Source organism: Pyrgilauda ruficollis, unplaced genomic scaffold (genome assembly GCF_017590135.1).
Source record: "Pyrgilauda ruficollis isolate IOZ18807 unplaced genomic scaffold, ASM1759013v1 scaffold93, whole genome shotgun sequence".
Classification (NCBI taxonomy): Eukaryota; Metazoa; Chordata; class Aves; order Passeriformes; family Passeridae; genus Pyrgilauda; species Pyrgilauda ruficollis.
Window position 1 is genome coordinate 50,174 of NW_024531377.1, and position 143,853 is coordinate 194,026.

Genomic DNA, 143,853 nt, shown 5'->3' on the forward strand with positions numbered 1-143,853 from the left:
GAGTTCCTGCATGCCTCTGCAGCCCCCAAAGGAAACCACAGCAGAAACAAAAAGCTACTGGCTAACAAACAACATCCCTGAGTTCTTTCTGTATATGTGAACCAAAGTAATGCTGAAATATATTCAGTAGTACTGGACCAAAACCTTCAGAGAAAAACACTCATGTCTGCAGCTCCCATTCTAAAGATTTAAGGCCAGCTGCAATCAAGAGAGTTCCCTTGCTCAGCAAAGAAAGAAATGAAACAGGTTAATGCTTCATTAAAAGTCAGCTAATCTGCACTCAAGTGTCCATCTGTACTTAGCAGTCAGATTGTTACCCGCAGTCTTTAGATTTAATAATCAAGGTCATGCAGAGTTTAAACACTGACAAATGAGTTAAAACCATAAATTGACTTTAAAACCCTTAAATGATACCCCTGGATGGCATGGTTCACTACACAAGGAGAAAGTCTTTTGAGCAGTTGGGTTTTCAGCTGCAGCCTGAGCCCTGCAGGGCTGAGCCAGCACGGGCAGCAGTGGGAGAAAGGCTGTTCTTTACCAGAGCCCTATGTAGCAGCACTCACAGAACGTAAACCACAAGGAAAACAGCAATTATTTTCCATTCTTACCGCCTGAAGTCCTGGTGAAGCTCCAGAGTGCCAAACAGCAAAGTGCAGCGAAGCTGCAGGCGAAGTTCGCTGCCATTTCCAGCACTCCAGAAGCGGAGCCCGACAGCCAGAGGAGTAACTACCCTGCTTCCTGCCGGAGAAGTGCTTCTGTGAGTGCTCTCATTGGCTGGTGGGGAAGCAAAAAAACACCCCAAAACCCCCTGAATCATCACAGCTCTGATGCAGACTTTGCTTCCTGCTGATGACCACATACCTCGAAGCCCAGCCACAAAGCTGCAGCTTGGTGACAGCAGCACCAGCCTTGCATGAGGCAGGGACTTTTGCTTTGCGATCCTCGAGGGCAGAAGCGTGGACAGATACGTGTGACACAGCACTGGAAAGGGCTGTGGGGGTGAGCACAGTTACAGTCATGTGCTTCAAGGATCATGGGGAGACTTCACACCTAAGAAACAGGCAGTGAGCCCTGGGGCCGTGGCTCTTGGCTTGCGCTTGTGCATCTGTGTGCGGACACCTGACAGAGATGATGGGTCCAGGGTCTTGCCTCCCCTGATGAGGAGATGTGGGGTTTGGGTGAGGGACACAGGGAAGTTTTAGGGGTACCGACCCAAGGGAGCTGTGTGGAACAAAACTAGTAGGGAAAACATTTTGGGTTTGGTGGTAGAGCATCACACCCTCCATTTATAAAAGGTGTTATAACAACAGGAAAGGGCGGCATTAGAGGGGATGAACTTTTCCTAGGTGATATCTAGAAAGAAGAGAAACAGGGGGACAGGGGTATTTTGTCTCTCTGTGGCTTGCAGAGATTTTCAGCTCTGTGGTTGTATTATCCAGTGCCAGAATTATCCTTGGTTTCCAGAAGATCCTCTCTAGGCAGTGCTGGCCCACGCTGAGAAGCTTGAAAGACCAGGGAAAGGGCTTGGTTGCCAGACTTGGTGGTGCAGCTGAAACAACCAGCTGACAGGTTCAGGAGACTGGGAGGTGAAGTGTTGTCTCACTGAAGGGCTGAGAGGGGTGGACCTCACTCTGTGTGTGTGCATATGTTGTTTTAGGTGAGCAGGAAGGTGATATCTGCCTTTCACTTGACCCAGCAATGCACTTTTTTGAGCAGAGGCATCTTATGGCCCCAGGTAAAGTCCAATGCAGGGCACTGCAGGTGGTGTATAAAGGGCTGGAGAAAAATATTCTTAAGATTTTGTTGTAGGAAGGGATTAGATAAATCCTCTTTTCAAACGTCCCACAGAGAAAGAGTGGGGCAAGCATGGTGTGTCATGCTGGTCATCAGTCCTTCTTGCATGGCTGCTGAATCAGACTCCTAAGCCCATGGAAAACATTGACACAGAATGAGCAGGACTACATTGAGGGGATTTTAATTACTCTCCCTCCTTTTATCTTTTTTGAGCTCTCGTGGCAGCCTGACCCATGACTGTGACACAGGCAGGGACTCCATCAGGTGTCTTCAGCTCCCCCCTTTCTCCTGAAGAGCTGTTCTCTACATTTGCTACCTCACTGACAGGTTCTGGTGAGTATTTTTCTCAGCCTATAGTCAGGTGCTCTAACGTGCAAGAAGGAGGTGGTTGGGACCCTGTAAGGCTCCAAAACTTGCTTGATGAGACTCTTAAAAAGGGCTTTTGGGTTTTCATTTACTCTAAGGTAAAGGCATGGGAACAACAGTATCAGGATGTTCTCAAGGGGTCAAACAACTAAAAACCCCTTTACTGGCTCTTTCGAAAATGAATGAGTTTTGGCAAAATGTTTAGAGTACCCTATAGCAGCCTTCAAGTGCCTAAAGGGAGCCTAAAAGAGAGCTGGGAGAGGGATTTTTGATACAGTGCAGATCCACAGGAAATGGCTTTAAACTGACTGAAGGCAGTTTTAGATTAGATATTGGGAAGAAATTCTTTACTGTGAGGGTGGTGAGGCATTGGCACAGGTTGCCCAGGGGCATTGTGAATGCACCATCCCTGGAAGTGCTCAAGGCCAGGTTGGATGGGGCTTTAGGTAACCTGTCCTGGTAGAATGTGTTCCTGCCTGTGGCAGGGGGGTTAGAACTGGGTGACCTTTAAAGCCCCTTTCATCCCAAACCATTCTATGATTCTATGATAAAGCCAGACAGCAATTTCAAAAAAGCAGCATGTATCTTCAGGTGACACATTTTTTCCTCTCTTCTTCCCTTGCCCCTTCTTTCCATAAAAATTGATCAATTACAGCTCTTCCATATCAACTTTTTCTAGTGCTGCTTTTATGATTTTGTTGAGGAAGCTTCTCTAGCTCTTTACTCCTAGGAAGTAACAGAGTGCTCACTAATGAGCAGTAGTATTAATAGTGCTAAGTGATACTATGTAAAAAACCACAAAGAACATGACACCAAAAATCCCACCAAACCCCTTCCCCCCCTCCCCAGTAAGAGCCAAACAATGTACACATACCTGGTATTTTTCCTTTGGGAAGTTTTGTGCTGTGGAATAAACCAGTGGCTGGAGACTGTGACGACTGTCCCTTTGCAAAGTCTCATTCCAAGCAGGTGTCACCTCCTGGGATACTGCTCTGTGCTCCAAATCCATCTGCAGAAGTGAAGCAGCGTGATGTTTTGTCTGGCATCCAACCCCAGAAACCCCCAGATACTCTTACCATTGAAGCTCCCCAAGGGTCACTGGTAGGAATTTCATCCCCTTTCCCTGGAAAGCATGTCTAGATCTCCTCTACACCAGCCCAGGGCATGTGGGGCACTTTGTGGAGTAGATTTCACTCGCTGAATTTCCCAGTGTGTGAGCAGGCATCCTGAGCAGGGAGAGGATGAGCCTAAGTGGGCACAGAAACACTCACAGATTATCCCAGGGTAAACAGAGCGTTTGCTTTAAGCAAACAGCCAGCCCTGACCCAGTCTACATCAAACTTGTGATCTTGCTGCATTAAGATGGATTATATAGATCTTGAAAGACTTGCACACATGAAGAAGCCTCGTGTTTGTTTTTTTTTTCTGGTGTGAGTAGGGGATGCTTATTGCAAGCCTTGGGATACCAAGGCTGCTCTGTTTTCTGCAGGGGAATTTGCAGGGTTGTTACGTTCTCTCTCTCACAGTTGGCCTGAGTTACAAGAGGCTTTGGCAACAGTGCAACTCTGGGGACTCTTTAGATTAAAATAAAAGAAAACCAACCAAACTTCTATTATTCATAAATCAAGGATGCAATTTTATCCTCCTTTGGACTGAAGAAGTAGAAAAGCCACCATACCTGACATTTGATCTTAATTTGGAACATGATGTGGACTTCCTCATCATCACTTTTTGCTTCAGTTATTTAGGGCCAGACATTTGTCCCTGCAGCACAACCCACAGCTGCTGCCACACTTCCTGGAGCAATGCCAGCAGGATCTGCAAGGGATCCTCTTGCAATTATACTCCTGTAAATGCAATCAGCATCTAGCCCTGCACCCACAATATTTCATTTTCAGTTCTGACTCCCTTTTTGTACTTTGTGGATCAGTGGGGACTGTAAGAAAAACTAATCTCATTAACTTTTGCAGGGAGTTGGAGGATGACTGGAGTGTGTTTGAGTTGTGCATTCCAAGGCTTTAATTAAGATGCGTTTACCACTGTCAATAGTTGCGGTTTTTTCTCCTTTAAGTCTTTTTAACATTTTCCGGGCTTTCATCAGATCTCTAGGGCAGCTAATTTCATTGGTGTTGCTTCAGTAAAGGGTTTGAGCAAGATACTCCATATTGGAGAGCTGCACTTTGTAAAGGCAAAATATGCTGAGGTCCAGAGAAAGGATAGTTCAAGGAAGAGGCACCAGGATAAAGAATTCAGTTGAGGACTCAGCTGCTCCTCTACCTTGCTACAGCAGGAACACCTCGCCAGCCCAGCTTTTGAAAGTGGAAAACCACCCTGACAAGCCACAGGATACTTGACACCCTCCTGAGCAGGGGTGTGGCTGAGCAAGTTTGGCGAGGTACAAGGGGAAGGAGCATTGGGTCAGTGCTGGTGTCCACATTTGGGAATACGTGTCCATGTTTGCAGTAACAAGAGGATGCACGGGAGAAATTGGTGGGTTGACCTCCAAGCAGAGAATTTGTCTACTTGCCTTTCCTGCCAGGTGCTCTGTAGCTGACCCACACTCCCCTGTGCCTCCACTGCATAAAGAACTGGGATTTTCAAGGGGATTGAGGCTCATGCAGTTGCATCTGCTTTTTTTGTTTTCCTACCTGCAATAACTTCTGAATTTCTGTCCAATATTAAAGCAGTCTGGGAGGCTTGAGGATAATCTGGTTACCATACATTTCTAGAGGAGAGATGTGAAGAAGAAATAACTTGGCTGAGGCAGGGGTAGGGGACACAACAGTGCCATTATTTAGTTTATCTGCCAGCAGCACTGTCAGCTGCTGTGAGAGATGGCCTATGGATTGCACTGCAGGGGGCTGTGATATATATGAAGACCCCTCCATGTTTTACCTGGTGGCTGTTTGATTAATTTTGACATGAACAAACCTCCCATCCCTTCCCTCTCCAAGTGAAGAGCCCAAATGCCTGGAAGCATTGGCTCAGTCAGCTGGCTGGCTGGGGTACTTTTTGGGACTCAGCCTGGTTAAATGGGTCTTATCATATCGGAAAGGGACCCTTAGGGGAGCTGCAGGGGTTAGAGCTGCTAAAAAGCCATCCAGGTGGCCAAAGTAGGGGTGGCAGTGAGAGGCTGCCTCGGGATGGCAGCTGTCAAGGATCAGATGAACGCTGGGTTTTGGATATTCAGGATCAGTCCTCGCACGAGCCATGAAAAAGCAAGTGCAAGACACAGTGAGGCACTGGCACAGCAATGCAGGCCTGTGTCTGCAATGCAGTGTGTGCTGCAGGTCTCCCAGTGTGAGGGCAGAAAAACCTGTGCTCTCTAGCTGTGATTGAAAATCCCTCCCACAACTCAGAGGAGCTCCTGTGCCTGGCAGGTACCCAGCTACTCAGCGCTGGTGAGACTTGGATCTGACAGCCCCAGTCTGCTTCTGCTGTGCTCCCTCTCACCAGCACTGCCAGCTCTTCCCTGGTTCTTCAATCCACGAGGAGCAACCACCAGCAGATCCAAAGGAGGGCTGAGATGTGCTCTCACACACAGGTGGCAACACCAGCATGTACAAAATGCTCCCTGGGCTTTGAGGATGGTGCTGGAGAATGGTGTCCTGTAAAGAGCAGAAAATCAGGTCCTAAATAAAATTTAAACCAAGCAGAACTGTGTGCTTGCTGTCACTACTTAAGGCACTCGTGGTGCCCAGGCTGAGGGCAGCAAATGAAATCCCCCCTCCATTCCCAGCCATTCTGCTTCTCCCTGTGGTTTGGGCAGAGGCTGAACAGCCACACAATTGCTACCTGCTGAAATCCATTGCTGAAAAAATGTGGTTCTATAGCAAAAAAATGAAGAATCAATCAGGGCTTAATGATTTTTCCCTGACTGCAAAATTGCTGTTTCTCAGCAATTGGAATCCCTGTCCTTCTGCTCCTGCTGAAAGGCTAAGGAGGTTTTTGATCACAGGCACGAAGTGAAAGCTTCAAAGCCCTTGTCTGCAGACAAAAGGGATTCTCAAAACCAGCTCCACCTGAGAGAGCAGCTATGAACAGCCCCTGCTTTGTCAGTGCCTCTGAAGAAATCCAGGTAGTTAACAAGGATGGAATAGCTGTACTTAAGTTTTATAAAAGGATCCAGAAATGCCACTAAGCCTCCCTGCTTCAGAGCACTCTGTGAGCTGTGCAGTGGTGGTCAGAGAAGAATTGGATGTCTTTTCACCTTGTCTCGAGGTCCTGTGAGATTTCTGCACTTCTCTTGGAATGAGCAAGTGCAGCTGGCTGTTGTATACTAGCAGAATGAATTTAGCCATGCTAGAGACACTGCTTGGGAATTTTCTGTAGATGTTTTGTTGCAATGCCAAAATATATTGCTGTGAAATGAGCTCTTTCAGGTACCTTAGATTAATTTTTTTTTGTGTTTTCCACGAGCAGTACACAGCCAGAGCAAGTGAGAGTGCTTTGGATTGTGCTGCCGTGCATCAGGGGAGCTGTTCTAACACATGCTGTGTGCAGGGTATGGAAAAGGGTCAAGCTGTGTGTTAACTTTGATCTCCCTCTGGGGCTGTCTTGGTTTTCCAGCACATTTAGTAGTTCCTCATTTTGCAGAGTGTGCCCTAGGTGCAGCCAAGCTCCATCACTTCCCCCTGGGCCCATGACCAGGCTTCTTGCTCTGGCTCAAAGATGTATCTTCTGTGTAAGACTGGTGGAGTGGGAAGCTGTGTGTCAGTGGTGCTGCCCTGCAGTCCTTCAAATGGGCTTTTCTGGGCTGTGCCTGAGGGTGAAAGCTGAAAAGTAAGGAGTTCTCTGGCAGTGGGAGCAGAGATGCAGGAGAACAGACTTCCTTGAAGCTGACCTTCTCCTACCTCCCAAGCAGCTGCAGTGATCAGGTTTTCCCATTTATTTCTGTTTCTTCAGACTGCTGACCTCTCTGAGACAATGGGATGTCAGACTTAGAGTTTGAGCAGAGATCAGTGAGCAGCTCTCTCAGTCAGAAAGAGCCTTCCCCCACAGAATAGAATTGCTTTGTCACAAGCTGCCAGGAGAGACCCATCACCAGCATGAGTAATGCAATGGGGTGAAGTGAGGCCCTGCAGATTTTCTGTGTGAGATGGAAAGAACTGGGAAAATTTAAAATGGACACTAATGAGGTGTGAGGAAAATTCCCTGGACACTCAAGGAGGTTGCTCTTCTCCTCTTTCTTGCTAGGCAGCCCAGCATCATCACGTGAGCACAATAATGAGCCAGAGGAGAGCAGAACTGCAGCCTTGTGTGTCCTGTGCATTCCTCTTGAAGCTGATAAAAGTAGCCAGGAGACCTTGGACAGGACCTTGGAGCAGTCAGAGACTGGCACAGAAGGTGAGACATTTTTTGGATCCATTCAGAAGCAAAGGAGCTAATTTTCTTCCCCTGGCCTCCCAGGTGTGGAATGGGAACTGTATCTTTCAGAAAAGCACTTGGAGCTGAGCTGAACTTGAACTCTTGTTGCCATAAATGCAGTTTTCATCCTAGCACTTTCTTTAGACAGAATTAGTGTCAAATGGTAAATTATTGTATTTGCAGGGACCCTCGTGGCAGGAAGGAATGATGCCTCTGACTCCACGTTCTCAGAAGGCTAATTTATTATTTTATGATACTATATTATATTAAAGAATACTACACTAAACTATACTAAAGAATACAGAAAGGATACTTACAGAAGGCTAAAAAGATAATAATGATCCTGCTGCTGCAGACCCTGGCCCCAGACCCCAAGTCAGCACAGCATGATGGGGAGTCTTGTGAGCAGAGCTTCAAGCTGTTGAGTTCAGGAACAGAGATGTCTTGGGGCACTTTTGGGGAGACAAGGCTAGGCTGGTATTAGGCAGCCTGAGCCAAATATAGGCTTTCCATTAGGTACATGAAGAAGCTGTCCTCCCTCTTCAGTTCCAGGGATCCACAGTTCCTGAAGGATACCTTTCTTCAAGACTTTGGCTTCGTACACAACATCAGAAAAATGTCCCAGGATATCAGTAGTGTTGTAGTCAGAAGAGTAATAGTGATGATCCCAAATGCACTCTTCACATTCTGTCTGTGGCAAGGTGAGGAGTGTATGTCTCCCCTGAGGATTGTTCTGGACTACACAAGCACCTACAGCAGCACTCACAGGTTGCCCTCGTGAAAATCAGTTCTCACCTGCCCCTGTATCAGCTAAATAGATCTGTGTTCACAAAACACCTGAGTCTCTCTCCCTCTTAAAGAACCCAGCCCAAACAAACAAACAAAAAATCCTGAAAAGCCTGGAATCTTCACAAGAAGGCTCATGGGGAACTTCCTGGCCATCCCACTCTGTCCCTTTTGTTGTCTATTGCAACAGTGGTGGTGTCCCTTTGCTCTAGTCTTGGACAAATAGGAGCCATATATTATCCTGGAATTAAATAACTGCAGAGCAGGAGGAGCAGGGTCAGGGCTGGGACCAGCTGTATTGTGGTGCCTAAATAAGGCTGCCAGCCTATTTAGTGTGTCACAAAGAACCTGATGAAATGACTGCCCAGGGAAAAGAGGTGTTAGAGGGCTTCTTAATAGGAAAGGATGTAATACCCAGTGACTGGAAATTGAAGTCAGTGAGAATCAATGTAGAAATATAATGTAGATTTTCAAGAGAGAGAGCAATCAGCCTGATTGCCAAGGGACTGAGTTCTCCATCAATGTGAGTCTTTAAATTAAAGGGGGATGCCTTTAACAGCCTGCCAGCACAATGGCAAGAGAATTCTGGGACTTCATGCAGGGGCATTAGATACAAGGGGACCAAGCAATCAGTCTGTGTGTGGCAAGTGCTGCTCCTCCTCAGTGATGCTTCTAGGACAGAGCCCACCTCTGGCTGAATGAGTCTGGAAGAGAAAGGATGAACAGCACTAAGGAAGTGAGGAAGCTGAGCTGAAACCAGGCGTTTCACAAATAAACCAAAGCCCTGCACACCAGTCCACCCCAGAGCTGAATCCCTGGGTGAATTGTGTCTCTACTCTTGAGACAGCATGTGTAAGATAATCTGTGTCAATTTTGGTTTTGGACAGTTCTTCATTTTCCAAGGACATCATCTGGAAGCTGTTTCAGAACATCTTTTGTAAGCTATTGCACTGCCACTTCCTAACCAGGAAACTATTATCACTTTAGAGAAAAATGTACCTCATATTTCCACAGTAGTTGGATGTGGTTTTCTGAGAGTACAGTCAGAAGTAACTTGTGGGAACTATAATTTAAAATTTCCCAGCTTTTAAATGCTCTTAAAAAAAAAAAGTTTCTATTTTAGCAATATTGTATTAGAAGAATGTGTGTTGGAATCTGTCATTATTAATCTGAGAATGGTCTGGGCTGTACTGTGTGGGAGCATCCTCTGCTTGCTTCTCATTCCCATTACAGCACAGTGCCCACAGGCAGAAAAGCTGATAAAAGCTGCAGTCATGCTTTTACACCAGGAACTTGATTTTTTCCTCCTGAAGTGCTGGCACATACACACCCTTGGAAGTACTTCTGGGCTTGATAACCTTGTCCACTTTTCAAGTGAGTTCCACATGAATTACATTCCACAAAAAGCAAAGGGCTCTGACCTGCCATGAGGCTTGGTGGCCAGAGCTTGGGCGCATCAGTGGGAAGAACATCAGTGGGTTTTGACTAAAACCTGTTGGTTGTAGAGGATAAAGTTTAACAGAAGGCATCTCTCTAATAGGATTTTTCTCAGCCTAGGGTTCTCATGTAATGCAGAGCTGTCTCTGCTCTTTTTGCATTACACACCTCACTGAACCACTTGCTGTTATCTGCACATGAGTGCTGTACCTAGAGGCTCTCTTCACATACAGCTCCAGATTTCAGATATTGTGTGAGCTTGGCTTCATCATTAAAGAGAAAGAGAAGTTTCTTTGCCCACTCCTTCTCCTCAAACTTCTGTTTTGCTGCACATTATGCTGCACATATTCAGAGGGGTAATAAATTCAGTAGTTTTTGCTCTAAATGTAATTCCTCAGTAATTGCCATCTATTTATTTTTATTGGTAGCAATAACTTAACTTTATGAATGCAAGCTCTGGACTCTTTCCATCAGTGTGCAAAGCTTTGCTTAATAAAAGTAAAATTGCATTTGAGCAGGTTTAAATTAGGTGGTTTCACAGAAATGTTGTTATCATGGAATCATAGAATGGTTTGGGTCTGAAAGGACATTAAAGATCAACTAGTTCTAACTCCTCTGGCATGGGCAGGGACACATTCCACTAGTTCAGGCTGCTTAAAGCCCCATCCAGCCTGGCCTTAACACTTCCAGGGATGGGACATCCCAGCTGCTCTGGGCAACCTGTGCCAGTGTCTCACCATCCTCCCTGGAAAGTATTTCTTCCCAACAAAGGTAGGTAGGTTTAGATAAACTTACTTTTTTTCCCATTTAAAGCTATTCCTCCTGGACTTGTCACTACATGCCCCTTGTCAAAAGTCCTTCAGATGTCTTCCAGGCCCTCTTTCAGTACTGGAAGGCTGCTAGAATATCTTCCTGGAGTCTTCTCCTCTCCAGGCTGGACAACGCCAGCCCTCCCAGTCTGTCTTCACAGGAGAGGTGTTCCAGTCCTCGGGGCACCTTGGCCTCCTCCAGACCTCCTCCAACAGTTTCGTGTCCTTGTTGTGTTGGTGTCTCAGAACGGCAGCACTCCATGCCTTGAGGAGCACAGATGGAATGACACTCGGATCCTGGAAGGTCAAGAGCAGGGGCTGTTCCAGCCTTGTTGATGAACAGTGGGTCCAACGCAGCCAGACCTTCCTCTTCTCATCCAACGCTGCAGGAGTTCTTGCACAGTGCTGGGGCCTTTGGAATGGGATATTACAGGTGTGGTCTCTTGATTCAAAAGGAGCACAGCTCTGGGAACACTCTTGTTGTAATTTTACCTTCTCTTTTGCAGTTTTCTTTTTCATATTTCGATCGATCCACACAGGGAATAATGAACCTGCAAAACTCGCTCTGACCCGTATGCACATGGTACACACAGATCTTTTTGGTAGTCACATTGAGCAAACTTCAAGAGAAACTCTGGGTAATTTTTGTCTACATTTTCATCTCCATTTTACCATCAGACTATTAAGATAAGTAACACATCTCAAAAAAAAAAAAAAAAAATAAAGGAGAGACACAAAAAAAAAGGTCAATAAATATTAACATGTTTGAAATGTTTGATAAGAGCCTGTGCTGGCTTTTGATTACTGCTGCCTTTTTATAAAGTTAGATCTGAATCTTTTATTTTGCATTACCAAGAGACAAAGCACAGTTACTGCTTGTGCAATTTGGTTCTATACCCTAAGCAAAAATGCCTGTTTCTTGATTCTGTATGCTATCAAAAGGGATAAGATTTTAATCACCAGACAGTAAAGTCCCTTCTCATTTTCACGGTAATAGACCTAAAGTTATTTTTACTCACTAATTATACAGTGCCCATTAAAATGCCGGTGGTTAGGTACATATTGGGGTCACTGAAATTCAGAGAGGTGTTTATTTGTAAATCATGTAACCCCATCCCTCTGTTCCCCTGCAGAGGTTCCTGTGCAGGGACACACAGGATCTTGCAAGTCCCACGTGTTGGGCTGCCTGGGACTGTCACTTGTCCCGTGCCAAACCATGGGACAGCACCACCTGTGTGAGTCTGTCCATGCACTGTGTTCTGTGCATGCTGTCTGCTGCAGACAAGAAAGATTCCTGTAGGGTTCAGGAAGCCAGGAAGTGTGGAATGCAAGGAAGTCCTGTTTAAGTCCTACGCTGCCCATAAACAGTGAACCCAGCTTTTCAAGAGTAGTGCTTAATCAATGGGAGGAGAGTTCAAATTCTCTTCCAGCTTGTTTGGGCCATAAATGAGCTTTATAACAAGGGCAAAGTGCCATTTCCACTGGCTGAGAAAATGGGTATAATGGTGCCTCTTAGACAACTCTATCTCATTAGTACAGTAGGTCTGAAAAGACACTTATTTCCTGGATCAGAATAGGGCCACAACCCCAGGGATGTTCCTGGTGCTAAAATACTAAACCCAGACTTGTTCTGGTGCTGATTTGTAAAGCCTTGCCCTGAGCAGCCTGATTGAAGGGAGAGCAGAGGTTCCTCTTTAGTCATACCTTCCCTGTGGCTTGTTCTTGAAAGGTGCCTGCCTTTCTCTCCCTGGAAAGAGCATGGAAGAGGAAAACAGCCTCCTGACTCATGTCTTAAGCATCTCCAGCTTTCACTCTGAATTTGGAAGTCAGGCTGGTGAGGTGTGAGTGACACAGAGCAATTAATTCAAACATTTCCGAGGTAAAACATGCTGGGCTGCATGCAGACCACACCTCAGAGGAGTATGGAAGAGGATGGACAGGAGTTTTCCAGAGCAGAGCTGAACATGGAGACACTGCAGAGCAGCCTGTGAGGGAGATGGATGCAGACCTTCAGCTCAGCAAGCAGCTGTGGGTCCCTGCTGTCCACAAATCAAATTTAGGGAGACTCCTGGGGGTTCCTCAGCAGGTGCTGCTCTGTTTGGGAAGCGAGGAAAGGAGCACTGCTCTGCCAAAACATTGGGCTGCAAGCGGCTGCGGGAACAGCAGCATCAGGAAAGCAGGAATTGCTGCCATCAGCGGCTCTGCGTGGGCAGGCGTGGAAAACAGGGCACAGGGAATATTTCTCTGTCTGCTCTGGGGTGTCCTGACCCCCAAGGGAGCACTGACCTTGACTCTCATCCATGGAGAAAGTTTCCTAAACTTCAGGATAGACTAGAATCCACAGAAGTGTGAAATAGATTATAGAGAGTAGTGCAGGTGTATCACTTGGTGAGAAATTTAGGTTTTGTGATTTTTAGTATGTTGTGGATGGAAGCAAGATGGAGGGCACAGGGTGTTGTCCTGGGTTTCTTCTTCGTGCTTCTTCTTCTTTCTTCTTCATGGGTTTGGGTGGCATTTTGTAATTGGGTGGAAAAATCCGCATTGCGGGCTTCCAGGGATCAGTTATTGGGTTAAAAGGGGAAATAGTCTAGGTGTCAGTTCTTTAAAAGACTTTGTAACAAGAGACTGTTAGCCATTTTTGTGGTGCTTTTCCAGTGCACTGAGCCTGGTGTGGACAGCGTGCAAAACCCTAGATAAGTTAATAATAAACCAAAACCTGAAGACTGAAAAAAATCCAGGGTGTCTCTCTTTCCTGACACAAGACCGCTCCAGGAGGGTCTCCCCCGACAGGGGAAGCCCCTGGGAGGGCTCAGCCTGAGTCCCAGAAGTCGGGGAATCAACAGGTGACAAACTCACAGCTCCTGACGACAGCGGGCACGGCGACAGCGCCGTGAGATGCCACACAGGCAGAGCCAGCACGGGGACACTGCTGCACACAGCGGGTCCAGGCCTGCTCTGCTCCCCCGACAGGAATGGTGCTCTGCTGGCATGAGCCCGTGTGGGGCTTTACCCGCATTTCTGGGGACTTTTCTGCACCAGGGTTTCAATTCTGAGTGTGCGGGAAAGGGGAGATCACGCTGTGCCCGCAGCGAGCTGTGGGGTGAGGAGATGGCTGTGTGTAAAACCATCAGCAGCTGGCCCCAAGAGGCTCCCACTTTAGCCAGGGGGCTGACAGCAGGGAAAGCCCCTGGGACAGCAGTGTCTCGTGTCACCCACTGGCCATGCAAGCTGATTTAAACTCATCTGCAGGGCAAAGCATCCTCGTGAAGGATGTGTGAAGCCTGTGAATGTTTGCTAGGAACATAACCAGCGTCATTTAGAGTTAAGAAGGTTCATAGGGTTGGGCTGGACCTCAGACTGTTGGCATTGAGAGCAGTTTGCTGGAACAGAGAGGTTGTTCTGTCTCTGGTTGTTCTGTCTCTGGTTCTTCAAACTGTGACCCAGATAGTCACCACAGCTCTGGGTCTGCTCCCTGAAATCTCATCTTGTTGGGCAAAGAGCCCCTGATCCTGCAATGGGCTCTGGGCAGGGATAGCAGTCTCCTTGTATGACACAATTTACAGGATCAGGACTCCACCTGGAGTTCAATCCTAAGGCACACACCCACTTTGATGATGTGTGTTTACCTGCTTTCTGTGCCTAAGCAGAGAGCACTCAGGAGGTATTCCCAGGGAAAAAGTTTCCTTGAGGTTTTCCTGCAGTGATACTGAACTCTTGTCTTGGTGTTTAGGTTTGTTTTTAAAACGATTCTGCACGTTCTCCAAAGAGATTAATTCAAAGCATGGGTCCAAAATCTCACTGCAGAGGGGTAGCTGTATTTCTCAGTGTTTATACTAAATCAATCAGCTGGTGTTGCACAACAAAGAACTGCCCTCCAGTCCTTCTGAATGTTTTATCATCTTTGGGCTGATGGCTGTAGTCCACAGCCAACAAATCTTTTCCAAAAGCTGCTAAAGCAAAGCTTCTTTAGCAGGAAGCTCCAAGTATTTTGTCTGTGTGAGAGACTGGAGGCCCAGATTCCGTCATTGTGTTCCTGCAGGGAATGGGCAGCCTTATGCTTGGTGCTGCTGCCATTCCTGACCCAAGCTGTTAGACCCCATAACAGGACTCCTCATGGCTAATGATCACCACAGCTTTTGTGGGTTTTTTGCAGCCTATCTGATGGGCCTGGCTGCAGGTTTCCAGGTGGGTAGAGAGCAGACACCCACCTCTAAAGTCTTCATTTCAAAGGAGACTTGCAAAAACCAAACCCTGAGACAAAGGAGAAGATCTCCTATTGAATATTTGGCTTGGAAAAACAAAACAAGCAAAGCAATTACAGCAACAACAACAAACCCAAAAGAAGACCTGCCCCTCTGTTCTGGACTTCTAAAGGGTATTTCTGCTCGCCTCTGTAGCAGAGGAGGAAGGAACTCTCTGCTACCAAAGTAGACTCCAATTAGGTGGGGCTGCTGATTTTGTTCATGTGAGTGCTGCTGGTGGTGTGGGGGCCAGTAAAGGCACTGTTCTTTGTTCTTTGTTTGTGTCTTTCTGTGTTCTGTGAGCATCTGTATTTTAAGATACGGGCTTTTCTGTGTGAAGGCACCCAGGAGCTGGAAACCTGGCAAAGAGGCTGGTGAGGAAAAACCCCTTGGGTCTTCTAGCCCGGGGGATCACACTTCTGCTCACAGGATAGTTCCTAGAATGAGCTTTAGAAAATGCTGTCCTCACCAGGACTCTGTTTTAGGGTATCATAATGGCTTTCCTGGGGGATTTCTTACAAGAACTGCAGGATTCTGCAGAACAGGCTCTTCCAGCAGGGATTCAGCATCTTGCTGTAGGTGTGGGACAAGAAAACAACACTGACCTGTGTAACCACAGTTAACACTGACCATTTATTTCTACTGAAAACTTTGAATGTGACTGGCAAGCTACCAAAAAATACGAAGTCTTCATCCAAAAGTCTTGGAAAGTGCAGTCTAGCACCATCACTTCCAACATAAGATGTGTGCTTGTATTCATATTCTGCACAAGCTGCATAGCTGGTGTTTGATGGTGCATGTCTCAGAATCAACACTGAAATGAGAGGCATAAATAGATTCATTCTTTTAATATGACTGTAAAGTGGAATTTGCTTCTGAAACACCATGACATTGATTTCCCACAAAGTGACAGTCTTGTCTCATTACCTTGATTCATTTGTTGTCTGATGGATTTTAATAGCAAAGATTTGAATTTCAATGATTAACCCCCACCCCAAAAGGAAAAAGTTTAGAGCTGTGTCACATCAGCAGCTTCAAAAATAACCAGTATTTGGGAAGAAATGCACAGTATTGGAAGCCTGATGGCAGGGAGCCTCAAACAAAGGGGAAACATTGAAGATGGAGAGGTAGGGGAGAGAAATGTTGCATGGGAGAGGCATTAGCATCAAACAGGGCAGGCACAATGTCCCTATAAAGGTCAACTCTATGTCCAGATATCTTCTGCTCTGGCTAACCCCCGTCTGTGTTGTGGTACTATTTCCTTGAAGCAATCTTTCTCATATTTGGGACTTCACACAGTGTGTTTTATGTGCCACAAAGAGTTACAATTCCTCTGGGATGTATTTGACTTAGGAACATAATAGATTCTGTTTCCGAGTAGATGGAGTAAAAGTCCCCTCTACTAAACTTGTGAGAAAGAAGGAGTGACTATAGCATGTGTAGAGAACATCCAAAGGAATATAAGGAAGAAGGAAAAAAAACCCCTGAGAGTGGACAGAGATAGTGAGGTGAGATTTGTCCACTGTGTTTTAAGTTTCCTGTAACATGTTAGTTATCTGAGATCTCTGGGCTTATCTCCCTAAAAGTGGCAGCAAGGAAACGACATTCTCACTGTGCTGCTTCATCAAAGTGATGGCTGCTGTTTTAACAAGCTGCATTAGCCAGAGATTGATGGCCCCATTTGCAGCATGAAAGATCAGTGCTGCTGGCAGCAGTGAAGGTCTGAGCTCCCCGGGGCTCCTGCTGACAGGGGGATGTCGGGCCACTGCCAGGGAGGCAGAGCTGCTGGAGAGGCTGCTCCCCTGTACCTGGGCACCACACTGGGGACATGGGCATCCCCACACCTCCCACATTTCCTGCTGGAACACTTGCAGCCCTCCCCTGAACTGGCTCAGAGACTCAGTGCAAGTGAGGATCATTCATTTTGGGGTCCCTTGTAGGAAGCTCTTCAGTGTCATTCCCACAGGAGTGTTGTCTGTGTGGAGCAGCAGCATGGCTGAGTGATGAGAAGGCAGATCAGATCTTCCTCTGGAGCCATGGATGGGACAGTCATCTGTCCCATCCATGCCTTCTCTCCCAGACCACGGGGTTGCCTCAATCCAGCACTTCTGCTTGTTCTTGAGACCAAAAGGGTGACAGGGAGGATATGGGGTCACTGACTGGGTCTATCAAAGCCTACACACACAGCCTAAGTCAAGTCTTAATCCACTTGGGGAATGTTTCATGTGCTTGTTGGAGGGGGAGTCAACACTGGCCTGTTGTCAGTCCTTCTGCAATGAGCAGAGGTGTAAATGCCAGGCAGACCCTTTGAATCAGGCAGTGGGGGTGGTGGTCATAGGGAGGGATAACAGAGTTCTTGAGAGGAGAAAGTGAAGGAAGATTAGGCAGGTGTTATAAACATGCAGTCAAAGATGGCAATGGTGGGGTGAAGCAGTGAATAATAAGAGGAGCTGAATCTCTCACAGGTTTCTTGCTGAGGGCATCTACAGGTATATCAGTCTAACTTGTGTCAGTTGTGACCACATTCATGTTTACTGAGCTGCGTTGGGTTTTATTACTGAAGACTGCAGCTGGATTCACGGAACTAAAATATGTGATTTTCCTCTTTCAGAATTTCAAGAGATTTTCAGATGTTCTTAACTGATCTTCATGCTTCTAAGAGCCTGTATCTGACCATCTGTCTCCAATTAGTCCTTTCAGCCCTGCAGACTTCTCTCTCTGCAGTTCTCACACATCTTTTTTTTTTGCTCCGTTATTAATGAAAGGAGCATCAAAGCACTCTCAAAGTATCATTTTCCCTATTTGAAGAAGGATAACTTCATCCATCTGGGAAGATGTGGGACAAGACAAATGAATCTTTTCCCTGAACTTCTCTTAAGAACAATAATTTTTTCCTAAGGTGTATAAGGTGACTGAGTGTTGTGGCAGAGTTCCTGGGCCAGACACAGAATAAGGATTCAGGAGATCATTCTTAAGCTTTGCTAAGTCATTCTGACTCCAATCAGTTCAACAGTTAAAATCATCTGTGTCATTACTTTCTTTTTCCTCTGGCCTCTTCATGGCTGGGCCCATGGCTCTTCTCAGGAGTGGCTCCAATACAGTGCAGATGTAACCTGGAATCATGGAAAAAACTTTGTCTTAAAGGTGCCCTAAGTTCAGACTCTTTCTCTTGGTCTTTTCTTGAGCTGTGCTTTAGGTAGGCCTGTGCCTGGTCCTGTACCTGCTGCTACTGACCTCATTTCCCTGCTTGACCTTGAGCCTTTCTCATCAGCACAGAAGTGTTCAGCAGGGTGCTGTCTGTGGCTGCTCTCACTGGATGTGCTCTGCCCTTCTCGTTCAGGTTCTGTTGGACTGCCTTTGTTAAAAAAGGGGAAAGGGACCAGGTCTTTTCTTTCTCATAGGGCCCAGAAGAAAGGAGGTGCACAAAAAGTTATTTCTCTTTGAAAGTCCTTCCCAGCCTCTGGCACTTTAGGTGGGGCCTGTTGAACCTGAAGGTACAGATGTGCAAGCCTGTCTTTTCTCAGGGTAGTGAAAGTTGTAGACATTTGTGTGCCAAATAACTCTGATTAGCTCCCCTTCCCTGCTTCTCATGGATTCAAAGGCCATCTGTCCATCTTGATTCATTTTTTCAAGGGCAAATTCCCTGCCAAATTATGTGAAATTTATGTAATTTGTCTGTATTGGGATATTTGGTCGATTTTGTCCAAAGGACATTAGTTGAAGATATTTACTTGAAAATCCCTGGATTTGTTTGTACTTGAGCATCATCTGGATTTGTCCTCTGCTTCATTCTAGATGAGGAGAGTTAGCTTTACTGTAATGTGCTTCCTGCAAAATATACACACTATACACGTAAAAGAGAAGCCTGAAGCACCAAAAAACAACCTTTCAATAACTCTTATGGCCCATTAGCCACATGATGACACCTGGTAGGTAAAGGAGACACTCAGGAAATTCCACGAAAAATGACTTCTGAAAGCCTTTGTAAAATTGTAGGCCGGTGTGTGATTTGTATAATTAATGGACAGTATTGTTTGAACATGGCATGGTTTTAAAGGATAACATGCTCAGCCTCACCTTTGTATTGTGTAGGAACATGCTGAGATTAATTTAACATCTATTCTCCATCATTTGCAGAACTCTGTGCCTAGGCTTGGATAGTTAAAGAGTCCCCTGGAGCTCTCGCTTTCAGCTTTAATTTTCTCCTTTCTGAACAGGCAGGAGTCAAATAAGTGAAAAATCCTATGGACAAGGGGAAAAAAGGAGGTTAAAATTCACATTTGCTGTATTTAGGGTGAAGCTTTGATTTCTGCCTAGGGCCTTTGTCCTAGACAAATGTGCATCTCTGAAGACTATGCCAAGTCCCAAAGCAGTGTAAACCAGAACAGGGTGCTCAGGGCATGACCCCCTAGCTCTCAGCTGGTTCATCATCCGCCTGAAAATGAAGCTTCATACATTCCTCTTCTTTCTCACTTTAAAGGAATCTCCCTATTGTGGAATTATAGAATTGTTTCGTTTGGAAAAGACCTTTGAGATCACTGTGCCCAGCTGTTAACCATCCTTGCTCTTCTGGCCAGTTCTGCCTGAAGAGCCGTATCCATCCATCAAAGCCCTCCAGGCACATCAGCCTGCAGGCACCGTGTGACAGTGATCCAAATGAGTTCATAACCCTGGAATGCACACAGGCTCCTGACGCCTCCTGTTTGTTCCCCGTGCTGCATGGATTAGTGCTCAAGCACTTCAGAGACACATCCATTTAAAAGAAGAATATGTGAGGGCTTTTTCCCCAGCAGGGAGACGCCCATTGCTCTTACTCAGCACTCACTTCGCTCTCCCTTCTGGTGCTACCACATGATTTAGGCTCAGTTGCCTCCAACACTGCTCAGAAAACAACTCCCAGCCCCTCATCTGACATCATGGCACTAAATCTATTCTGTAGTTGCTGACCTGAAAGTGGAGCAGCAACCTTCCCCCTGGTGCCTGAAGTCAGCAACATACAGCCTTTTCCATCACAGGAGTCTTTTTTTTCCCCAACCCACTGAGTACAGGCTCTGAATTTTCTTCCTGCTGTGTTGTTAGGTGTTTGGAGTCTTGGAGAAGATTCTATTCTCTTTCCTATAACATCTGATGCTGTGCAGACTTCCCATCTCCACCTGCACATCTCCAATGACTTCTTCCTTCAAGCAGGAAGACTCCTTCCCCATCTCCAACCTCCCAGAGGAGTTAAGCCTGTGTTGGGGCAGCTGCTGCTGGACTCTGCTGCATTGCCACCAGTGCTAAGCACACACACACTGTTCCCAGCAGAATTTCTGGATTCCTTCTATCTGCTCTTCTTTGCAGAATGCTGCATCAGTTTGCACCTTCTGTTACAGTGGTGCAGACCAATTTTTGATTCTGTGTCACAAAGTGCAAACTTAGGTGGCAGAGACAGAAAACTTCCCTCATTCAGGAGTTCAGGGGCACAGGAATCATGGAGCAGAAGGAAGACTCAAATGGCACCCTGGAAAGCAGATGTTCTTTCTCCTCTAACCCCCTCCTGTCTGTGTAGGTCCCTCTGCATGGAGCTTCACCACTGTCTCATCCCTTCCATTTCAGTGCAGCCAACAAAACCCGGGCCAAGACATTTATCTGGCATGCAAAATTTTGGTCAGAGCTCATCAGGTCAAACAAAGTGTGTCTGTGGCTGCTTCACTGGTAAGGCATGAACTGCAGTGAGGCAACAGACTGAGGTAGTTTTCTTCTGCCTGGACTAAAAGTCATTACATTTGTTAACTTCAGTGCAAAAATGTGGGCAAATGCACAGCCCGAGCTGGTGCTTGATGGGGAAAGTTGCAGTCCCATGCAAAGCTGTGGTAACAAAGGAGGGACTTCCCTGACATCTACAGGTTCATTCCTGGCTGGGGTGTGCTGAACTAACTCAGCTTCCAGTTGAGGCTGTTTTAGAGACATCTCTGCTGTGTTGGGCCATGAACAGAACAGTTTTCTTCCGCGTACAAACATGGACCTTGCTGCTGTTGGTGTGTCCTGTGGGTACCTTTCACACACAGCAGCTGGAGGAGCCATGACATTTTTTCCTGCACCCTGAGGCTGATTGTGTGAAAGCTGCTATCCAAGGGCCAGGCTAGAAGAAAGTGTGGGACCTAAGGATGGAGCAGATCATTATGTTCTCTGTGTTTTGGAGAGAGGAGGGAGAGAGGACAGAACTTGGGAAGGAAGTAGAGGACAGGAAAAATGTATCCCTCTGGCAATAATGAGTGGAGAAAGCCAACTTGTACTCTCAGGGCAGGGGGCTGAATGGAACAGCAGCCTTGGAATTCACAGATAAACTGCTTTCTCTCTAAAACTTTGAATAAAGTAAGATATTGAGATACACCCTCTCAACAAAATCCAAGAAAATCTGGCTTATGCATTTTCTTCTTCTTGCCTAAACAATGCTACAGGCTATTCAAGAACCTGAAATCTCTGAAGCTGGGTTGGCTGCTTATTCCAAGAAAGCCAATAATATCTCTGGGAACAGCCTCTGGTCAGACAGGGCTTGATGTAACTGTGCATGTGTAAGATTCCTGAGCTTGACACCATCTGCTCACAGAGAGCTTTGGATCCCTGTAAGGATGTCAACAAAAAGACTTGGGAAGTTTGTGAAAATGAGGAGGGGAAGTAGCAGGTTCCAGAGCGTAGGAAAATCGCGAGTTTTCTGTGTGGCTGTTGCTGCCGTGAGATTTGTCACTTCATTTTCTTAATTCTGCTTCCTTCCCACTGACCATTGAGAAATGTTAGCAGGAAGAGATGTAAGTTAAACTGAGAGAAATATGGCAATGGGACTAGCAGGCTGATCAGACCAAAAATCCCCCAAACTTCCATATGGTCCTTGGAGACATCACTTGTGAACCCCCAGAGAATCAGGCTTGGTGAATTAGTGGAAGAAAAACAGCTACTGAGCATTACACCTAGGAGTTACAAAATCTCTTTGATGCAGCCCCCCAATAGCTGTGAGGTAGCCTGTTTGAAAAATAAAATTGTAAAGCAAATGTGAAATTTAAACCCCAGGTGGTAGACTTAATAGGAATACTCTTTGCTCCAAGAATCAAGATAATTGTACATTGAAGTATTCTTTGGCTCTAACATTAGTTTTGCCTTTCTCTGAAGTATGACATAAATATGTTTGAAATGGATAATCATATCTAAACCATTTCCATTATCAAATAAGAAGGTTTGGGTGTTCTGTTGCAGTTAAGCTGTTTTAAACAAACACTCACTCTTGCTGTGCTATTTTCATGGTATAATGGAGGCACTTAACAGAATGCAGAAGTCTATCTATTCTTCCTCCTGTGTAGAAAATAAAACTTTGTTGTTTTCCAGCAGCTGATGTTTGAATACACAAAATACCACTTTGTGTATATGCAGATTGCCTGTCACAATATTTAGCTAATTCAAATTATTGCTCACTAAAGACTACTGTTTTTTTCCACCTGAACCTCTGTTCTCCTTTTCACCTGTGACTGGTACAGAATAGTTTATTTACAATGAAGAGTTTGAAGCTTTGGCTGCCCATGGAGCCCAGGGAGGGGCTGCTTTGCTGAGCTGGGGGTAGGAAGGGGCCCATTTCCATGGTGCCCGACACAAATGGTGTTTGTGTGATGTCAAAGGGACAAGGACACACTGGGAGCCCCTGTGGCACAAGGGGCAGACTTGGAATGGATGAGCAAGGTTGTGCAACTCATTTACGTGGTTTATGAACTGCAGATCATGGTCTTACTGGGTCAAACTGCATTGAGCTGAGCAGCCTCAGCTCCCAGAAAAATGTCCCAGGCAAATGTGCTTGTCTACCATCTCTTTGTAGCTCAGTATTTCTTCCTCCACCACCGTGTCTGTTGGGTGCTTTGATGTGTGGCTGTCCTTGAAAGCCAAGGGTTGGAATGACAGATGATGGGGTTACAGCTGTGGTATTGCTGGAAAACAAATGTACTCTAGATCACTGTGACAGGGATGTCACTTGGCAGCTTACCAAAGTTGTTTTTTTCCTTATTTTAGTTGCAGTCTGTTTCACTCCAAAGCATTTTTTTCCATACTTGTGATGGTGCCCTAAGAAAAATGTACAAGGTTGCTTTGTGTGTTAACCTCTAGATAGAACTGTTTCAAGAGCGTGTGCCCTGGGAGCAGAGAGAACTGGATTCGTGCTCTCAATGTTCAGGGCTGACCTGCGTGTTTTCTGAACTGTGAAGAGAACTTTTCTTTGTGAACCTAAGGTAGATATTTTTGTGAGGTGAACAAACCTGTTTTTTCCCACTGAGTCCTGTTTCATTTACTTTTACGAAGTACTCCTGTACAGAACACTGTATGACTGAATTTTGCCTGAGGGTCAATTAATGCATTGATTTTTAGTCTTATTCTCTTCTGCAGCTCAGTATTTTGCTGCACAGTGTGTTATCAAAGCTGTAAGAAAATCTCCTTACACTGACCTTTCTTCCAGTGACCACAGGCCTGAAAGAAGACTATGCAAAAAAAAAAAAGCAAATTTTGAAGGTGCCTGAAGTGCAACATGGGATGGGAAAGGTAGAAAAATTGCAGATTTTTTTTTTTTTTACACAATTACATTAAAGACAACTTCTTAATAGACCTGCTTTTATACTGATGTTCATTATACGGTCCATGCTGGAAAAACTGCTTTGATCAAAAGATTTAAAACCTAGTGCAGCAATTTTCATGCTCACACAACAAGCAAAGCCAAGCAGCCCATCTCCTGGAGGCTGTCCAGAGCTTAGCTGGGAGTGGGATACAGACGAGTGTGAAAGGGCAGAACTGCAGCCCTTAAAGCAAAGATATCAGCAGGAGGGAGACTGGTTCCAGAAAAGCCATGGATGAAACCTCCCAAAATCACTCCCCATCAGTCTGTTGCTGCCAGGGGTGGCTCACAGGGGTTGTGCTAAGCTGTTCTCCCTTTCAAGCCTCTGGCTTTAAGACCTTCAGTACTTTGCTATTTCTGCTTCTTCAGCAACCATCTAGCACTGCTCTCTCTTCTCCCTCAGGACTTGTTGCACTGGTTGCCTCTATTTCTTTTGGGTCTGAGAGTTATCTCCTTTACCCTATATTCACGTAATGGGGAAGATTAACACCTAATTTTTTCTGGCCATTTGGGCAAGTCCAGCACAGGGTGCAGGAGTTGGTGGGAGCTGTGGAATTACATTCTTCCTTCCAGTGACAGACAGCAGTAGCTGTGAGATGTTGCTTTCCTGGTCCCTCAGCAGTGGCTCCAGTAGTCTAGGGAGGTGTAGGTGTGGGATAGAAATGGGATTGTTTTCTACCCATCTACCCAGTCTATCCTGTACCCTTCAGCTGTTGGGAGCCACTGCAGCTTCTGCACAGCGTGAGCTTTGGTTCAGCAGCTGAACGAGCCATTAACCTGAAACACAGGGCTAAGCAAGGCACTCCAACCTCTCTTGCTCATCTTGGCACCCGACACACATTGGGCACCTTTCAGCTGCCAAATGAGTTCTCAGGAGTTCTCCACTCATCCTCTTCTAAGGATGAATTCCTTAGAATTCCTTTAAGTGCCTGTTGCAGTCAGCTTCCTGCCCAGGCTGACTGGATTTTCCATGGTGTCAGTGGTGGGGGTGAGAGCCGTGGCAGGGCAGCTTCTTGTCATGATGGGACAAAGTGTGTCTCTGTCTGAAAGTCCATCTCCTGCAGCTTTGTCAGCCTTTGGACATAATCCTATCACATCAGGCAAGTGGGCTGTGCTCTTCCCAGGTTTCTGTGCTAAGCACAGAATCACTGCTGTGATCCAGAGAGGGATGGTTTATGGCAGCAGTGCTGGGAGGCTCGGTGGGAGTTTCTATCTGTCCCCCTTTCAGTGGGGTCAGTGAGAGGGTAGGGCTTCGTCAGAGGCTAAAAGTGCAAGTTCCTTTGTCTTAAAGGGCACGAGTTGAACTTTCTGTCGAGCTGGGCACCACTGAACTTGGCGTGTCACAGATAAAGTAGAGCTGGTTTGCAATTCTAGACATGTCTCTGCAGAGCACAAATTCATGTGTGAGTGGCCCTGGGCTTTTTGAGCAAATAGGGAGCAGAAAGAGCCACCAATGATTCTTCTTATCCTCTGTGCAAGGGTTAACCAACTTTTTGCAAAAAAGCTGCAAAATAATGACACAGATCTGTGGGTCCCCTTAGTAAAGCTGTGAGTGTGCAGGGTTAAGTCTTGTGCATTGGTCAGCCAGCTCAAGGAGAGTGTGAGAGCACTGCCTTGGGTTTCACACTTGGTTTGTGCCTGTATGGGAGCCAGGGGGGTGGCTTTTGTCCAGCCATTAGGATCAAAATGTACCTTGGACACGGACCTCTACAACACCTGGGCAACATGCCAGGGTTTTCTCACTGGGACAATCCCTCAGCTGTGGCAGTGGATAACCTAATGAGCATTATTGGCTTTTTACACCAGCGCTGGGAGCCAATAATTCCTCCTGAAATCTGTGCTGTAGTGGGCACTAGGAAAGGCTGACATTTAACTTTCCCAAAAAAGTTCATTTCAAGGAGTAATTTACTTCAGATTAATTTTAGAACAAGTAATCTAAGAAGCCTGAGGAGAGTGGAAATTCAGGCAGTCTGGAGATCAGGACATCAGGGGATTGCAGTTCTGGAGAAGTGACTCAGGGTGCTAAACTCTGTACAGGGGGAATGACTTTTTGAAGCCGGTTTGCTTCAGGCACATGGGTTGTTATGTGGGTGTGAAGCAAATCAATTCCATATTTTTAGAGCAGAAATTGTTTTCCTGCCTTATTAATGTGTCAGGCCTCGTAACAGCACAATCTGCAGAGGTTTGGGTTTGTGGGTTTTTTTGATTGTTTGCTTGCTTCTCCTTTCCAGAAAGCTGAATGAATGGAGGCAAAGGACAAATGGCTCCTTTCTACACACCTTCCAGAAAGAGGCAGGGGGAGGATGTGTAGTCCTGGGTCCAGTTCTCTGCCAAGGGACCTGTTGAGTATTTCAAGCTCCCCACTCACTTTTCCCTGTGTTCCTACATTGCCAGCTGGCTGCTGTTACTGTTTGCAGGGATGTTTTATCTGGTAAAATAAAGGAAAGTTTTCACATCTCCTGCTCTGGATTCCAGCAGGTTTCTGGAGCCTGCTTTCTCCTCTGTAGAGGCCACAACTCCCTAAGGTGAGCCCTGGACAGGGATGCTTGCCAACAGGTGGTGCAGAGTGGGGGACAAGCTGATAAGATTTAGATCCACTCCATCCTAGAGCTGCTTTTAGCCACAGTGGAAAACCAGTCTGTCTCCTGAACGCAACCTGTTGCCTTGTTGATTTGTTTCAAAAAGTCTGTCCCTAACCCAACAGAGCTGTGTTTGTGCAAACTGTTTTAATTGCACTATCCAGCTTTTCTGTACTTAAATACTTTGTCAGGATGGCTGCTTAGTAGGTACTTGTAGTGACCTTCATTTTAATTGTCTAACTGCTTGCAGTTCATTTGGATGGTTCCAGTAGGGCATGAAATGCCCTAAATTAAAACCATTTAATTGAAAATGGTTTCTTTACAAAAGTATTAAGTTACTTGCTCTCACTTCTTTGCAAAAGTAAAGTAAGTATTTAGAGGCATACTGAGGTATCCTGAAACACTGCTGTGGAGAGCTGAGCTACTTCACATGTCCCTGCTTTGGGGGACTTGGGGCAGTTCTCCCTGTCCCCACAAGTCCTTGCCATCTGATGAGAGCTCAGGGACGTGTCCAGTCTGCTACCCAAAGCGGGAATAGAGGAACAGGGGAGGGCCAGGAGCTACCTTGTGTCGCCCAGAGGTGCCATGGCAGAGCTTGGATGCATCCTGCACTTCCTGAGGGTTTGGCATTTTGGCTTAGGCCAGCTTAGGCATGGTGGAGGGATTTAGTTTTGGAGAGAGCTGTTGAAGGAGGTGCTGATAAGAAGTTCAGTGGGGACTCCCCCTGCCTTTGATGGCATTTGTCTTTAAACTGAAGGTCTCACTGGATCTGTCCTGCCTGCCTTTCAAGGGTTTGTGGGATAGCATCCTTGATGGTGAATTTCACAGTGTTTGGGGTTGGATGGGACCCCCGGAGCCATGCAACCCCCTTGCTCATGTCGGGCCACCTAGACCTGGTTGCACAGCTGCCAAGGCTGGGGACTCCACAACCTCTGCCAGGGCTTGGTCACTCCTAAGTGCTTGCTGTGTTCAAACACAATTTCCTGTGTTTCAGTTTGTGACCAGTGCCTCTTGTCCTTACACTGGATGCCACTGAGACATGCCAGGCGTTGGTTTCTTCACACCTCGTCTGTCCTTGGATATCTCTGACATCTGTCTGGACAAGGTCCTAGTCCTGGCTGGACCCACTTCGAGCTGCAGGTTAGACTACAGACTTCCAGAGTCCTTTCCAAACTTTTATTTTCATGTGATTTTTGTGGGGGAGACTGAGCATTGTAGTTAACACTGAAGTGTGTTTGGTTTTGTTTGTTCGGTGGTGAGTACCCTTCTGCAGGCAAAACCCTTTCTCTCTTTTGTACACTCTTTGTTATTAATATTATTGTGGCTATTGCCATTTTCAGTAAATTGTTATTCCAACTCTCAATCTTCTAGTGTTCCCCCATTATTGGAAGAGGCAGGGAAAAGGGAGCAGCTTGAGTGGGTTTAATTTTCCAGCTGCGCTTCAAACCACCACACAAGCTCACCCAACAGCAGCAGCACTGAGCAAAAGAATACAATTATGGGCAATTTTGCCCAGGTTCCTCTTTAGTCAGAGCATACTTCTTTTTACAAGAAGCCTTTAATTTTGATTACTGCAAACACTCCAGTCAAAGGCACTCAGCAGGTAGCTATGGCAACCCTGAGATAAGTTGTCTAAAATATACCAGGTAAAATAATGAGGGGATAATAATATGGTTTTAGTTCAAATAAACTATTAAGTGTGAGTAACAGTTTTACATTTAAAAAATACAACATATTTCTGGGCTACAAATTAGTCATGGTTCAGGGCCCATTGTTCATCTCTCTGCTGTAGGTGGTCTCCAAAGAATACTGCTAATATATGCTTCCTGCATTTGTTAACCCAGCACTCAGCAGGAAAAAAAATACCTTGTAGCTGCAAAAATTAAAACTGTTAAAGAGAGAAGAGACAGGGGAAAGAGCTCTGGTTAGAAAGATTACCCATGGAGAGAGAGCTACAGGCGCTTCTCTGAGTCTGGCCCAGCTAATTTATTGTGAATGTGCCATTAATATTCCTTTTTTACCCAAACCCTCTCTATTGGACCCAAATCAAAACTAGCATTTAGCAGCTGGGTCACAAGTGTTGTGCATACTCAAGATGGGACACTATGCAAAGAAAACTTATGATTTAAATAGTCTTCTGTGTTTTCTTAACCTGTGGTGAAGGAAAGATGGGCTGGTCACACAGGCCTAAATAAACCTGTCCTAACATCGAGGAAGAATTTGTCCTTCAGACCTGGCAATGGTCACAAGGATTTTGGATCATAAATCCTTCAGCAATCTTTGCAGCTTCTTTAGTTGGTTCACCTTGAAGTATCTGATACATAAAAGATTATTATGTCATTTTTTCACAAACTACTGGCACAGTGCTGTCTGAAGAAGACATCATAAACAACAAATTTATATATAGATATATATATTTATATATGTATCTCCCACTTTTGGGTGTCCTCCAATATTTCAAGAAAACACAAATAATAGGCAAAGGGCCTTTGCTGAGTTAGCTTTCCTTACTAAAAACAAAACATAATTCAGTGTGGTTTAGGTCAATGGAGCTGGTCATGTGAGGAAAAACATAGTTCTCCATGGAGGTGCTTCTTGAAATGGACACTGTTGTTGATTTTTTGGCTTTCAGAGCCTCTTCCCGACCAATTTAAATTCCTTCTCCAAGAGCTCTAAGTATCTCTGGATGCTTGTTTTTGTCAGGTATTGGCTCTGAAAGAAGTTCTCTTTGTATCACAGCAACAGTGTCTTAAATAATGCAGTTTGCAGTGTTTAATCAGCCATTACCCAGGACAAGATTTTGCAGGTAGGAAAGGGAGGAGAAGCTGGAAGTCCTTCAGCCTCTTCAGTGGGGGCAAATACACTTCCAGCCTTCTCCAAAGCCCAGCAGTGTTTCCCTTTGGCCTGGTGGGCTCTCCTGTTCTTTCCCTTTAGTTCCTGGAGTTTCTAAGGCATTTGGAGGTGAGGGCTCCTCACAGGAGTGGTCTCAGGAAAGCAGGGTGCTCTGTCAGGCCTGAGGTGAGCTGGAGAGCAGTGTTCCACATCTCTCTGTCAGCCTGGGCTTCAGACTCCCTTTCCTCATTGAGTCTCATCCCTCTGTGTTTGACACAGCACGGTCTGGATGTCAGGCAAGATGATGCTCAGGGACACAAACTGTTCCTCTCCAGCTCCTGCTCTTCTTGATCATTATTTGCTGGGGGTTTTGTTTGTTTTTTTTTTATTTGTTTGTTTGTTTGTTTGTTTTGTTTTGTTTTGTTTTGTTGGTTTTTGTTTCTTTGTGTTTTTTTTTTGTTTTTTTTTTTTTGGTTTGTTTTTTGAGGTTTTTTGTCTCATTTCCTCCTGTTGCCTCCCTGCTGCCCCTTGGACTAGAGTGAGGCTTTCTCAGCCTCTGTCACCAGCTATTGAAAGGCTGTTCATACAGACAACAAAGAAAGGCAGAGCTGAGTTCTGCTGCTGAATTTTAATCCTCTTGTTGGCTGGTGGCAGGGAATTAGCCAGTGAAAGTCGCTGGCATTGACACTTTCCTGCTGCCCAAGTGCTTCACTGAGTGTTTTAGCAACAACTGTCCAGACCTGCACCCCAGTCTCCCAAACATGACCGTGCTCCATCTCTTTCCCCCAGCCCCGGGATAAAAGCTGTCTTGGTGTCCTTCCTCTGCCTTTGGGTGCTGACTCTGTAGTGTGTGCAGCAGGAGACTGGGGCAGGCATGGCTGACCCTGCAGGAAATGCTAATGGCATAAAAAGTTTACATTTACTGTGACTATTGTTCACAAAGACTTGCTTTTGTGTTAATGTAAACCAAGACCTACAAAATAAGGGGTAAATCAAAGGAGGGCAGATGGGGTGGTTCTGGAACTTCCCATAACATTGGAATATTCAAAGCCATTAGGAACACCAGCACAGAAAACTGAGGTGTAAAATCCTGCCTCTCAGGCTCTGGACAAGCCTGCTGTGGGGCTTCTGGAGAGAGGTTGCAGGTCTGGGAGAGAAACAGGCTGCAGGACTGTCAGTGAAAGGCAAAAGAGCTGTAGAACCCCCCACAATCCTGTGTCTGCCTTGCTCACTTGTGCTCACTCCTGCAGCTGGCAGGCTCTGAGGAGCAGCCTGATTTAATGGGGTGCTGGGAAACTGCCATGTCCTGGTCCCTTCCCATTTCTGGACTACCAAAAGCACTGAGCTCCTGCACACTGAGAAGTGCAGGACTGGGTTTTATTCTTGCCAGCAGTGTCTCCCTGCTTCTTGGCTTCTGACTTGATCTGGGTTTTGCCTGGTTTCTGTAAGCAGGGTTGTATTGTATCATCCTCTTTTTTATTTCATGGAAGGATGTTGTCTCACCAAAACCCATCTTCCTATTAACCTGTGTTAGCAAACTCAGCTCCTCCAAATTTTTCTGAAGAAGCCAGGGAATCATTCTGCTTTCCCAAACTGTGCTCACCAACACCAGCAGTCACTGTAATATCCATACTTCCACACTTTTGAGAGTGTTCCTCTCCCATGGGCAGCTCTTTTCCAGCCATGCCATGACTTCTCACAATGCTTAACCTGGGCTTGCTCATGCAAAACATATTTCAACGAGCAAACAAATGAAACACAGAAAGGAAGAAAAAAAATTGAGAAAAATCCCCTGCTAGTCAGCCCAAAAGAGAAATGAGGAAGAACTGAGCTGCTGTTTTTTCAAGAAGAAAGGCAAGTGAGAGATGACAGCTTGTACACTCTGATGTGGAAGTGCACATCTCTGTGGGACAGAGAAGATTGAAAATACAGGAGCGTTGAGAGACAGATTGAATTTCCTAGGCTGTAGAGCAGGATATTGCACAGAGACTGTCATTACACCATAAATTGACACTAGAAGAGATCAGTGGACCAAATCCAGAGCTGCTTTGAGTGAAGATAGTGAGCCCTGCATGGGTGCTATGCCTATACACTGTGCTTTGGGCAGCAGAGAGCTTCAAAAGAGAGTTGAAAGAACACTTCATGCTTCATCCTTTCCTGATAAAGCACAGCTTGTCCATGTCTGTTGCAATATTCCATGCAAAAGTTTATAAAAAACCAAATTGAGTAAGCACTGTTGGGTACCTGCTTGAGCACTTCAGAGAGGCAAATTTGGGATTCCCTGTCACCTTGAAACAGGGCAAAGGATTGCTCAGTCCAGCTGAAGAAAGGTGTAATATTTACCTTTTTTTGTGATATTGATTTTAAGTAATCCAAGCTCTGTTTAGCAGGAGGAAACAAAACAAAGTGAGAAAATATTTTGTAAAAATATCTGAAGTGTCTCTACACTGACTGAAATGTGAAATATAGAAGAGTTTTGCCATGGTGTTGTAAATGGCCTGGGCCACTGCCAGCTGATCCAGGAAGGTTGTCCTGATTGCCCTGGCTGGAGTGTCCACCTGGGGTGGATTATCCCAGTTGTGTCCTGGTGGTGTTATGGACCACACTGTGACAGTGCTCTAGCAGCCCCTTCAGTGGCAAGGAGTTTTGTATGTTCAAAATGTGTCTGTTCTGCTAAAAACCTGCCCTGCCACAGAGGTGAGGTTTGTGGTCAGCCTGGAGCCTGTGTAAATGGGTTTTCCAAAGCCCCTTTCAGGCCTGGGTGTCAGCAGTGAGCCTGCAGCAGACGTGAGCCTTGCTGTGCTAGAGGATGCTGGATTTCATCACAGTGATCGTGGGGCCTGGAGCACTGCCAAGCAAAAACAGCATTGAATTTTAAGGTGCTTTCTGTGCTAAAAGCAATTTTTGTGGTCAGGCATTGCCTGGCATAAATCAAGGCATCTCTTGTGGCTGCATTCTTCTGGTGCCCAGGACTGAGCCAAACCTGTTGCTGCCTTCTCTCCATGCTCAGCAGCCGTGGGTGCACACAAATCCACAGGGACTGGGGAGCTCAGTGGAGGTGTCCCGTGTCCCCATCTACCAGTGCAGTGTGAGGATTTGAAGGATGCAGTTGCACATCTCAGAGTGCTGTTAAAGAAGGAAGTTCCCATAAGATAAGCCACAGAATCACAGAATCACAGAATCATAGAATAATGAAGTTGGAAGAGACCTCTAAGGTCATCGAGTCCAAACTATATCCTAACACCTCAACTAGACTACAGCACCAAGTGCCATGTCCAGTCTTTTATAAAACACATCCAGAGATGGTGATGCTACCACCTCCCTGGGAAGAGCATTCCAGAACTTTATTATTCTTTCAGTGAAAATTTTTTTCCTAATATCCAACCTATACCTTCGCTGACGTAGTTTGAGACTGTGTCCTCCACCACAGGAACCTGAGGTAAGCACAGATGGCAAAACAGGAAGGCATTAATTCCAGGCCTAACATTCACAGGGTGGCAAGCTGTGGGAAGCGACACAAATGCCAGCCCAAGTTGTGGGAATGGCATCTATGCTCTGTGGAAAGCCAGGACTTGGACTGGATAAAAGTGACATCCCAAAGGAACAACTCAGGAACCCCCACTACCAAAGACCAGGGTGAAGAAGGACCAGCAGGACTCTGCAGGGATCCACATGATGGTGATCTCTTTCTACTTAGTCTTTCTCTGTCTCTCTCTTCCCTCCCCACCCCCTTCCTCCTATACCTTTCTATCTCTCCACCTCACATTTACTGTTAAATGAAATCCATACTGTTGACTTTGGCATGTGGTCTCTTTTGCACCTTAATTTGGGCAGAGGCATCTCTTGTCATTGGGCCATGACATGCAGGTGGGCAGTGTGTACAGCAGCCACGCCAAGCAGGATCCTGGGCTAAATTAAGGGCCCTGATGCTGCTGCCCTGATTCTTCTCAAAAAACCCAAATGTGCTCCATTCTCTGGCAGGCTGCAAGCCTTCTGACGCCTTTTGATGTCTTTTGACTCTGAACCCATCTAGCAAATGGGAGAAATGTTGGGTGACAGAATTGTACAGCAGTTTGAGGTGGACTGAACCTTTTGAATGCCATCAGCCCAACTGCTTGGCAGTGAGCAAGGACATCTCCAGGTAGACCAGGTCACTCAGAGCCCTGTGTAACATGACCATGAATATTTCCAGTGATCTCTGGGAATTTGCACTTCACTGATGTTCCAGAGTTCCACACCATCATTGTCTAAAACTTTCTTATACCTACTCTAATTCTATCCTCTCAGTTTGAAACCATGGTAATATGAAAAAGATTTGGATGATATGGGAAGCAGAATGAGGAGGCATTTAATGTTTCTCAAGTGAGAAGTCTCTAGGGAAATGGGGAGAAAACTACTTGAAAATATATGCTGAAATTTTTGTAGCCAGAGAAAAGCTTAAATCAAGGCATTCTCCATTTTGGAAATGCAATGTGGACAAATTTCCAACATTTTAAGGAAAATGAGTCTATTTGCAATAGCCTGTGTTACCAAGGGCAGTGAGAAGGATAACTTAGTGAGAGGTGGATAACTTTGCTGCCTATACCTGACCTGATGTTGCACAGAGTTCTTAGATGCAGAACTCAGATATTATTTTCTGACAGAGCTCTGCTTCATCCAGGAAGGGGCTCGTGTCTCTGCTGCTTTGTGCTTCCATTTCCATTCCTAGCTTGCAACAGGTTCCTGCTGATACTCTGGGTAGCAGAGTAGGCAGAGGTTCCTGGTGCACTTCATGCCCAGGAGCTACACAAGATGATAAATTAAGATGTGCTCTGAAAACCCCACCTGGATCAATGCCGGGTTTCACTTGTCACATTTAGATGTGTAAGGATTTCTGTGTGAAAAAAATAGCTGCTGATTCAGAGGTATTCATGTTATTAAGAGTCTGGTTAATTAAGAAGGCTGTAGGGTGGTAGTGACTGGAAGATTTCCTTATTTCACTCTTTTTTCTCTTTTTGTCTCTTGGCAAATGTACTTGCTCAGTGTAGAAAGCAACATTTCTGTGGCATATACTGTAGTGAGTGAAGTCAAAATTTTGTTTGAAAATGCCAGTTACCACGTTTCTCTCTGTGTGGCAAGAGGATTTTGATTGTTTGAAAGAGAACTCTGGTTAGAAAGCAGCAAAGTGGCTTTCAGTAAAATATCAGGAAACGAAGATAAATGTAACCTATGCTGGTCTCTTTAAGACATAAAAGTAAATGAAAGCATAAATCTGACCCCATTATGGAACTATAATAAATCTGGTGATAAATCAGAGGCAGCTGATAATGTGAGGGTAATGCCTGTTTGCAATACAATCAGCACATGATAATAAAAGATAAGTGTCCTTTTACAAAGCAATGATGAAGCAGTTCTGGATGCCTTGAAGATCACCTTGTAAAACTGCTGGGTGAAAGGAAAAAGGTGCTTGGATCCAAGAGAAGTGTCAGTCACACTGGAATATGTGGAAGAAACTGAACTGCCTTGGCTTGCCCAGCAAGGCTGGCGTGAGGAAGGGAAATCTGAGCTCACTTCCCCAGCTTGCAGTTCTGAATCTGCCTTTGAGATGAAGAATCTTACCAAGCAAGAAGGACAATGGCTCTCTTGCAACGCTGCCAGATGGAAACCGTGCCTAAAAAGCTACTGTGAAACCCTCATAAAGCATGTAGGAAACATAAACATCGGTTGTGACTGGGAAAAGGTGAAGTAAAAGCAGTAACTAACAGCCAGGGTTAACAACCAAAAATTTCCTGTCACTCTATAAACCTTGGTCTGGGCAGTGGAGCAGTGAACAGGGCTGCATAATTATAGCCAAAGTGTTCTCAGCATACTCAGTGCAGCAGAGTCAGATGAATACTGCTGAGCTGGGGAAGCTGCTAATTAGTTTCATTTCTGTAAATTTCCATCCCATAAGCTGTATCCTCAGCTGGTGTTCCCACTTACTCAGCTCAGATATAGTGTATGCAGTGGAGTTCTGGGGACTTGCATCCAAGACATTGTCTGCTGCCAAAATGAAAGCAGGACTCCATCATTCCTAGATCTTAAAGCTGGATCAGCTCCTTATGGCTCTGTATCATCCCTTTCTATAATAAATTCAAGCCTTGAAACTTTACCCAGTGGTTTCTCTATCTTACTCCCAGCTCCTGATCCTTTACCCAGCTGGCTGTGGACTTACAGTGACAGTGATTCTGCTGTGTCCTGAGGGAAGTTCCTGAGTGATTGATTTGTAATCCTTTTAGATATGTTCAGATTTCAGTGTTGAACTGCATTGTGGTTTTGTTGTTTTGATTTTCTTTTTTTTTTCTTGAGATGGAAGAATTCACACTTCTCAGTAACTTTGATAACTTACATTGATAAATAAGGGAAGAGCTCTGGAATACATTTTACTTTATAAAGCATCTGTTCCAGAACTCTGAAGGATTTTTCTCTCTTTTCAGAACCCCTCTTTCTTCTCTATATTGAAACATAGATGAAGTCTAAAAGAACTGCTTTGTTCCTATCTGGTGGTCCCTATGTCATGGCCAAGAACAGGATTTTTTTAAATTTATTTTTTAATTTTTAATTTATTTCTTTGTTTTTTGCAGGGACCCTCATGGCAGGGAGGAATGATGACTCTGACTGCATGTTTTCAGAAGGCTAATTTATTACTTTCTGATACTATATTATATTAAAGCATACTATACTATACTATACTATACTAAAGAATACAGAAAGGATATTTACTGAATGTTTAAAAGATAATAATGAAAACTCGTGACTCTTTCCAGAGTCATGACACAGCTTGGTCCTGGTTGGCCAAAGAGTGAAAACAACTCACACCAGAACCCAACAAAAAAATCACCTGTGGGTAAACAATCTCCAACCACATTCCACATGTGAGCACAACACAGGAAAAGCAAATTATATAATTGTTGTTTTCCTTTTTCTCTGAGGCTTCTCAGCTTCCCAGGAGAAAAATCCTGGGTGAAGGGATTTTTCAGAAAATGTGAATGCCACATCTCTTCTGTAGTCAAAAATTCAAATGAGGGCGGCCAAATTTTTTGCTGAGTTCTGTGAATCAGAAAGATTCTTTATGATCTCTTTGCTCTTCTTTATCTTTTTTTGTCATGGTTTGCAAGGCACTGTTAGACATCTGGGTCATTGTTTCCCCTGTCCTGATCCATTCATTTTGCTATCTGTCTTTGAGGCAGGTTGGCACGTTACCAGTGAAGCCAAATATCTCATTAACAGCTTTGACAGCACAGGATAATGGCCCTGGCTTCTTCTGCAGCAGATGGAGATTGAATTGCTGAGTGTGATCCCAGTGTTGGTTGTTCTTCATCCCTTTATGCCCGGGGATCCCACTTAGTGGAGAACAGCACCTAAGGGAGATGCTCTGATCAGATAAAGGTCTCATGTCTGGGTTTCCTTTCAGGGGTTGTCTTCCCTGGCCACCAGCAGTCTCTGACCTTGTGCTGGGGGCTGTGTGGTGGCCTGCTGGTGAGCAAGTGAATGTAGGGCTGGAAAGCATCTCTAGTGCCACTGTACGTGCTCCATGCTGAGCTCCATCCTGTGCTCTCTCTGGAAGGCTGATCCAGAACAGCCTGACATTAAAATGATTCAAAAACCCACGGGGAGAGTTCGTGTTTCATTGACAGCTCTGATCAGACAAACTGTTTCTTCCAGTTCCCCCTTGTAAATAATAGGAGTAGTAGCTGTCTTCTCCTTGGTAATGTACTGAGAGGGGTGGAAAAGGCTTTAGCAAACACAGACTGTAATGCATGAGGAGTTGACAAGCATCCCTTGATCTGATTAGACATGTTTTGAGCAGATGGATGGGCTAACTGACCTCTGGAGGTCCACTCCAATAAAAATTGTTCTAAAATTCAATGAATATGACTCATCTGAGGCTGCATTGCTATTTTAACACGCTTGTATGTTTTCCTTCTGAGACTGGCACTTGTGTTTGCTGGATTCACTTAAGCAGCCACATCAACATTTTTAAGTTTTAACTTTTTGTCCAAGTGCCAAAGCAAACCAATAAGGATCAATTGAACAAACAAACAGGTAAAATATGTAGCAGGGCCTTGCTGCCAGCTGATGAAACTGCCAAGGTGCTCAGTGCTCTGTGCCCTGATCCAAAGCTGTCTCAAACATTGGAACAGAGGGATGCCTTGGGATGTAGGCTGGGATATATCAGCCACCTCTCTTTTGCACTGTCAAGTGCATCCCACCATGGTCTTATGTGTCCAGTTTGTTTTGGCATTTTCAGACCTGATCCTCTTCCACCTTGCTCCAGACTTTCATGTTGGTCTCCAGGTCTGGAGTAAAAAAAAAAAAAAAACAAATTTAAAAATTTCAAAAATTTCAAAATTTAATTTTCAAAAAGTTTAAAAAAAACAGTTTCCATACATGAAAATTTGCATTTCTAATTTTTTTTTAATCCTCCAGGTCAAATTATTCATATTTCATGTTCACAATGGAAGTTAGGTGCTTACCTAGAAGTTCAGAAAATTGTTATCTTGGAGTTAGTGCACTTCAAAACAAGGGACTTTAAAAAAGAAAAGCCTGGTTAGTACAGATTCAGTCATGATCTTGTAGTCCTGTTTGTGGAGAGTAATTTATGCAATGTTTAAATGGCATTTTGACTCAATTTTACTTTGATGGTAAAATTCAAATTCTTCTGGGCTTATCCTAAGTTTTAACAGGGAGGTAAGAGTTTTGAAGGATTTAATCTTCAGTTCTTGTGCACTAATACAGTGTGTTGGCTGGGGATAGAACATTACAAGGGGGAACGCATCCTGCATGTCCAAATTTCTTACTTTGAACTGTTATACATTATTCTTGAGAGCTTATTTAGAAGTCTGTGGGTCAATAATTTAAATGTGAGTGAAGCTATCTCTTTCTAGCATGTCTGATCTCCTCTCCTCTGCCTTCAAATTTTTTTAGCATTCAATGTCTATTACAAATCAGATTCCCCAGTGAATATTTGCTTTAGCTTCACTCAGAAAACTTGCTGTTGAAAGAAAGAAACTGTAAATAACTCTCCAGCTCGGGCACCCTGGCCAAGTGCCTTATGGCACTTTTCTCTTAGAATTTAATTTGTTCCATGATTTAAGGTGCAGCATTCACACTGAGCCGAGAAGCCTCTGTTCTTCCTCTCATCACTGTCTCTATCATGGTCAAATGAGCACTTATGGTGTGCAATGAGACTTCTCCACATTATTAATAACAGCTCTGACCTACGGGGATCCTGCTTTTTCCTGGCAGGGGAAATCTGTCTGCGATGGCCTAGGAGCAATTGCAGCTCTTGGTGCTTGCAGGTGAGCATCAGTCAGTTTTATGCACTCCACAGTTCTGCACAGCCCCTGCCCCCTCAGCCAGCTAAGAACACAAAAGGCAGAAATATATTTTCCAGCCTGGCTCAATCAGGAGGTGTAAGTGGGCCATTGCAGGGAAAACGCTGCACTGCAGCTGCTTTGAGTCGTACCTGATGTTCAGAGGGATAAAAACACTTAATTAGCACTCTACTTCCTTCAAGTTTCTGTGAGAATCCTATAAACCAATTTCAAACTGAAGCCACGGGCTGGCTCACAGGCCAGCAGAGTGACAAACACCCAGGGAAGATTTGAGGGGTCTTTTCACAAATTCATCAGGCTCGATCTCTATAACTGAAGGTTTTTGATGTGTGCTTCTTTTTATGTTTCCTTAATGCAATCTGCCTGCAGGAGAAGTTTACATTTAAAAGCTATCGGAATTCAGAGGTATTTATCACGTTTTCAGGCTTGCTTTTTCTTTTTTGAAAGCTGAAAAATTATCCCAGCCTGCATGAGAGTCTACTGTTGCTACCTTTTAAATATAACAAACCTTTTAGGTATTTAAACTGAGCAAGAAATGATTAAAATAAGAAGAGACCTGGGTTACAGTGATAATTATGGTCAAAATTTCTACTGTCAACATTGTGATGAAGTTTTAATCAGCATTTTGAAAGCAAAGGACAACATCTAGCTTTAGTGTTGTGAGCAGTACATTTTAGGTTTCAGAGGGAAGATGTGTGCCTTGTGTTTTAGAACTGCAAGGGGTTGGCTGTAGGGCAGCCCTTTGTTCTCATGGCAAGTGCATGGACAGAAAAATAAGCTTTCAGCCTAGGGATGCTTCTGTTAAAAGCATTCAGGTTTAGCTTGTGAAATCCCACTGTTCAGCTGCCATTTCAACCCTGCTAGCCCATATACAGGAAAAACATCCTGGAAAGATTTCCCCACCATGTGATTTAGGATTCATTTTCTGGTATATCCCACCCACATGATGAACAGCGCTGTTACCTTCCCAGTCCTGATGAAATTCTCTCCTGAATCTTCCAGCCCCTGGGTTGAGGGACATGTTTTGCTGTCTTTGGGAAGACAAAGGAAGACCCAGTTGCATGCCAGTCTGAGAAACATGTTACTCCTATAAGGTTTTTAGGGCTCTTTCAACATTTTTTAATAAAACCTCTTACTTCATCTCCCACGTAACGGGGAGAGCTTTCCTACACTTGCCCTCAGTGGTGGTGAGGTGTTGCTGTTCACCAGAAATGATTGTAATGAAGAGGTGATGCCTGATACTGACTGTGGGGCAGGGAACCTCTCTGTTTCTGCACATCCCACTGCAATTTAGCCTTCCCTGAGGCAGAAACTCTTGCTGGTGTCTGCTGGAAAACATGGCCTGCATAAAGTAATGTTGACTGCAGTGTGGGTGCTGGAGAGGGCAATGAGACAAAGCTTGATAGGAGATACCCTAATGCTTGAAACAGGCAGCTCATGAGAAAAGGCCAAACAAGAAATTTCCCTTGTGATCCCAAATGAGCTGACACAAACCAGGCATAGTCCTCTCAGTACTAAATTCCTTCTGCTCTTTCACCACTTCTCTTGTCCAGCTCTATGCCAAGAAGGTTAATTCTCAAATATTTCAAGAAGAAGCTGCTTGCCTGTACAGTGCCTATTTTTCCTTTCATGTGCGCTGGTTTTATTCCAGCCTCCTCTGGGCTGCTCCAAGTCATCTGGGGAGTTGGGAGCACTTGGCAGCAGTAGCTGCTCGTGCTGCTGGAGACCCCACTCAGCTCTGTTTGCTGCACCTGTGCTGCATTTGTTGATGAAAGAAGAACTGCAGTGTTACTGCCATGGTGGCCTGCGCATTCTTGGGGGACCAGCTGGCCTGGAGGAATGACATGGATTCTAGGACTTGTCTGCAATGAGCTGTCTTGTATCCTCCAGAAAACTCCTGCCTGCATTTTTTATCATGGAGATCCAGCTCTCTTAGTGAAAGGCTATAGGTTGCCATTATCCTTCTCTTTCCTTACTGTATTTCTTCTTTTTTCTTTTTTTTTCCTTTTCCTAAAAACAAAAACAACAGCAACAAGAAAAAAAAAAAAAAACAAAAGCAAAAAAAAAAAAAACAACAACAACAAAAAAAAAAAACCACAAAAAACCAAAAAAACCCCCCCTCCACACTAAACAAAGCCAAAAGCAAAGAAACAACAAAATCTTCAAAATAATGCTGCCTAGCTGTCTCAAGATACCACTGCTGAACTCACCTTGACAAGCTCCACATGGTTAAAAGACACTTTTGGCAGCTTCTTGCTGCTGTTCTTAAAAAAAATTTAAAAAAGAGAGCTGCAATTTTTGGTTGGTTAAGCCCATAAAATGCCCAGGTGAGATTGCAATGCTGTTTTTTAATGTTCCCAAAAGGGGCTGGTGCTATTTTTCAGGACATGTACTGCCCATCTTGCAATTGGTAGCAGACAATTAACATTCAAATGTCTCATTTGGGAAAAATTGCAAATTACAGTGGCTAGGAAGCTGTAAATTAGAAGTAGCACAGCCCATTATTCCCAGGCCTATTTGTGTGTCAGAGTGCACTGCTAAGGCTTGATTATCCTTTCCAATCTTCCCTACCTGCAGAAAGGAGCTGTGTGTGAGAGGCTGGGTTTGGTCTGGATAGCTCATGTAGTGTTTTTCCTCTCTGTCTTTGACATTTTCATGATTTCTTGATCTCCAGGATGCAGAAGATTTCATTTTATCCCAGAACTGATGTCCTCATCACAGCATGGAAAGTCAGCCACGTGCCATTTATTGGTAGACAAAGATTTTTGTCTTTCTGCCAGTCCTTGTTCTGGGAGGCCACATTCAGCCCCACAGCCATTGCAACTCCTGTTTTGGGTTGCAGTCCCTCTTCCAGAAGTTTCTCCTTTTTGGACACATAACTATGTATATTCAAGCCAGTTCTGACCCCCCACCCTCAGTGCCCCAGATATCTTGGTATCACAGCCTCATCTTATCAGTCTCTGCAGACTTGCTGGATTTTGCTTCATTTTCCAATTTTATCTGCATCATATCCCAGAGCACGGCCGAAAGCAGCAAAGAGTTCTGGGCATATTCCTGCTCTTCATGTCACCTCACCAGGGCTGCTCTGGCTTCCCCTGACTGGTTTCTTCTTGATATTTGTCAGGTAGGCAGTTCTTAACCTGTTTATTTCATGCTTTATTGATGCTACCTAGTACAACATTTTAAACCCAAATATCATTTCATACTAAGTCAAAAGCGCTCTGACAATCTAAGCCTATTACATCTGGACAGTTCCCTTTATCAACAAAATTTGTAATCTCATCACAGAGTGAAATCAGGTTTGCTTGACAAGGCCTATTTTCCATGAAAACCAATTGATTTGCCTTGTATTCCCTTTAATTCCTCAGAGAATAGATCCTGTAGGGAGATTTTTACAGTGTTGTCCTGGATTGATGTTATTTATCCCTTTCACTCTGCTTGTGGTTTTACAGTTTTGTCAAATTGTTGCTAGCCTGCAGTGTACTGTGCTATGCTGGGCTTTTCTGCTCTGGGAAGACAGAAGCAGGAATTTCTTGGAAACCAGAGTCCCAGTTGTGCCCCAGAGGAGGGGATCCCATGGGAAGCAGTTTGAAGGGCAAAGTGGCTTAGGTAAAGCTGATGGGTCTTGAAGGACAGCGTCCTCCAGGTGCAAGAATGAGCCATCCTGATGTTGATGACCCACAGGACACCTCCAACCAAGACACTAGGAATCAGGAAGCAGACCAGGGAATGCTCTTTCTCTTCATCCCTTAATGAGGGAGAGTTTATTGCTGTCCTCAGTCTCCTGGACTAGGCAAGCCAGAAAAATCCAGATGAAGGTGCTCACTTTGACGCTTTGATGGGAACTAAGGCTTTAAATACAACTTCATACTCCGTGTTACTTCAGCTTGCACTTTTTTTTTTTTTTTTTTTCCAAAAAGAAGTCAGTTTTTACCCAACTTAATTAACAGAATGATCTTGTGTGTTATAACCCTTTGTCTTTGCTGGTGAGCTACCAAGATTTCCACAGCCCAGGGAGGGAGACAGGCTCAGAGTAGAGGGGACATTAAAGGGGAATGTCTTGCAGCAGTGCTGAGCTGGAGGCTGGGACTGCTGTCCGTGTGTCAGAACCCAGGACATCCCTCTGGATGCCCTGGAAGGCTCAAAGCCCTGGCAGGGGGTCGGAGACCCTGGCATGCAGCCAAAGACCCCTGTGGCTTTGAGTTTGACCTATGGAGCAAATTACCAATGTTATATGAAGAATTACAGGTCACAAAAGTTTAAGTAGCACAATAATAGTTGTCACAGGGTGAAAGGTGGAATTTTGAAGAATTTGACTATGGGGGTCTAGGGACAAGACGGAGGAATCTGGGCGTTGTCCTGTCCTTCTTCCTTCTTCTTCCTCGCCTCCATTTTCTTGGTGATGGTGGCATTTTGGGATTGGTTTAAAGTAGAAAGTCACTGTCTAACATAGGTGATAGGTATTGGAAAATAATTGTAAATATCAAATACGTAGTTTGTAGTACAAAAGACAACACCAGCCCCGTGGGTGGGGAGTGTGCCTCAGACCGACCTGCAGAACAGATCTTGGCAGGCCAGACAGAAAATGTTTTAGATAAAAAAATAATAAACAACCTTGAGAACGACAGCCAAAGACTTCTGATTTCTTCCTGGACAGCTGGCTTCTGGAAAAAAAGACTTTTAACACACCTCGGGATCATCTCAACCAGAGAGAAAACCCCGAGATCCAGGCAGGGCTGAAATGTTTTTGCTGTTCAGGTTCATGTGTGGCTTGATTGGGTGGGCTGGGTCAGACCTGGGTGCTGAGATCCAGCCAAGCTACAGAGGTGGGAATGTGGTGGATGGAGAGGCTCTGCTGCTAAATATATTTTATTGTGGGTTTTTTTACAGTGGAATTGATTTGACTGGAAATTTCCCAGCAGGTTTGCTTATGTGTTGCATAGGAGTAGTAAAGCAGAGGAGGAAAACGATGAAAGGTTTCACAGCACAGTCTGAGTGGCTCTGGAGTCTGCATTTTCCAGGTTTCTCAGACTGAAGAGTGCAACCTCAGCATGTCTAAGTGTCAGAGGGGGTCATTACAAACTTCTGGAAGTGCCTGCAAGAAGGTTTGCAGTCCAACTAAACACCTCATCCAAGTAGGCTCTTGAAAGACTTCTTATGACCCTCGCTGCTAAAAAAAACCTGCTGGGAAGGGAACTGCAGCAGTAAATCCCCACAGCAATCAGAGCTGGTTGTTCTTCATCACAGGAATTGTGACAGAGGTGTAATTGTGTGTGGTGTGAGAAGAAATAGATAAGGATGAAAACACTTCTCTTTTTTTAAATTTAAGTGGTCTGTAGAAGGTAACGTCACCACTTCTTTGTCATTCTCTGCTTATTTTATTTGGCATCTGCTGTCCATTCATCTTCACTTCAAGGTTTATCCTCAAAAAACTTCATTTCCCTGTGTCTTTTTTTTTTTTTTTTTTTACCTTTGAGAAGCAAAGCATGACAGAGTCAAGATGAAACCAAACCTCCTTGTCTCATTAACATTTGCAGCTGCAAATTTTGGAAATCATGAGTCCTTAATATTCCTTTAGCATTTAAACATAAAATTAAAAACTAACCAATGGAGTCCAATTTGTAGTTTGAAATTAAGTTAGAATATTAAATGCAACTTTTTTGGTCTAGCTTTTCAGCTGCTTCATCATGTACTAATTAGCAGGAGCTGTGAAATTCTTTTTCTCTATAAAACCATATAATTCTGTTAGCTGAAGTTTTAAATTACACTTATTGCTTCATTTGCTAAAAATACATACATATATATGTACACAGATACATAGAAAGTGTGACTACTTGCAGAAGATAAGTTGATTTCTCTTTAGCCTTATATTCCAATACAACTTATGTGTCTTAGGAGATAAAAAGATTGACTCCTGTGAATGGATTTTTACAAAATAATGTTTGGATAACTAGCCACTGTCTTAAAGAGTAAGAACAGTTAGCAGAAGTGAATGGAAATAAATATTTCAAAGTTGTCTGCAAGTGTGAAACATTTTAATTTTGGAATTCACAGCATAAAAGGACGCTCAGAAACTCCCTGCAGTTTTCCACACAGATCTGATGGCTGGAGAGATCCAAGCCCACAGACCAATTTATGTTTCTTCTTTCTGTCAGATTGGCGCTTGTTGCTCACACAGATCAGCCTCTCCCCACGTCTTTGTCACAGGAGGGAAGGCTCAGCAAAGAGAGCCTGCTTGTCCTCTGCCCAAAGGTCAACGAGAGCTGGTGGCAGTGGATCCTTTTCTGTTCTGCTGGGTTTGAGTGGCTCATGGAACCCAAGCACAGCAGGAAAAACCTAAAATGTGCTCTCTGGATGAGCTGGACAGACACTGCTCAGTGTCTGAGTGGGAACTGCTCATGCAATATTCTGTTTTCATAGTAGAGGAAGAATTTATTTTTTTTTTCAAAAGGACTAAAACCTTATTTTAAAAAAGCAACCTATTGATGTTTGTTTTATGTTGGGCCCTTCTGGGGGCTCCCTGAATGATGGAAACCCTCCTGTAGCAGTTCTGTGCCAGGAAAAAGGAGACACACGGGACTTTTTTGGTCTTCAGCTTTTCTTTATTATCTTATCTAAAGTTTTGCACACTGTTCACACCAGGTTCAGTGCGCTGGAAAAGCACCGCAAAATGGCCATGAGATGTACAGTTATTTTTTTTTTCAAAAGGACTAAAACCTTATTTTAAAAAAGCAACCTATTGATGTTTGTTTTATGTTGGGCCCTTCTGGGGGCTCCCTGAATGATGGAAACCCTCCTGTAGCAGTTCTGTGCCAGGAAAAAGGAGACACACGGGACTTTTTTGGTCTTCAGCTTTTCTTTATTATCTTATCTAAAGTTTTGCACACTGTTCACACCAGGTTCAGTGCGCTGGAAAAGCACCGCAAAATGGCCATGAGATGTACAGTTTCAAGGTCTTTTAAAGTTGTCTCATCCAATTAACTCTTAACACATACTTTATTTCTACTTATCTACCAATAACTCACCTCTTGACTGTCCACATAACCTCTGCACTGTGCTTTCCTTGACCAATCACTCTGTGCCACCAACACTGCAGAAAATGGAGTAGATGAAGAACAAGAAGAACAAGACAGGGACTACACCCAAATTCCTCCATCTTGCTTGTTATCTACACCATACTAAAAATCCCAAAACCTAAATTTCTCACCTAAGTGACATACTATACTACTCTATATTATCTATTTCACGATTTGGTAGATTCCAGTCTATCTCACAGTCTTGGAAGTCCTCTCCATGGGCAAAGGTTAAAGGCAGTGTTTCTCTGGGAGTCAGAAACCCTCAGAGCAGACAGAGAAATGCTCCCTGTGCCCTGGGTTCCCACAACAACTCAAAACCCAAACAAACACAAAAAGTAAAAACCAAAGCACAAAAGGTATCATGGCTGAAACTTTTTCTCACCAGGCACTTGTATCCTGGTTTCATGGTTTAAGTGTTTGGCTATCCAAGCTCCATGCTGGTGTATTCAAAGCTTTTTTATGCTGGTGGCATTCAAAGCTTTTTTGTTGATGCAAGCCACATCAGTAACAGTGGAGAAAATCAAAGGAACAGAGGAAGAAAGAGAAAAAAAATGAATTCAGAAGAAAGAAGTGTAGAAAGGAGCAGGAAATGCTGGTATTTCAGCTCCTGCCTGTACCTGAGCATTTGAAATTCATAGGCACTCAGCTGACATTCCACAAACAGCAGTACATTTCCTTTCACTCAATTTTTGAATTCTCCAGAGGTAACAAGTGTTGCAAACAGTTCCTGGGTTTAGTTCTATTGTGTGTGGTGAATGCATACAGCACACCCACGATTAAGCAGAGAAATTGAAGTCAAAGCAGGATCTAGTTACACATTCAAGATGTATCTTCTGCTCCCTCCAACATATTCATTACCTGGTATTGTTCCACTGCTGCTTTCATCAATAGACATTGTACAATAACAGTAAATTGGCATCCATGGGGTTATGCAGAGTTGATAAATCCCTCATTATTCACTGGAAGTCCTTTGGAAAGGCTGAGTTTCACCATTTCTCAGCAGACTGGGTGCAGGTGGGGCCAGGGTGTGGCAAAGGCTCTTCCACTCCCAGGAGAAGCTGGAATTACGCTGTAGCTGTTGCTTTGTCCAAAAATCTGTGGTTAGAAGGGAGGCACTGAACTGTCCCACCCACCTGCGGGCGATGGCTGCTAGGCCTCACACCTGGGTTGCCACGGGAAAGGACACCTAAACCTTGGGAGAACTCAAGTCTGGGACCTCAAAGAAAAACTATTGCCAGGAAAGACACAGAGCTTATAAAGAACAGTGCCTGCCTGGAGTTTGATAGCAAAAAACTTCTGCAAAAAGATGTCTTCTGTGTGGGCACCAAACCAGTGAGCTCCTGAGTGACGGGGGAGGGACTCTGGAGAAGGCTTCGGCCCCGGCTGGTTTTGGTTGGAAGGTATGTGCATGATTTGTAGGGTGGCTGGTTTTAGGTGTGTTAAGGGTGTTTTTGGGTGTGTTAAGGGTGTTTTTGGGTGTGTTAAGGGTGTTTTTAGGTGTGTTACGGGCGCTGTGTGGCCACAGCTCCACTTTGCCTGGATGGCAGAAGGTGCCATGGGGTAACTCCTGGTGGGCTGGTGACAGGGCTGAGGCACACAAACTGCTGGAGGCACATTTGGCTTTTCCCAAGCCAAGTGCAGCAGGAGTAACCAGGCCAGGAGAGCCTGGGAGCACCTGCTCTGAGTTTCTGCAGGGTATTTTTCTGGGAGAAATTTCTCCTTACATTCGTCTCACCCCTGACCCAGCACCCAGGCCCACATCTGCCCCAAATATCACTGAGGCAGCTTTGTGCCAGCTATCTGTGCAAGGCTGGGAAGTGGGAGTAAATCCTGCACCTAATCCTGCCCAAAACTGTCCTCATGGAGACAGCTGTAGAGCTTAAAATGGTGTTCAGTCACAGGGTTTTTTTTTGTTAAAAATCTTTCGAGAAAGAATTTGTCTTACACACCTGGGAATTGTCCCATTCATTCAACTGTGAGCCCCTCTCCCTGATTTTGGAGAATTCCCCATTTTCCAAAAGCTGGAGAAAGAGCTTTTTTTCTCCTCCAAGACTGGCAGATCCTACAGCTGAAAGTAGAAAATTGGTTCATATTAATATGTGAACATTTTAATTTATGCATCTGATTGATATTATTCCGTAATTAAATTATATTCCCATGGTGCGTATAACATCAGGGTTGTAGTAATACAAATAATTAGTAATTAGCTCTAATCAGATCAGTTAGCAAATGCCAGATTCCAGATGAATAAGCTGACCAACAGTGTCTGTGGTGAGGAAAGCCAAGAAAGAAGGAAGAAAAGGTAATTTGTGTTGATGGATAAGGGAGGAAGAGAAAATAACAGGAAATCCATTTTCAAGAGAAGTCCTTTGCCAAAGAAAACAAGAATGCAGCCTTTAAAGATGCTCTGGGCCATGAGCCTGCAGCTCAGCTGCTAGAAGACATTCCACTCTGACCTCACAGCCTGCCCTGAGTCCCTCCCAAATGCCTCTTACGATGTTTTGGTGCTGGACTGAAAGAAGGGCCAGTCCAGAGGCAGGCACAGGGCACCTTCAGCCAACAGAACATTCCTCAGCTGCCCCCCAGCTGACAGCTCCCTGGAGATGACAAGTGATGATGGCACATCAGTGTCTGCCTCAAAATGCCTGTGGCACCTTGGCCTGGGAATTTAGGAATGGGTTTCTGCTGAGCTGCTCCCACTGCCTCCAGGCACTGCAAGGGGGCTTAGGACAACTAACACAGGGCCATGGAGAATTTCTCTACAGAAGAATGAAATATAAAAGTCTGTGAATGGGACTTCCTATCTGAGAGATTAGTACTGCAATCTGAACAGTTGTTCTTGGCTCAAACCATAAAAATATTGTGCTTTCCCTGTTCTCTCAAAAAAAAAAAATAAACAAAGTGTTTAAAACAATTTCAGTCTGGATCTGTCAAACAAAGTCAGTTAGAAAATTCAAGATGTGTTGCCAGCCGAACTGCACTTGGACCGGTACCAAATATTTCAGACAAATAATTTCTAAAGAAAGTACCTGGCATTGCATCTCCAAAACATCAGTGTGAAATATTCTGTGATTGTGAAAGGGTTTTGCTTTATGTTTTCTCAATTGTAAAATGTCCTTGAAATGAACACTTTCCTGCAGCCAAACTTCTCTGTGTTTAAATGCTATTTTGTGATGAAAAATGTTCTTAGCAAACACAAAACAACTGTTGCTGTGTGCCAAGTTAATGCCAACAGGTTCTTCTCTTTGAGGGCAGCAGGAAAATAGAGGTGTGGTAAATTGTCACACTTGCTACAGCGTTGGTTGAAGTCAGTGATGAATTAATGATCAAGGAAAGCCTGAACAGGGCTTCCTGCTGATCCTGCACCTGTCTTGAGCAAGGGCTAACAACAAAATGATGTCTGGGGTGTACCAAAGTCATTGTTTAACCTTTTGTATCAACCATAAATGCTGACCAAAAGTAACCAAGACCCTCATTAAGTGTTATTTGCATATTAACTCTCACATCCCATAGAATGCACACGAAGAGAAAAAATTATATTCCTTACATGTAGGACCTCTGTCACCAACACCCAGCCTATGATATACACTTGTAGTTCTCTTTGGGAAGGACTAAAAATTTTTGTATAAAAAAGAAGGAATTTCACAGAGAAGAAAAAGATTAGAGAAAAAAGGAGGACTAAAACAGGAGAAAAACACCTCTGCTTGCTCAGGATCAGTTGATGGACTTTTCCTCTCTTCCTCTCACAAAGGGATACTTTCAGGTCAGACTTTTGCCTCTAACTGCATTGGAACAGACCCAGAAATATTTTAATGTATATACCTAATAAATCTCTGTTACTATACCTTCTGTCCAGACACACTCTGCAGTTTGTGTATTTATCACCAGCAACCTCTGGCTGCTTTCCCTTTGCTTCAATAAACCACACTATTTGTGAATCTGGGTTCTGGATGTTCTTACTGAATTGAGCCAGACCTATGGTATCAGTAAATCACAATATTCATGAATCTGTCATCATGAAAGTTCTTGTTGAACAGGACCAAACTCATAGTGCTGAATTGGTAATAAATGGAAATAAGGTCCATCTGCACCCAGCCCCTCAGAGCTCTGAGTGCCACCCAGAAGGTTTATTTTAGCCCAAGTTTCTGTGTGCTTGACTCAACAGGTGGTTGCTTGGGCTTTTATTTATTTTCTTTTAATTTGATGCTTCAGCAAGCCACTGGCTGCTTGAAAGTTACAGCTGGGAGTTCACATTTCAGACTGTTTTCAGAAGTGCCACTGTAAGGCGTTATCTTAAAAGTCTTCCTCTTGCATGTTCAGCCTTCAATGAGATGTTTTGGTTTACTTACTCATGGTTCAGTTTTGTGGGTTGCCACTGGTTACCAACAATTTAGTAATAATACAAGCTGTTGGTTCATTAAACTATTTTTGAAAGAAAATCTATACTAGCTAGCCTATATTGGCTCCTTTGAGCACTTATTTATTTGTTGTGATCACTCTTGATTCTTCAGTATGTCTCAAATTAGTAGAAAATAATGAATACACCAGGACTATGGCAGGTCTTCTAAAAACATGATGGATAAACCAGTTCTTGGATGGAACAATGAAATGTAGCCCCAGGTACTCTAAGGTCCCATACACAGAACACCATCTTTAATCCTGGAGATTCTAGATGTCAGGATAACTCCAGAGAGGTGGTGGATAACTTAGATTAGCTCTGAAGGCTTAGCAAAAGAGATTAAATCCATGGCCAAGCTGGATCAAGGCCTGCCCTCCTAGGGCTGTGTCCTTTACATTGCAAAACAATGAGGGGATGCTGCTGAGGATGTGCTACTACCACTTCCATGCACAGGCACCAGTTCGACCCCACTAAGTGGCAGCAAAAGATGCACTGGGCAAAGGTAGAAGGGAGAAAAGAAGCAGCAAACAGCTGACTCAAAAATATAGCAGGGAAAGTCCAGCTCTCACGGCCTGCTGTCCCCTCTGCAGGTGATCATTGAGCAGCATTGCTGTTATTTTTATTGCTGAAGTTGCAGCCTGCTCCTTGATTGAGAACAAAATTGATTTCCCTTTCTCTTTCAGCATTTCACATATGCCTGTATGTGAGTATGGATATGCATGTGTAGAGGTACCTCTCTATATGTATATAAATGTATGGATGTGCACCTGCACCTGTAGAGCACTAAGAAAGCAGGAGTCTGACAGAGGAGTCTGAAACACCACCGAGTGTTCTGGAAGGACAAACTGAATGTGTATGCAAACACCTGACCTTGTTTTGGGGAGGGAGGGCTGCTCTATTCCATCTGGTGCATGACTTCAGATGCTTTTCCTCTGCTCAAGCTCAGTCTGTTGCTTGCAAGGAAATTATTCAGAGGGAGGGTTTTGACCAAAGCAACACCGAGTTATCAGCCAAGAGAAGGTGGCTTTCTTCCCAGCCACACGGTACTCTGGCTGTGTGCATTCATAAACTGGATGTAGCAAATTACAGATCCTCTCCTACCTCCCACCTCACAACATTTCACTCACGGAGCCTTTTCCTCCCCTTTGCTTCCTCCTGCAGATCCTGAAGTGTAAATCACCTGGTTGTAAGTACACTTGGGCATGTCCAAAGAGGGAAATGTGGTGGCACGAAGGAGCACCACCCACCTTCTGACAGTTGCGTGGAGCAGGCTCCCCAGAGCTGCCTCATGATTAGTAAACAGCAGACATATGTTGTGCTCACCACACAGCCTTAAGCTTGTAACAGTGCTGGCAGCTCCTGCTCTCCTTCCTTTGGCACCGCTGTGATCCTGATGTCTGCAGCACTGAGTCATGCCACCATGTCTGGAGCAAAGCCCAATGTTCTTTTGTGCACAAGGGGAGCAGGACCGCGTGCTCTGGTGACCTGACTGCCTGACCATGCTTTGTTGAGGGTGTCACTACAGCAGCATCTGTGAGCAAAGGCATGAAGCCAGCAGAGAGTATCATTTGCACTGGCTGATATTGAGAGATGCTGGTGCAGGCTGCTGAAATGGGCTGGGTTGGTTTAATCGAGAAAACTCACACTGTTCTTGTCACCCATCTCCACCTCTGCCTCCTGTCTTGGATTTGAAGCTCTCTAAGCCAAGATAGATATTTAGATTGCATCTTGCCCTGAAGAAATCTCCCAGGTGCAGCCGTTCTGCAGATTCTCATCCTGTGGTCCTGCCTTACTCAGACAAGTGAAATGATCTCTGAGATTGGAGCCACTTCCTCCACAGATGTGGCTTATTGTGCCCTCTGACTGAGGTTCCAGCAGCCTGAGTGCATGTTCTCTGATATCTAAAACACAGGGCACTCTCTCTTTGTGCCCTTTCTCATATTCTCCTTACAGTAAAGTTCATAGGCACTTAATTGCATTACGTTTTTGGCTGCCTTTGAATTTCCTTTGCAAGTCAGCAGGTGGCATTTCCCAAATTGTGAGAGATGCGTGGCAGCCAGCCCAGAGAAGGTGGCTGTCACTTCCTCTGCTGTTCTACCCTTGTTGTACAGTGATGTTCCCAAGCTATGCCCTCTTGTTTCCTCAGCAAGGAGCTCTTGCAAGCTGGCTCTGTGGTGGGAATTGCCTGGATGATGGGAGAAATTAATTTCAGACTGAGCTATAAAAATGCTCAAGGCTAGGAGATTCCCAAATGAAGGCTAAAAAAATCAATGGAGGTAACAAGGAGTTATGAAATCCTGTCAGGTGACAGATGCAATATTAGTCTCTGACCCAGCAAATTATTTGCTGAGTGTCTCTGTTCCCTTAAACTCTGAGTCTTTCAGAAAGAAGGATTTTTTTCTTCCCTCTCAGTGGATCTTCAGCCCTCCTCATGTAATTTTTGAGGTTAATCCACAATGACATTCTACATTATACAGTTAAATTGGAGCTTTTTGATCCTGGACTTAACAGTTTGGGATTTTTCCTTGCAGCTGATCTTAGGTATCACAACAGCTTGTCATCTGGTTAAAGACACCAGTGCCATTTCTTTAACACCTCCTCACTGAGCCAAAATGGCAAAAGCTCTCACTTCAGAAAGGCTTCTCTCCTCTCTCTCTGGGGAGGAAGAGATCTACTGTAAACTAAAGACGTCCCTGTATCCAAACATAGGAGCTCACTGCATATGGACCATTCCTGCTCTTCCCCAAGGATGAGGAGAGAATGACCACGTGAGGTGAACTGGTGCTGTCTCAGAGAGAGCAGGTGTTGGTGGCAGTTTCTAGTCTTCATGCCATAGACTTAGAGGATTTTAGATGTTTAGATGATTGTATCTGCTCTGCCAACCAGAGATGTTGCAGCAGGCCATGACAACATCACTTTTCACAGCTCAGACAATCAGCAAACTGGATCCCTACTAAGGCACAAAAGCCATCACTGGGAGCTTTATCCCCACTCCCATCTGCAGTGAGGCCCAGGTCCACCTCCCCAGCATGCAAACCCCCTTTAGTTTCCTTGCTCATCACCCTGGACTGCCATTCCAAGTGCCAGCTCTGTGTCACAGCGTGGGTTGCTTTGGGATGTGAAGCACAAGAACATCAACTTCCAGCCAGGTGATGTTTCCAGGAGTGCTCCTGCTATGCAGGTCTTTCACACAGTGCTGATGTTCCTGTTTGCTGCTCACTGAGGGGTCCTGGGGACGTGGAAAGCTGAATTCCCTGTGTTTGGAGTGCTATTTTTAAAGCTAGGTGCAAGGGCCTCTATGGTATTTTTAAGGCTGCCTTTGTGGGAGAGTTTTTCCTAGCTCTGGAGCTGGCTTTTGCCTCTCAGGTTAATATTTAGCCAGAACAATCACCAAAGATCATAAGGCAGAGTTCTCAACCATAAGATTGGTCTTAAAATTACACTACTATTATTGTTGTTAGGCTTGCTTAATGACCTTACAGTACCTGTATTTGCTTTCTGATTTTTTGGAACTCAAGGTATACTTCAAATCAAGGCTGGGAAATACTAGTTCCTTTCCCTTTAAGTGAATAATCACTGGTTTTTTTATTCAACACCATGAACTCCAAACCTCAGGCTTTATGAGAAAAACTGACTGATTTCCCACAAATCATGCATAATACATATGCAGAAGGGACTAGGAGTACATTGCCAGCCTCCAGGCTTAGTTTGTAGCCCAACAATTTGCCATCTAATGTGGATGGAATCCCTGTCTGTGGCAGGGGGGTTAGATCTAAATGATTTTTAAGCTCCCATCCCACAGAAATCATTCTATGGTTCTGTGAATTCAATGCCAAAAAACCTGTCAGTGACTACAACAGGCTTTTGGGTCCAGGGACAGCATGAGATGGTGCATACCAGCACCTCTCGAGGTAGCTGCACTGGGTGTCCTGGGCCAAGTTTCACTCAGTCTAAAGCTTCACCTCCACCCCAAAAAAGCGTCACACAAAGCACCAGTAGCTGTATACCATGTGTTTTAATAAACCGTGTAGCTACCAGAAAAATAGGATTGCATGTGTTTGTTCTCCCCCCCCCCCCCAAAACAAAAGAAGTCAAATTCAAACCAAAATAATGGAACCTAAAACAAGAGAAAAAATCCGTCCCAGAGCAAAGATGACACACAATACAGAGCTGGAGGAAAACACCTTTGATGACATCCTTGTTCAAAGAAACCATGTTTGTAAAACACGAGGCAGTTGAGTAATAAAATGGTCACTGATTTGATTGGTTTTCCCCTCTCTGTGTATATATATATGTAGCTACATATATATGTCTATGCTGATACACCCTGGGGTGGGACGAAATGGTTAGGCAAAAAAATAGTTGAGTGCAGGGAAATCTGTAAGACAAAAAACCAGTTGAGTGTGGGGAGCAAGTAAAGAAGAAAATAAATGTATCATTTCAGTCAGTGAAGGAAAGACAAAGTTCAATTCCCCTACAATTTACCACTGCTCTGCTTATTGGGGAACAGACTTGTCTCTCCATGGCTATGCCGTGTCCCTGATGCACAGCTGAGCTGTGAGCTTCTGATCTGAGTGGTATTCACTGGTCTGTGTATGAGCAGGACCCCAGAAATGTATGAAGCATTCCTTTCTCTGGTTAATTCCCATGCTTTACCGTGATTTTTTTTTTTTTTAATTAAAAACTTATTAGTATTTCAGTTTGCATTTTTCCCCAGGTTTCTTGCACTGACTGCTGTGCAGGTCTCCACGGCAAGGTGGAGCAGCCCAGATGAGCAATAATGCCACAGTAAAGTGCTGTTATCACGATGTGACTGGATGGAGGAATTAATTTTACAACGGGTCTCACGTTACTTCAAAATTGCACTCTGTCTGCAGAGCCGAGCCATGCAGTTGTAACCTCAGCTGCTCTTCACTGAGGGGGCCTGTGGGGCACACCTTAATCCAAAAACAAGGAAAGGAAGTAAAAATGTTTTTAATTTCCTTTTCTCCTTCCATGGAAACCTACTCCCAACAAGAAAAGTAGGCAATACCACTCTACACTGAGGTGTCTGATTCACTCTTAGGCAAACGAGTCCTGCATTCAAAAGACAAAACAAGCCATGTTCTTCCTCCTGTTTTTATATTGCTCTTTCAGAGAACCAGTCGCTGTCCGTGCTTTCCCAGATCCCAGTGCCGTGCTTAACAAGCAAATTAAGCACAAGCTCATGCTGGCTGCAAAGTTCAGGTGACCAAGAAGGTAATAAGAGAACAGCTCAGTTTGCCAGATGCTTGTAAACACCATATTGAAAAGAAGGCAAAGGCAAAACACCCTTCTCCACACTTCCCCCATCTTCCTTCCTTTTATTTTTTCTTCTTTTCATTCTTTGTCTCTCTTTTGCTCTTTCTTTCCCTTTTTTGTACAGGGGTTGATGAAGATAAGCAAGACTTGTGCATCACAAATGGTGGAACTTCCCCCAGCCCCTCCAGCCTCCCACCCTACAACAATGCACAAGCCCATCTCATCCTGTACCTGCCCCCAGAAAGTGTTTGTCTGTTTTTGGAAAACCACGCAGTCTGATGTGCTGGGGACTCCTGCAGTGCAGGAGCCGGGTTGGCTGGTTCTTCCCCCTTTCCTGAGGCTCATAGATGGTTGTTTTTTGACAGGTAGGCAATAAGAGCCACAGCTACCCCGACGTAGATGCCAGTTCCGATTGTGATGGACAGGACAGCCAGGAAGAGAGCTCGCCGGGAGCTGGAGCTTGCGTGGTGGAAATCCCCCTTGGCTACTGCTTTGTTTGTCTGCAAGAGATACAACAACAACAATGCCACAGGTTTATTTGTTTTACCTGGTGAAATAAAGGTATGACTCTAATTTCTTGGCTGAAACAGGATCCTGGGATGTGACAGGTTAAACTGGAGGGCAATCAGACATTTTTTAATCAAATGAGGTCGTTTGCACGGTTGAGAGGTGATGGAACCAGCAGCATCTCAAAGGAGGGTGTCATTTGTGGTGTGGTATCAAGCAGGGACACCTGGCAGGCAGTAAGAGACCTGTCAGCTACAAGACAGGTCTTGTGCAAGCAAATGAGCTCCTTAAGTTCTGAGACAGCCTTTGTTCCCTCATTACAATGAGTGACGGTACCTCAATGCTTTAATTGTATGTCTCCACAAATGATCGATGTGCTGGGACACTTTCTTGTTCAGAGCCATCTACTGTTCTATTTTTGTCTTTGCTACTTTTTTTTTTTTCCGTTTTGTTTGTTTGCTTGGTTTTTTTTTTTTATTTTATTTTATGTTTTTGCTTTTGTAGCAACCAAATGACAAGCTTCCACACATTCTAAAAACCCCAAAAACTCTTTGGCCCTTCTGTCAATGACTTTATTAGGAGAACTGTCTCTCCTCATTCATCAACCTAATTTTTTAAGCATAATGCTTTATGAATATTGCAGGCAGAAACAATATCAAACAATACAGGCGAGGCTGCAGGCTGGAGGGAGCTGTTTCAAAGCAGCAAGACAGAAATAACACAGGTTTACACACCTGCTGTCATGTCCTTTGGTTTAGGTGGGGAAGGCATCCTACTCACTCTGCAAAGCCTCTCTGCAGGGTAACCAAAGATTTCATGATCTTCTTGTCTGGAATCACCAAAGACTCAAAAGAAGATTTCTTTTTAAAAAATTGCCAGGGCCTTTTGGGATCATGTTAGGGGCTCTGGAAAGTGTTGGCAAGGAAAGCAGAGAAAGCTTTAGAAAGAGCTGGTCCTTCAGCTCCCCTCAGAGGCTTTCCTCACGCACCTGCTGCCCACCACAGAACCAGTCTGGGTCTGGAAGGTTCTTGTTTACTGAAGTTGGACTGAGGTAAGTGCCCAGCAATGAACATTACAGAACTTTTGGATAAACCGAGGTTCGACCCCGCAAAATGAAGGGAAAGTTTAAAAATTATAGAACATTTTCAAATTGGCATTTCTGAAATGTCACTTTATGTAACGGAAAAATCTGCAATATTTGGGTTGACCTCTTTTAAATGAAACTTTGTAAAGTTTTAAACCAGCATTTCTTCACCTAAAAATAGATGGGAAGTCAAAGGGAAAAGAAACCATTAGTCAAAATGTCAAATAGTCTGAAAACTTGACAGTATATCTTGATTGCTTCAACAGAAGAGGTTGGATTTACCAAAAATAATGAGTTGGGAGACCCAAAAGGATTCAGAAGGCTGATTTTTCAAATACTAGTAGCCTTTTTCCTGATAGGATCTTCAGTGTAGCAACAACCCTGCTGAAAAAGAACAGGGTTTTTTCCCTTGATGAACTCTTTAAGGACAGCCCTGACCTTTGTGAAAGGATTGGGTCTATGGTGAAAACCCAGTTTCTTGTTAAAATGCTCACCCAGACAAAACCAGGTATCTTGTATTAGTCATGTGCTGCCATGAAATTTTTGAATTATGCAGCCCCAGACATTAAGATAAAAAGTGAATTTGCTTGGGGAACACACCCGTGCCTTCACAGAAGTTCTATTTTCCAACAAATTACATGATCTGAGTGCATTTTTTTCCTCTTAACTGAATGCATATTTTGTAATTTAGGAGAATTAAATCCCTCCTATATGGATTTTTAACTGCAGACTGCATTGGTAAGGGCATATGGGAAGGACAATCTTATAATTTTCCTTCATTCTGGTAAAAAAGATTTACATTGAGATGGAGAAACCAACCACACAGAATCAAGCTTTTGTCTGTGAAAGAGTAATCTGCAGGAATTTGCTTAGTAATAAGAAAATTCTTTGATGCTATTTCCTAATTAGCAAAACCCTCACATTACTACTCAACATCATTATATGAAAATGACAACATTTCTGCAGGTTTAAGCTAAAAGGATCTGAAAATACTTACCAAACAAAATGTAACTAAGGCCAAAAGTAATAGTTTATTGTCTAGCAAATAGTGAACAGTTTTTCTTGATTTTTTTTTTTAAGGGATCAGCTCTTTGGTGGTTTTAATCACTTTGAGAAAGTCCCTTGGTTTTGGGATGAATCTAACTGTCCCATTTCATACCTGACACAAAGAAATTACATCCTGCTGAGTTTTCCACGAGAGATATCTGTGCTTTGGCAAAATCCATGAGGTCAAGAAATGTCTTGTGTAGATCAGACAGCCAAATCATACCCAGCTTTTCCATAGCTTTTTCAGCTACCTCTGTTTCAGAGAACAGTGTAGCCAAGACTGGTGCAAAAATGAAGACCCAAATGCTCTACCAACAAGAGTTTAATTCACTACAGGCTCATCAAGCTACACCAGGTGTCTCAACCTTTTCTAATGCACTTGAAAGTTGCTGCAAAAGTTAGTGTTCTTTCTGAACAAAACTGACTTATCTGTGGAGTTTTATAGTACTTCTGTCCACTTCTTCCCTTCCCTGGCAAGGCTGTGGCTGGCAGCCAGATGATGGATATAACAATTTAATGCAGCTTTTGGGTAGGAGCAGGGGCACAGACTGTGATGAGGGTTGGGTGTTACAAGGCTGAAAATGGGGATTTTTGCAAATACCAGCCACCAATCAATCTTCTCTTTAGAGGCTTTGAAAGTAAGCCAGAAAAGTGAAGAGGGGTGGGGGAAGAAGGGGTGAGGAGATCTGGAAGGATTATCTTCCTTTTTTTTAACTAAAATAATGAATGTCTTTTTAAGAAACACTTTCAAGGAACTTCCCTGGAGGTTCCAGTTGAGCTTCTGCAGACCAGATTCAGGGTGTCTCTGGGCTGCAGGTTTTACAGGCCGAGACAAGATGAATAATGTACCGCCAAGCAGCAAGGCTAAAACATTCTGCTGCATCCCACAGTGACTCATATATCATACTCTCAAAATCCCTTCTGGTACTCAGTATCTGCAAACAAGAAACATGCTGATCACAATTATTAACCCTGCCTCATCTCCCCGAGGCTGGAGAGCAGGATTGCCTCCATGCAGGAGGAGAAGAGATCATCCTGACCCCTTTGGTCAGATGGTGAAAGGATTTCTTCTCATTTTATGGGAACAAAGAGCCAGAAAGGCCAGGGATGCACAGGCTCCCCGCAGCCACTAGCCAGATTCTGAGTTCCACTTCTTCAAGTGACATGCAAAAACAAAAGGCACAGAATGAGAAGTAGCTCGTACAGATGATACTTCTGCTCCTGTATCTTCTATCTTTCTTCTAGTTAAACACTCTGTCTCCTCTTTTTAACTTGCCTAAACTTGTACTTTTGCTGATCTCCAATTTTTGGGCAGTAATTCCACCTTACACCACTTATTTCCACTGATGGTGAGAAAAAGACTCCAGTGTCTTTGCTAAAGACATGGATGGGTAAAGGGTGAAGTCAGGATCTGGCTCTGGACCTTGACAATGCCAGCAGGGAGGTGCCAGTCAGCTGGGGAAAGCACGGGGCTGACACTCAGCACAGGCATTGGGACGTGGCAGGATGGTTTTCAGTCCTGAGGAGAGCATCAAAGGGTCTCTGCAGTCCAGCCAAACAGCTCCACAGGCAGAAATTATGAACTAAATAAAGGACAAATGGTTCTTTGCTCTGCCAGGTATTTGAAAATTCCATTATGCCCACAGTATAATGGAAAGTTCAGCTTGTGGTGGCAAAGAGCTCTTCCAGAAGTTTCTGTAATTTCAGCTGCAAGGATGGCCAGGGAATGGACGCGAGTCTCAAACAGACCTTCTCCATCTGGAACTTACTGAGGAAACAATGGGGAGCAGGTGTCACCTGAAATGCAAGTATTTCCAAACAGCTCCAAACAGTTTAAGCCCCTCTGTAGCTTAATCTGACCTTTCTTCATCCAACCTTTCAAGTGGCATTTCCTGCATTGTGAGCACCTCCTTCTTTTCCCTGCAATACCATGTTGACTTCCAGACTTTACAATTTCCTGCCAAGCTCCTGAACAGTGATGTGGCAGGTGAAAAGCACTGGCCTGAGAAATGGTACTTCTACTGCCACCAAATTAAATGATGCTGAGTTGGTAGAAGGAGATACACTGGGAGCAATATTTCTCTCTGGAAATCCATGAAAGGTTCAAGAGAATATAGTGTGAATGGGGGGGATGAGGGTGTAAATGAAGACCAGCATGAGTCTGTTTCTTTTTCATGTTCAACTTTCATAAAATCTGTGTTTCAGCCATTGGACCATTTTGGTATCAAAGAATTCTGCTGGAATTTCAAGATATGGCATAGGCAAAGACATGATTCAGCCCCTGTCTGGTGTTGCCTGTGGCATTTGATTGTGTCTCTGAGTAGAGATAAAACTACAAATGTTGGGAACAGCAGGCATAAAAGACCTGAATGAGCAGAATGCGGAGAGATGTTTTTAGACAAGCTCCACAGCAACAGCTGTTCATTTGATTGCACTGGAGAGAATGAGACCTCAGCCTGAGATACAAAGGCAGCTCTCTTTTTCCTGGCATATATAGGAATTTAGATGTTTATGGTAAAGAAGATGATTTTGCCTTTCCACCTTGCTTCTAGCCCTCAAGCAGATGTTTTGTGATGAAAGAGAAGAAAATTTGCAAAAGATGACAGGTGGGAAGCCCAGTTTACACATAAAAATCCAGAGACTTACAAGTCCTTGCTGTTGTACAAAGTTTTGCAAGGAGTTATTCACAAACTGCTTATACCCAATTATGCCTGGAGAAAGCCTCCTCTCCATTTCACAAGGAAAAGCAGGGCTTTTAGAACCCTGTGATGACTTTGTTAGGGCCCTGCTGAGGGCCCTGCTAGAGGGAGGTTCTGGGGAAAGCTGCATTCATCTCTTCGTACCTCTAACTTGTTATGTAAGGTTGGTGTAGAGAGCAGATTCTCTTTGTCCCGATCCAAACCTACAGCTCCTCCCTGCAGTATGTCCAGAGTAACAAATGAGAAGGAACCTGCCCTATGGGGTTTTTTTTGGTTGTGTGGTTGGTTTTTTGTTTGTTTGTTATGGTGGTTTTTTTTGGGTTTTTTTTTGGTTGTTGCTGTTGGTTTGGTTTTGTTGTTTTTTTTTTTTTTCCTGTGATTCACTCTATCTGTCTCTGGTCCTCTTCTTCATTGGTGATGTCAGTGTGTGCTTTACATTCATAACAATGTCTCTTCCATCCAGCATGAGTCACACAGCACAGGAAAGGGTGGAGGATGCTGCTCAGTGCTGCCAGAGAAGATCTCAGTCCTCAATCCTCACCTCCCACCCTTAAAACAGACAAGAATGATGGGAGTTTCTGCCTTGGGCACCCTGAGCCACATTTTGGGGAAGAACAAGGGAAAGACAACAGGCGCAGTTTTAAAACTGTCTCTAGGGTGGTTTCTCCTCCTGACACGAAGAGATTTGATCAGAGAATTAGTTAAATTCATCAGTTGAACTAATTGATGAATTAATTCATCAATTTCCTCACCCACAGGTGTCCCTCCAGAGCTGAACTAAATCTCTGGGAATTATAAAGTTCCCTACCATATTAATGATTTTTGAGGTAAGACTAAGTACTCTGGATGCAAGATTCACTCATTTGTTGATCACAGTACCTTTCCCAGCTACTTTTTTTCCCTGTGTGTATTCTGTGTCACACTGTTTATCTACTCCCAATTTAATGTGTTGAGGGCTTTCAGAACAGCACAGACTTTCTGAACTGTTATTGGCAGAACCTGGTTTCCTTAGGGGAGTTTGTTTTTTTGCCAGCACAAGTGGTGAGTTCCACACCAGTCATATGGACTTGTCCCTGGAAGGCTGTTCTGGGAGTTCCTGCCAGACCAGCCCGCAAAGTCTGCAGTTCCTGTGATCCTCACTGACGTGGTTTCATTTTTCTCGGAAGGAGATCCATCCGAGCTATTTCCTGAGAAACATTTTGGAATTCAATATGTTAACTAGAAGGGTAAGAAGTTATCAGGCACTGTGGACTCTGCAGCACCTGGCAGTGAATGTGAGGTAACTTATTCATCTTCCCTTCTGTTTACCTTGTGTGAACTCAGCTTTTCAAAAGAATCACCAAAGATTGAATGGTGAAGATTATCTCTTTTATAGGAAAGCCTTTTTCCTTTTTCCATTCCTCTACTTTCTCAAAGTCCAACAATGAGGGGAAAAACCCTTTTTTTTTTTTTCTTGCATTACATTCTTGTTTGTTTTAAAACTTAATCCTCTTTTCTCCCTCTCTCCTGGAGACACAGCATAAGTGATGCCACTGGCTTTAGCAGGCAGGCACAAGGAGCTTCATGACCAGAGGGGTGATTAACAGGGAACAATAACCATACTCCATGGATCGTGTTCAGTGGGATATGAGAAAAAAATGCCTGACAATAAAATATTGAGAAAAAGTTGTTCTTGGGTTCCCAGCACTGTTAATTCATCAGAAAAAAAAAAATTCTAAGGGCAAGGAGAGCCACAGGCTATGAGTGTTTTAACCATCTCTTCACTAGGCCAGAATGTTTGGTCAATTTGCTTTATAACTGGAGACAGCACCGGCTAATTAAGAGCCTGATGATCCTGCAGCACTCTTGCCAGGCAAACAACTTCAGCAGGGACACATCCCACTTAGAGTCCTGTCTGAATTAACATTAGCAGGCTGCCTTCAATTTCCCTGTGGCCAGGTGTAAGGACATAACACAGTTCCCTGTCTCCCAACACTGTCAAGGCCACAGAAGGAACTTGCCATAAGTCAAGTCACCACAGTGGCAACTTAAAATAAGCACAGGTGGCAGAAATTTGTCACAGAAAGGTGCTAATTCCAGGCCTAAGGGTGTGTTTGATTAGGACAAAACTTCCCCCTGTGGCATGATGTCAGAAAGGAAGCAACTGCTGTTACACACATCACCTTAAAGGATGGGAATGGCATCTGTGCTCCGTGGACAGACAGAACCTGCACTGCACAAAGGTGGAATCCCCAGAAAAACAACTCTGGGGCCTCCCCCCCTCCCAAGGAAGGGTGAAGAAGGACCAACAGGATGCCTCTGGATCCACAGCTGGTGATTACCTTTTGCTTGATCTCTCTCACCCCCTCATCTTTTCTATTTCTTTCTCTCTCTACCTCACATTTACTATTAATTAAAATCTGTATTATTGACTTTGTCATGTGGTATTATCTGCACATTAACTCGAGCAGGGGCATCTCTTACCCACTGGATCACAACACTTGGAAAAGCTGGAAACTTTCTCCAAAGGTCTGAGACTAAAATCTTTTTTTGATAAAATGGAAGAATTAATGTTTTTTCAAACTGGCTACAAAACGTGGCTCAAAATCACATAGTTTCTGAGCTTGCAAGATCCTCTAGAGATAGATCTGTGTCTTTTACACAATTCTCCCTGGAAAAATCCTGCAAGGAAAAGTGGAGGCTTCAGCAAACTCAGGCTTCTGCAGTGTATGTGGATTCCACTAAATTTCTATTTTAACACCAATTAGAGAGAAATCTAGCTAAACCACAGGGTCACTAGGATACAGAAAGTGTCTACACAGAATATTCGCTGGTTTAATTGTATTGCTTTAAGATGCAAATCAGTTTGCACTGAGCTTTTTGTATCAGCCACTCTGCAATACATCACTTTGCAGGGTATGAACAAGGCTCTTTTTCCTTGCAGAGAAAGACTTTGGTTTTGAAAAGATGCAAGGAGCTTTACTAATGTGTGTCAAGAAGAAAGTGACTCACTCAATCTGGATCTGGTGTTAGAAGGATGCATTTGACATAGCAGGAAACACTGAAGATAGATGATGAGAGAGAGGAGACAGATAAATAGCAGGAAGCCCTAAATTCAAATTCAGGAAACTCCTGGTGGTCTGAAGTCCCTAGGGCAAGTAGGAAGCGCCAAGCTTGGCACCACAAAGCCCAGTCCACGAAAAAAATGTAGGATCCCAGGAGCTTCAGTTCCTTCTGTTCATATCCACAGCCATTCCCTAGCAGGAGCAGCACCTGCCTGCTCTCAGAGTCAGCATTTTCCTGCCTCCTGACTTTGGCTCCCAGCCAGACAACAGCAGCAAACACAGCTGAGTGTCTGGAAATCCGTGTTTCAGGTGACTCAAAACTCTGGGATTCCTTCTGAGCAGCAGCAGAAAACAACCCTGGACAAAACTGTCTCTTCCTTGCAGACACTTAGGTGGTTGGGGTTTTTTTATTTCAAAAATTTAAAGTGTTATCTTTCTCTTCTGATTAACATGATTAATGTTTCCTTCCCACATAAAAAAAAAAAAGTCTGCATTTTGTCAATTAATTTAATTGCATTAAAAATACAACTGTGACATTACAGAAGATAAAAATGCAGAAGAAAAGTTTTAAAAGTTCTAGAGGAGAAGAAAAGAAGGAGATCTTTTCATATTTTTTTTAAGTATAACTCTATTGAAGATTAATCAGAGATAAAGGCAATGAGATGAGATGAACATTTTTATTTCTTTCTGACCAAGAGTAGAAAACGCTGTAAAAAAATATGTTGAACACAAATGTACGCTATCAGAATTCTTTTTTTAATTATGGAAATTAATTTTAGGAGTTTCTATACATAATTTTGAACTATTTCTTGCTGATACTGAGCTTTTCTGTGTGTTTATTAATGTATATATATATATATATTAACTAAACCTTGCAGATGAAAAGTTTCTTTCCAATTGAAAAAAAAAAAAAAACATTCCTTTTTTTTTCTGCTTGAAAATGTATTGATAGGATATGATAAAATATTTCCAAAATATTTTAGGACACCTTCTGATACAATAAATTTCTCAAATAAACTCTTTTCTGAAATGCTATATACATATGCACACGAAGTCTTAACAAATCAACAAGAATTTGATACATAAATTCCTATTTGGGTGTTTAAGCATTCTGTTTTTAATTGCTTTTCAGTAGTCAACACATGTTTCTTCTGCATAAATGTGATCCTACTGAGGAATCAACTCCTCTTGTTGAGGCTGAGAGGTTTAAGTGAATAAACGCCTAGGAAGAGATGTTCTGGACCTAGGGGATATTTTGTCTCTGCTGCTGACTGCAGACTTGAGGATGTACTTTGGAAAACACAGAGCTGAGAAGGGAGACACCAAGGAAATTATTCCTGTCCAGGATGCTCATTCTGTGGGGGAGACCTGGTAATTGCATTACTTAGTGTGATCACTGCAGTGCAAAGAAAATATCTGGCATCTTTCCTGACTAGCCTCCAAAACCATCCTTGGATGAGGAAAGAAAGAATTAGGAGGAAAAAAAATGTTCCGTAAGACAGGCACCATACCCAGACACCCATTAGCAGCTCCCAGCGCCAGCAGCACTGGCTGCACAAACTGGAGCACGTGTTCTGGAATCTCTGGGTTCAACTCTGTACTCAGCACAGGAAGACTCAACAAGATCCCATTTTTCTCACAATGGGAAAATTTCACCAGCTGACCTGGAGCAATTAATTGCCATGCGTCACCACCGCTGTTGGCATGGCAATGGAAGGTCTAACCTTGTGTTCAGCTGTCAGCACCCTGAAATTACTGCTCTGCCTTTTCTGTGACTCAGCAACTGCAAGACAAGAACTCCATGTTCTCCAGCAGAAACACATCCCAGAGCTGTCATGCCAGCAGATACCAGCCCCTGATCTCTTGTAAACAAAAGCCCTCCCTCCTACAACTGCAGCACTCGGAGGCAGGCGCTGCTGGGTTTCAATGGGCAGGGTTTGCACCAGCGTGGGTGTCATTCAAGGAGATTTATCTCTTCCCCCACAGAAGAACTGAGTTGTAGGTGTGCAGAAGACAGTCAGGTGTGCAGCTGCAAGGAGCCCAGTAGCACCAAGAGCCAGCCAGGAAGGCTTTGCTCATCCTTCCACTGCACAGGGCAGAAAGCTGGGGATAAATCAGGGCAGTTCTCCAGAAACGAGGCTGTTGAAGAGTGAGTCACCTGCCCGGGTACAAAGAACAGCTTCTCCCAACAGTCTGTCTGCCTGCATCACAGGGAGAGCAGAGAGACCCCCATACACACAACTGCAGGGCAATAAGAAAAAGAGTAAATGAGGGAACCCTGCAGGTCTTGTAGCACAGAGCTGTTGGCTTAAGTTCCATGATTTCATGAACATCTTTTTAATGTGCCTCCATCGTGCCTGAGTCAGCTTCTATTCTTGACCTCAGGAAGCAAGCAAACTGCCTTGAGGCATGGATCTCCAAGGATTCTCTAACTCTGGTGCTCTTTTTGTCCAGCACCTCAGCAATGCCTGCTGTAACCACCTCATGATATTGTTTTCTTCATGCAGCCTTGCTCCCTGAATCTCCTGTGGTTGTACTTAGAGAAAGGAGTAGGATGAAGTAGTGCTGCAGCACTTCCTGCGTGGGCTCTCTGGGACCACTTCATTTTTGTTTTCCAGGGCCCCAAGTCAGAATATTTGCTGCTTTGATCATTGCTGGTGGAAGAAAGAGGCCATCCCCAGGGTCTCTTCTCCCTTTAACAAACTGCTCCACAGGAGCAGGGTTTTTCCTCAGTGGAAACCCATTAGCACACAAACATAAGTCCTCATTGCCCAACAGGGAGGGCAGAGATTGTTAACAAGGATCTTTCTTCGTGCCTTTCAGTAGTCATCAACAACCTGTTCAAGTTTTTTAATATAAAATTATTCCACTGTACACAAACAAAACCATGAAGTCTGCTTATTTTCTCTCTCCCTCTCATTCTTTTGCATACATATAGGAAGTGTTTCCTCATCTGTGATTTAATTGGCCTGGCTGTTTATGCCAAAAGAAATGACTAACAGGAATCAAGAGCTCTGCTCTCCAGCCTGTCGGCTTGTCTAGCAGCAGGTGGGTCAAGCCTGAGCAGCAGCTGCTGCAGCTCCCTGCGTGCAGGGCTGTTTGTCTGTGTCCCTGCCTGCACATCCTGCACGGAGGGGATGGCTAGGGAGAGGCAGGAATGCACAAACACATCCCTGCAGGAGCAGCCCATCCATATGGTGCGCTGTGTGAAGAGGGATAAAAGCCTCGGCAGGATGCCCTGGCTGAGCAGAGGAATCATCCTGGCAAATGCTGAGCTCATGAATCAGTGCAGGCCCCATCCTCATGGTGAAAGGATTTTGCTTCTTGTTATCCCATCCCTTTCTTTCAAATTATGGAGAGTAGGGTGTACTACCCTGGGCATCTGGCAGGATGGCAGCATCTAGGAAGGAAATATCCTTCCACATGCAAGTCCCTTTATGTGGGTTGTCTCATGTCCAGGATCACTCCATCACATACAGGCAGGAAGAGGAGTGCTTCAAGTTTGCTTTTCCTGCAAAACCCAGCTGAAGACTGTCCTTCCTTGTCAAACACAGGATGTCACTTTTCCTGGCAGTGATCACATGCCACACTGCCACAGCAAAAATGTCCATCTATCAGCTGAGACACTGAAAGTGCACGAGGCTTCACCCCAGCCTGGGGAGGCTAGGGACCACTGTGCCTTAGGATCTGACAGCTCACAGGATACATGTCTTGGATTTACTTGTGCCAGGGTTTTCCCAAGACCTCAGCCAGCTGGGAACAGATGGAAGGGGCAGTCAATGCCAAGCTGCTTTTAAAATCCGCCTCCTGTGTGGGTTCCTAAGTAAGTGCAGAGTACTGAAGGAAGATCTGCCCTGCCTCTGTGACAGAAGTTGTTCAGAGTAATTCTTACCTCTTGTGGAGATAAACAGACCTGTCTGATTCACTCAGCTGCAGTTTTACACAGAAAGCTATGGAATATGGTGGGACCCATCCACAGATGGCAGCAAGTCGAGCAAGATGAGTCTGGATGCAAAGATATGAACAGTGTGGATACTTAACCTTCCACAGTGCAGACGTGGAGCTACAAAAGGAGTGAGGCCCAAAACCTATCCTGGTCTGATGTAACTGTTGCATTCATCCATCAGAGGATTTCAGCAGGAAGTCATGAGAGTGGAAAAGGATTTGATGATTAATTATTTCAGAGTTTGCTTGTTTGCTTCTCCTACCCCTTCCCTCTGTCTTTCCCTGTCATGTCTCCCCTTCACTGGGCTAATACATGTTTCATGACTGAAATACATCCTCCCTGAAAATATTCCACTGAAATATTCATGAACAACAGTTTTAATTATTTGCTCATGCTTAATGACTTCATGGCAGCTACTCTGCCAGAGGCCTAAAACAACTGTCTGCCTCGGTGACCAGCACTTTCCCATTGTCGCCTTCTTCTCCCTCTCTGTGTCTCACTTTTTTTCATACTGTAAGTCCTCAGGAATGGGCTGAAGCATTTTCTTAATATTTCCAAGGTCTTTGATGCGTAGAACTCCTAGGAAAATAGGGGCCCTTTTCCTGGACAAGTGCTGGTGGCAGTAAAAGAGACACAAATGCTATCAAGAGCATCTTAGTGACACAAAGACAACTGTCCACACTTCTCTCTTCCACTGGAAAAGAGCAGAAGGCCCCAACATTTCTTGTGTAACAGGATACAAATGTTATTACAGTGTGGCCCTTTGGGGACCTCTGTTGCCCTTCAATTCAGAGAGGAGGCTCTCACAGTGGCAAGGATGCCAACCCCAGAAACACTCAAAGGAAAAGATATATTGCACTTGTAATTACATTTCCATCTCCCTCTACAGAAAAGCTGTCTGCGGCTGGAGGAGATATTTCCTTGTTACAAAAGTAGTTATTCCTGCTCATTCAGAGTGATTCCTTGGTTTATTGTGCCAACAGCAGCATCATAAGTACAACATGCAGAGACAGGAAATCACTGTCCCAGGGCACAGCTCCGCCACTCCTGATGGCAGCGGCACTGCAGGACTCTGTCCCTGACTCCCTCAGCAAATGTCTCGGTGACATTTCCAACCTCCTGCTGAGACACATTTAAGATGTGCTCTGTGCTGTCTGACTGCTGGGGGGCTGAAGAAAAGTATCCACTTGATGGTTGAAACAGCAATACCCTTTCAGGGAATGTCAGCAAATATGTCCCACAGGCGAGCAGCAGAAAGAGGGTCTTCAAATGTCCAGAGCCATCTGGGATGAGCTCCAGGAAAGGGGAAGCTTTGAAGGCAGAAGGCCTCCTGGGAGGTGGTGTGGAACAGCCACAACTGCTGGTAATTTTGGCAGCCCTGGGCAGCAGGGCAGATTGGCAGTGGTGTGTGCTGAAGCTCTGTGTGGGACTCCAGAACGGGCTGGATGTGGTGCTTCGTCTCTTCTCTGTGCCATCTCCCCTCTTGGGCAGGACTGCAGATTGAAACTTCCTTCTCCAGCTCAATATTAGGCAACATGCCAAAGAGCACTGGGAAGGGGAAAGGGGATGATAAGGAGAAAGGTAAGAGACCCTGCTGCAATGAAGAGTCAAGAATAAATAGCTGGAGAACTCAAGCAGCAATCTTTAGTGGCCTTTAACTTCTGTGGAATTTGAAATTTATTGCCATTTGTATGTTGTATTCAAAAATCTCCTCTTGGCAAATTCAACAGGACGTGAAGGTCTTCACAACACAGAGTGGGCTGGCAAGGGTGCTTTATTCAGAAAATCATTGAAAACTTGGTCAGATATGACTTGTACCCTGTTCTACAGCAACCTTCCCAAACCCATGAAAATGCCAGCACTGAGCCTTTCTCTGCAGCACCAGGGGCCAGTGGTAAGTGTGTTATCCTGCCCTTGCCTTGATACTGATTAATTGACCTATGTTTTGAACCAAACAATTTCAGTGAAGAACTGAAAAAATTGCAAGAGCAGCTGAAGAAGTGGCACTGTTCCTGCCAGTGTCAGCTGATCCCCGTGCGGAGCGGAGGTGGCATTCGTGTTTCGCAAATGGGCCCGAGCTGCAGCTCTTCTCACTGCTGAGCTCCTTTTGAAACTTTCTGCAACAGCTTTTTTACACCCACCCACGCAGAGAATGACACGCTCCCAGGGCTGCACGGGGAACTTAGCAACATTTTCCTGCTAGGAAGACACACAGGTAGCAACAGCAGCCAGATCCAAGGCACCTCTCCTGCTTGCACCACCTCTCCTGCCCACCTTGCACTCCACAACTGCAAGAACACTTTCATGCCTTGTCAGGGGTCTTGCTTCAAAGAACACGATCAGCCCTTTGCATCCATCATCTCAGAGTGCAAGCTCAGGGGCAAAGCAAGATCTCGGGTCACACAGCAGGGCTGAGGACAGATTTGGGTCCCCCAGTCCCCAGACTCGAGCCTGGGTGACCTGCTCTTCCTGTGGTTGGTATTCCACCATAAATGGGTGGAAATGAAGCTCTTCAGAGCAAAGACACTTGGTGATGAGGCACAACTGCAGCTGGGAGAGGACACAGATGTGGTAAAGCACCAGTCTAACCTGCACTGGGGTTTGTCCATGTCCTTTGTGTGCAGTGGCATAGAGTTTCTCAAGTTCCTCCCATCAACATAGAAGTGAGGACATCCTCCCACAGCAAAGGGAGAGACAGGACCCATGTGCACCAACTCCTTTAAGAGGTTTGGATATTCGTGGCTCAAAAAACCCACAGAATTCCCCACTGTGGACCCTTCTGAGAGACGCCAGAAGTGAGATATCCTTGTGGGATAACTAAAATAACAGCAAAAAGTTTGAGGAAGAGGACGGGAAGGCAGACTTTGCATTGGTAGCAGATGCTACAGACCTCGGTGGGACAGACCTGAGGTGGTCCAAGGAGAGAACACCTACAAACAAGTTTGTTTCTGTTGGTTCCATTTTATGAAACAAAATCCAGTGCTCATGCTACTTTGTTGGCACTGAAGTAAGGACTGACTAGAGTAGTCTCATGACAGATGTCTTGCTAGGAATCCTTGGAAATGTCATCTCTAATGCTGCCAGGCTTGGAGGAGAGACCACTCTTTGGGATCCAAAAAGGCTGAAGATCACTTCTTGCTCCATTAGCAGTACTGCTGTTCCTCAGCAAGTCTGAGGCTGGACAAATGAGCTTGCCTAACATCAAAGAATGGACACTTGAAGGGACAGTAAGTTTTCATCAGTGGGAAACATACCCTGGGAAGTGTAAAAAGGCTGGGAAAGTACACTAAGCTATTTCCTCTAAGCAGCCTTCTAGTCTTCAAGGAAGGTTGCCATGGAAAAAGAACAATTTAGAGATCTCAGATCCCTTTTGTTTGTTTTGCTACTTTGTTCATTCCTTTGTGCAGTGAAGATCCCAGCAGAACCAGCAGGCTGGCTAACAGAGTCAGTGACAGATCTTAATATTAATAAACAGATCTGCCTTCTGCAGTTTGGAGCAACCTTCCAGAGAGGGCTGCTCTGAAAGCAGCTGTTTGCTTGCATGATCTGGTTGAAGAGGATGTCAAAACGATGTGCAGGATCCAGAATTGGCAGAAGAGGCTGATTAAAATAGCTGTGACTGCTGGCAGAGCACAGAATAAAAGTGCTCCTGTTCTAAGTGGATAAGTTTCAATGGAGGAAATAGCTGTCAGCTGACACAGACACAGAGCCCCAGCATCCCAGGAATACTGAACCCAGGGGGAATTTTTCACAGCCCTTTCTTCACCAGTAAACTTGCAAGGCAGAACCTGAGGTTTACAGAAACAACCAGCAGGGCCTGGCTGGGAATTTTTTCTCCATGTGTTTTATGTATGTTTGCCTCTATTATGATATTTGACAGAATGGGACAGCTCCCTGTGAAAATTTTCTTGGGGAAACATAAAACTGTTCTGAGAAAAGGGAAATATTTTGGTTCCAATTCTCTGCTGTGGCTCAAAGGCAGCTCCACCAGGATGCACCATGCCCAGGAAGCTCCAGAATGTTCCTGCAGGGACTCCAACCACCACTAAAGAACACAAATAAAAACCAGGGTAGCAATTCTGTATGTTGGGTTTAAGTTCTTTTTTTCAGCAGGGAGAGCAAATAAAAGGAAACATTCTGCTTTTGGACCAGCTGTCAACCCCTTTTTGATGGCCAGAAATGTGTCAACACAGCCTCTTAGAATGAATTTGTAATTATTCTTAGATAAATGTAATGGTAAAGAATGTAACTATTCTTAGATATTCATTTTAGGTTTACTGAGTATTAAGAAACCCCTGCAAGTCTTCCTTTTGGAGGAGACTACTGACTATTTTCAGAGTGTAGGGGAGTTAGCAAAATAAAGCAGAAAATAACTAAATTTTAGTCTAAAAATATGCAGACTTGATGTCTGCAATCCTAAAAAGCAGTAGGGTCACCATCTAGGAAACTCACCAAAATATTATAAACATGACATCAGACCAAGTGAACACAAACAAAAGACAAATTGTCATGACAGAGATCTCATGTGACTTCACCAGCTGAAGGACACAAAAGTTGTGTGAAGAAGTGAGAAATCATGCAAAATGGATATTATACCTGAAAGCAAAGGAAGCATACAGTGTTTCATGGATATCAAGAATAATTCAGAAGGAACCAGCCTGGAGTCCTGATCTGTCCCATTACTCAGAAACAAAGTATAGACCTTAAGTAGAAAATTAAATCCTAGAGCCTTAACTGCACCCATTTATGGGAAATGGAGACCTCTTATCTCATAATGCAGGTTTTCCAGAGCTGCAAAGTGATTTCTGATCATCAGTCCCACCTCTCTCCCATTTCTTCATAAAAAAGCATAGAAATGTCAGAACTGGAATTTGATCCTAAGGAAGATTTTTGAAGTCTGGAAAGACTTCTTAGGTTGAAAAATTAGTTAAATTAGCTGGAGTTTTTTGTTGTTATTTTTTTTTCTCCTGTTGAAGGAGAATGTGAGAAAAGAGGCTCCAGGTATTTGCTGCCAACACTTTTCTGCTCTTTGAAGAAACGAGCTACCTTTCAAAGTAGCTCCAAGTCAGGCCTACTCACCTGCCTCTATGCCTTGAAAGAATTTTCCTTTTCTAATGAAGTTGGCTAGGAGACAGACAAGGCAGTACTCACCTACCCCAAGGTCTATAAATAAGATCATTGGGAAAGGCTGCAAACGCACCAGATATCAAAGTACCCAGTAAACTAATTTAAGAAGGAGATTGATTGCTGCTGTGTGAAATTAAAAATTACTATGCTTTTTTTCCCCCCTGAAATTAGTCACAGAGGAGAGGCATGTTAATAAATCTGTTCTGGTGCGTAGCAAACAGGCATAAGGAAAAGTAATTAAAAGCTTGTAGAGATCTTCATCTGTGTCTATAAAAGCTGCAAAGCCATTCCTGGCTGCTCATCTAAACCTTTTGCCCATCTCTGCCCAGGTGAAGTGATACTGGCATTTCACCCTCTTTACCTCAAGAAAGCATTTCCTGAAATCAAACCCATCTCATTGGACTGAGAGTGTTTTAGTCATCCTGAAGAGTGTGTGGAGAAGAATATAAATACCCCCTGCCTTTCCCATACTTGGAGAGAATTCCTGATTTTCTCCCTGTTCTGCTCTTCTCCAGCCTTTTCCCCTGCTCTGCTGTGCAGCATTGAGGAGCCTTAGCTGCCCTTCAGACATTGAATTTAATGATCCTGGTAACTGTGCCACACAATAGCAGTGCAGGCAAAAGAAAGAAGGGAGAGTTGGCACAGGCAGAGATGTATTGTGCTGAATTTTACATCAGGGCCAGAAGGGTTTTTATTATATGATTTTCTTCTTTACAGCTCCAAGCAGAGCAGCGAGTGCACAGACAGGCTGTAAACCCATACAGTGCAGTCTGTATAAATCACAAATATAAAGCCATGTAATATTCCCTCATGGTGATCCAGCACCCTCAGCCCTGTCAAAGCCAGGGGGGCCCATTATTGCTTTTGGTGGCATGTCTCTGTTTGCAGAGATAAGAGGAGAATGAAGAGGGGACACAGCTTGGGGAAGGGACCAAGGGTACTGGGGATTCCCAATACAAGACCAATATATCCCAAATATAAGGAGACTTACTCAAGAAATTTTATGAGGCCATGACAAAATGGGTTTAAGACCTCAAGACCTTTATTCCTAGCTGGGATTTTGCACCAGAAATGAGATCCCTGCTCCTACCTGTACAAAAATGCCCCTTCCACATACATCCTGGCACTCAAGGAAGCAGATGCAATGGCTGTGAAAGATGCTGTCTGAAGATGTTTCACTAGGGAGAAAAAAAGGAAAAAAAAATCCCCAACTGTTTTGTGAACTAATGAGCAGCCCTGGCAGCTGAAATGATCAGTGGCACATAATTTCATGTCAAGAGACATTTGCCTCCTGACAGCCATATTAACGGAGTCCAGCTGGGTGCTGATATGGTTATCCTTTGCTGGTAGGTATAGAAATGTTTTCCACAGGCAGACAGGCTGCAGGCTAATGATCCTTCCTTGCTGGGGCTCAGAGGCAGCCAGCTCTCCCAGAGATCCCTGTCACAGACAGCTAATCAGGGAAGTCAGGGGATCCATGTGGAGGGGGAGCAGCTGTCCCAGTCCCTTCCACTCCAGAGGGAAGGATTAGCCCATGCCCACAAGCTGCTGGGGCCACAGTGGAAGCGTTCCTGGGAGCTGAGCAGGCAGATGTCACGGGAGATGGATTGGTTTTTCACGTGCTGCCCTGAGGATAACGATTTCCTGTGGGTTCTCACCACATTAGAGAACACAGGTGCCATAAAACAAGTTGAAAAAGCAGCTGTCTAGCAGCGTAGGTGATGGTGTTTGCTCACGCAAAGCTGCACTGCCAGCTCTGACAGAACACACAGGGTCTGCAGTCAGCAGCGGCAGCAGAGACGTCACCGCAGCAGTAATGAATGTGCAAGGAGAGGAAGAGAGGCAGGCTGGCTTGTGTGTGACTGCAGCTCCTGAGAAGTCACTGGTGTGTGTCCCTCACCCTTTTCTTAGCGGTTTCAGTGTCAGAGGATGCCAGGTTCTGTAAAAGCATGTGATAACAGAGACCCTTTCTCTTCCACCACTTTTTGTTCTAAGGCCTGCCTTTCATGCTCTGGATTTCCAGCAGATCACCCTTATTTCCAGCAGCTGTATTTTTTACCCTTCAACCTGATGTCATCAGTCACAGATGTCACCCATCAGGGATGCTCTGGGGCTTTATTGTTCACAGTGACTCATAAAAGCCATTAGCTCTGAAAAGTAGCCCACTAGATGTTAAAGGAAATCAGCAGAACAACACATGACAAAGCGTTTGTGAGAAATTATGTAAGACTTACTTGGTGCTATGTGGCATTGAATTAATTCACATCGACTTCATGGGCTCTACTTTCACACCCAGGTGAAGTACAAAAATGAGTAAAGAATATTTTAGTATTCCCCACTCTTTAACAGGACAATGTGTCTGTCTCTAACATAGTTTCCCTCTTTACCATTCTGAATAAGAAAACAGTGGTGACAGACAGATGGACAAGATCAATTTAGAAGTCCTTGCCATGTGCAATGTCTATGATTTCATGAGTCATTTCAGTCAGAAAAAGAGGTAATGAAACATTTGAATGGAGGTAAAAAGACATGACATCATGGTTCTCTTTGCTCTCTTTGGAATTAGTAGTAAATTAAATTAATCTCAGCCATTTATCATTTACAGAAAAAAAAACCCTTTAATTTGCTTTTCAATAAATACATGTCCCCTCTCTCTTAAATCAATTCACCAGAGAAAAGTGAGAGGCTTTCTCCTGCATATGCAAAGCAGAACAATGTGGTCCTTGAATCACTTATAGAACTTCCACCATCAAAAATAAATCACCAATAGCTCCACCAAGGCTACATCCAAACACCAACTAAAATACTTAACTGCAGCTTTTAGCAGCAGTTCTTGTTCTGGCTGCTTAACTGAGCACCCTTTCCATCTGGGATGGCTGAAATGCCCTGGTGAGATTCCCTGGGCACAGCTGTTTATGCCTTTCAGAGCACTGCTGTCTCTGGCTTGTTTTAAAGTCAGGATTTTCCTTGAGACATCGTAACTCACAGTGACACAGTTTTACAGGATTCACCAAAGGGGCCTTGAGCTGATTAAAGGACTCCCTATGATTTGGGAGGGTTACATGGACAAGTTTAAGTCCCCTCCCTGCAGGTCTCTCCTTTTTCCACTTTTGATTTTTCTCCTCTTTTTTCTCCTAAAACAGACTCCATGACTCTGCTATGCATGTGCTGAAAAGAATAAATAGAAAGTCACCTTGCCAGAGTTTACAAATGGTGGTATTTCTATATTTTACCATTGATCCTCAGGTTGCAACTTGCTAGGAAGAATGATCTTACTTGACACAATTAGAATCACAATATCTGAAGCTTTGGAACAAGGTTGATTGAGGAAAAATTGCTCAAGTTTCGACAGAACAAAGTCAGATATGGCAAAAATAAGGGACAATGCCCTTAGGATTTAAATATGGATTTTGACTGTGGGGGGTACTGAATGTGCTGGGAAACAAGAAATTTGTGCTCTCAACTAGAGAGCACACTAGAGAGAGCCACTGAATGTCACAGGACAACGCGGTCTGCACCACGTTTAACAAAGTAAATTTTTCAAATACGTGTGATGTCCTGAGGACACATCAGGAAAGGCCCAGGTGATGCTCAGGTCAGGCAAACTGAGACTGGGTGAACACGCTGAATCTTTAGCACAGATAATTTGGACAGTCTTGGGACCAGCACTTTGACAAGATCCCATGAGGTCACAGAAGTTCTTGCTTTACAATGGCTTCTGTGTAAACCAGGGCTCCTAATTAATTGCTTAATTAGTTACAGCCTGTAGAAACCTGCTCAGAACAATGCCATCTGTGCAACAAGGTCAAGGAATGAGGACACTTTTGGAACAATGACTGAGTGTGGTGTCTTGAATTAAATTCAGAAATCTCAGGCTGGGACAGTTACTACTTAAATGAGTACAAAGTCCCACATGTCTCTGGAGCAAATCCCACTTCCTGGGTTATCACACCTGTGAGGATTTGGAGTGTGCTCTCTGCCATTATCAGCCCAAGGACCACTGCCAGCTGTTGCAGCACATCCTTGTCAGAGCAAAGGGAGATGCTGGGAGAAGCTACTTGGTTTGGATCTGTGGGAAATGAATTCTCCACATTTCCTTCTACAGATTCCTCATCAAATGAAGGAGCCACAACAAGTCCAAATGCAAGCCAGACAAGGCTCTCTGAACAGAACTGGGAAGAAAAATTGCCTTTCTTGCTCCCACCATTACATTTCTACCTCTCCTGGTAGAGACAGTAGTTGTAAGTAAAGATCCCTCATGGTGATACACCTCATAATTCTGGGACAGACAGAAACATCCACTGGCCACCATTGGGAACGGGAATTCCAGGTAATGTCTGGTTAGAATTGCACCCTTTCTTTGGGATTTCATGATGATATCAGGATGAAGAATGGGGCCAAGCAGAGCTGCCAAACCCATCTTTCCCAGAGGATGCTGTAAGACCTCTTCCTTTGCCTCTGGCCTTGCCCATTCTCTTGGAGGAAGCTGAGTCCTCCTGCAAACACGTGTGGACTGGCAGGAGCACCCCTGACTCTTCCAGGCTACTTAAAAATAATGCAAGAAATGGCAATAATGCAACATGTGGAAATGTCACTGATAACTTCCTGTTCATCACAACCCATAATGAGTGTATTTAATACCAAATTGGCATGGGGGAAGGTTTTCCCAACATGAAAAAGCTGACATTTTTTCACCTCAAGCAGATAAAATTGCAGACTGGTTTTATTACCAAGAGTAACAATTTTATTGCCAACACGACAAAAATGTCTTGATAGGTATATCTGAATGTTTTAGATGCAAACTGCACAGATGCAGGTAGATCCTAGTCCATTTCTTTTTAGCTGGTTCTTGTAGTTTGTCCCAGAATAAATATATAAAAGACTTGATCTCTTTCCTACTGCTGGGAAATCAGTCAATTCAATGAAGAATTACCATTGTCTGGGAGGCATCTTTGGGTGCCTAGCACACTAGATTCAAATCTCCAGAGAGATACTCTGCAGCCTGTTTGAAAGAGATGTGTAGATTGAAATCAGAAGTGATCAATTTCCTTTGCTGTGCATTCAAACAAAGTAGTAATTCAGAAGCCCTCACCAAAAGAGATGCTGAGAGATAGCAAGCTGTATATCCAAGACTAGAATATAGCCCTCAGTCTCTGGTACATGATGCTAATCTTTGATAAGAATATTAAAAACTCTGTGTATGTTGCAGACTGATAAAATATTAACCTTAAGCCTCGAAAACACCCTCATCCATTTACTGCTGCATACATTGAACTTCAAGTGAGAGGGGCCTCCTTTCACTGGTCTTGTTTTTTAAAAGGTGCTGCCACAGCATGAGATGAAAGAAAGGTCTATGGTAAAAAAAACAGCACCCAAAGAACCGCTCCAGATGGACGTGCTGTTCTCCTTGCCACAGCAGACTTCAAAGCAGATCATTCACCTCCTCGCATGTGAAGACCTTCAGCACATCACAAATCATCCAAACCCTTTTGGCCTTCCTTGACAATGGAAAGAGACATTGGGATGGGCAGAAGAAAGGGACCATGTTCCATTACCACACCTGCAACAAGGTCTCTTCTTTTTTTTCTCATGTCTCTTTCAGCAGGGCAGACATTGGGAGATGCAAGATAATGTGCCCTGTTTCTGCCCTCAGGCTGTGAACACGCTCCTTCTGTTTCCTCTCCTGAAATATAACTCTTCCTGGAAAATCCACCTTTGCAGATGTTAAAAAAATGGAAGTATTTAGCTGAGATGAGTGAGGATTAGTAACAAAAGCCCCAAATCCATTTCCATAATCCCAGTAACAGCATCCTAGGAGTCTACATTAAAAAAAAAAAAACAAAAAAAACAAAAAAAAAAAGGCAAAACACTAAAACCCCACTGCCTAAGACTAAAAAGTTCCTTAAACTTAGTCAGAATTGCCTAAAAGTCAGGGAGACTGAATCCCTGATCAACTCCTGTGGAATATTTATTGCCCTACTCTTCAGATGAGTCCACCAGAGAGGCCTCTGAGTGAATTTGTGAATACTACAGGCAATTCCAGTTTAGTGGCAGCTGTGGACTGAAACAATCTTCACATTCTCATAAAACTGTGACATAACAAGTCAATTTCAAAGCAACAAAAAGTAACAGCAGGATGAAGAGGGTGCCCTCCTGGCATCAGGATATTTTATACCCTTGCAGTATGACTATATTGACAAGTCTCTGGGGCTGTATCTGGCTTAGCAAAATGTGCGAGGCATAAATAACTGGCAAAGAAAAATTCATGTACAATACTTGCTATTGTGCAGGATGCTCTTGAAAATAAAAAAAAAGATCCCTCATCTCCTCAAATGCTTCAAGTTGGTCTCTCTCCTATCTCAAAACTTCCTTGTAATTAAACACCTGCATAATGAATTAAACTCTCCAGGGAATGTTATTTGCCAGCTACTTTTTCAATTATTTAAAATTAGCTTAAGGGCTAAAGCAATCAGGTCATTCATTAATTTAATTCCTTTTTGTAGCTGTACTTCGTGACTTGGAAATAAAACTACAAGATCAAAAGGACAAAGAGGAATGAAGAGGAAATTATACAAGACACTTATAAAGTTCCCTGGCCCATGACCTCACCCAGGATGCACAGTCTCTACTGGTACACAACACACTCTAAATGGCCATTTCCTTGTGCAGACAAACACTTCTCTGGAGACATTTACCCAAAGGGAAAAGTTGGCAGGAGCAACGTCCATGCACACGCAGAGCACTGGCTGGCAGCCAGCTCCCACTTGGACAGATGAGAACTGGAGATGCTGGGAATTCATCAGCCCCACTTCAGAGCAGCTATCTTTGTCTGCAGAACTGCCTGGAGGAAGAGGGGAGGAGATCCTCTTTTACCCAATCCAGGATGAAGCTTTCCTCTCTTCTCCCAAAGGACCAGAAGTCGCAAACTTCTTGAATGTGTTAAACCACACCACAAGCTTTTTGCAGAGGCCAAGGATGTCACCCAAATGCCCCTAAACAGGGGCCAGGGTCACCTATTTCTGAGCTGCTCTTCCAAGCACAGGAAAGCCAGCACTCTCTGATGGTGACATGTGTACCTGGCTCCTTCAGCAGGCAGCTTCTCTCTGTGTTGTGGCTGGGAAGACAACCCTTGCTATTTTATTCCCCTCTGCCTGGCAAATCTGTCACCTGCCTGATGGGAGTAAGGGGAGGAATGTGGGCCAGCAGCCAGCTGTGACCTTCTGCAAGAAGTCCATGTCCTGGTGGCCTCCCAGGACCAGGGCTCTCATGTGAGTCCAGTGGCCACAGCGTCAGCACTGCGCCATCTCAGCAAGACAGCAGCACTGAGCTCCTCTAGGACAACTTCTGCTACAAAAGACCTTGGCAGTTCCTTGTGAGGAGGAACTCTTTTTAAACTATTTTCACTCATTCCTAGCACAACTGGGTTTAATTGTTTTACAGATCACCTTCTGCAGCAGAAAAACCACAACAGCTCAGAAGGGTAAAAGGGCACCTGGGTGTGCCTGTACTCACATGCAGAGAGCCGGACAAAGAACTCAGGGATTTGCTTTCTGAGTGAGCAGCACAGAGAGCTCGAACCTTTGTGTGACAGTCAGCAGAGACTGGGCTGGGCAGCCCCAGAATACACCCAGTGCCCTTTCCCCAATCTCTGCGACTCAAAGCAGCAGCCCTGCTTAAGCAAAAGAATGGTGTGACTTGGTATCTGGCCCAAGAAAGCAAAACAAAGGCCTTTTATTTTTATTAAAGCTCATCATCTTTAGACAGCTCTTTTGTTCAAGCATTACTTGGACCAAGAAATAATGCAGTGTGGAAAAATCTCTTGAAAATGCAAAAGCCTCCTGTCTGCTTTGCTAGCATTGCTTCAGCAGTGCTGACCAGCATATCCTGCAAGTATAGATCTTGGCATGTCACTGCCAAGTAAAGAAAAATACCACATTTTTTGTTCTTCCTTTGCCTTTTCTTCTTTGATATAAGAGGCTGCTGCATCTCCTGTACAAACACACTCCTGGCTGTGTGTCAAGCTCTTTATAATAGACCATATTCATTTTTTTATGGAGTAAAGTGGGACAGATAAGAAAAAAAGCAGGGTGGGTGGATAAGAGCAGGGCATCACCAGCCAGTCTGGTGGAGTGTGGCACATCACACTGCTGTTCTGTCTCATTGTTCTCCCTGTTGATACGGGGCCTATGAGCCACCTTTCTAAGGAACAAACAGCAGATAATACCTGGCTGTTATTTCTCTGTCCTCCTCTTTTGAAGTTGGATGTCAAAACCTAATGCCAGAAAAGCAAGGACAGTGAAATCCATACATGTATGCTGAGCACTGAAACTCTGAAAAAAGCTAGAATTCGTATTATTTTCTACCTTGCAGTGGGAACATGAACCTTCTTTCCTTCTTCTCCCCAGCGACTACTGAAATATGTCAGAATACAGATATTTTCCTAAAGCCCTTGTCTCTGAAAACTGGATGAAAAGTAACCAAATATTTCAGAAGTTATCATGAAGAAAGACAAGCTACTCTTTTTTTTTCTGCTCACGTAGACCTTGTTTCCCTGTGAAAACTGTAGAAAATCCTTTACCCAGGGAGACAATGCGAGCAAATAATTACAAAGCTTTGCATCCCTGCATCCCCCTGCGAGGGAGGTAATTACAGCAGGGAGCCAGTGCAGCAGCAGGGAAGTGATTGCTCCCTCGTGCTCCCAGGGCAGTCTGCTGCCTGGCAGGTCTCACCTGCTGCTGGGGAGGAGGGAGGGTGTGGAGGCTATCTGAGAACCTAAGCACGTGGAGAAGTGTGCAGAGGGATTTTTTCCAGGTGTGTGTCCAGGTGAGTGACACAGGTCCATGGAGGGTTCATGGGAGTTGGGTGGAGGTGTTGTGCACGCTCTTGTTTCTGCCTGTAAGGGAGCAGGCAAGAAGTGAAGCTCATTCATAGCATCAAAGGCTCAGCTCTCTCATAATGAATTTCTGTTTACAGTAGGGAGGGAAATGTGTGACAGGGTATTGCTCTCTTTTCTAAAAATAAAAGCAGGGAGAAAAAGAGGATTCATGCAAAAAGACCTTTCAAGATTGTTATCACCACCCCCCAGCCCAAGCAGAGAGCCTGACAGCCCCTGAGAAATCATCTGACAAGTTCAATGGTAAACTTGACAAGACAAAAAAGATATATTTTTAAAGTTCTTTCTTTGATTTATGAGGCTTCACACTTGCCTACAATCTACAATGCTAAAAATATCTTTGGAAATAAAAGCTGAAGAACCCGCAAGACTCCAGAGGGTGGAGATTTATGAAAAAATAAACATAATGAGGTGGGTTTTTGATCACACACTGCTTGTGGGGAAGAGTTTTTGGTGAAAGACATAATTTACTTTCCTATTTCCAAAAGTTTCCTTACAAAACGCACAAAAACTTTGATTGAGCTCTTCAACTGTTGACTAATGAGACAATCCAAAAAATGGCAAGCCTAAAAACTCACATGACTCATTCTGGAGAAGCAAACGTGAGAGAAGACAGGACACAGGGCCCCATCCTGAGAGTGGAGCTGAGAGGAGCACAGGACTGGGCAGCCATAGGAAGTGGAGGCAAGACTCTTATGGGAAGGAAAACACAAATAAAACCAGAAGGAAATAACTGAACAAGTGGACAGCACAGTGATGGCCTCAAAGCTCTGTGTTTTTCTGAGGGAAGATGAAAAGCAGCAAGTCTCAGCTTTGCTTGGGATAAGATCACCAGGTGACATCCTGCTTGGAAAACTGGATATCCCAATGGGGAAAAAAAAAAACATGTTGAGCTTTCATAAATTGCATTTCTGAATCCACTGCTCCTCCCTGCTGGCTCACCTGTGGATGCACATCTTCACCGCCACCACAGAGGCAGACCCTGCACGGCTGCAGCCCTCAATACAGAGGCTCTGCAAGAAGCCCCAAGTCAGCAGCACATTGGCAAGAGCCTTGGTGGAGACAGCAAATCCCACACAGAGCAGAAACATCACCTGCAGGAGAAACTTGGCTTTCATGGAGCACAAACCCCCCCCAAAATTCAATCACTCTGTTGGTAAGGAGCACCTCTGCTGTCTTACAGCATCCAGCCTTGTGTAATTGTTTTGCAGCATGACACAGGCGTATGCATCACAAGCGTGCTGGCAGGTGATGCAGGAACAAACAGAGCACCTGTGCCTGTGGAATGAGCTGTACTGCAGATACATCTGCTGCAAACAAAGGCTTCATCTTCAAATGCGTCCCACACCTAGAGCAGACCAGATTTTTAAAACAAAATTCACTGCCAGTGCTGTATACTGCATCAAAGAACCCATCCCCCATCTCTGAATTTCCTAAGTGTTATGATTTATTCCCAGATGGCCTTTTTGGTACAACTGCTCAGGAAACTTTGGAAAACACAAAATTTTCAAGAGCTCAAGCAACTGCAGAAAAAGAGGTTTGATCATGAGTAGCAAGAGCTGATCTTTAGCTATACCTCTGGCTTTTGATAAAGGAAGGGGAAAGTTGGACTATTCTTTTGAATTAATAAGTGATCTCAAATGTTATGAAGGAGTTTAAGTTGAATGACCTATATAAACAGAAATCACATAGATGGTTCATGTGTCCAAGTATGAGTTGATATCACTGTCAATATTACCTTAGCACGGTGCAGGGTTTTGGTGGTTTGTACCAACTATCTCAGCAAGTTCTCAGCCACAGGGGGTCTGGGCTTAATGATGGTTTCATTTTTCCCCCAGAAAATGCCAGTTTGTTGGATGTGGGGTTTTGCAGAAGAATGACTTTTTCCACATGCTTGCTCAGGGCTGTGATGGACCTGCTGAATGGGAAGGCAGGGAGAGAAAGGAGCTCCCTGGGAGCTTGGGGAGAGGACAGAGAGATGTGTCTCTGCTGGACTGGAACAAGCTGGACCATCTTTCTACAAGAGATTTGAAAATTGAGTTTAGGCAGCCACATTCATCTATTCTTCATCATTATACTAAACCAAAAAACACCCAAGTTTTGGTTTTCAAATGCCAAAATCCTTCAGCATAGTACCAACATTTTCCCCTGTATTCATGCTTTTTCCACCTTCTGCATTCTCCCATGGAAGACAGAGGTTCCTACAGACTCATGCTGGCCCCTGGGATGCATTCACAGCTGGATGCCCTGGCCTTTGCACACTGGTTCTCAGCACCTTTAGCTTCTCAGCCATATTGCTTTTTAGTATTAATTACATTGGGGATTTTGTATTTATTGGACCGTGGTGTGCTATCTTTGCTCAGATAAAACTGTCTCACAAACAATCAAAACTTGTTATTTTCCACAGGACAACCACTAATTGTCTCAGAGGCTTCCCAGAGCAAAGACAGACTGTTCATTTGAAGTAAAAACAAAACAAACAAACAAAAAAAAAAAAGTCTGTCACTTTTTGAGTTTTTTTTTTTTGATCTTAAAGAGCAGGATTCTTCAGATCTGAAGAGCCTGCTCTGGTTTGACAAATCAGCAGGGCTGGTAGATGTTTAGTGCAGGCAGATTAGAAAGACAGCTGAGAGGGTGAATGTGAAGGGTGTTGTGGAGCAGAGACTGTAGTTTGCAATAGGCACTAGAGAGAAATATAATCAAATGTTTCCTCGCAGTCGCTGATGAGGCTGCCAGTGTGACGCCTTCTCTGTCACCTCACATTATCTGCCATGCTGGGAAACTCAGTAATTACATTGCAGACACTTATGAAGACATACTTGTCGAAACAAATGATGGGCACGAGGTGATTGCGAGTTAAGCAATGTTAAGACTGCCTCGTGAAGAAAACAAACCAAAACACAGTCACTTCTTTGGTAAAAAAGATATTTGCATATTAAAATTTGAAATGAAGAACTGACTGAGCAATTTTTTTCCGTGGGAAAGGAAATGGTTTCTGGAAAGCAAATTCACATCTGCAGAACAGAAATTATTTTTATACTCCTGGAAGGATATTCTAGATTATCAGCTTGGGACAAGTAGAACTGTTTTCCCAATGGGAAAGCCAAGCATTTGTGCTATCAAGGGTGTTTTCTATTCAAAATCCATGTTCACAGAGGATTCTTAGCTGGACATATAACTTGACATGGAACCTGACCATTGTCAACTAAAAGGTAAAATAATTTGTAGACACCTCCCTCAGTGAAGCTTCTCAAAAGGCAGCCACCACTACCACAGAGACACATCCAGGTGGGGAAGATGCCCTCCCCTTGAACTACCTTCCACTGCCCTGGAGAATGCCTGGAAGGAGATGTTTTAACATTACCTCATGGGACAGGTAAAAGGCAGCAATTCCCAGTGGCCAGAAGCAGCAGAGCATGGAGAACACAGTGAGGCCAAGATGATCCCTTGGTGGCATCATCAGGAAGTTGTCTTCACTCTCGGTGTCACTCGAGTAATCGCTCTGGAGCGGCAAAAGAGAAACGCATGTGTGCTGGTTAATGACATTATTGCTTTTCCTCTGCCATCAGCCAATCCCCTGATCATTTGCCCACTTCTACTCCACCACAGCAGTGGCCAGCAGCTCTCCTCTTCCTCACCCACTGTGTCACAGACTCCATCACTGTTGCATGAGCTTGAAAGCAAGAAAAGACAATTGTAAAGATATCACTGCAGGGAGCTGAAAAGGAAGCCCATTAAAGGAAGGGGCTCTGTAGTCAGATGAATATTTCCTTTCAAAAATAAAGGAGGAGAAGGAGAGGGAGAAAATCCACAGTATTGCTGAAACCACCCTTTGAAATTGTGCACTCACCTGAACAGGTGAGATACAAAACCAAAAAATGCTTTTGATTTTTCAGGTATTTGATTTTCAGGTTTCTGTGTGCTGGCATAGTAACTGTGGAGACCACCTTTTTGATATTTCAAATTGCCTTTTCTTTCTCATAAAGATGAAATGGGGAAAAGATTTCTCAGGTAACTTTGGCCATGTGCTGAATCACAGAATTATCAGTTATGCTGCTTCCCAAAGGCCAAATTGACCCACCTATGAGTTACCAAGAGTGAGAGAACAATTCTAACCATAAAGTCCTGACCATGCAGACCAACTGTGAACCAGAAGGGAGAAAAAAAGTCAAAAATCCCAGAAAGAAATCCAACAGCAAAAGGTACTTCAACTCTTCCAGTTAAACACTCCTTTCCCCAAGCAAACCTTCCTTCCCAACATTCTCTCTTACAACAGGACACCTCATCCTGAGCTTACCAAGAAATCTTCTCCATTCAGAACTCCCCTGACATTGGGATTATTGATAATTTGGCTACCTAGCTCTCTGTCTTTACTTATTCCTGGATCTGCAAGAGCTGCACCCTGACACTGAAGAAGCTGGATATTACTGTTGAGAAGTCAGATATTAGTCTTGTTGAGAATTATATTTGTCAGTTAGGGCATGAGCTTGAAAGCAAGAAAAGACAATTGTAAAGATATCACTGCAGGGAGCTGAAAAGGAAGCCCATTAAAGGAAGGGGCTCTGTAGTCAGATGAATATTTCCTTTCAAAAATAAAGGAGGAGAAGGAGAGGGAGAAAATCCACAGTATTGCTGAAACCACCCTTTGAAATTGTGCACTCACCTGAACAGGTGAGATACAAAACCAAAAAATGCTTTTGATTTTTCAGGTATTTGATTTTCAGGTTTTTGTGTGCTGGCATATTACCTGTGGAGACCACCTTTTTGATATTTCAAATTGCCTTTTCTTTCTCATAAAGATGAAATGGGGAAAAGATTTCTCAGGTAACTTTGGCCATGTGCTGAATCACAGAATTATCAGTTATGCTGCTTCCCAAAGGCCAAATTGACCCACCTATGAGTTACCAAGAGTGAGAGAACAATTCTAACCATAAAGTCCTGACCATGCAGACCAACTGTGAACCAGAAGGGAGAAAAAAAGTCAAAAATCCCAGAAAGAAATCCAACAGCAAAAGGTACTTCAACTCTTCCAGTTAAACACTCCTTTCCCCAAGCAAACCTTCCTTCCCAACATTCTCTCTTACAACAGGACACCTCATCCTGAGCTTACCAAGAAATCTTCTCCATTCAGAACTCCCCTGACATTGGGATTATTGATAATTTGGCTACCTAGCTCTCTGTCTTTACTTATTCCTGGATCTGCAAGAGCTGCACCCTGACACTGAAGAAGCTGGATATTACTCTTGATGAGAAGTCAGATATTAGTCTTGTTGAGAATTATATTTGTCAGTTAGGGTTCCCTTCCCTTCCCTTCCCTTCCCTTCCCTTCCCGGGAACAATCTCCCAAGTTTGTTGGAGAAATCAGGCATTGGAAGGCAGAATGCCACAAAAAACATCTACCCAGGAAGGAAGAAAGAAGGGAAGCCAACTCCATTTGTAAGATGCATTTAAGACGCAGTTTCATCAGCCCGTAAGTGCCTGAGCAGATAATTTCTGATCAGAGGCAGCTCTTTCATTCTGTAGAAAAACTGAAGTGACTGAAAGAAGAATAGAGGAAGAGCAGACACAAAGTGCAGATTTTTAACAGAGATGGTGATGAACCCTTTTCTGCAGTTGTAATGGATTTTCTATTTTTCAAAAAGCCTTTTCTTAAATCAAGGCTGGCTACCCCTAAAAGCTATGAGCTTTACCTCAACTGAGACATTGCAATTGCTCTGCAGAGAGCCTGCCAAGCGCACTGGAGATGTCAGACAACAGGGTCTGCTCTGAAATACAGCTGCCAGCAACCTCTGATGGATATTCAGGAAACAGCCCTTTTCCTTTTTTCCTTCAAAGCAACCAATTCAGCAGCATGCACACACTGCATACAAAACTAATTCCTTATGTGGCCCCATGGGATTTGCCTTCAAATCCAGATGGTCCAGTGGTCTGGTTTGACAAAGACCAACACAACGCTGCTCCAAGTTAATATGTGCTCTGTTTCCCTCCACACAATGCCTGATCCAGTAATGTAGTTAAACATGATGACCTGTTCTGTCCAGCACTCTGCATCCTTCTGCTCTCCTGCAAGTGTTTTGAGCTCACCTCCATGCAGCAGATGCTGAAGGCAGCAGCTGGATGGAGACTCTTCTGCCAAAGGCTGTAGTTTATCACTGCTCTGCCTCCACACACTCACTCATCCCTGAGCAGCAGGGGGATGCTTATTTATTATCTTTATTTATTATTTATTATAACAATTATCTTGCTGATAACTTCTTAAGAGGTGATGTCTCTAAAGCCTGCTATTTATTTAAATTTGCCTATTTATTTATTTCTTTATACAACTTTCTTCTATTTATTTCTTTATACAACTTTGAGATTGCCTTTCAGTTTTAAAGGCATTTAAAGGAGCCATAATCCCCTAACACTGACATGCTGCAGCTCCTCTTGTTTCCCCAACTCCCAGTCTAAAAATTGCCCTGTCAGTCAGGCAGGCAGCCTCGCAGAATGGGCTCACAGAGGTCTCTCCTTGCTTGGAAAACTTTTCACATGTAACTTGGCAACACCAAAACTCAACAGGCAAAACCCTCTGGATGTAGTTGCCCAGGCCTATCCTTCCTCCTTGATCCCTGGACTTTGATCACCTTGTGATGCTTTCTGGACACCCACAGCCAGCCTGCCTGTAGCTCCTCAAGAACTGGCATCCAGCACATTGTCACTGTAAGGGGATCACTGCAGACAGCAATGAAAGATCTGCACTAAAAGAAGCTGTGGCCCTTCAAGATTGTCCCCTTTCTGCTTCTCAGCTGACACAGCAGTCCTCAAAGATGTGTGCCAAATATCCACCCTCTACAAATGACAGCAAGAAGCTCATGCAGAGCCCCTGCTACTCACAGGCTGCATCCCAGAGACACCACTGCAGAGCTTCAGCCTGAAAACTCAGGGAAGTGATGATGGTGAGAAAGGGAATTGCTACTACTAACGAGATTCATAGGAGGGCACTTGGACACTGCTGAAGGTGACTTCCCAGCCATGCTCTCTTCATATGGAGCTGGTTAATAGAGGTTAATATCCCTTGGCAGGGCTCAGTATCTCCAGACTTGAGTGGCTTCTCCTTCAAAAGAGAAAAATAAGTCAAATGCAAAGTGTAATCACTCTTGTAATCTGTTAACAATGTGCCTTTGAAGGAACTCAGAGATATAAAGTGTGTCCTGTGGGTAGGATGACTCAGTGCTGTGACTGCATACCTGAGTGCCACTCCTCTTATGAGCTCATGCCTGGGCACCACACCTCTGACAGCACACCTGTGCTCTTCTGAGCATATGCCATGGGACAAAACCACTGAAAATTACAATCCCATATTCTCAACACAGCCCTAGATGAGCTTGGGCAAGGTATTTACGGCGCTGTTTTCCTCCATTGCCCAGGTGCAGAACAGGAAAAATGCTGTACACCCAATTCAGAGGAGAGCTATGACAGCCAGAGAACTCAACAGTAAAACCAGGCTGCAAGACCCTGTCTTTGGGTTGCAGAGCACTCTGAAAAAGGAACTCTGGCATACACAGCCCCCAAGGGGTGTTCAAACATGCCTTCTGGATACCTACAGCCAGGGGAGGCTGAGGACACAGCCCAGTGCAGGACCACAGGCTGGAAGCATTGAAGAAAGCATGTGTGATGTCATGGGGCTTGATGGGCATAAATCTCCTCAGGGTCTTCTCTTCATGTTGTGGAAAAATTGTGTCAGGAGGTGCTTGGAAACATTGAGAAGAGTGGTTGGATGGAACAGGATCCAAATTCTATCTCTACAATTTCATGCTCAGGTCTAAAGGATGAGTTTTCACCACAGAATCCAGCAACTTCTAGTGGAAAAAAAAAGGAAGAAATGTATACCTTGAAAGCACTGCATTTCTTTTCTTCTTTCACTCCCAGAACATTCTGTTTATTTTGCTTTTAGAGATTGTTTCAGATATTGCTGGGTGCTGGGAAAAAGTAAGAAGGTTTTAAGAGAGAGCTCCAAGGTATTCTTTTATGCGACGTATATGAATAATTTAATTTGCTGCCATGAATAGCTTGGGTTTCTCTAAATAAGCAATCTACCTAGTGGCTAGGAGGGAAACTAGCAGGAGTATAATATGACAAATGCTATTTTTGGATAAAAGATGGCACATGAACTCTAACAGGAGGGTATTTCATCTTGTAACTCATTTAATATTTCACTGCCGCCACATTTGACAAGTTGTCTGTCTATTAGTTGTGGCGTAAAGAACTCATAAGATATTTATAAATTTTACAGAGATACCTAAATAGGGAATCATTTGATTTCAGGGATGGGCATGGAAGAGAGAAGTTTAAATCCCTGACAGAATGTGCAGCCTTCTGTTTTCATGCCTGGAAATTGCTGGAGCAAAGCGGGGCTCTGTATGCTAATGAGAGCTGTTTCTGAGATGTTTTCCCCTCCAGACAATTATGATTTTCTTAGGCAGACAGAACAACACCCCACCAGGAGTTGAGAAGCACTGCTAGTAAAAAATCCCTACAAATAAGTTGGTGAAACGTTGCTGCAGGGTACAACCCATGATCAGGATGTCTCCTGCTCCTCTGTCACACCTCCCATGTTCTTCAGGGTCCCCGGGCTTGGGAAGGCAAGAAGGTGTCTCCTTCCCAGCAACTCATCCAAGACATGCTGAGCTGGATAGGCCCATCCTGAGGAGGCTGACAGCTAACACAGAAGCAAACCCTGCAGCTTGGCTTGGTCAATTCTTCCAACCAAAACCGAATTTATCAAAACAGCCGTGTTTTTTCCAGAACCTTTCTCTACTGCAAAGTTTTCTGCCAGAGAACAGCAACCTTTCTGGTTACCAAGAGCCCAACTCTTTTCAAAAAGGCAATCATGTTAGAAGCAGTCTGACCTGCAATAAAATTATTTTCTGCATGTGTCCCTCCTGAGAGTCTTGCATTGAGGTGGGGGGGACACTGCAAAGGGAGGAGATCAAATTTTTGGCATTTCTAAGAAATTAAATATCCATCCTGAAAAACCCTAGGCAGGCATTCTGGTATAAGGCAAGCAGTGCCAGGGAGACATGGAGGAAGCACAATGACTCACAACCCTATGGCTGGTGTGTCTTCCAGAAGGCATTTTATTTTATACTCAAGCTGGGACTCCACTTGCCTTGCACTGACATGTGGAGAACAGGGGGCAGCCCTCAGTTTTCAAGAGAAAAGAGCTCTTCTGCACAAAGCTGCCCTTTTTGCCAGTTTCCAAATAGGGGCTAGTTGATAGAGTTTTCTCCCAGAAAGAAGTGCCAAAGCAGACATGAGCCCTGGTCTGCTCTGACACTCTGCAGATTCCATGCCTCGATGAGCTGTGGCTTGACAGTGAACGTGACAAGATACACAGCAATGTCCTGTGCCACTCCTTGGCAGACTCAAACCCTTTAGGACCCTCATGGCGGGGAAGCAAAATTTGCATCTCTGTTGTGTCACCCTCTAACTTCTGCTCCCAGTCCTGGTACTCACTCTTTCCCATCCCATCTATTAGTAAGTAAAAAAGCATTTGCTTCTTGTCAGTAACTGGCAGGGAAAAAACTTCTTTCTAGTGTGACACACTTGTGCTGTGTGATTCAGGCGTTGTTTTTGTGTAGTTAACAATCTGGCATGGTTCATCACCTTACTCAGCAACTGTTTGTCCTTAAATAGTGCTCTTCCATCCCCAGAGTCTCCTCCTCACATGAATTTAGGTCTCTAATGAAGCTGTGCTCTGGCCAAGCCCAGGAGGCCCTCACACATCTGGCCACACAGACACAGCCTCTGTCCGCCAGCCTCTGTGAACCAGAAGAGCACAACACTGCAAACACATTTTTTTCTGGTCTGGTGCTGTCAAACTCATCTCTCCTCTCCTGCATGACCAGCTGCATCTGCAGAATTTGGACCTTCCTGGAATGGAAGATACTTGCCATGCTGAGCTACTTCTGCTGCCAACAGCTGCTCAGCAGGTTGATCCTTTGGGGTGAGGGAAAATTTCATGTAAGAGTGTGAAAATCTCAGTGCTGCACAGGGCTGGTCAGGGAGCACAGCAATGGAGACAGACACTGCTCTCAAAGCAGAGGCTTCTAGCCAAGTAAATGTTTCCAGCTAACCAGGTCCTTATCCAAACCATGCCTGGCTTTCTCCTCCCCTGCTCCTAGTGAAGGAGAAATTTTGATGGAGGGGACAATCCACTGAGTGTCGTGTACTTTGTGAACATCTTCTTTCTCTGAGCACTTTGTACACATAGGTCAAGACGGCTGTGCACACACCTGTGTTTGTTAGCACAGTGTCACCCAAAGAGTCAAATGAGACAGGGAATCTGCGATTACAGATGCTCTACACTCATTCAAGAACTGCCACCTTTCATCTCAGGAGGTCTGTTTCCAGAGAAACAGGTCAGAAAGAAGAAGGAGCCAGGGAAAAGGATGCAGACACTGTCAGAGCATGTTACCAAAATTTACTGTCTCATTTCTCCCCTTAAGATCAGGGGAGGATGAAGTTCTACAGCTGGTTTCTAAGACACAAATGTTCTCTGTGAAAAGCTGATCAAGTTCCTCCAGTACCACTTTGAAGAGGTTTTTTCCTTATGCTGCTCATTTTCCCAGCCTTTTTTTATCTCATTCTCCAAAAGTTGACTCAAGAATGTCTTCTTGACTTGAATTGATGAGAGGGAGATTTTTTTTTTTTTTTCTGCCTGAATGTCAGGCCAGATGTGTCAATAACACCATGTGTGCTGCAGTCACTCGTGTCACCACTGCATGACAGGAAACTGGGGCAAAAAGACAGAAACCAGGAATTTTGTTTTGATTAAGGAAATTTTACTTCCCACGGTCAATTCTGAAATTCTGTGGAAGGGTGTGATTTGAGCTAATACTCTCACATGCTTCAGAGAGAAGCTTTCTGTCTCCCTGTGGAGGCATTGAATACTGCATTAATGGCATGCACTGCGAAAAACACTTCCCTCTTCCCACCTTATCCATACTGAGAGAAAAGAGAATAAAAGGGAAGTCAGCCTCTTGCTGGATTTCCCCTGTGCTGATCACAGGGTGAGGCACTGGTATTACAGGAGGTGAAAATAGAAATTTTAGGGCTTGTTGGATCTCACTCCTAACCAAAAATCACAGCAACAGAGAAACACGACCAGTGTCCCTATCTCAGCTGTGACATTCATGTTTGAAGGCATAGCTTTGCTCTGGACAGCCAGAGGGTTTTTGCTAGGTTAGGAGTCTCTGACCAATGGTGGAGGAAGTTTTCAGATTACCAGCATTATGTTCACCCTCCATTTCCACAAATACTGGCAAACACAAATCCCTGTCACACTTGGGCCTCTGGTTAAATTTTTTTTTTAAATTGCATCATTTAAGAAAGAATGAAGTTGTTTCCATAGTCTTCCCTGTTACTTTACAGTGAGCAATCAATGAGGCAAGGGACTCCAGAAGAAAACATTGTATTCGGATCTAAAAAGTGTTTAGCTCCATCAGAAAAATATAATTTATTTCTGAGACAAGAATCCACTGCAGCTTGAAACCCAAAGACTTCTGTTTCTGCATTCACTCTGAGACAGAAATGTGTTGTGTCTGAGCCAGTAATTTAAAACATTCTGCTCAAGTCAGGTGAAGGCAAGAGATGATGTTGGCCTGCTGAGTAAGATGGGCTCCATGCAGATAGACAGATGCTCCCAGCCCCAGCCTTACACAGCATTTAAGCACATGGGTCTTCCTCTGTTTCTGACCAGCCCCTTCAGAGGCAGAAGGGAAATGCTGATCTCCATTAGGGCCAGTGGGAATTTTGCCATCAGTATCCACAGATCTGGGACCTTACCCAACAAATAAAGATGAGCAGTCATTCATTGTCCTAGTTGGAGGAGAAAGTGATACAGCTGACCCAAAAAGCAGCTGATCCCCTGCTGCTCATCTCTAGGGGGTTGTACACTTAATTTCCAACATGCCCTCCTCCTCCCAGCCTTCCCCACGTATCCCAAGTGACATCTGACCTCTAGTTCCTGGAAATCCTCCTCTTCCTCCACCTCATAGGAGAGGGTGTGGATCTTGATGTCGTCGGCGGAGAGGTCGATGAATTTGCTGTCGGGGTACTCCAGGCTGTCTTTGGTGGGCGAGCGCTCCTCGATGAAGGTGGTCTCGCAGCACTCCGAGCCCAGGCTCTCGCCCCACGAGCGCAGCACGTTCTCGGAGTAGAGGATGATGTTGGGCCTGTAGTGAGACTCCACCGTCTGCTGCAGCATGCTGGGGTCCAGGAGCTGCTGCACGGGGTCACTCCTGCCGTTCTCCGGGCGTCTGGGAGAGGACAGGCTGCCCGCTCTGTGGCTCTGGTACTGAGGGGTGGGGTACACAGAGACCAGACCATCTCGGCTCTCTGCCACTAAGTTCCTTGTGTTAATTAAGCCATTCCTTTTCCCAGCCTCAGTGATCTTACTGTGCATCAGCACGCTGTTCTGCTCAACCAAGCCATCCATACTGGGAGCTGTCTGAGGCACTGGGACCGGTGGCCTCTCTTTTGCTGTGCCTTAGAGCTCACGCCGGGTGAGTGGCTCCCATTTTCCTGATGAAGAAAGGGAACAGAAAGGAAGGTGAGGATAAAGGCAATGAATTGAGGGACTCAAGTCAGCTTGTCTTCTATACAGTCTCAAGAGAAAACAGAGCCCCATATATGTGCACTCCCTGATTTAGTTCTCCAAATATAGCCCCACTCAGGGAGGCAATGAACACCTGCCCCACATCCAGGGGATGTAGGGAAACAGATGAGGTGAAATGTTTTGGTAGTGATGCACCCCATCAAAGAATGGCTTTGGTGCCTGCTCCAGCCTCCCACAGGTACACAGCTGTCATCCTGGGAACAACATCCCTTTCCTCTAAACACTTTGTATAAGAGATGGTAAAAAACCCAAAAAAAGATCAAAATAACAACAAAAAAATCTCCTAAAAGAACTATTTTCAGTTCTCAGAAATGCGCAACTGCAAAAGATGGGCAGGTGCTGTGCTCACCTGTCGATGTCTGCAGCCACCCTTTGCCCTTGGCAAGTGCTTTACTATCCTTTGAAAACCCATTTTTTCCAGCCCAAACACTTTCTCACCAGGCTGCTCATTTTTTTCAGGTGTAGCCAAAGGAAAATGCCTTTTGAAATACTTATGTATTGGCCACAGGAATTGTAAGTTCAGGGGTGTGTTTCTGGGCAGAAGCATAAAAATTACAGACATGCTACTGGCTTCAAAATTCTTCATATTAAATCCTCTAAGACCAAGTTATTAACACAGGATTACCTGTCAACATTGTGCTGTCTGGAGGAAACCAAGAATACATATACTATACATAACAATACATAAACATATGTAATTTTTTTACTCAATGCTTTCTCTCTATTTCCCTTTTATGTCAGACAACCCCTAACAGAGCAATGTCTAGCAAAAGCCCAGCATTATTTCCTCTTAACTCCAGATTCCAAATCCCTTCAGTCTCTCTTTTGGATGCAAGAGGTATTTAAACCACTGCTAAGAGCTGTTCTAACACTACCAATTAAGCAAGAAACTTGTTTAACATACACAAGAGCTTGACCCAGAGTGCTGACATATTTACATTCAGAGCACTTGGTTTAACATGCCCCATTTTGTCGTGTTGTCAAGTAGTTCAGTGCTTCTCTTCAGTGAACCAGCAGGAAAGCTACAGAAGAGAAAATCCACCGTGGTGGGATCCCGTGGGAGTTACATGTGCAATCCAGGTAGCAGGAGCATCCTGCTGGGCCTCCAGCTGCTTGACCACAAACCTTCCTCCTCCCACCTCCCCCAAAGAAACTGTATGAAAGTACATCCCCAGGGGCTGAAGACGAGATACACTCATCAACTAAAGAGTAAATTCTCAGACTTTGCTCAGTTTCTCCCAAGCTGGCTTGGAAAATGTAAGAGGCCTCCTGATGTGTAACATCAACCATCAATCCCGCTGAAGCCGAAGGGACTTCACCCAAAACCTGCAAACCCTCTTGCAAACATTCCTGCCACCTGACAAGCAAAGTGAAGTGGTCAGGAGGAATATGCCACAGATGCAGCAGAAATTGGGGGAAGACTCACAAATCAAACAAATGCCCTCCTAGAGAAATGTATGAACAAGCCAACACTCCGTCACTGCATCCATGGCTGGAAAACTTGGTCAGGCCTTGCACCTGCCTGTGGTCACATCATTTCAGCAAAGTATGGCTTAAGTAGCACTCAGGAAAATGCCATTTCAGGGCAGTTTTATTGCATGCCTTGTAGCGGCATTGTTTCTCAGCCCTACCATGGATCTAAACATCTATATGGCAGGTTCTTACCTTCTGTGCATTTAAACCAGTCTTGTAAACCAATACTGCAGATCCTGAGTGACACTTTCCCCTTGGTTATGGGCAAAAAGTGGGAAAAAACATCCAAAATGAGACGAGGACAAGATAGGGAGCATCCTTCCCTCACAGAGTTCCTCTGATAATAGGGATAGTCCATTGCTCAGGACATCTTCCCTGAAGTCCCGCATAGCAGGGCAGGCAGCATGCCTCAGGGAAGGTCGGCAGGGAGATGTGGATGGCGGCATGCAATCAAGGTAAATGGTTTAACCCCAGGTGCTTTTTAATCTGTAGCTGGCTGCCTGCCTTACCAGAGCCTGACCCAATGTTCTTGGCCCTGCAAGAGAGTTGCTTAATGGCAAGAGGCAGATGAGACTCGGGCCTTTTCAGGATAATACATTAAGAGGGGGGAAAAAGAGAAAGAAATAGTTACATTAGTATTACTCCTGAAGAGGTTGAGATGGAGGTGTGGCAGAGAGTGGCACATGGTCACTTAGGGTGATGCCTTTGTCCTGCCTGCAAGGACCCCTTGGACATGGATCCAGCCGCTCCACCTTCACAGGGGGCTTTCACAGACATGGCCTGGGCCAGGCTCACATGCCTGTGACTCACAGGCACGTCCTAAAATTAATATTGCTCCAGTTTCCAGGTTCCCTGCAGCCCAGAATCCCTGGATGGCAGTGCCAGAGCAGGTAACCTCTGACAGACCACCTGAGGAAAAGGGAGGGTGCCTTCTCTTCAGGAAGCCAGCATTCAAAGCAGAAAAAAGCTCTCATTACCTATGACCATGGTGAGGTTTCAGAATGATGTTGACAGGACAATGAAATTCATCAGAGCTCTTGAAATAAAAAAGCTTTTCAGTCTGCTCCAAGATGCAGAGTTAGTTTTAATTGGTTGGACTCAGATTTCTCCTGTCTTTGCATGGTTTTAGTTGTCCCACAAATCACTCAGTGGCACTGAGGCCAACCAGAAATAATTCTGCATTTTCATACTTGGGTATGAAATACTCATACTTGAGACAGGAACCAGAAGGAAAAGCCAAGTTCAAGTTATTAACAGATAGATATATAATCAATATATCAACCTTCAATCTAATGTTTACCTTGGGGTTAGACATTTTTACCCCAGTCTACTATAAAAAGTGAGTCCATTAATTATTTTAACCTTCACCCTTTCCAATTTCTTGGGTTCCCCCCTCCTCCTTTCTTATTTTAATAAGAAGCTGCAAGCAGTGCCAAGATCTCTAGTCTGCAGTGCTGTGGTTTATTAAGCTATCACTCGTGTTACAGCAGAGCCCAGCTACAATGAGGAGCTGCACTGAGAGCCACGCTCTGCTGGGTGTTCTGCAGCCTCCTGCTATGATGACAGTGCCTGACAAACTAATTAAGCAGAGGGTGTGAGACAGAGAAATGCCAGCTGTAGGGAGGGCAGGGAGAGAACAGCTAAATGCTGTGCCCCAGGGTCTAGCAGACAAGGAGCAGAAGCCAGCTCTGTTACTGCCCACCGTCCCAAAACTCCTTTGCTCTCCCAGGACCTGGCAGGATGCTGTTTTCCTCCTCTCTCCATGGGACTTTGCACAGCTTAAGGGCTCTTCAGCCTTCTGGAGATCCTTGCCAGGCACCCAATGTCCTGTGCAGTTGGGAAACTCTGAATACAAACCCCTGAATTCTGAGCAAGCCAGAGAGCTGGAACATTGGGCTATGGCTGAACAGCCCCAGCCACGTCCTCACTGCAGACCAGAAGGACATTCATCCACACACACCAAGCATCACCTGCCCAGCAGACTGGTTTATTGGCAAGAAAACTGGAAGATGAAGGCAAGTGAGGCTGAAGGCAGAGTCCCCATCTGCTGTCAAAGCCCGAGGCTGTACCCTCTGCCATTCCCTGCAGATCTGGCAGGTCATCAGCCAGGAAAAAAGCATCAAAAACTCGTGTGCTTCTGCATGGGGCTGCTGGATATCAGCAGAAATCTTTTCCCCATGAAGACAGTCAAGCACAGGAAAAAGCTGCCCAACGAGGATTTGCAGTCTCCATCCTTGCAGGTTTTGAAGACCCATCTGAATGAAACTCTGAGGATCATGGTGTGATCTCAGAGTTGACCTCTCTGAGCATGAAACAGAACTGCAGACCTCTTGAGATTTCTTCAACTTGATTATCCCATGATTTTAATCCCTCTGATTCTTACAGATTCCCACCTGTCTCCCATGCTCCCCAAAAGTACTGCTCCCCAATCCCTCAGTGATTCTGAATCACCAGAATGGCAAGAAGTGGCAATAGTGACCCTTTGTGCCACCAGCAGAATGTGATTCAGCCCCAAGATTATCAGATTCAACAAAATGCCCCTGAGTTTGAAGCTGGTTTCCCCTCTGCCAGCGCAGACAAAGCAGAGGGGAGAAAGATCTCTTGAAGAGCAGTCAAGCCCCACATAAGTTGCAGATTCCCTGGCAGGAGCTCTCAGGTGAGAGGGAGTTTCTGAAGCACAATGCAGTAAGCTTCAGCATGGTTTGAGGCATTCCAGACATTTAGAAACCGCAACAACAAATACAGACCTTGTGCAAGAGAGAAATCACAGGCAAAGTATGGATCTGGAGTGCTGATTACAAAGTGAAATATTTAACAAAATGAAGGAAAAAACCCCTTTCCCACTTGTATTTTTCTTCTTTGATTTAGCTGGGCTTATTAAAGTAGGTTTTGTTTCAAGGGAATGCTGTATTTCAGCAGCTGGAATTCCTTTTACTCTATTAAGTAAACTACAGGGAGTTTCGTAAGGCAGTGCAACTTACTCACACTGGGAAAATTAGGAATGCATGCATTAGTGATAGCTAAATGTTTCATTGCTAACAGTGGAATTAAAAAGACCTCCATGCTATTTTAGTATTACCAATATGCAGCAAATCTGCCGTGAGATGTGATCTGTCCTCCTAAAAACGAGGAACTTGGAGAATGGTGAAATGCCCAAGGTCATGTCAAGACAGAGCTGGAAATAAAATCCAGGTCTCTTGATTGCCTGTGCAGAGATATATGTTAAAACAATTACCATCTGCATATCTACCTGAATAATTGATTGCTTAATTCAGTATCTGAACTAAAGAATGGAGTGGGGAAGAAAGGAGGAATTACCTTGCATTGACCTAATATATAATAATGTTATTCCTACAACAAAGTCTTTCCTTTTGAGCAGATGGAAGTATTTGCCTAAGCTAAAATAAAATGCAATGTTTCATTTATTTATTTTTAATTGAACAAGATGGCTTTTAATTCACTATGCCTCAAGTTGCCTCCAATTAATAAAAAAAAAAAAAGAAAAAGAAAAGACACATTCAGACTTTTCTAGCAATTCTTCACGACTCAGAATTTTCAGCCTTAATTCTTAGTGGGGTTCAGTCTGAACTCACAACTTTTTTCATTCACTGCACTTTCCAGATAATAAATAACTGGCCTGACTAAGAGCATCTTACTCTGGTGTAAATAACCTGGCTGTTGTGGAAGGCACCAGTGTAAAAACACCTTGACACCTGTACCATTCTGGCAATTCCTCTGCAGAGTGAAAGCAGTCAGAAAGTCTGGCTGTGTTTTTCCTGCTGTGTTTTCAAGAGGCTCCCCAATATTGCAGACCAGGAGCATCATATTCAAACTCCTCAATTCATACTGAGGAGATTGAGCCATGAGGAGCAATTCTTACTTTAACAGATTCCAAAAGAGAAGTTGGAAGTGTCTCCCATGAATACCAACATCACAGCATCCCCTGGCCCTCTTGGCTTGCCTGCTGGCTGAATCCTGTGCCTCCCCTTGGACCTAAATTCCTGTTTAACTGTGTTTGTGACACAGACAGGAACACCCAAATGTGGATCCAGGGCTGGCCCTGCTAACTCACTCCAGCCTCATTCCTGATGGGCAGCCAAGTCCCCAGAGAGCCCAGTTCTTGCACACAGCCTGCTCATCTGGGTCTGCTTGCTTTCCCACACTGCATGCAGGAAGAAAGCAGGACAAGACACTTCCTCACACTTGCTCTGCATGTAAACCCCCAGTGCTGTGCTCCAGGCTGGACTTGAGGTATTGCTGAAGCACAGATGGAAAATAAAGAGATGACAGAATAGGAAGACAGTGTGCTGGTGCAGACTCGGTACAAAATGGAAGTTTCTGTCCCTCCTGCCCCAAGCAAAGCACCCCAGGGCTGTAAGTCACTTTGCTGGAAAAACACTGTAAAATTACTAGAGTCAGTTCATCTGGGCAAGGATGATTAGAGTAAACAGGCGCTTCTGGGGCCATAAAATCAGCTGTGCTCCATAAGACAGAAAAATTGCAGAGCCAGGACTATACCATGGGACAAAAGCCTTACAGAGTAAGTGATTTAGCCATGGTGAGAGTGGTAGCTGGAGGCAGAGAGGGCAGGCAGGGGAAAATGAAGCAGCAGCATCAGTGGGGCATAGTTTGACTTTTACAGACCTTTACAGACCTTTATTAACCCTACACTGACCCCTCCCTGCAGAAACAAAAATGGAAATGAGTAATGCTGATGCCTATTAGAGTCAGGGCATTGTCTGAACATGAAGAAAAGTGCTGTCCTCTTTGTTCTCTGTGAGGAGACGGGATATAGGACCTCAGGGACTTCTGTATGGGAGGCACAGGCTTTGGGCTGGCAGCATATCCACATCACAGCCTTGCCTCCATGATCCTGTGAGCCACATGCAGCTGGAAGAAGGGAGATTGCTCTGTTGCAAAGAGCACAAGGGTAGGAGCTGGGTGGGTGACAAGGGGACACCACCCTCTGGGAGAGGACTGGATAAGTCATTGCATGTAGGGGGCAGCTGCTGTGGGAGATGTCCTGAAGCAGCACACTGAGCACAGCTGTCCTGCAGCACCTGACACCAGGCTGGATGCCTTTCCTAGGTCCTTTTTCTAGAAGATGAACTGTTCGATTATGCCACATCCCTGGAAGTTTTCTGGTTGGATGGGCCCTGAGCAACCTGAGCTAGTGGAATGCATCCCTGTCCATGGCAGGGGGGTTGGAACTACATGATCTTAATATCCCTCGCAACCCAAACCATTTTATGATTCTGTCCTTTAGCAAATACCATTTTAGAGTTCTTTGTTCTCCCTGGGGATTTTTGAGGTATCTGAGCAGCCAATAAAAGCAAAAAAACCCCATCAAAATTCAGCCAGAATTATGCCAACTTGGTGTGAACAGCCAGTTCATTCTTCTCATGCCTCTGTGAAGCCTCAAAGTGTAAGGACAGAAATGCAGCACAGATTTGCAGAGTTACTGGTAAATGAGGGAACTTTACACAATCAGGTTTTATAGAGACACACACACAAATACACATCCATAGGGATGCCAGTACAAAACTGGCACTGCTAAAGGCATGCATGGACTCACACCACTCATGCACTGCACCACTGCTTCAAAATGCAGTCTTTGCTTGTGCAGTGAAAACAACCAGTTTGTCACTCTTCTGATTTTACAGCACCAAACTGAAATCACAGAATCTTTGGATTCTTCGCTGCTACAGGTTAGACCAGCTCCATGTGAATCCTCAGGGTCACAGGCATCTACATCTGAAGAGGAACATTTTGCTGTGACCCTATTACTCTAAGTAGTTTCCAGCTTTTTTTTGCCAGAGAAAGGGTACTCAGAAACAAGTGACATGATAGCTGGAGGATGTGTATTCAGACACTTACACTGTTCATGTTTGTCAAAGCAAAGCCGATGAACACCCAGAGTATTTTTCTCCTGTGTGCACCTCTGCAGTTATTTTCCGTTTTTTCCCCCCAACTGCACCGCAGAAACCATAACCTGTAAAAATTTGAGTCTCCAAAGTGCAGACAACAAAATTTGGACTCTTAATAACCACAGATGTAATCTGCAATCTTAATAGCTACATGGATAGTATTAAATAACTCTACTGGAAGCATTTTACAGCTGTCTGCAGATATGAATTTGCTGTAGAGAGAAAGAAAGACAAAAAAACCTTATCCAAACACACTGCACATTTTGTCTAATACTGTACTCAGAAGAAAAAGCATTTTAAACCCTGAGAGCATCCTTCCTCAAGTTAAATGTGTTGTGGTGGTGCCTGTGTACACCAGTACTGCATTACATCTGCATTTGTATAAGGAAGAGCCCTCCTCTGTGTGTGAGATTTATTCCACAGTGTGTGGCACCAGTGGTGTGAGACATCTGCCTGCCCAGCTAATGAGAAGAGACTTCATTTAATTCCTACAAATGAGTTTATCCTACACACACCCTGGCATGATCTGTAGTTACCAAAACTGCCAATAAAATGTCACCTTGTCCAGTAAAATCGGTCTTTGTATTAGGAGCAAGGTAATTTGAAATTAATAAAGACCATCAACTTGCAGCTACTTTAAAGAAGACAGTTAATTAACTATAATTAAAACTAAGTCATTTAAATACATGAATGTAGGAAAGTATATTCTCTGTTCTGGCTGCTTTTTAGAATACACAAATATCCCCCTCAATGTGCCAGTTAATGCATCATCTTGAGTTTAAGACCATCAAAGCATCTTTTAATTGTTGCTAATGCTCTGTTTACACCAGATTAATATCTAATTAATTGTAATTTGAATATTTAATCTATCTAGAAAGTTTGGAAATTTTTTTTTCTGTTTTATTACACACAGAGGGTAAAGCTTCCCTCCAGTGATTTTGAAGGCACAGTTCAACAGATTGCTCTCTGGAGCAACTCCTGCCACTCCTGCTCCATGTGCTGTCTGGGGATGGAGGGTTATACCCCACCACCCCTATGGCCAGTCCCACACAGACCCCTGCACTCTGCCCCTGCAGCACACTCCTGGCTGGGGAGCGCTACCGATCCTGCTCCAGCAAGGACTGTGCTCCTGGAATGCCAGTTCCAGAAAGGTCTCAGTGCATTGCCAGCCTCTTCCTACTGAAGAACGGACGCCTTGCAGGATGCTTTACTGATACCCGGGTGCCCCGTCCAGAAGGACGTGGCAGGTACGGGGCACTTCCCCAATGTCACCCCACTGCCACCGACAGCAGTGACCACTGCTGCCTCCTTGCCTCAACCATCCCTTTCCCCAGCTTAGCTGTCACTGCTCTCAAACTAGAGGATGGGAAGGGAAAGAAATTCAGTCCGGCGCCTCTCCGGAGCAGGATAGCGAGGGGAAGGGGCAGCTGCGGCTGCCGGGAGCTCAGCATCCCCGCTGCCTGCCCCCGGTGGGGCTTGACAACCCCTCTCCCCCTTCCCTGGGCTGGCAGAGCGGAGCTGGGGGTAAAAAGCTGTTCTGCCACAGTGCGCTAGATGGGATTCCTCACGGGGAAGAGGAGGGAAGGGAAAAGGAGAACCCCGCGCGCACTTTCCCTTCCAATGTTCCCAATCTCGCCGCGCACTGGAAAAGCCTCTTCTCCCCCCAGCCCCCGCCGGGCAAGACCGGGCACGGTGATTTGGGCTTTCGGCAGGGCACCGGGGAAGCACCTCTGCGGACGGCCCCGCTCAGCCCCCGCGCTTCCCCGCGCTCCCCCCGGAGTCCCTCGGCCGCGGCGGCTGCGGGAGCCGCGGTGCCCCCGCCTCCGCTCCGCGCTCCGGAGGATGCTCCGGAGGGTGCGGCGGAGCGGGCATTTGGTGCATCGCTGCCCGGAGGGGATGGGACGGGGTGGGCTGGGGGGGTCACTCACCTCCCTGCAAGGTGACCCGCGGCGCGGAGCTCCCGCTGGCGCGGCCGGAGGGGCGGCTCAGCGCCCGGGCGCTCCGCCCGGCAGCATGCCCGCGGCGGGGGCGGCGGCGGGGACCGGGCCCGGGGCTGCACAGCGCCACAGGAGAAGGGGCTGCGCCGCCTGCACCGCCTCGGCGGCACTGTGGGCTCGGGAGGAGGAGGAGGGAAAGGAGGAGGGAGGGAGGGAGAGAGAAAGAGAGAGAGAGAGAGAGAGAGAGGCAGGCGGAGTGAGAGAGGCAGGAGAAGGAGCCCTGCGCGGCAGCGCGGCCAACTTTCCTTCTGCAGCGCAGCAGAACAGCCTCCCATCCCTCGGTGTGTAACCCCCGCCCCGGGTGAGTATGGCAAAACCCTCCCTTCTCTGACCCCCCTCTCCTCCTCCTCCTCCTCTTCTCCAGGCCTTCTTCCCAGCCAGGTCTCCTCTGCTCCGCACACGCCGGGGCTGAGGGAGCCTCGGCCCAGCCCGGCTGCCCCCGCACCTCGCCCTGCAGCGGCGGGACTCAGCACTGCTCCCCCGGCCACCAGCGCTGCCAGCAGCCCGGGACAGCTCCCCAAGACCGTGGGGAAGCTCCAGCAGGTCTGGAGAACTTTAAATGTTTGTGGTTTATTTTTTAGCGTAACGACGAGCGCATTGGACTGCATCCCACGGCATTGAGGGGTGTTCCCCGCTTTCCTAACAATCCTGCATAACAGGCCTAAGCCGTGCTCATTCACTCTTCTTTCCATTCCCAACAGGACTGCTAGCCAAATTTGCCTGAAAGCTTCTCTGTCACCACTTCTTTCTAGATGCTTCAACATCCACGGCTCAAAATGCTGCTGGGAAATCACATGTTCCGTTTAGATCACTGCTTCCCTTTGCCTCTGCAGGGAGAGAGACACGAGGATGGAGAGCCCTGGTGCATTTTTGTTGCCTCCACCTCTCCATGTTATGGCTTTTGCCTCTCATTGCTTGCTTATCATTTGTTATTCATAGTCCCAAAAGAAGGCATGCCAAATCTTTGCTGAAGGAGAATGTTCAAGATTCAAAACACACATTAACTAACTTGATCCCGTCTTAGGGTTTTTCTCCAGCCATGTTTTCTGCTCTTCAACAAAAATTTATTGGTGTTCCAAACTCACTTTGTGTTTAGTATATCCTAGTGGTATTCACAGAAGATTTTTCTCTCCTTCTAAATATCTGGTCCTTTGTTCATTCCTGAGTTGATCCAGACTGCAGGGAGGTTTTGTATCTTAGAGAAAACGGTTTCTTCCTTAATGTAATAGGCACTGGGAGACAATTCCTACATAATCAGCAGAAAGAAATAGCCCCAAATTATGATCACCCTGATTCTCCAGAGTGTCTTTCACCTTTACTTTCTTGTGAATAGAAGTCTCTAAATCACCATCATTATGCCTTTACCAAGTAATATTTTTAGGCCTTTCCATCCTGCTTATACAGGGACATAACTTTAAGGGGGGTTGGTTTGCAGCCAAAGGTATTTCAGCTCCCACAGTACAAATTCATCAGTCATCAATGCTACTGATTGGAGATACCAGCTGGTTTGGATGGATGGTGAATTCCTGCTGAAATTCAGGTTTCAGTGATGAAATGTATTTGTGAAATAGGGGGAAATCCAAACAGATTTGTTGGGTGTTTTGGTTTTTTTTTTTTTTTTTTTTTGTTTTGTTGTTTTTTTTTGTTTTGTTTTGTTTTGTTTTGTTTTTTTTTAAAGAAAAAAAATTAATTTATGCAGAATGGACTGGGGAAGGGATTTCTGGATCATCAAGTCAAATTTTCTTGCTTCCAGGCAGTTTGTTTCCTTCTGACACTTCCAAAATATGGGGTTTTTTCCCATAATGTTATCAAAGTGAGATTCAGTGACATCAGGGAAGTAATAATTTCCTCTAACACTGTTCCTCTGTGCTTGCCATTCTCCCTGAACCAAACTAAGCACATTCTTCCTTCAGTCTGAGAAGACCATGGGACTTGGTGTCCATGAGGAAATCCGATTTGGTTTACTTGAATTTTTCAGCAGAACCAATAAAATCTAAGTAGAGGAGCAATCACAATCCAACAATGACAGGGGTTGCAACCATTGCTACAGAGCAGGGCATACTTCTCTCATTTTTTTAATCAGCCTCTTCTCTTGCCCAAAACCATCAAAAAATTTACCAATACACTAATTAACTCATAACTAACTGGTGTTAATTATGCCACTTTCCTATGGCACTACCTTTGCCATAAATTGTCCTGTTCCTTTTGCTGGAAAGCTGTTGACTGTGCCTGATTTGATTTTAATATTTGCAGCTCACTGGTACCCTGCTGATTTTTGGAGAAAGTTTTTCAAATAGCAACAGAAAGGGGCTTGTGGTGGGGCAGGTGAACTGCAGCATCGTTTGTGGTTTGGTGGTTTCTCTTCAGGTGCAGCAGCATCACTGAGAGTCCTCCTCAACACCAGGCTGTGCACTGCGTCCTTAATGCATTGTGCCAGCACATTTCACAGCTTCTCGTGGCAAGAACTTGGGGATTCATGTGTCTAGCAGTGGTAACTAACCCTTTCTTTTTGTTTCCAGGGGTGCTTTCCTCCACAGCTGATGGAGATTCACCTCAGCTTCTGTGCAGACAGAAGCACAAAGTGCTGCACTGACAGGGATCAACACAAAGAGATATCTGAGAGGGGCAAAGGTGGGGAGGAAGAAAGTCCACCTCCCTGGGTCTGATGGCTGTTGGAGCAGGACAGCCCATGATGGCTTGTGAGCCTCCACAGTCCTTCAGTTTCTGCCTGTGAGGAGTTGGGGATTTGGGAGCCATCAAGGCAGGATGTCAAAAAGGAAATGCCACCTGAAAGAAGAAATTACCAGACATGTACAAACAGCTTTTCTTACAAAATGGAGGTTTGTAGGAGTCAAAGAAGGGATGAGACTTTGCAGGCATATATCACTATAGCTTCAGGACAATCATATCACCACGGGTCACTCTGAGCAGGGCTGTTACAGGGCTAGTGCTGACCCAAGAATTGGCCACTGCCTTCAGTGGAAGCACCCTAAGGAACAGCACCTGGCTGGGGAGTCACACCGTCCTGATCTTGGTCCCCTGGGTGCTCTGCACCACAGTCTGGTGAGCCCTTGGAGACAGAGCTGCTCTGAAAGCCCCAGGACCAAACCAGGTGGGAACCAGCACAGCGTGAGAGCAGGAGAGAGTCCTGCTCTGGGAGCCACACACCCAGGGCTGCAGGAACTGCTTTGCGTAGCCAGCATTCCAGGACTTCAGGAGAACCCTTAACTGCTGCATCCCCTGATGTGCTAAAATGCTCGTGGGAGAGTCATGTTTTACTGTGGTCCTCAGCTGCCCAAAGCCAGAATCTGGGATAATATGATGCATGCTCGGGACACCACGAGTGAGAAAGTGGAAAGGCAGAGCCTTGCAAGTGCGTTGGTGGTCTGTAGGAAGAGCAGCAGCACCACCTATCACCGGAGAGGGAAGGAGAGAGGACAGACCAGGTGCTGCTCCTCCTGCCTCTTCTCAGTACAAGACTGGAGCCCAGATTTTCAGGATCATCACAGAGAAACTTCCTTCTTCTAGCAGAAGAACCCAGCTTAAATCTTTCCCTGCACTCCTTCTGCTAAATCTTCCTGTGGTGCACAGCTAGCTAAAGGAGATGGAGGGGATGGAAAGGTGAAGGTTTTGGAGAAGGGCTGAGAGCTGGAATTTACAGTGGTAATGAACCAGAATAAAAAGAATAACCTTCAGGTCTACAATACCCAAAGAACTGCTCATCACTCAGAGGGCACAACTAGGCCCTAGGACCCTGTGCTCCAAGTTATGCAGGGCTTTTGTCTCATGGGGTTCTGTCAGTCAAAAATCCTGGCACCAGAATTACTGGTATGGTCTCAACCATATGTGGCTTGATTGTAATTCAGAGTGATGGAACAGAGCAATCAGCAAGTAGCCCAAAATCTGTAATTTTTTCTTGCCAAAGGCAAAAAGAATCTTTCTGTGTAATTGGATCCAACCCCAACGGTGTAGCCAGGAGTGCTTTTAACTTTCTGAGAAAGAAAAATTGGTTAGCTGGAATGGCTGAGCTGTGTGGGTGCTGAGGTTCATGTTGATTTGTTTGCTGGTAGTACTGAAACCAGAATAAAAATGAGAGTTTGGATTAAGCCAGGCTGAGCACATTTTTTTCTTACTCTGTATTCACAGCAAATCGACAAGCAAAAGATACAATTTTTTGGCTGAGTGAAAGATGTAGCTTAGCTCAAGATCAAATGTTTCATTGCTTTGAACTCTTCTTTATAAACTGGATATGCATACTTACTTGCAACAGAGGAAAAATCTAAACACAACCACTGTCTGCCTAATTAAACCAGAAGTGGCTGCTAGATATCATGTGCCAGGAGGATGAAGGAGGTCTTTGCATCTGGTGCTAAATTAATTTGGAGGGACCTGTTAGGAAAAGTGGGACAGCACTAACCTTTTATATATTCCAGTTCCTAGGAAGGGTTGTCTGTATCTCCTTTGCCTTAGACAAGTTGCTTGAATTCAGCCAAAGCTGCCCAGTTTCTCCTTTGTCCAGGAGCTGAGAGACTCAGAGGCTCAGAAAAAACCTGCACTGCTTTTCTTTTGCCATCTGTGCCTTGCCTCACTGCATACAGCTCCCGTATTTGAACGCTTTGGGATTCTTCCAGGAAGCCTTACAGCAAGTTCTGGCACCAATTCTTTCCTGTCCAAAAGGTGGCTCTTTGACCAGCATGGGCACCTCCAAGAGAGAGGGAACTGTGTCATTTTTGTGCTGCCTTGCACTGGCCTTTGGAGGTAGATAGGAAAGGCACAGGTTAGTGCTAATTGAGATGTGGCCATCTGTCAGACAGAAAACATGCCAAGGCCACCTTGTGACTTTTTTATAAAGGAAGGAACCAGCCACTGGTGAAATATTTAGGTGCTACAGACGTTGAACCGAGTCAGCCAAATATCTGAGATTATAAAGTTCCTCTTTGTGATTAAGGGTCTCCTGAGTTATCTAGCATCTCACCTTTAATACCTTTTCATCCATGGTGAAACTGCTTTGTTGAAATCAGACACTTTTTTGTAGCTGAGTGCCATGAAAATTAACTCATTATGGATTGCTCAGGCACCCAGTATGTAGGAGTCTGTGTATAAAGATGGTAAAAGACATTACTTTCCCCAAAAATCTGATACTTTTTGTATCCAGGACAGTAAAAGCAGGAGTTGGAGGCATCTAGTCCTGTAGGGGATCTCAGACTGGATTTATATCTGGGCATGCTGATGGGTTAAATTAATTGCTGATGGGTAAAGTTAAATTAAGTGGATTTCAGATCATCATACTGAGTTGGTTCACCGCCTTAAAGAAAGATTATTGGGCATGTGGAGAAACCTAGGATCATTCAGGCACTGCCAAGGGACTCAGCACAAGTCATCTGTGGGAGATGAAACACTCTGGGGCAGCAGCTGGAAGCAGGATGATGTTGAGCTGAGTCTTCTGCATGTGATTCCCACCTTGGCAATTATGATTTAAGGAGAATGCCAGGCTCTTTTCTTGCTGCCTGCAGCCTACACAGTGTGGGTGAAGCCCCATAGCTTAGAATCCTCAACAGCTGCTGTGCACAAAGGACATGATGGGTTCCAAATTCTCCATCATCCTTCAGATTCAAACTGGACAGTGCCTGTCCTGTAACATTAGAAAAATGCTTTGGTGTTGGTAAAACCAAAAGAAAATTCCTTTTTCTTTCTGCAATAACAGGCTGCAAAAATAAAGAGGAGTTCGGATTTCCACTTGCAGTCTCCTGCTGCATCTCCCCCTGTAAGGACACATTCCCACTGCTCCTCAGGATGCCTGACAAGAGCCTGCAGACCTGCTAAGGCATGGAGCCAGTTTTAGGGCATGGCCTCAGTGCTGTCTGCCTGGACAGACCATGGAAAACCACCGGGCACAGCAAGAGAGGGTCCTGAATCAGAGAGAGAACAGGAGCGAGAAGCTGAGGAAAGTTACAGATAGTTCCATGAGAACCAGTCAGATTTCCCAGGTGGGGAGGGGAGAGGTACTGATACGAAAACATGTGGAAGGGCAAAGGAGAGGAGACAGGCCAGAAGAACAGGACATCATGGCTTGTAAGCAGTGTAGCCGAGGAGAAATGGCTTGAATACTCTTCAGTGGCCCCGCAACATTTCACTAGATCCACTAAAAGAACTCATCCATCTGGCTGAAAAATACCTAGCTGCCAGGAATACTCACTGAATTAACTGATTGAATTGAAGAGGGGAACATAAATTTATTTTTCTTATTAATTTCCCTGTGCTTACCTGTCTTTTATATATGATGAGTGGGTTTTTTTTTCACATGGAGTAACTTCTTACGGGAGAGGATGGGTTTTTCCAAAGCAAATGTCCTAACAAATATCCTAGAGGTACTCTGGAGATTCTCTGCATGTCCTGTGTGATGCAGAAAGCCTAGGAGCTTGTGTTCCTAGTGCCTTAACTCCCAGGATGGCATCCTGCTCTGACTATGGAGATGTTTTGAGGCCGGCATGCTCCTCTTGTCCTACCCTAGCCAGAACTTCCAGGATCAGAGCACCAGGTCATGGGTTGGGATGAGTACAGGAAAGTTTCTTAGGAAGTCTGGACCTCAAAGGCTCTCATCATTCCAGAGAAAAAAAAATTTTAAAAAAAAATTATCTTGAAAAAAAGGCAGCTTTTTGTCTTTTGTCCTTCATGGGAAGAGGTCTGGATCCCAAACTCCTTCTCCTTTTCACCTTACTCATCAATCCCAAAAATTCAGATCTCTTTTTCCTACAATGAAGGGATCACCTACACCTTGTGGTTCTCTGCTGGTCTCTTTGTGTATTACAATATGTATTTGCATATATAGCAGAATTTTGAGATACCTTCTCAGTAAAGAGATCTGTAGTGGAAAAGGAAGACATTTTCCATGTAGAGACAATACTAAAGGTGGACAGGGACATGTCAGGGCTCTGGTGCTCAAGAAAAATCTCCCAATTGAAATCAGTCAAGGGTTGTGCTTCCAAATTAATTGCATGCTTCTGTCCTTAGCATCTGGGCATGGAATCAAAACTGATGAGCCAACAAAGCAGCACTGAGCTGCTCCTGAGAGCAGTCACCATCAATAACGAGAAATACTAGGAGAAATACTCTTTGAAATTCAAATCACAAGGGGCATCATTTAAAAGGGAACGAGGGGGAGCAGAAATACCATGCACCTTGCATTAATTGTCATGCATGTGACAAAATCTTCAGTGTTGCTGTTACTTAGCACCATAAAATTTATTCCCAGATTATTAATACCATAGCAGGGATGAAGTAATTAAACTGGCAGCCCATTTCCTCCAAACTGGAGGCCAGGCCTTCAGCTGGTGTAAATCAGAGCAGCTACACTGCAGTGACTTGGTTTTACAACCAGCTGGGAAACAGAGCCATTTATTCTACAAAGGGAGAGCTGAAAAAGAACTCGAGCCCTTCGTCACTCCATGTTGTCCCTTCTGCCCCAGAGGGAGGGCAAGCAAGCGGGGCTGAAGTCACTGCTCACCTGGAACCGCTCCCAGAGCACACTGCAAACAATCTGGAAACAGCTCCCAGCGGATTTAACCAATTAAATTTGGAAGGTTAAATGTTTAATAACATGCTAGTTGTTTCTTCCAAATTGGCACACCCTCTATCCTATTCCTTTTCTACCCAAACCTACCAGAAATACTCACAGATCTGTTATGGCAGAAATGCTGTATTACGTGAGCAGGAAAAATCTGGTTTAGAGTTCATCACCCTGTCCTCCCCTTTCAAGTCCTCTAGCTTTCTGCCTGCCTTCCTGGACACATTTGGAGACATTCCTTCAGTGTGACCCAAATTCTTAAGCTCCTGTGGCATCCCAAACTGCCAGAGGTACCAGACATTCATCATCTTATTGTATGGTTGCACAAAATGTGTACATGGTCAACAGTCACTTCTTCCAGATGAACTTCTTTGTCGTTTTTTTGGGGTTTTTTTTATTTCTTTCTTTTTTTTTTTTTTTCCCCATTTCTAAGATAGACTTTTATACTCTTCTTTAGTCAAGGCTGAGTTTTACATGCACCATCTGGCCCTGAATTTTTCCATTAAAATTGCTTTTCAGCAGAAATTCTTTGAGGTTTTGGGGGGTTTTGTGGTTTTGTTCTCTCTTTCTTTCTTTTCAGCGGGTATTTGTTCTTATTGAGAACTTTGGCGGCTTCCAAAATAAAAATTTAACTTTTCTCCACAATGTTTACGTGTTGCAACTCCTCATTTTTTCAGTTATAGAAAACTGCAGTGTTTAAGGAAGTGTTTTGTTTTGGGGCATATTTTTGGAAGAAATATCACAACTTCTGATTAAGAACCTCTCCATATTTCACAGCTCTTTCCACATTCCGCAGGGGGCTCTCCAATTAAATATACTTTGGATGAATAACCCAATATTTTTGAAGTCCAAATATCTGTATTTTTGGTGCTAGATCATTGCCAATATTTTTCTTCTTCTTTCTTCTACTGACAAAATACCACTTTGTTACACCAGTTTTTATGGGTGTCTTGGAAATTTTCCTTTGCTTGATTAGTATAGATTCTTTCTTTCACAATAACTTGTCTCCATTTTAAATGCCTCTTACCTGCAAGCAATTAGTCTGCCAGCTTTACCCACCTCTGTAATCTGTTCTATAAATTACTGGAATCACTGGGACAGGCACCATCCTCTTTCTTACATTTCTGTGTATACACAAGGGAGGCAGAGAGAATCTAAGACTTGGGGGATTTACAGCAGCCTCTGCACTTCATAAATAAAGAATGATAACAATATTGAAAAAGTGGCTTTTCCCTCCTTTTTCAGTCCAAAAATTTCATTTTCTTCAGGGAAATAGGGAGCAGGGTCCCATTGGGGAATTGTCTACTGATCACCAAGAGGAAACCTTACAGCAAATGATGCTGAGCAAATAAAGTGCAGAAATCAGTCCAGGCTGCACAAGGTAATTGACAAGGCAGAGCTACTGGACCTGAATTGCCATGTCCAGCACAGTTCTAACCTCAGAGGTGGTCAGTCAAAGCTTTGTCACCTCCAGCCATTGGAATGTCCAGCTATAACATGGCTACAGAGAAGGCAAGGAAGCAGATGTTTGCATTTTGTGTAAAACAGCTTCACTTGGGGTGAGTTGGCATGGCTGATGTGATTAGACTGATATTCACTGGGTAAAACCCTAAGGATCCTATGGCCCATGACCCTCTCCTAACTCTACTTTTTCAAAAGTGTAAAACATATGAACAGTTGGCTCTACACCTAACAAAAACAGAAGTGTGCCTGTAATCTCAGTTTTTCATATGCCAGAAGACTTGGGTGCAGGCTGCAGAGGCTGTGATTTCAGGTGGTTTAGTAAAGGTTTATGTTTGGTCCATCTTTCTTTTCTGTCTGAACACATCTTCTCTCGTAATTATAATTGCTTCATATTTTTGTGGACAAAGCTAAGAAGTTTCACTGGAATAATTCTCTGGGATGCACTGAAACCCTAATGTCTCATTTTTAGGGCCAGTTAAACAGGTGGGATGAGAAAGTATTCAAGCACCGTGGAAAAATCCTGAGGAGATTGTTGTCTTCCATCCCTGAAATCTGAACCTTCAAGGAAAATGTTCACTGCAAAGCAAATTTAAAGACTGCTGAGGTGCTTTGGTGCAGTGTGTGCCTTGGCCTTTCTCCTCCCACCACTGCTTTGCTGCTAGACAATGTTATGCCTTGGCTTTTTCAAACAGATTTTCCAAGTGTCTCAAGTATCACCTGGAGTATTCTCCTAAAATCACTTCTAACACTCCTGTCCTGAGTACTTCTCCTATTGAAGGATTGTGAAATTCTCTAATTCCCTTGGACTGGAGGGTCTGCAGCTTGCTCCACAAGGACCCTTGAGCATAGTTTTTCTCCAAATGTAGTTGTTGGGGAAAACTATTGTGTTCATCTCCAGGCTAACCCAGCTGGTCCTCTGGCATTTCAGTCTCAAAGCAAACTTCACTGAGGGAAGTAAGTTAATTTTTAACTGCATGTTTCAGTATTTCCTGCTCTTGGCTGAAGTCAGAATTTCAAAGAATCACAGAATCACAGAATAGCTGATCTCTGAAGGGACCCATAAAGGCCATCTAGTCCAACCCCTGCAGTAAGCAGAGACATCTTCCACTAGTCCAGGTTGCTCAGAGCTCCATCCAACCTGACCTCCAAAGTTTTCAGGGATAGGGCATTTATCACCTCTCCGAGCAACCTGTTCCAGTGGTTCAGCACTTTCACCATCAAAAATTTATTCCTTATACCTAATCAGAATCTCTCTTCTTTTAGGGCAGATTTCTTCAGAGCTTTGTATTTCCTAAGGGAGAATAAAAATCACCTCAGTGACAGCACAGGCTTGATATGGAGAGGCTTCAGACGAGCCTCAGGTCCAGCTGAGATGCTGCCCATGGACATCAGAGGTAAAGGCATTACTCCAGGAATTAATGTGGCCCCTGAGCAGACTGCAGGAGGCTGGCACCAACCCGCTCCAGGCTGGGAGATGGTTTCCACTGGGACACAGAGCTGTGGCTCCCAGCTGACCCTGTATTTGGGCCCAGCAAGAAATGCTCAGAGAAGCAGCAGCTAGAGCACTGTAACCACAGAGACAGCAGTTTGTCAGAGCTAGAGACTTGTCCCCACTGCTGGGTGAAGTTGAGCTGAAAGCTGAGGTGAGGGTCCAGCTGTTCCCTGGAGTCAGGACAGCCCTGGCCAAGCAGGGGAGGCTGTGCCAGAGCTGCTCCTTTGTCTCCCTCAGCCTTCCCACAGGTCCTGTATCTGTCCCAGCTGACATGGATGCTGAGCAGGGGCAAGTGGAAGCACTCAGCCAAGCACTGAGTATTTGATGCTGCTGCCTGATTGATTTTAAGCTGTGCTTGCTTGGCAGCACCCCCAGGACCGGTTACGTAAGATCGGACGTGTTTGTTTCCTGCTGGCAAACCCCTCGTGTGCTGGTAACAGCTGAAGAGCCTGCATTGAAAACTGGAGCTGCAGCCCTGCTTGGCTCACACTGCCAGCCCTGCCCTCCACGCCCAGGGCCCGTGGTGGGACAGCAGTGTCACTGTGCCCAGCAGTGAGACACCGTGGTGAGCAGTGGCCAAGGCTCAACTGCTCAGCTGCCCTCCTTCCCCCCAAGGCTGGCTCCAGCAAGGGACATGTGTGTCCATACTTCTGTTTGTGGCCTCTCCATGTCTTCTTGGATGTTTCCCCACTTCAGGGAGCTGGTGCTCATTTGCTTTTCAAGGGGCAGGTCCTCCACTCCACCAGGACTGGGTGAGGAAAAGCTTTGCAAGACTCCTCTTGGGATTGCAGGAACCTGCTGTTGCAGGAATCTTTAAAATCGCCTTCACATGTGATGAGGAGTGTTTCAAGCCTGTTTGTACTCAAAATGATGTTCAATTGGGGGGAAAAAGGCCAGGTGGAGGAAAAAACCTTCAAAGATCCCTTGTCAATACCACACAACCTCATTGTTTTAAGTTTTGCCTAATTATCTACAATAACACAGAAGGAGAGAGACAAACTATGCAACCCTGGTGAGATCAGTTATTGTTCTTGCCAGATTTTCAGAACGAGCCTCTGAGGAGTCTCAGAAAAGAGAAAGGATGCCACAGCAAACACGGTCGAGTTGCAAAGCAGCAGCTTTGATGTGTGAGACGGAAAAGCTTCTTTTTTGGGGGACAACAATGTACTTTTTATTGCACTTTTTCACAGTCCATTCAAAAGGTGAAGGACCAACCACTACAGCCAGCAGCACTGGCCAGCATCTCAGCTGCAATGGATGGCAGAGTTTGTCAATCACTCCTCGGGGTACAGCTGCTTGCTCTTCCCAGAATTCTGCCAGGAGAAGTGCCCTGGCCAGACAGAGATGTTGGCAGCCCTCAGCTCTTCACACAGCTGCAAGGAGGAAATAACAGAGCTTTCCCAGCCCCTGCAGCAGCCTACAGCACCCTCTGTGCATTTCTTAGAGGTTTCTAGTCACAGTCCCATCAGAGCTATGGAGAAACCATAGCTGGAGCTGCTGTGGGCAGTGGAAGTTTTGCTCCTGACCTGCCCATCTGCCTTTTGTCATGACTGGTCTGCTTGTGCCCTGGCAAGAAGAACTCCAAGGAAAAACTGTTTCCTGCTGGTGATGTGAGATGCTATTAATTTGTGCCATGCTGGAGCTGGAAGCTCCCTGGCACACTGCAAATTTGTAATGGGCTGTTATCTCTAAGGGGAACCTGACTGGGCAGCTGCAATCTGATGGCACTACCTAAAGGGAGACGAGGAAGGGCCAGCTCTTTCTCTTGGTGAGAGAGCTTTGACTGTTTAGGAGATGGTGAGGAGCATGGGGAGGCTTCTTAAACTTTCCTCAATAGCTCATTTCAGTAATTGAGACTCGTACTAGCTGCATGCTTAAGCAGACCATCAATCTCAGCTCTGTATGCCACCAAATTACTGGCAAAAGGGGAGAAGATGGGCTAGGCTTGACTAATAAATCTGCCCTAATCATCACATTAAGGGTTATCTTCATGGGACTGCTGTTATACATCTGGTTATAAAGAAGATACTAAATAAGGAGCATTGGGGGGAGTCTTATCCATGTCAGGAAGTATTTTCTGAGTTGTCTCAGTATGCGAAGACAGGCCGGGCTAAATGTATCTGTTGAAACATTTCAGTAGGCAGAAAAGACATTTTCTGAGTACTCGAAAATTTTCCCACCCAATTTGTGTTCCTCTTTTATTTTTACTTCATATGCTGTGCTTAGCAATAAAGATTTTTCAGTCTATTTATTTCCAAACTAGTTCTTTCTAACATTTGCTCTTTGGGGGTCTCAGTCTTTCAGCTCTCTTGGTCCCCAGCTTGTGGCTGAGGGTCAAGGGACAGCAGAGTCTTCAGCACTTTGGGAGGTGATTAACCCCATAAAAAAAAAAAAAAAAAAAAAAAAAATCCCTTCACACTCATTTTTTTTAGACATACACTGTTGGATTTTTGTATTAAGGGGGTTTGCAAAGCTATTCACACACACACACACAAAAAAAAAAAAAAGAATTTGGAATAAAACCATCTCCAAAGAATGCATTTTGCATGCTTTCCACTAAGACAGCAGGGTTTGTACTTAGCTGCAGGACCTGTCTGGCATTGCCTCCAGCAGCATCTGCCCCAGGTATGTGCCTGGAGCAAGAGCTGCTGACTGACAGGAGCAGCCAGGAGAGCTGGAGAGAGTGCTGTGACTGCAGAGCTGCTGGGTGGGGCTGATGGGAGTCACCTCACAGAGGGGTCAAATAGATAAATATTCAAATTTTATTAATAGTCTATTTGATTAGTAATCAAATAGATTAGCTATTTCAATTGAGTACGAAGAGGCAACTTACTTTTTTTTTTTTTTTTTTTTTTTTTTTTTTATACTTCAGGCAATAAATCAATAAATATGCCAAGGAAAGTATCCTGATTGCATGAACTGGACCCATCCCAGAGGAATGGAAGGGGCAAAAGATGTTTGCTGTATTGTGGGGTGGAAGCAGTAAACACAAGGGCAAGTGGGATATGTCAGAGAAAAATCTTAGTTATTGTCCTCTTGCCTTTATGAACATCTTTGCATCTGCTAAAATTGTTCAGATTTGCCCATTTTTTCTTACAATCCTGTGTGCCCCATGGGACAGGTTCTTCAAAAGGCAAAGGAAAGACCAGGGGTAAGCAGCAGCCTGCCTTTTATCAAAACCTTTCTTTTATGTGGGATTCTGGTATACACCTCCTGAACAGTGCAGAATTAAACATCCCATCTTACAGGTTGGCTTTAATTTTAATTTAATTTACTTGTGATCCTACAGCTTCTCTTTTATTTCCAGTGCAGTGTGTCCTGAATGATTCAGTTTTATTAGTATGGCCTGCTCACACAACCCCACAGTCTGCTGATCATCTTTGTCCTGAAGAATTTCACATTCACAGCCTGTTTCTTGTGGCACCAATAAAAAAATTAAAATAAAAACCCTCTTCTTCCTTTCTCAGAGAAAGGATGTTTCGTTTTCCACCTTCTTCTTGAAAATCAAAGAAAAAAAAAGAAATGGGGAAAAATACAAATTCTCCTTATGACAGTCCCTTTTCCCAACAGTTCCATCACCGTGTGCCGCATTTGTTGTCTTTCTAATGTATCCCTGCAGCAGGATTTTGCTTCTCCACCAAAGTTTTGGCCTGTCAGCTCCCCACTGTTTATGCAGTTATCATTAAGCGTTCCTGTCATATCCAAACCTTGTTGTTTTTTCCCTCTTCATCTTTGCCAGCACTCTGTAACCCGCTCTCACCTCGGCACAGGGCCATTAACACACAGAGCACGGCGCTGCTGTTGTTCTTCTCATTATTACCATAATGGCTCAGGCCAGAGGAGAGAAGCAGCTTTAGGCGCTGTGCAAATAACAGACAATCCCTGACAAAAAGAGAGAGCTCTGGTGTTGTTCAAAATAATCGTCAAATCATTCCTGTGAGTATCCCCACTCTTCCTTTAAAATATTCATTTCTAGCCATTGGAAAGCTACTATTAAATGCAATGTGTTATCCCTCTGGTTTTTTGACAGTGTCCTGGGTACAGAGACAAGCGGGTTTAGCCCTGTCTATTCTATACCACACACTCTCTTCAGAAAGTGTTTTTATTTGTTTGGTGGTGAATACCCACCTTTTGTGGGTAAAAATCTCTCTCTCTTTTCTGCACTCTTTTATGAATATTCTTGTGGTTATTGTGATTTTTAAGTAAGTTTGGGTTCCGACCTAGTGTTCCTCCATTATCAGAAGAGGTGGGGGGGAAGGGGAGCAGCCTTGAGTGGGTTTAATTTCTCAGCTGGGTTTTAAACCAGCCCACAGAGCTGACTCTTGTGCACTATTCCTTCCTCAACACCTCACCTTCCAGCTACTAATGGCACTGGAGGCACGGCAGGTGAATCCCCACAACTCTTCCCTTGCACTGTTTCCCTTTCTCCTTAATTCATTTGCGAGATTGTCCATATTGAGCCATTGTACAGAAGTTTGGATTGACCACTGTGGCATAGAGGAGCAAGATCTGGGGCCTTGGATGGTAGTGTAACATTGGTCTGGCACCCAGGACAGGCCTACAGGATCAGTAACAAATCATGAAATAGGAGGGAGCATGGCAAGGGGGTGGAACCAGATGCTCTTTATGGTCCCTTCCAGCCCAGACCATCTTTTACAGTGGTTCTATGATTTCTCCGTGTGGGAGCTGGAGGACAGAAGAGGAGGTGAGACCTCCCTGGCTCTCAGAGCTGCAGACACCAGAGCAGGATCTCCTGGCCTTGGACAGCAGGAATTTGTTCCCTCCATGCCTCCCCACATCCCTGCTTCATCCTCCTTCTGCAACACATCACCCACCTACAGAGCAGGCCAAATTCAGAGTCTTTTTAACCCTAAACAATTCCATGATTCTGTTGACTGTATGATAATGGACATCCAGGAAGGTCCCCAGTCTTTCCTTTCCCCTGGTAATAATTCTGGGAGGTTATTGCATTAAAGCTGTTTGAGTTTATTGTCTTGCAATTTAATATTTCTTTGAATAGGGTTGGAAGAAAGGGAGGGACACCATGGTGAGGGAACTTCAGGATGTGGAATTTTCAAAAACTGGTCTCTGTCCCTGGTTCAGGAGCTATTCTCTGGCCAAGACAGCACTCTTCACATCTTTAGGATGACAATAATATTTCTGGCTGGTAGAGGAACCCTTAATTGATCAATATATGGAAGACACTACATTAATGCAAAGTTATTGTCCCCAGAAAATAAAGAAAAGCTAAAAATAGCATAGTACATTTTGACAGAGCTTTTGTTATTTTCTTTTTATGTTCAGTTCCTTCGAGTCTGTCTTTTTTCTTGTCAGGAAAGCTTAATTACCATTTTCACTTTCATTTCATTACCGGGGCTAGGTTTTGGTGCTCTGTAGGCAGCCACTAATTGTTCAGTCCCCACGTGAGATGAAGGCTTCTTGTTGCAAGGAGCACTGCAGGTATGGATGGAACAGACCCTGCTCTGGATGGAGGCAGGGAATTAGAAAACTTTTCATGCAAAGCAGAGCTCTAGGATGCCAACCATAAAGAAAGGCAAAGGCTTGCTGAGGTGGCTTTCCCCGGTTTTTAATGCTGTCAATTTGGACCAAAGCTCTTAAACAGCTTTGGTTTTCTATTGAAGTAATAGAAAAACGTCTTCCTGAGGTTGAAGAAGTGCGCTTAGGTCTGTGCCCCCAAGCTGCTGGATGCCCATTTCCATAGGTTCCCATTAGTGTGCCTAGCAGAGGCTGCATGGAGGCAGGGAAGAAGCTGAGTAAGGAAATTCAACCTCCAGGTGCTCCTCAACAGAGCATGAGAGTGACCAGCTGTAAAGGGCAAACAGAAAACATCAAGTCCGCCATCCTGCCTCCCACTTTTTTTTTTTTTAAAGTATATAAATATTATATAAAATTATATATAAATAAATTTTGTATCATTAATATCAAAATTATATAGATAAATTTTATCACATTTTTATAATGTTATGTGACTTTTACATACAATATTTCTGAAGGTCTGTGAAGGTTTCAGTGGCAGAGGAGGTATATGGGGAACAGGACCAGAGGAGGAAGAGGAGGAACAGAAACAGGAGCAGGGAGAGCAGAAGGTTCTGCCCCTTCCTTCTGCCAGCCTGGTTTCCATGTTCCTTCTCACCAGATGGGCTGCAAGCGTGCGGTACACCTGGTACCTTGCTAGCACTGCCTCTATCAGTAGGTGATTCAGAAGTAAGGTAACAGGCTTGAAATTTACGAGGATGAACATGTGCCTTGGCTCCCCTCCTCTGGCTGGGAGGAGAATCCAGCCCGATGGGTGGAGTTACCTGTTAAATCTAAATAAGTAACGCTGGGAGGGAGTCCCAAGCTCTATACGCTGGATATCAGCATTAACACCTCCCCCTGTCATGGCCTATATTCCCAAGCAGCAGCATGGGGGATGAAAAGAGAATTTAGTGGGACCAGGGCAGTGCCATTTACCCTTTGGGCATGGCCCCTGCTTATTTACACAGTGCTGGGGCTGCCAGGAGCATAAGGATGGTGAGACTCAGCAGACAGCCTTTATTTCAGCGTTCGAGACAATCTCTCCAAGTTTGTTGCAGAAAGCACCTCTTGACTTGGAAGTACCAAACAGCTTTGGCAAAGACCTGAGATCAAGGAGGTTTTGGGGGTGGGATGTGCCTTCCCTTCATTTTCTTGTCAGCATTGCCCCTGGCAGTGTTGGCAGTGGGAGCTGTGAGCAGTGGGATGAACGAGCTGTCCTCATCTGGCAAACAACACCATGAAAGTTTTAGCAGCACCATTAACAATTATGCATGGGCTGATTACTCTGTGCTGAAGAAGATGTGTGGGGCAGGATTGTCTGCATGTGAATTCCTCAGGTTTGAATCTCTGTGGCTGAGCACTGTTCTGCACAGAGAAAGGCTGAAAACTTTGCTCCCTCCAAGCTCCTGCAGCTGGTTTGGTGATAGGGGAGCATATTAATGCTGCCACCTGGTATTCCTGACATATCTTAGGGCTCATATTGCAGTACAAAACTCCCTGGGGAGGGAATGGATGAATGGGCAGATAAAAATGATCAAGGAATCTGTAATTCACGTTTGAAGCAGGGTTCTCATTTTGCTCACCTTGTTCTCTGCTAGGCATTTGTAAAGATAATTCTTTCTGAAAATGGAACCTCCTTTGACATTTCTGAAAGCTCCCACAACCAGAGCTTGCTCTGTTCCTTGGCTTTTAGAGGAAACCATGATGCTATAAATGAATGAAACCCCACAGATCTTTAGATCTTTCCAGTGACCAGAACCTTAAACTAAAAGCCCCTTGGACTAGATATAAATCCTTTTGCCTTATCCCAAAATTGGCTTCTGCAAGAACACATGAAGTGTTTGTCAAAGCACTGGTGCCTCTTACACTGATGATATAAATTAGTTTGATGATATAAATTAATTTGATGGCATAAATTAGTTTCTAACACACGTGTGGCTCTGATACCCACTGAAGCTCTGGCAGAGGCTGGGTGCAGCCTACCTGAAACAGGTGGAGAATTTCTTAGCTCCTAATTCTTCAGGGACAAATAACAGTGCTTCTCTCACTGCCTTTAGCTGTGTGACTCCCAGTACTAGGCCTGAGTCTGATTTTTCTCTCAGCTTGGGGGTGAAACCAGCTAAACTGCTGAGTATTTCCAGAGCATAAATCCAGCAGCGTGGTTGGGAACACCTCTGTGATTGCAGTGTCAGTTTTTGAAAAGAAGAAATTCTTCTGGTGGGTTTTTCCTTTCCTGCCTATGTGTTTTGTTTGCTGTTTGTTTGGGTTTTGCTTTGTTTTCTGATTTTTTTTTTCTAAGAAGATAGCTAAGGAGCTCTTTGAACTACTGCCCTCAATATGGTTTTCCAAAACTGAAGCATGGACTAGGTTCTGGAGTGTGCTTTTCACCCTTGACCCTCAGAGATGCTTTTAACCACCTCTGGCAGCATTTGCTTTGACTTTTTTATGTTCAGGATCAAACCCAGAAGCAAGATAAAGAAGATTTAAACTATCTTTTTTGAAGTAGAGCCTTCTAGAATACCTCCCTCCCAATAGCCTGGGTGTTATAAAATAGAGGTGAACCAAAGTAGGACTGAAGTAGGAATTGGAAGAAGTGAATGTGGATTTTCCAAGCCTCTGGTAGTGGAAGCAGCAGGTTCTGCATATTTATTGATTACCATGTGCTGTGCATCCTAGGAGAGGGGATTCAGAGCTTAAGGTGGGCATATTTATTGTGTCTGGTTCAGAAGTCAGCATGAATAAATATGAAGCAGTGGAATGCAATTGGACTGCTGAGAAGTTATTTTGACTTGCTTACATGCAAGAGGAGGGAGGGAGGGAGAAAAAAAGGGAAGGAGGGAGGGAGGGAGTCAGACTGGTCTGTGAGCTCTGCACAGGGACAGAGGGGCTGAGGGCTTGGTGAAGAGCACGTTGGAAGGGACACAGAAGGGTCTTCAAGTCCAACTCTTAACTGAATGGCCCATATGGGATTGAACCCACAATCTTGGCATTATTAGCACCCTGCTCTGACCAGCTGAGCCAATTTCAGGGTCATTTGTCACTCTAGTGAGTAAATCAGGCTCTGGATCCATGGGAAGCCTTGGTAATTATTTTTACTAGTTTTCGTTTGTTTTCTTTTGGCATCTTTTGGCATGAAAATAAATTCTAAAACATCTATCAATACCGGAGAGTTGTAAAGGAGTCCATTTTTTTGTTTCATATTTTGTCTAACATGAAGAAAAAGAGTCCTTCCATTTGGATTACATACACAATGAATGGGCTTTCATTCTGCTCTGGAAGGATTTGCTTGGGGAATATGAAACATTACATATGAATTGCTTGTGATAAATTTAATCCTCTCCCCAGCAGCAGCATTAGGGGCCTAATTTGGATTTACAGCAAAGCCTAGATAGCAATTTCTTTTAGTGCAGCAGCATAAACAGTCCCTCATGTGAATGAGAATCAGGACCATTGTGTCCCCAAAGGAATCAGAGGACATTTGTGACAGCTAAGAATTTAATTCCCTAACATCTTCATTTTCTTAAGGATGGGTGGGAGTGTTCTTGTCAGATCTGAAGTTGGACAAAAGAGCCCCAGAACACTTCAAATCGGAGACTGGAAAGTGGAGTGGGGGTGTCTGGAGTCCCAAGGCTGTTTCAGGGAATAGGAGGCAGTGACCTTTAGGAGGCAGGATCTCCAGGATCCCTGCCCCATGCCCAGCTGCCTTTAGTGGATCCATAAGACAAGGCCTGTGGGAAGTTGCAGCTTCCAGGAAAAAATGAACTTTTGTGCAGTGTAAAGCAACATCTCCATGGGATTTACCATTTCCTTTTTAAATATGTGTGCCAAGCCCACGGGCCACCCCCTCCCTGATCCTGCCTGTGGCCTGCAGGACCAAGCCCTGAGCTCTGCTCTGCTGTGCTGGGAGTAGCCAGGCTCTGAGGACGTTCTGGAGGCAAGACTTGTCAGGAAAGGTAATATTTTTTATGGGAGCAATTCACAGAGGTGAATAAAATGGACAAGCTTTTAGAGCTCCCAGGTCCTTCTTCATGTCTGAAATAGGAGCAGCAAGAAACAAGCCAGGGAAGTGCAACTCATAACTCTGGACACTGAACATCAGGGCCTCGATAGAGATGTTGTTTTTACAGCACTTTATAATTCTTATCCCCTCCTCTCAGCTTACAGCTTCTTGTTAAACCAGCAATAAATTACCTGCTGCTCTCATTTTCCCTCTCCCTCTCTTTCCCAGAGGACTGAATGACTTCTTTACTTCTCCGCATGCTAAAAATGTTCCTCCTCCACTTCCTGGGTACCAAATACCTTTCCTCACCCAAGGTGTCACCAAGTTAATGAATCAAATTAAAGCCTAAAATTGAATTGAGCAGTTATTCTCCGTTTGTACTCAGTGCTGCAGCTTGCATTTATAACCTAGACCCAAAGACAGGGAGCTGTGTGTGCCTGAAAATCAGCTTGTTTCACACTGAATACATCAATTGCTTTAATAAAATGTACTATGCTTAAATTGACTTTGTGCCACCCAAATAAAGCAGGCAGAATTCCCATGGTGATGAGAACTGGCAGCCACACTTGGAACTTTTTCTGTCATGCAGAGCTGCTCCATGATTTTGGGGTCTGTGGGGTTTTGCTGAGGGTGATCAGCTCCTGGGGAGGCTGTGAGTTAGTTCTGCACTGCCAACAACATGTGCAGAGGGTCCCATTTCCAAATTTGGTCACTTTTTACCAGAAATTTTAATATCCCCCCCTGCACTGGATCCATCCCACTGTCTCTTCAGGGGCTTAATCACTGAGCACAGGGGAATGACGTGCAGAGCATCCCTTGGCTCTTCCCACAGATGAGCCTGGCAATGGCTCAGGTTTGACCCAACCTGTCTGGAAGGATCTGTTTCTCTTCATTAGGCCAGAAGTGTTAATTTGGATACTTCCTTCAGGAGATCTCTTTCGATTTTTTTTTTTTTTCCTTCAGAACAACCTTTTAGGGACAAATTTAGCTCTGTGTGTTTAAAATAAATAAAGAGCACTTAAGGTGAAGAGTCACCACCTTATTTCAGTTAAATCAAATACCTCTGCTCACTGACAGTACTTGAGGGAGCCTGAAGTTTCATTTCAGAAATCTTAAAAATATTTCTACAATTATTATTTTGGTTTAGCTACTGAACTGGAAAAATTATTTTTTTGCACAGCTCTGATTAAGGCAGAAAGAAACTTATTTAAGTACTTTGATTAATTATGCCTCTATTCCCAGCTGAACAGAAGTGGGAATTCCAAGTCAAAAGAAAGTATTGCTTCTCTTTTCTTCACCACTTTGGTAAAAGGCTTTTAATATGCATGTATTCCCTTCCACTAGGGTAAGGCTTCTGCATCCTGCTGGGAGCTGCTTCATGACATTAAAGTCATTTACATTTTGTCTGTCCCATGCCTACTAGCCAGGTTTCAGTAGTATATTAATATTAAATAAAAATAATTGCACTGCTTTTCCACCCTCACCCTGTGGTTCTCCACACCTCTTGCCCTCATTCCTAAATGTTTCATTGGTGTTGGCCTGCCTGGGAGTCTGGAACGGGAGAGAGGGAAATGAAAGGTGCAGATTTGAATACTGATAAGAGTTCAGGTGAAAATGGCAATGTTTTGGTTAATAACAGAAGTGATTCTCCTGGGAGAGGTGCCCTGTGCTGCTCTTTCCCCTGCCGTGGTGGCGGGTCCTCTGCTGCAGCCTCCTTTCCCTGTGCCAGAGGGGCAGGAGGGAACCTCTCAGAGGTGTGCAGCACACACGGGATGGGAGCAGGGGCGCCTGCATCAGGGAAGTTCTTTGGAAGCTTTTTGGGGACGGCAGGAGGAATCAAAATTCAAGAAATGCAGATGGAAGAGCTCTGCCCAGCTGTTGGCACATCTGGCCGTGCTCCCGTTGTTTGGCCTGCAGGCACTGGGGCTGTCAGGGAAACAAGAGTCCATCTCATGCAGGAATGCCAAAGCTCTGCTTCCCTCCTCCACTGTCTTTAAAACACATCTCAAATGACAAATGGCCAATCGATACAGGTATGGCTTTCTATCTTTTTCCCCCTAAAACATTGATCAATAGATGTTGCAGCTGTCTGCTCTCAAAGACGTGATTCACTGTGACTCTTGCAAAAGCTGAACCATTCTGAACCATTTCTGTTCTCCTCATATAACATTTTAATTTCCCCTGAAGCAGCTGCTCAATGCTTGACCATTTCTCACAACTGGAGTTTTTTTCACACAGAAAAATGTCTTAAAGCCCTGCACTCCCTTCTGGCCCCAATCTCAGTGATATTCCTGCATGTGCACAATTCTACATTTTTTAGTGACTGGATCCAGAGGAGCAGGTTGTTGTCACAGAGATCTGAGAGAGCAGAGAGCTGTCATGGAAAGAAACACATTATTATGGCTTTTGTTTTCTGCATTGACTAGCCAAAAATCTTTGGGTGCCATGAAAGAGCATCACCAGCTGCTTACACCCCTCAGTGCCTGTGGAGCCTTGCCAGGAGAGCAAATTCCCTGCTTACTGTCAGGCAGTTCTGCTGCTTTAACACTTACAGGAGCAGGAATTGCATCTTTTCCTTGAGGTGGTTGAAAATAGGCATTGATAAGTACTTGGCAAGAAGAATGCCACTTTATTTTCTGGAGATGATTGATAGAGGGTGACTGCAATAAGCCTTGGCTCTCCTCAAAGAGAGATGTCCCTCCACGAGAGAAATGCAGTGAAACAGAGGTAACAGAATGACAGACAGAGGTGGGTGTCCTGTGTGAGCAGCTCCCAAATCCTCCTGATCCATCCTTTTCACCTGCCAGACAAATTGCAGTTGTCAGGCACCAGGCAGAAATGACATTTTGCGACACTGAGCACCTGTAGCCCCCCTCTCACACAGGAGGTGACGAGAAAACCACAGACTTGCAGTGGTTCCTTGCATCCCTTGCAGGGATTGGTCCCACACTCCTGTCTTCCTTTCCAGAAAAAACCAAACATGAGGTGCTGTGGTTTTATTTGAGGACCCCAAGAAACAGGCCACTAATAAATATCCCATAGGGAAAGAGGATTATTCACAATAATCTTATTCACAATAAAAAACCTCACCATAGACCCCATATCCTTTCCTCCCCACTCCCTCAGGGCAGGGAGGCACTTGAGGAAACGCTGATGGGATCAGCTGAGTGAGTGGCTGGGTATAAATGCACAAATCCTTTAAAGAGTTGAGGAAATTGGCCCATGTGGTATCTTTTTATAAATGTGTAGTGGTCCTATACTCATTAAAAGAGTATATTTTAGCAATTTCACTTTTGAAGGCTCCAGCAACTGCAACTGTGACAATTGGTAGCATTTTGCACCACTCAGGAGCAGGCTGACCCAGCCTGAGATGTACTTCATGTTTCTGCTGGTCTGCTCCCTATCTCAGAGCTGGAAAGTAAACAGGCTGAAGAGTGAATAGACAAATAATTCTGAATTTGATATTGATCCCTCTGGGTCTTTGTGCTGGTGAGGCACAGATGGGCTGACAGACAATTTCAGGTTCAGCACTGATCTCTGCAGACCTCCATAAGCTAGATAAATAATTTCAGTTTCTCTGCTGATACCCCTGAGTAAACAGATGGATTCACTTTCTGGCCCAGTCCCTCCAGCAGGCCAGAGACAAGCAAACACAGGGACAATTCAGGTCCTGCTGTGAACTCTCACGTCCTTCCAAATTTAGATTTTGGATGTGAGCAGATCTTGCTCTTCACCCCCTCCCTTTGCTGAAGTGGGGTTACAACTTCAGCTGTCAAGTCTGATTTTAAAAACTAAACTTTGTCCCATCTTGTACTGATGTAAATCAACCATGCTGAGAATTATTAGCTTTATTTTAAGAACTGCTCATTTTTTAAAAGGTCTGGTTGAAAATGGAACCACATCTCCTCTAATACTTCTGGCTCCCATTTAAGAATGCTTAGAAACAATAAAAATGTGTACTTGCAGCAATTCCCTCTTTTGTTTCGCACCCAAATATAGTGATGCTAATAATACCAGGCATCAGTTTCAGTTTCCTATTTTGGGGTTTCTTTCTGATTTGTTGTTTTTCTTTTTTTCTTTCTACCCTCCTCCCTTTGATGCTGGGGAGGAAATCCCTGATTCTTGCTCCAGCCTCAGCCCACCTTTACAGTCCTAGATGTGGAGTCCCAGATCTGAATCTGTCTCTTTGTCCCTTAGAGCTTGGCTCAGGACAGTTTATGACTGAGGGGTCCCAACAGCCTCCCAGGAGCTGTAATCTGCTCCTAATGCCCCTTTTTCTATTATTTTATGTTTTCTCAAAGAATATCTGTTCTCTTTTAAAATAGCTAGTGAAAAACATTTCATTAAGTGAAAAAAAATCCAGATTATTTTGCCCTAGGACTGTGGGATCTGTGGTGACCACTGCACACTGCAATTTGACCTTATACCCCTTCATTTTATTTTTTTCTTTTTTTTTTCTGGGAGAAATTCCCTGTGTACATTTATCAGTCTGTCTTTTGGGAGGGAGAATAATGAGTAAGACAGAGTCAAAGTACACAGTACTTTCTGGGATGTTTTCTGACATCCTGACTCAGGTGGTCTTAATTCAGGAGGTTAATTTGTTGTTATAAATTATTAATTTATTTATTATATACTGGTTATTTATCAACCAGTTATTAATTAAGATAGTCATTTTACCAGTTATTAATTGAAAAAGAAATATTTAGAAAAGGTGAGGTCTTTTCTTCTGGATTTGTGGCATCCAAGGAACCTCCTTTTCCTGCCTGATTCCCAAGGCTTAGCTCTGTCCTATCTTGACTCTGGGGACTGGGTCTTTATGAGAGAGACAAACAATCAGATGAGCTTATTACATGCCAGTGATGCAGTGAAATTCAATTAATTTGTTTGCTCTGCTTCCCAGAATGAGAAATAGACATGGCATAAATGTGAATGATGCCACCACTCCGGTTCCCTGGCAGCAGATAAATGCCATCTGAGGAGGTTTCCCGGTGACACCTTGCACACCCCTGGGTTCTCTGGTGCTGCAGAGGGTGGGGGGACACTCCCCCAAACAGAGGGAGGACACTCCACCTTCCCTGGCAGAGCTGGGTGTGCACAGCTTGGATTGGAGGGGTTTCCTTTGTGTCCTGAGGAAACCTGCAGGAGGGACCAGGAATGGAAAGTCAGAAAGCTGCTGAGGATTCTGGCAAGTTTAGCAGGATCAGACCCTGGTGTGTTACTGATGGGAGGGGGCAGGGCAGTGGGAATTCAAAAAGAAAATCCCAGGAGGAGTCGAGTGGAAAAGGTCATCACTGAAATGGTTTTACTCCAGCTGTCACATTCTCCTCAATAAAGATATCTAATAGCTTTTTCCCAGAGCAGTGGAAATCTCTGTTCTTATATTCATCCTAAAGAGGACAGCTTGATAGCCTTGAGAGTTGGCAGGCTGTGACTTGAAGGTATTTGGTACAATTGAAACACTCAGTCCATCTGCAGGCCATTAAGTACCACAAATGCTGGAAGTTCGTCCAAGGTAAAAGTTCCTTTTCTCTTTTGTTCAGGTTCTTTTGTAAGAGAGAAAGTGGTGCTGGCACCAGGAATTTCCTCCAGTTCTCTAGCTTTCCATCACATTTGCTGTTTTGTCTGCTGTTTGTTCCTTCTCTTTCTCTGTCCCACATATCACAGACCTTTTCCTGCTCATCAGTGTTCCCTCATCCTTCTCCCTGGCCCCTAGGCATAACCTTCTCCTCATAATTGGGCATACCTACTGTGATTCACATCTGACCTCACTTTTTGGACTGTCCACAGCACTTGGCATCTCCCATCTGTATTAAACAGGACACACACTAATGATTTTCCACTGGCTCATCCATTGAAGGGGTGTTTATCTGTGCATCAGGGGCTTGTTCCTCCACTTTTTCACCTGAAATAGCAATAACACTGCAGGCTCTGGAGGTTTTGGAGCAGAGTGTGAGATTTGGTGGTTGAGGAGGAGGGCAGAGAGAGTGAGAGATGACTGGCAGGTCATGGAAATGTGGGTGGGAATTGCCTGAATTTCCCTTAATTTTCAGATTGCAACATGAAGCCAAAAGGAGGTGGACGCAAAAACTATCAGGATGTAGCCATGATATTTTATAAAAAATCCTTTGCTAAGATTTTTCCCTCCTGAGGAGCTGGAAGCCCCAGGAAAGGAATGTAAACAATAACTATCTGCTGCTGTGGGATGCAACAGGTGCATCTTCCATTGGTCCATGTGGATTGTTTTCACTTGATGACCAATCACAGCCACCTGTGCCGAGGCTGTGAGAGTCACAAGATTTTGTTATGCATTCTATTCTTGTTCTTTCTAGCCTTCTGATGATCTTTTCTCTCTGTTCTTTTAGTATAGTTTTTATGCAATATTTTAATATAATATATATAATAAAATAATAAAACAGCCTTCTGAAATAGAGTCAAGCCTCGCGTCTCCACAAACGGGGAGTTCCCAACATCAGGACATAAACATCGTCCAGCAAGGGTGGGGAGGCTCCAGGTGCAGAATATTGTGAAAGCCATGTGCTTGTATGGTTTTCAAGGGAAGAAGGGAATGGATGGAGGAGAAATCTTTTCAGGGTAAGTAAATATGCATAAATTATTTATGGGCAAGGAGTCAGGCTTAAGGGGGCCTGAGACAGAGCCCCAGTAAAACTAGAGCAGTCTGGGATATAATGAAATCTTTGGGAGTTGTCTGCTGGTACAGGGCTCACCTCCCAGGAAGAGGAAAAAGTTTGGAGGAAAATGGGTGTGCTCCTGGAAGATATTCCAGCACTGGCTCCAGACTTTTGTGGCTTTTAGGCCATAGCAAAAATCCAACAGTGTAATAGAGTAGTGAGGGAGAGGAGTGAACTGCTGTGATTTCAGCTGTCCAAGAAATTAACTTAGTGTGGACACTACAGTTCCAGGAAAGCTGTCAGCAAGCAATGAAAGCAAATAGGGATTTTGTTTAAAAAAAAAAAAAAGTTCTCTGTTATCTGAGAGAGGAAATGCAATAGGTTTAGAAGAGAATGACAGAAGATCTTTTTTATATCTGACCTCTAAAAGCCCTAGAGTACATTGGCTAAGGAAGATTTAATTGTGTGCCAGCAGCATTGCTGGTAGAGAGTTAAGAAATTTCACCTGGAGCTGGGAGAACTTCTATAGCAGATTAAAGATAAAGGGATAAAAAAAAGAGAAAACAAGGAAGCAAGCAAGCAAAAAAAATCCATCAATTAAATCACCAGAAAAAAACCCAAACACTTTTCTTACACTGTGTTTCTGGAACAGATTTTAACAGCACAATAACAGAAAATAAAGCACCCCCACAAACCTCCTCTACTTTAATGAAATTACAAGAAATGGTAATCGTGGTATAGAGTAAATAGATAGGAGTGGGGACTGCCTAAACTGCTGGAGCTAGAAAGCTATATTTTATTGCTCTTGAACAGAGTATAAAGCATCAGTAGGGACAATTCGAAGAGCAGCATGAATAATGAAATTTTCTTGAATTAATTTCAAGGAATCTTGATTGAAATTAAACCCCAAAGTGCTGTGAGCAAGCTGTTATGCTAGCCCAGGAAGCAGAATAGTTTTGTGAGTGTTTTAAAGGTGATGAGTGAGTGTGAGAGGATGCTTCAAACCAAAGGCCTTCTGCAAGCTGCAGTCCAGCAGTGTATTTTAGATTGACTCTTGGGCATTACTTTAAGAGGGAAAACTGATATGGATTTGTTGATGCCAAAATACATCTTGAAGTCTTTGTTTCACAAGACACCCAGCCAGATTCTGGCATCCGTTCTCCAGAAGACTGCAAGCAGCAGCTTCCTGCCCAAAGTTCTTGATTTGGGGCAGAAACTAGTACTTACTAAAAAAAAAAAAAAAAAAAAAAAAAAAAAAAAAAAAAAAAAATCCCCAAAAAAAAAAAAAAAAAAAAACCCCAAAACAACCAAAACCAACTGAATCTGCCCACAATATAAATAGATTTTCAAAAAAAAAAAAAAAAAAAAAAATTTGGTTATTGATGAGATGGAGGAACAATCTCTGTGTGGGGAAGAAAAGCTGGCTGGATGATGATGCTGAACTTTCCTGCAAAGCAATCACTGGACTTTAAATCACTGGATTTAAAGAAAATCCAGTGAAAGAGATGGCATGAGAACAAAAGGCAATCCATCTCTGGTGCAATTACAGGTGCAAAATCATGACTTGGCACGTTAAATGCGTGCTAGGACCACACAGGTGTCCGAGGCAGTGATAATGATGTGAGGCACCTGGAATGGGACAACCACAGAGAACAGAGTGTGAAATGTGCCTGAGGTCTGGTGATGGTGGCATTTGTGAAAATGGCCTTGGATGTGAGCAGGGAAGATCACAGCAGTCCCTCCAGCATGGAGAAGGAAAAGGGAAATTTGGGAGCTCTGCAAATGCTTTGCTGGTTTTTTTCATTTGAACAGGAAATAAGAGTAGGTAACTTAGCTGGGAAAAGGAGTTTGGCATTCTGTTTTCTCAGTAAAAGAAAAGCTTATGGCTTTCCATCTACAAAGCACTGTAGCAAGGGATTGGTGGTCTTTAATCATGGTATTCACTGGCCAGCAGGGGCAGTTTTAGGGAATGAAGGATGTGCTTGATCTTAGAGCTGTCACTGAAATGCAAACCCCTTGGCAGAGGATGCAGGAGGGTCCAGGTTCCAGTAAATAAAAATGGTGATGTCTTGGATTTTCCCATATCAATGCAGCCTTATAAAGAGCTGGATCATTAGCTGTGATATTACTGAGGAAAGCTGAACACCACTGTAGTGTTCTCTTGTCAGGAAGGTGATATTTCAGTTCATTTAACAGTGGGATGTGTACTTTTCATTACGCTGTTGTGGCAAAAGTGAAGTGCTCATTAACTTTCCTGGGAATCAGATGCTCCTTCTGGATAAATATGCCTGTCACAGCTTTACCAGATCATTATGAGGGGATGAGCTGCCCTGGAAAACTTACAGCAGGTTAAATTAGAAATTAGACTGGATAATCAAGAGATAAAACCTTAACAAGTGAAAGAATTGTGGAAAGCAAGGCACAGTGGCTGAGGGTTCACAGACAATGGGATCTGTGAGCAAAAGGGATGTTCTGCTTGTCTTGGAGCCACGATGAACCATTTGTCAAACAAAGGAGGTCACCTGGCAGGCACACAGAAGATGGAAATGTAGAACAGATCTCTCATCTGCAGATGGTGTTTTATCAAAACAGACCAAAATGGTTTTTAGCAGTCAATCCAAAGCAAAATGTTGGCATCTTAATGCTAAAACCTTCACGGAGAGAGGAACAGAAATTACCTGCAGTTTACAAACACAGCACAAGTGGTTGACAGGACTGAGACCTCCACATAGCAGATTGTCTGGGGAAGGAGCAGCAGTCTGCATCCAGACACAGAACTGGGGGAAAATGGAAAAAAAATTCTGGGCAGCAGCCGTGCCTGGATTCTGAGTAACACAGAGGGTTTGGGTTCCCACCCTCAGAGGAGAGGGAGCTGCTGCTGTCATGGAGCCATGGCTGAAGGCAGTTGCACCATTCCATCAGTGTGTCATGAGATTTTTACAGCTGGGCTGCTTTGTTAGGTCTTGGAGGGTGCTGTGGAGAAACCTGGAGGTAGCTGGAGGCAGCTGGAGATACCAGCACAGAGAGAGAGAGTAGGAAATGCAGCTCTGGGAGAAAACTATTAATCCTTCTGCAAAGAAACCATAGAGTTCTAGTGGGTAACCTGGCTCTGTCTGCTTGAATTTCCTATGTCTGGGGCTTCCCTGAAATAACAGGGTCATTCTCTGAGGGAATGACTGACAGTAGCAAATGGATATATTGGATTTCAGAAAATAAAATCAAAAGGTGGGGTCAGGACTCTGGGCAGACTGCATTTTAAGAGTTGGTTATTTTTTGTGATGCTGTTAGATGTCTTTGGCAAGCTCATGACCTCCAGGTAGAGTCACAAATCAGAATTAATTCATTTCCTCCTTCCCCTTCCATTTATCATGTATGTAAATCTTCTCTTAAGAGACAAGGCTTATTTCTGCCCCCATTGAAAAATGTGAAAATTGTAGCAGCTGATAAGTCGTGAAGAGTCCAATCCCTGTAAGCATTCCTGGCATTGCTCAGAAAACTGGGGTTTTTAGCTTTGAAGGGACTATAATTGGCAGAATGTCATGATTAATTTTGTTTAGTGGAATCCTTTGTGCTTTGTAGGTATTGCAGTGTATGAACTGGTGCCTTCATGTCTGCAGAGGCTGATGTCATAGTGCACTGCAATTAACTGATGTCTTTAAAAGGAAGAAACTTACATTTGAAGAAAATGGAAGTGGAGGTGGAAGAAGTGGAAGTGCAAGTTACTTAGAATACTTATCATAAAACAGCAGAATTAACTGAACTTGATCAAGACTCCCTTTAAAAATCAATGTATGGGTCCTGTTGGCTTTGAAAAGTGGCAGCAAAGATTTTGTGAGAGTAGCTATTGACTTCAAATCTTTGACCATGTGGACATTAAAAGTAAAGCTTGTTTCTTGACAAGAGTCATCCAGATATTAAAAAAGATCTTATGATTAAATTATTTCTTTAAGTGCTACACAAAAACTTAATACAGGTTTGTTCCTTGGTTAAGACACCAGCTCAAATGCAATTATCATGATTTAATAAAAATACAAGTCAAGGCTTTGTCTCAAAATACCCAGAAATGTGCCAGTTAAGAGCTGTATGAAGAGACGGGAGGTGAAATCTTGAGGGCACTGCATGGATTTGTAGGGACACGGGGCTGCTCCATCTCCAGCTCTGCTGAGCTTTTACAGAACAACCCTGCCAGAGCTTGTCTTGTCCAAGCTGGCTGCTGGCTCCTGCAGGGAATGCCTGTGCTCGGTGCCAGGCACAGCAGTTTCACATGGTCAGAGCATCCTGGCGCGCGCGGCTGTGGGTCGGTGCCTGTGTGCAGCCACATTCCCTCTCTCTGCGGCAGAAAGCGGCTCTTGAGTTCGGGCAGAAAACACAAACTCCTTCACGGGCAGGGCAGCAGCTTGCTCCTGCTTTGCTCAGGTGAAACGCTGGTTTTGACAAAGGTGTTCTTTTTGCTTACAGCAATGGCTCTGAGAATCTCTGCTGCTGCCTGAATCCCACTGGAGGATGCAGAGGAACCCGTTCATCCTGTTTCTATGGAAACTCCTGCGGGGGGTGGGGGCTGCGGGACGGCAGGGGAGGAAGAGGGAGAAGCAAAACAAAAACTAGAACAAGTTACTAACAAAGTACTCTTAATTCTGTGCCCTTTGTTGGCATTTGTCATTGAAGATTTTTTGTATCACTGAGATGACTGCCAGGCAGTGTCCCTAAATCCAGAGGCAAAGAAGATTTTAATAATGCAATACTGCACTCACAGAGACAGCTTAGTGCTAATTGTCCTCTCTCCAGTGACTTCAGGAGCACCAGATTGGAGCCTATAATTTCTGACATGCCCATAAGAATGAATGTTATTAAATTTCTGGGATGAAGTCTGCTACCAAGTGCAACTTCACTTTTCCTTGGCTCTGCCGAGGAGATCTTTGTGGCTGAGCACTTCTGAGAAATTGTGCATAGATCTGGAACTGTAAATATGCATTTTTGAACCTCTGCATCTTGTGTAGAAATCCTGGTTTGCAGAGCAGCTTTATCATCAGATCTGAAGATGGCCAAAACTCTATTTCAGGAATTAGCTAAGGCTCTGGTTAGCTGGAGTTTGAATCATTAAGGATGCTGTAAGATGCAGGAAAGCTTTTGAGACATCCAAAAGACACCCATAGATTAGATACCAACTGGTTCATCTGATCCTTCTGGGCTCCCCAGAAGCCTAAGGATGCACCTTTAGGTACTTACAAAATCTTTTCAGCTTTGTTCATAGATCAGTTCAAAAATGGGACTTGGACACTAATATCAAAAACCTTGCAGGCTCTCCTAGGCAAATCAGGCAGGAGAAGAGCAAAAAATCCCACACATTTTTTTCCCATCTCCCAGTTAAATGCCCACTGCAGCACATCGTGCTTTGCCTGTAGGTCTGTGTGATGAAATAAAGCAATCAAAAGCAATGTATAATAATGATAGCTGTTTCCAGAACTGTCAGAGCTCTGCAGTGTCCAGGCCAAACAGCCCTAAAAACCTTTATTCAGCTATTTTTTTCCCCATACGCTGCACAGATTTATTACCTTTGTTGACTTTCCAAATGTTTATACTGGGAACATTCATTTGTCAAAGCTGCTTGCTGCATCTGCAATCAATCTCAGTGGTTTCAGTGCCACGGACAGCAGTATGAAAGCCTTGTTTTAAAGATGACCTAAACCTTGCATTAGTCATTGTTGCAGAGTAAGGGAAGCTGGAATAATCTACCCCAAGTGCTTGTTCAGAATTGTGTCAGAGAACTTGATTTGTGTAAGTTGTTGTCACAGCAGCTCCGGCTTTCTGCACAGACGAGTTTCTCTGCACCTTTATTCAGACATGGTAAATTGCTGACACAAAGGACAGATGCAACTTTGCTTCCCACAGTGCCTCCAGTGAGGCTTGAAACTCTTCAGAGTAGGGAAACTGAGGCTCAGTTTGCTGAGTGTTTCCCCAGATCATCTGCCAATCCCATCAGCACCTATCCTACAGGATCATTCCCAGTGTCTTGGCAGAGTTCCACAAGTCTTAAGACCCAAACTGCAAGGCAATAGACTCTTGTCTGAGAGAAGGCAGGCCCTCTTTTCCCTGTGAATGCCTCTGGAAATAAGCCAGTTTACCTGTGCTTTTAGCTGTATTGAGGGGCTCTGACATGGATGGATGGGCCAGCAGTCATTGTCTTTCCAAGGAGCTCATAAACTGCAAACCCATCTGCAGAAAAATCCGTTCTGCTTTCCTGGTGAGCTTGAGTGAAGTCTGCTTGTTTATGTTTTGGAAAGCCTCTGGGCTATTTTTGGCAATCTCATGCATTTATACATCTTCCCCAAGCACCAAAGAAGCTCCCAACTTCCTACAAATCTCCTCTCAGAAATCCTTTCAAGGAGCAGCATAAGCAGCTTTCACTTATGGATGGCCCAGACTCAGGCTATCAAATTTCCATCAGAATGCCAGGTGTTTTGTTTCCTCCTGGCTGTTTCCAGGACACCACAAGGTAATGAGAAGCACAAGGGCTTGGGTGGATTTTAGGTTTTCTGGTCCCTTCAGCCCTTAATCGTGGCCCATCTCATGCCCAGGGTTTATACCCTTCATGTCCAGGCTGCCAGGTGACCTCTGAGCCTGCTTTGCACAAGAGGCAGAGCAAGGAATTGGACTGATATCCAGATGGAGGATGGCCAGCTGCCATCCATTTCAACAGCAAGATGAAATCCAGGGGTTGACAGATCCTCTGCATCCTCAGCCTGGCACCCCTCTCCCTGCTAGAAAGGAATTTCTGACCTCCTGCTTGTCCCAGCCAGAGGTACAGCATCCCCTGGGTTTGTTGCTGTTTGGGGTTATAGCTTGAAGATATTTCTTTTCCACTAAACCCACTCAGCTGTGATGAAGAAATGTCTCCAATCTGCCCATGCCCTGTTCCATGGCTCATATCTATTTATGCACTTTGCAGTAACACTCCCACCCTGCGCTTTTGGGCACTCTGAGGACAAGTTTCCATGCATAAAACACCGGCACTAGTTTGAGACTAGCATGGCTTTGCCCATCCCTGTGTCCATCCCCCTGCTCCCCTCTTTCTGTTGTAATTTTTACATATCTGAGGATCTTCAGCCCCAGCCATCCGAGCAGGTGACTGGAAAATAGACAGAATTGTTTAAAAAGAAATAGCATTACCAAACAATTTTCCTCCCCATTACCTCACTTTCCAATGAATTTGTCACTCTGGCTGCTGTTCAGCTGGCCCTCCTTGGGTATTTTTGGTGTGAGATGCTGTTCCAAGCCCTTTGTGAATGTCCAGCATCCTCGTGCTGCTTCCTTCTCTAAGGAAGAAGAACAGAGAACCACACTCACAGCAAGAAAAGGTGGGTGCCAAAAGGGTAAAAATAGCCTTGGAAGAGCTCTTCCTGCCCACTCCACACCACCAAAGCTTTACTTCATTTTTCACCTTCAGCTTTGCTCCCTTCTGTATCTGTGTCAAAGAAAACCTGCATTATCTAATGCCAAGCTTTTCTTGGGAGAAGAAAGTTGTTTTCTTTGGAAAAAATAAAGTTCCTGCATTGGTTCCTCCATCCACAGAGCCATGGAAAAAGCTAACTTCTGCAATCAACTACCTAATCCTGAGCACTGTAGAAAAAAATGTCCAGAATTGTTCACTCAAACCCCGGGCTGATCCCTGTCTTTGATGTCACTGGACTTTGCAACAGAGATGTTTTGCTTTTCTCTCAGAGAAAACACCTGCAGCCTGGATTTCTTCTTCCCTGCATGCTCCCCCTACAGCTGAGTTGTGACCCAGGTGTTACTGGGGTATGGCCCAGAGATGCTTCTCCTGCCTGGGGGACAGATTTCTGCAGACACCTCCTCAATGCCAGGAGAGTTGAGAGCCAGTACTTTTCTGGAGCTCTAGGAGAGCTTTTTATAAAAGCTCAAGCCAGACTTTCAGCTTTTTGCTCGCTGGACAATCTGAGACAAAGCAGAACATCCCCAAATTTACAAAAACTAGACATTTTATCCTTACCCCTCTCCCTTCCTCATCAAAAAAGGCTTTGAAACTGGCCATTTGGAGATACCATTAATGCCAAGAATGTAATTAGGAGACAAGCCCACATTAGCTGTTTTTATTGCTAAGCAGAAAGTGCTGACTTTCAGCAAGGAAAATTTAGATAACAACTCTTTGGAAGGGTTAGAAACCCACAGCTCCCAGCCTTGCAGCATCTACTCATTGGTGAAAGTTGGGAAATAATTTTGTTTTGGACAGATTGCTGTTTCCTAGGGGGGGTTTATGCCTTCCCACTAGCAAAACAGTTATGAGCAGTTATTCAATCCTGTCTAGCAATTCTGCTTTCATTAGCATTTCATGCTCTGCGTTGATTTCCAGTTGCAATCACCTGTGTCCTGGGGACTCATGCTGCTTAATCACTTGGCATTCTGCTGAAGGCCCTATCTGATCAAGCAGGTACCTTATACAATACCAAAAATCATTTCTGTTGCCAAGACCTTTCTTAATTCTTGCAGTGGTGCTGGTGACTTGAGCAGCTCCAGTCTCTCTGTCCCTCTTTGGTGACAAACTCTGAGAGGAGCAGTGGCTCCTCATGGCCAGAATAAATTCATTTTTCTTCAGCTGCCATTCACAGAGTGCTCTCCCTGGCAGGCAGCTTGGAGAAGAGTTATTTGGCTTGAACTAATGAATCTTTGCTTTAGATCCCGTGGGATATGTTTTCATGGATGCTTTGTTTTGCAGTGTAATTAATGTTATCAGTGTTAATGTATTCTTCAAATCCCTGTGTATCCTGCTGCCACTGTCCCCCCAGCATGTCTTACATGGAATATGTACACGAGGGAAGCAATAATCAGAGAGAGACAAAGCAGAGGCCACAAGGTGTGGGATCAAAGGCATTGTACCTGAGGGATACACCTGCACAGGGAAATCCCTGCTCTGAGGAGGGCCTCACATGGGGAAACCTTACTGGAAGATCCAAGGGTTTAATCCCAAATGTGGTTGCATCCATCAGGAAAAGCTTTCTTCTGGAAGGTGTGAATATGGAGACAAGGAGATGGACAGCTCTTGACAGAGCTCTGTACTCTGCACCCCACTGTGTAATTTTCACTGTGAATCTTCCCTCACCTCCATGCCCATGCAGTAAGGCAGCCCTGGCACTGTGGCAGCCCTTCCTTCACCTCCTGGGTCCAGCACTAAGCTCTCCCTTCATTCCCAGAACTCCTGAGGGGTGCCATTCTGCATCCCATGGATCTACCCCCATCACTGAGCTCACCGAGAGCTGCCAGAGCCGGAGCAGCAGAGGCCAGAATCATAATGCACAGGGCAGGCTTGGCACGCTGTGTGCCCTTGTCCTGCTGCTTTTCCCCCTGCCTGAGCCTCTTAGCATTTCTGGGATATGGCTCCAGAGATGGCCTGATGGAGTCAGAGCCCTTCGTGTCACGTCCCTAAATGTGCATCCAGCGCATCCTAGCTCAGATGTGCTCAGAGCATGGGACTCTTAATCTCGGGGTTTGAGCCCTATGTTGGGCGCCAGCTGTAAGACTGATCCCTGGGGAAGGGAAAGGGGAAGAGAAGGGGGAAGGGAAGGGAAGGGAAGGGAAGGGAAAGGAGGGAAAGGAAAGGAAAGGAAAGGAAAGGAAAGGTCGGGGGTCTCCTCCTGGCAGATTTTAAGCCGAGGGGAAGGAGGGCGGAGGAGAGGGGCCACAGCCAATGGGATACAAGGGAGGAGAGGGGTAACATGGGGAGAGACCACCACCACGGGGCTTTGGGGGAGAGGGGAAGAGCATGTGGTATGAGAGGGGAATCCCCTGAGGATACAAACACACTATTCAGTGCTCAATAAATAAACTACTCAGTGTGCAATACAATGCCCTTGCAGCCCTCCTGCTTCTGGCACTGCCAGCCCCATGTGGGGTGGCCCACGTGGATTGTTTGGGGAGGATTTGGGCTGTGGGGCTGAGTGCTTCCACCAGCAGCTCCACCAGGGGCCTGGAGCCCCTCTGGACTCAGCTGGACACAGCGCAGAGCCCATCCTGCCTGGGGGCCACAGGACACACTTGTCCCCTTGTCCAGAGCTGATTTTGATGATTCCTGTACCTCTGAGTCTTGCTCTTGCTGTCCAACTCCAACACACACCTGCAGGGAGCATCAGATGAAAGGCAAGAAAAAATTCCCTAACTTGTGTACAGATCTATTTCTTATGATTAATTGAAGAAGGAAGCTGTCCTGTATGAATAAGAGACATTCAGCGTAGTGGCTGAAGCAAAAGATGCACAAAATAATTAAGTTTATCTTGAATTTATTTTGCTTGATCTCAGATGGAGGGGCTTACTTAGCAGCTTTTCAGCCCAGTTCATTTCTCCTCTGTTCTTTTTTCTTCCTTCCTCAAAGACAATTCTAGACTACAAATGCAATTCAGAAATGATCAGATTTGATACAGCTGAAATGATACTGTGAAATGAAAGTGATTTCATGTCTTAAAATATTTTCCCACATTTTCTGCTGAAGTAAATTCATAAGCAGATATTTTTCATCCCCTTCAAAGCTCCATTTTTTTCTTCAAACTTTTTTTTTTTGGAAAACAAAACAAAAGCTCCTCTGCCAGCTCACTTAGTTCTGGTTCAGTGGGTGTGCTGCTTGTTGTGAGCGTAGGGAATGTCACAACAAATTTGTTCATTTGAGATTTCTTAAAACAAACATACAGAGAAGGCTGAAAACTCTAAGTGGGTATCGGCATTAAAAAGCCCACCCAGTTAAATATTGAGGGAAATTAGCTTGGTTAGCAAAAGGACGTCTCATAAAGCCAGCACTGGCTTTTCCCAGGGGGAAATGCATTGGTACGTGAATAGGAGCCCATGTGGGAAAACATATTTATTTATGTGAAAGCAGAAGAAAATTGTTTCTCAATTAAAACCTCCCACCTTACATATTCAAACATTCACTAGCCTAACCTTTTACCTTCAGGAAAGCCTTACCAGAGCATCAGATCAGAAGCAGCATTACCAAGTCAGCCCCACTCTGCATTAACCTCTGCAGGAAAGGTTTGTGTAAGACAAACCAGGAGTGCTCCAGAGAGAAACCCAGCAGCTCTCTCCAGGGAGGAACATGCAATAGCTGGAAGCCCTGGGGCTTGCAAAGCAATTTTCGTCATAGCCTGGAGCAAATCTGGGATTGACTCACCTCCAAGGCTGTCCCCACCAAGCTGCAAGTCGCAGGGATAAGTTGTGATAGAAATTAAATCCCTACTTTCCCTTGTTTTTTATGGGGCCAGGAGGAAATTTGCTGCTCCTGGAAGGATGTGATTCACGTGGCTCCCCTCCTCACCCCACACCTTGCACCTGGGTGATGGCCAAAATATTTCCAGCTCCATCTATTACCGTGCCAGCTGGCCAAGAAGCAAAAGCAATGGTCCCTGCTCTGACCAGAAGGGAGGCAAATCCAGTCCAGTGGGCTGACCAAGAGTGCAGATAGTTCAGGTTGCATTTTCAGCACGTGCCCCTGGGGTTTTGGGTTGGCAAAAGACAGCTTTGCCTTCTAAGAACCTCTTCAAGTCCGAAAATACTCTTTATTTTTGCGCAGAAAAGTGCAAAGAGGACTTAATTATTTGGAAGTCTGCACCCATCCCTTCGAAGGAGTGGAGCAGGTGCTTTTATGAGAAATAAGTGTCTCACTGCCAGCAGCACAGGCATTTTATAAGAGGGGCTTGCATAAAAAAAGTTAATTTGCTGGTCTTAAAATGCAGGCAACTTATCACAGCCAGCTGTGCAGTAAGCACTGAGCAGGGAAGATAAATTTCTTCATTTTTACAGAGTTAAATCTTGCTAATTAAGACCACATGGCTGCTTGCTAGACAGAATTTGCATTGATATCTAATATTTCCCACATGTCCTTACCAGAAATGGATGTCTCAGCCTGTCTGAAGCACAGGCATTAACTTCCTTTGCTTCCCCTGCAAAGCATTGGTTTGAGCATTGGTTTGGAGGAAAGGGCCCTTTATTTATGGGAAGGGCTGTGCCTCTGTAGATCTTTTTGGAGGAATACCCCTCCAGTGGTGTTATTTGCAGGTATTCAGACTTGTGCCCTTCCCTCCCTCCCCATCTGAGAGTGGGGATTTCATGGGAGTGCAGGAAAGGGCAGATGGGGGTCTTTTCCCAAGACATTTAACTAATGCCTACATGGGATGAAATCCTCTCATCCAGCTAGCCCACAAGGACCAGAGATGCTTTCCAGTGCAGAGACTTAAAAAGGCCAAGGGTGGGATTGCACATTTCCTTCCCTACCCGCTGTGTGACACCTCCCTAGGTGGTGTTCCAGAAGAGCTTTGCATCTGATGCTTTGGTTGTGAGGACCTTCTTACCATGTGGAGCTGTAGACTCTGCTCAGGGCTTGGCAAAGGGGAGAAAAGGAAGAAAGGGAAAGTGCTCTCCCCTAAATGACTCACTGAGCTGGATACCCTGGTCATGGAGCAGGATGGGCCATGTATCTCCCACGTGCCACTTTCCAGCTGGGCAGGAGACAGATATAAAGAAAGGCAGGGTCCAGGGAGCTGTGAAGAAGGGAGGTGACCTCACCCTACTGAAGGAGCTGAGGAATGAAACATGGCTCTGGGAGCAGAATTCACCTTAGCAGTGAGCTCAGGAGGGGATCAGGCTGAAAGAAGCAAAGGAAGGCTTGGACAGCAGAACTGGGGCATGCTAAAAATCTTTGCTAAATTAGCACCAATATGCTAATTTGTTGTAGACTTTTGAATGCCAAACCACTTGTCAATATTTGCAACTGTAGGGACACGAAAGAAGGATCTTCCATCACACTGCAGTTTCTGTTGTTTCCAAGCTCTCTTTAATTCATAAATGGAACAAACAGTCAAAAAGGCTGAGATTTTATTGCAAAATCCCTCTTTTACAAACTCTTAGTACAGCCCAGTGCTGGACAAACACGTTTCACAAACTTGGTGCTAACACTGATGGCTGTTTGCAAGCAATAATGCCAAAGTAACCCACAGCAAAATAGGCAGCACACATTTGGCTCTGAAAATGCTGAAGCCAAAACACTAATGCTGCAAATTGCAAGGTCCATTTAAATGAAAATGAATGTTAATATGTTTGTGTAAAGCCAAAATGGAATTTAACAGAGAAAGCTGTGAAGCAGGATATTTTGTCACTGGAACAAATCATCAGGAGGATTGAAATGCACTGGCTTGACATTATCAGAACGACCTGGGCAAGGTGAAAAGATTTGTCTTGACATTTATTCATGGATGGATAATTTTGCTGAATGGATTTTCTAAGGGGAAACCGTTTTTGACTGTTTTGTGAGAGTTCTACCTAATGAGCCAGCAGGAAAAGCCAGTGAAGGGCACTAGAGCAAGCTCTGAGCTGCTGAACCTTCCCTACTCTGCTGTCACTGGCAGCAGCACTGGTATTATTGCTAATTCTTTCCATTCAGTTATGAGCCTTGTTGGTTTTCAGCTTGGGTTGTTTTGGGGTTTTTTTCCTTAAATTAACTGTTTTGGGAGTTTTCATGGGCCAGGAGAGATCCAAGACGCTGCTTCAGACAAAGAAATCCATGATTAAAAACAGATAACTGCCTCCTTCCTCAAAACGTTCCAGTTTTTTCCACAGAAGGTGAACTTCCCAGCAACAGTATGTGTGGTTTCCATCCTCTGGGATATTCTCTAATTATTAATAACTTTGATAATTACAGTGTTGGGCTGGATTCCCTCAGAGACAGCTGGTTAGTAGCCCTGTAGCCAGGGAAAGCAGCCCCTTCCATGTGTATTTCTGCACAAATTGGTCCCAAGAGCTGCTGCACCCAGAGCAGGGACAGGTG

At 44.6% G+C, this 143,853-nt stretch overlaps 2 protein-coding genes across 2 annotated transcripts in view; both read right to left on the reverse strand.

Moving 5' to 3' along the window:
• CST7 (cystatin F) overlaps positions 1–744 on the reverse strand; it is a 5,709-nt gene extending 4,965 nt beyond the window's left edge. Inside the window, exon 1 of the mRNA XM_041489420.1 lies at positions 609–744. Coding sequence (XP_041345354.1) covers positions 609–684 — 76 coding nt within the window. The 5' untranslated portion in view covers positions 685–744. The remainder of the gene's footprint in view (positions 1–608) is intronic.
• Positions 745–55,170: 54,426 nt separating this feature from the next.
• On the reverse strand, positions 55,171–103,350 carry SYNDIG1 (synapse differentiation inducing 1). The gene is made up of 4 exons (XM_041489399.1): positions 103,279–103,350; positions 93,291–93,856; positions 84,657–84,794; positions 55,171–55,445 (listed from the first exon to the last, which is right to left on the reverse strand). The coding sequence occupies exons 2-4, from the start codon at positions 93,768–93,770 to the stop codon at positions 55,287–55,289; spliced, it is 777 nt and encodes a 258-aa protein (XP_041345333.1). The 5' UTR covers positions 93,771–93,856; positions 103,279–103,350; the 3' UTR covers positions 55,171–55,286.
• Positions 103,351–143,853: the final 40,503 nt, after the last annotated feature.

Bases quoted from the DNA above. Each gene is read 5' to 3' on its own strand.
- SYNDIG1 (XM_041489399.1), bottom strand. From the start codon at position 93,770: ATGGATGGCTTGGTTGAGCAGAACAGCGTGCTGATGCACAGTAAGATC. The intron at 84,795-93,290 runs GTCAGATGTCAC...TTGCCGCTCCAG, and splicing joins AGGATTTCCAGGAACTAGAG to AGCGATTACTCGAGTGACAC. The intron at 55,446-84,656 runs GTAATGTTAAAA...TATCTCTTGCAG, and splicing joins CCTTTTACCTGTCCCATGAG to ACAAACAAAGCAGTAGCCAA.